Genomic DNA, 144,179 nt, shown 5'->3' on the forward strand with positions numbered 1-144,179 from the left:
ACTTGAGGAAGGGATTGATGTCCTTGGAACTTCTAGGCCCTGGCTAGTCATGTAAAAATCCTCCATAGGTCTACCATTGCCATTGGATGATCTAATAAATCCTCACTTATTATTACGAGCGGTAAGCTATCTAGGTCAAAGCAAGGGTTCCTTAGGAGATGAAGGATCATAAATTGTTCAATTCTAGTTCTTCTACTATTGCGCCCAGCAGCTCAGCGGGGCGATAGAAGGTGCAGTCAACCCACTGCACATGTCATGAGCACCATCTAAGTATCGCATGTGTGGAGGTGGTGAACTGCAACCACCAAAGAGCCGTTGTTGCCAAGAACAAGAAGTCCCAGCTTAAAAGAGCGACTCTAATCACTCTATAGATAGAGTCACAGGGAGATATGGAGATAGACAGAAAGAGAGTTAAACACTCAAATAGAATGAATGTATGAAGGGTGGAGTTATTGTATGCTCCCAACAATTGATAGTCGAGACAGTCTGATACTTTTGGAATGTAATCAAGAGCAATCTTGCCATTTCATCATGTTTCTGTGTTACTCTTTGCACTATGTGGATCAAGTGTGCAGTGTCTCTATTTTAATGAACATGATTTGTGTGAGAGAGTGAGTGAGATATGTAGTGAAGAGATGCAGTGAAGAGATGCAGAGTGCTCAGTAGAGTGGTGTTCTATGTATCCCCATGACCATTTGAGAGTTGGTGTTTGTACCCGGAAACTCTGGTGGGTGACTACACATCTCCCACGACATTGCTTGACTCGTCTATCACCCCAGACTGCTGTCTTGCCATTCCGCTGAGAGGGAAATCAAAGAGGAATACTTGGAAATCTTGCTATGGAATACAAACATCCTGCTAGGGAAAATGAATTTCCTATTAGGTCAAACTTCCTACTAAGAACTGTCCTGAGGAAAATCCTTACCGTCACAACTCTACTGTACCGCTACTACAGTTCCGCGAGGAAACTTCGTGCGCGAAAGAAACTCTACAACATCCTGGCTGGAAATCTCTCAAGTTGAGGAAATCGCAGCAGCAAAGCAGACATCCTGCATCTTCAGGCAAAGGAAAGTTGTGGGTCCACTTAAAAACAAGTCTGTGGAGAAACCATAACATGGAAGAAACTTAAAACAAGTCTGCGGGGCGGAGAAACCATAACATGGAAGAAACTTTCTGAAAACGTCAGTATGGAGAACCTTTCACCACACAACCCAAGCAGATTTAGGCATGCTTTCCACATGTTTATGAATCTAAGGATGGTGAAAAGTAATCCCTTCCAATAGACCCTCTAGGAAGTTGGCAACAACTGGGAGTGCCTCACACCGTTACAATCAAGAAGTCAGTGCGAAAACTTCTACAATCCTACACAAGCAAGAGGGAGTGTCAAAATTCAAGCACAATTTGGACCAAGAAAAGGAGTGCCAAGAGCAAGAAGCAGTGCACAGTCTAGGTCCAGAAAGCCCAAAAAGGGTGGAGCAACAAAACCAGGAAGAACAACCACAACAAAACTCCCAAAAAAGGTTCAAGGGAGCCATGGCATCATTAGCCAAAAATTTCCCGATGTTCTCAGGAGAGAAAGGGGAAGATGTGATCTACATGTAAGGAGGTTTGAGCAATACTGGAAAGTGGCCAGACCTCGGGATGTGGAGGAGCCAGAGATGAGTGAAATATGTAAAGATGCTTTCATAAATACCTTTAAAGACAGAGCCACGGAGTGGGTGTCAAGATATCAAGATAACCATTTCCAAACCTATGAAGAGGTCATGACTGCTTTTCTGGGAAGATTCTGCAAGATAAAGTTTGCAACTTAACTCTGTGATCAAATGAGAGAGCTCCGACAAGAGGACATGGATGTAGAAGCCTATGCAACAAAGCTGCTAAGCTTGAGGCAGAGAGTGGCAGAACAAACCCGACCCTCAATGCAAATTGTTGCTGATTGGTTTGTCCAAGGACTTAAGAAGCCGGACATTCATGTAGCAGCAGTCAGCACAAAGCAAGAAAAATCTAAAGAAGAGTTCGAGGAACTAGTTGAGGTGGCCAAAATGGCAGAAAAAGAAGTCGAGAAAGGAGACAAAAGAGGAATCCTAGGGAGAGTGTCACCAATGAAGAGGACAATTAAGTGACTCCAGCGGCGAGGTAAAGAAAAAGAAAGACAAAAAGAAGAAAACTAGGAAGGCACAAAGCTCCAGATAATTGATGCTTTCTTTATTCTTCTACTTTCTATTTCTTGACCTCTTTCGGGTCATGTAGCATCTCTTCATCTATTATTTGTTTTCCATTTTTGCTGGCTTTTTGTGCAATCTTCTACCATTCCTCCTCCTCATCTATTTCATCTTCAAACGAGCTAAAAGTCACCTTGGCTACTTTCGAGGATCCTTCAGCTTCCCTGTGATGTTGCTTGGCGTAGGCGTCTCTTGTCCAAAGATCCACCAACCGGGCAACCTAACTTTTGTGATCAATAGCTAATAAATTATAAAAGATCAAGAAAAGAGCAGAACCATACTCTTTACCCTTAGTAGTCTGTCGATTTCCTCTTTGACTTGCTTTGCATAATTGGGGTTCATTCTATACCTGTGTTGTCTGAAAGGTATCGTTTTCTCTTTTAAGTTGATGCTATACTGGAAGAATTTAGGGTCGATGCCCTTCATGTCTTCATATGACCAGGCAAAGACATCTTGGCATTCCTTTAGCAAGGACACCAACTCCTCTTTGAATTCTTTTTCTAGTTCCAGATTGATCTTTACATGCTTTTCTTCTTTTCCATCCCCTAGATTTACCTCCTGTAGTTTGTCCGGAATTACTTTTGTGGCATTGTTTTCTTGGCTCTCCTTTTGCTTTTGCACCCAATCTTAGATCTCTTGGATCTCTTCTTCTTGCTCCAGATTCCGGGCCCATTTAATTTCTTCCGAGGTTTTGCTCAGTCCCTTTGTTTTTTTAGAATCTGCTTCTTTTCTCTTCATTTGATTGTCTGCTACTTTCGCATTTTCACCCTTTGCTTCCGCATAATGCCTTATTACTTCATCCACATTTAACATGTATAAGGGCACCATGTCCGGGTATTCACGGAGTATTCTGTTCTCTTCATCATCATCAAAGCCTTCTTCCTCCATCCAGCACTACATCATTGACGAGTACATTGTTCTGTTGAATTGTGACTTTGGCCACTTCATCATCTCTAGATGGGGGTTCTTTGGCTTTTATATTGCTGCATTCCAGGGTTCCTTCTTCTATTGAGTGCTTCAGTTCCTTGCTCGGTCCTTCAATGCCTGCCACCATCAGGATCTTGGCCTTGAATCTCGAACATAAGTCTAGCACTTATCTCAGTCAGACCTGTCTATCCAACAACATTGACACTATATTGGTTTGTAACCAGTCAGCATTTTTATAGCTTTATTCTAAGCACTCCTTATTGAGGTGCTCTGCACGCTTGCTACACTTGCTTCTACTTATTTCCGAGACGGAAGATCTGTGATGATTTCGCATGAGTCATTCTCCTTTTGCTTACCTTGCCTTCTCTCTATTTCCTTAGTAGTTTGGATCCTCACCTTTTCCTGCTGTTCCTAGTCCACAGCTGCCTCTTCTTCATGGGCTTTCGGTGAGTTTTGATTATCTAGCGGAGTTATTTTTACACTAGATTCATTAACTTTAGCCCTTGTGACTGCCAAGATGTCATGAACCTCCATCTGAATGTCATCTACCTGCATCATGTTGGCATTTGGCAGATTTTCTTTGAGCTGTATCAATTCTTCTTTTCTTTCTTCATTGTGCTTTTTCTTCATGGCACATTATGCTTTGGTGTGTCCAGGATGTTGACAATAGTAGCATGTGAAGGTTGTGGAACCACCGGCTTGTCCTTGGCCTCTTCTTTTTGAATAATTTTTGTGGCCTCTATTTCTATACCTTCCCATTCTTGGGGGTCTTCCTTCCGCTCCTTCCATGCTGTTCACCATGGGAGCTCTATTTTTCATGTTGCACCTGCAGTCCCATGTACTATGATTGTACATGTTACAAATGGTGCAAGTTGGTGGCATAGTGCATTTGCGGAAGTTGAAAAGAAGAAGAAGCTTGAAGAAGAGGAAAAGAAAAAGGAGGAAGAAGAAAAGAGGAAGGAAGGAGGAAGAAGAGAAAAAGAGGAGACAAGGAGAACATCAGAAAAAGAGAGAGGAAGAAGGCTAAAAGGGGAAGCTATCCACAAGAAAAAAAGTTGTCATACCAGCGGAATTGTGGCCTTGGGTGGCGACTCTAGCACAGAAGGTGCAGGAGGGCCCAAGCCATAGCCTCAAGTTACCCAGAGAGTTGGAGACAGAACTCCCCAGCAGAGCTGCACATGAACAGAGGGCTAATGTCTGTAGCCTAGAACATCCTCTCGCAGGCTCTCTCTTCGATGGAAGATTATGAGACAAAGACCTGGAGCACCATCAATCAGATGTGTGCCCTGAACCATAAACAACATGGAATGCTAATGAATGCCACATCTAAAGCCAAAGATTTAGAGAGCAAATCACTGATGATGGCACAACAAAATGAGGAGATGCAGAAAAGGGCCCTAGTACAGCAAAAAGAGCTGAGTGAGGGGAAGATCAGAGTCCTCATTAGTGAGAAGCACATGCTCCAAGCTCAGGTGGAAGGGCTCATAGTGGAATCAGCAAAAGTAAAAAAGCTAGCAAAGGTCTGGGTCGACACAATACAAGGACTGAAGGATGAAGTGCTGGCCAGCACAATTGCATTGGCGATCGCTCAGTCAGAAGCCCAAGCCTTAAACCAGGAAGAAGAAGAAGTTATGTGCCGTCCGCTAGATGCCAAGGTAGTAGTAATAAAAATAGCAAAGACTAGACTCAACAAAGTCTAGGATTAGGCGTTGCAAGCCCTGATAGAAATTCAAGAGCAGATGTCTTGCAAACCACAACAGGTCATTCATTGACCTAGATAAATATGACAATGAGATAAATATGACAATGTAGACAAAGAGCCACAACAGCACCAGCACCAACAATAGCAACAACAACAGCTAGAAGGCCAGGAGTCCCCCAAAACAAGTGCTTTTGAAAAGGGAAAACAAGTAGAAAATGAAGACCAAAGTCTAGTAAAAGCACTGAAGGCTACTACTAGATGCAAAAATCATCTATGAACACTCTAATGGATTTCCCAAAGAATGCTTGAAACACCATGTTCATGAAACGTTGAAATGTCGTTGGAGCATTGGTTAAACCAATTGGCATGACTCTGAAAGCATAACAACCCCAAGGAGTGATGAAGGTTGTTTTCAATTGATCCTCCAATGCAATCCCAATTTGAAAGTAACCCGAGTAGCCATCACATATTGTATACTTCTCATGACCTGCTACCTCATTTAGGATCTCATCTTGAAATGGAAGAGGAAAGTGGTCCCTTTTTGTCGCCTCATTGAGTGGACGATAGTCCACACACATCCTCCATTTGCCGTTCTTCTTGGGAGTGACCACGATGGGAGAGACCCACTCTGAATTTTCTACAGGATATATGAACCCCACTGCTGCTAGAAGCTTCCTCACCTCTTTGAGTAGTGCTTGCTCCTTGATGACTCCTAGTCTTCGTAGCTTTTGTGCCTTAGGTTTGGCTTCTGGCTTTAGCTCGATCTTGTGTTGAATGGCCTCTACGCCACGCACATCTGTGTAATCTTTAGCAAAAAACCTAGGAAATTTCCTTAGTACACATTTAAACTCCTCTCCTTCCTCCGATGTAAGCGTTTTTGAGAGCATAGCATCAAACATTTCTTCATCATGCACAATTTGGTCTTTTTGAGAGCCTACCTCCTCCAAACCTTGACAAGGTGTCTCTTTCTCTTTTGCTCTGAATCTTACCCCCATGACTTCAATGGAAGACTTCTCGTCCATAGTGCTACTGTTGCTTTCTTCCTCTGAGGCGTCATCGGTCCAATCCTCCTCTGTTTCGCCTTGAGAAGATTCTTCATTTATCTCCTCTTGTCGTTGCTCCTTCATGTCAAAGATAATCTTCTTACGATTTTCATTCCTGCAAATTAACTTTCCATTTTCCCAATCCTACAAAGCTCGCATTCTCATTAGCCATGGTCTACCTAGGATAAATGGATAACCACTTCCCTTGGTAGACATAACATAAAAATCAACAACCTTCTTAATGCCAAAAACTTCCACAGAAACATTCTTACAAATCCCAAGACACTTTGCTTTGCTATTGTTTGCCATTTTCACCTTAATTTCAGGTGTTTCATGAATATGCATGCCTAGTTTTTGCATAAGGTCCTCTGTCATAATGCAAATTTGTGCACCCCCATCTACTAGACGCTTCTTAACTAGCCTTCCCTTGATGTAGCAATCTAATATAGGTGTAATGTCCTCATCCATCTCGGCTTGTGAAATTTTTACAACAAGCACATTCCCTTTTGTTTTTCTCCTAGTGCTCACGGACTTTGTTAATTCTCTCCTAACTTGTGGACATAAGGCTAGAAATTGAGGCCACGAGATATCAGGACCCTTACCTCTCATGTCTTCCAAAAGGTTGTATGGAGCCATACCATGTCCAAGGGGGAAATCTTGGAGGTTTATACGACGTCGTCTCCTCTTGACTTCCTTGTTTTCCTTCACTTTCTTTCCTCGTCCATGGTCACTTTGTGATGCCACACCCTCCTTTTCCTTCTCTTTTCCACGCCTTCGTTTGACACCATTTGCTTCAATGTCTTCCTCCTTGGCCTTTGTTACCTCTACCACATGTACATTTGGGTCCGGCAAGGGCGGTATTCCTTCCACTCCTCGTGGAGGTGGTCTTGTTGCATTGGGCCTCTGCAAAATCATCGGTTGTTGTTGACTAGTGCCTTCACCTGCATTCATCACTGGATAATTCATGTTAGGCTTCCCTGGCTCCCCACGAGGCCAAGGACAATTATACATTCCATGCCCTGACTCTCCGCAATTCCAACATTGCAAGAGTCGCCTAGGTCGTGGCTCTCGTTCTTCAACCCTTTTAGCTTGGCCCTTCTGTTCCACAGCTTGTGCAAAGTGGATAGACAAGTTATTTAAAGACTCATTTAACTTTTCTATCACCTTGACTGTGACCTCAGGTAATTCTCTACGAGTGCAAGACTGTACCTCTTCCCTAGGCTTTGAGTCATCAAAGATGAAGCCCCCCCCAAGCATACACCTCATCTTTCGGAGTTTCTTGGTAGCCCTAGCCTAAGCAACATCAAATGTTGTGGGCTCTCCTGACTCTACTTGCAATTTTAGTGATGGGTACATCCCTGCAACAATAAATCTCTCCTTCTTCAAGAATTCTGCACCATCTCCAGGGTTAGGAAGACTACGCAACCAAAGAGTCCAAAGACGTAAGAATTCTTGCTTGTAACTCAAGTAGTCCTCTAGATCCTTTTGCTTATGAGAAACTATTTCTTGCCATAGCTTTTGTGTGTTCAAAGGAGTGAAATAATTGTCTCTAAAAAGTTGTATGACCCCCTTGTAATCTACTCGTGCGGGTGCAGGTAGAGATTGAAACCAAGTGGAAGCATCTCTTCGTAGGACCAACTCAAACATGTCTAAGCATACTTGGTCTCCTACCACTCTCTTTATGTGGAGTGCCATTCTAAAGTTTGATAAGAACAACTCGGCATCCTCACCGGGCTCTCCAAAGAATAAGGGGTAGCCACTCATTTGCCTAGTGGTATCCATGCTTAAGAAGAAGAAGCACAAATATGATTGCACAAAGGTCTTCCTTCACTCTCTTTCTCTCTTACTCTTTTTTTTTCAAAGTAGAATGAAAATGTAGACGTCAAAGCTTATGTCGTAACGAATCAAAGGCAAAATAAATGGATTAACTGAGGTATTAATGGCTGCTACTTGCCTAGGTCCAAATATACGACGAATGACACGCTGAAATTGCAACTTACTACCAACAACTATGTGTATTTCTTGCCTAGCATAAGAAATTAACCTACGGTATAAGTCTTCTTGATTCATAAAACTAAGCTAAAATAAGATGAAAATATGCACATCAAAGGAAATGGTGTAATCTACAATGGGGAGTATGACAGGATTAGGTGATGCTAAAACCTCTCTTAGTCTTTCTGGACCAAAAAGAAGAACCATGCGTTGTTGGTAGAAAAATTTTCTATCAATGCAAACATTCACTCTAATGGAGTGCACCCAATGAAACTGGTTGAATTGAATCCCAAGAGGATTAGGAGGAGGTGGATTATTCATAAAAGATCACACAAATGTACCACTTTCCTTCTTAAAATATGATACCCAACAAGCACACAAGGAAATTTATATGTTAAAGAGATCGATGTACCTTAAATACCCATTAAAAAACTGCTCATTCCTCAGTGGGGGCACCAAAATTGAGGCATCCGGGGCGGACAACAAGAAGAGCGGCCTCTAAGTACTCCTCAAGGCTCCCATGTTGCTCAATGGGCTTGGGGCACAACGCAACACAAAAATAAGAACCCCAAAACCACACACTCAACAAGAAAGGGGCACCACCTAGTTATGTGTGTGAACTAGGACACCCAAGATCTTTCCTTGTAGCCATATACAAGCAACCATATACATTAATCAAAAGGCACACACACCCTCAACAAACACCCAAGATCTTTCCTTGTAGCCAATACAAGCAACCATATACATCAATCAAAAGGCACACACACCCTCAACAAACACTCATAACATATGGTATTGTGTATGGAGGAGACTAGCATAACACAAATAGATGCACACCAAACTTGGAGAAGAACTTAGAGAGACAATATAAACTTGATTTTGTTGTCGGTATACACATGGTCTTAAGGTTACGGGAGCCCTCTCACCATACAACCCTCTTACCATGGAATGAAAGGCAACAAATCAAAAATAGGCCCTCAAACCGCCAAGCATAAATCACACCACAAAATACAAGGATTGAATTTACCTTAAATCAAACATCGGACCGCTTTGCTAAATCAACTTTGGAGATGTAGGAGTCCAAGATTTTGTACACAATTGCACCCAAACTACTAATCTTATTTATGCACAAAGGCAAGATACAATTATGATAGGGAGTATGGCATCACTCAAGCCCTCACAATGACATAACTAGCTTCAAGCTTCTCTATGCAATCAAAGGTATTGATGTATAGAGAGAGCTCACAAGTTCACTATCTCCTTACACACTAGAGTTGGGAGTGGTGTACAATGTGTGTAATCCCCCCCTTTTTACAAGGAATGGAGGGGGCTCATTTATAGGTTTGAGAAGTCCCAATTAGGATTAAGCCTAATCAATTTTATTATGGAAAATCATACATTATGGATTTTTTATTTTGAAATGAGAGTGGGCCTCTTCTTATCCCTTGAGTCACATGGATGTGGGCTCAAGGTGAGAGAATTATTGAAGATGAGAGGAGAGTGTGATGTAGAGGTTTGAGCAAATAACTTGTAGTAATGCCTACTTCAAAAGTAGTAGAGTGGGTGCTTATTTACAAATGTTAGTGGTTAGTAGTTAGTAATCACTATAAAAGGTTAGTAATACAATGTACAAAATGGGTGAGAAGGGCTGAGAGGTTGAGTGAGAGGAGTAAAGATTTGGAAAGATCCTTTGTGTGGTTGAAAGCTCGAAGAAGCTTGGATTCTCCCATGTGTAGATCTTTAAGTTAACCGCCGGTCTCCTTCTTGCATTTGACACCACAAAAGTTGATTGAGGTGAAGAACATGGGGGTTTTTGTAGATGGAAACCCCATATTTGCAGAGGTTAATAGGATGCATTCATGCTGAATTTTTATGTATTTTTTGAGATTGGGAAAATAATTTAGTAATATGGGAGTAGTAGGGAAAGAAATGGAGATGAAGTATGGGTGTAGAGTAGATATGAGAGAAAATGGAGATGGGAGGAGAGGGCAAAGGTAGAGAGGGTGAGAGAGGACATGAAGTTTGCAGGTTTGATGGAGTGAGAAAGGAATGAGTAAGTGTGTAGGTGATGAACATGTAAGGGAGGTGAGAAGAGACTAGGTGTACCTTGCCAAAAAGTGTGCAGACTGGGGTCCAATAAAAAATTCATATCTCACCGCCACTAGCTCCAAAAATTCTCAAAAAAATTGAGCATATTTCTGAGCTCCCGAGCTAACTTTTGTCTTTTGATGACCAGTCCAAATTCAGAGTGAAGGCGGGCGCAAAAAATTTCAGCAGAATCATGTATTTTCTGAATTTTTAAAATCTTTGTGTGGGTCCCCATTGGTGGAATTTCTTGATAGCTCCAAAAGTGAGCCCCCCAATACATCATACCCTGACCTTAGAGACTCAAGTGTATGTGGACACTTGCATGGAGGAGATTTTTTCCATTTTATAAAGGATTTACATAATAAGAAAAAACAAGCTAGTATTTAACTAGTCAATATATCATGACAATATGGTTATTATGATAGGAAAATAAAATAAACAAAGAGATCTAATTGTGAATAAAATACTAAAATAAAATATATAAAAATAATTGATATATGAAAAAGTATTTAATAAAAATATATAAAATATTTAATAGTAAAAAATATATACAAAAATACTAAACTATGGAAGTCAAAAGGGAGGGAGACCCTCATTTATTTTAGGGTAGATGAGAGAATAAAAGATGAAATAGTCTAAGAAAAAAAGTGATTTGGGTAGTAGGCTTTCTACATGGTGTGGATAGAAATGTGAGGGCATAGGATTTACTTATGCATGGTGAAGTTGAAGCATATGTACAATGATGGTCCAAAAGTATTATGAAGAAATAATAATAATAATAATAAATAAATAAATAAAATATCCTTAGGTTTTATAATACATACGCCTAATGAAGTATTTACATATTTGAGAAAATAGAGACCTCCATATTTAGGCCCTCATATGAAATGAAATATTTACATAAAATGGGCCGTAATAATTTTATTTATTTTTGATGAGTAGCTAGCAAAACTTTTTTTTAATAATATAAAAAATATATAGAAGATATGGATAAAGTCCTTAACGCACACACGCCTATTTACAATGAAAAGGTATTTATGACAAAGAGTTTATGTGATTTTCCTTGGCCGAGGTAGCTCCTTGTGGTAATGTGGATAGCCGAAAAAATGGCTATCAATATGTATATATACATACATATACATATATATAGATATGTATGTATGTATATATATATTACATATATATAGATATGTGTATATATATTACATATATATATATATATATATATATATATATATATATATATATTACATATATATAGATATGTGTATATATATTACATATATATATATATATATATATATATATATATATATATATATGTATATATATATATATTATATATATACATATCTATATGTATGTATATATGTATGTATATATAGATATATATCTATATGTATGTATGTATGTATGTATGTATGTATATATATATATATATATAGAGAGAGAGAGAGAGAGAGAGAGAGAGAGAGAGAGAGAGAGACTTATCATGTGAGAAACACATTAACTAGTTTCATTTGGAGCTTATCAGTACTACACATGTTGATAACATTCATCCTCATTCTTAAAAATGCAGTCATACTAAAAACAAGTAAGTAACAATACTATAGGAACATGAGAAGAGTAAGAGTGTTTTTACACCAACTTAAGCACACAATAATGGATGGATAATTCCCATTAGACATGGCATGGGTGGTTGAAGTAGCTTGAGCATGACCTTTTTATGTACACGGTTAATGTCTTGGAATTTCTCTCTCTCAGCTACACGTTTAAATGTCTTAGAATAAGACCATATAAAATAGTCAAGTCGGGCGCATAGCATCAACGCTGTGCCTGCAACATGAAGGTTGTGGCGTTGATCAGCGGCGGCAAAGACAGCTGCTATGCCATGATGCGATGCCTGGACCACGGCCACGAGGTTCTCTTCTCTACTCTCTTTGCGTGTGTTGTAATAACCCTGGATGGATGTGTGTGTGTGTGAGAGAGAGAGAGAGAGAGGGAGAGAGGGAGAGAGAATATCATGTATGTATGTTGTTAGTACAGCCTACGCATAAGTATGTATGTATGCGCTCACCACATTTAGTATGTACGTGCTCCTCTCATCATTATCTTTGGCATTTTTCCCCTTCTGCAGATAGTGGCCCTTGCAAATCTTCTCCCAATGGATGACTCAGTCGACGAGCTTGACAGCTTCATGTACCAAACAGTAAGTCATTTGCCAGAAAATCTCTGTAGGCAGGGCCTCGTTTCGGAAAAAACCGTAGAATCATTATAACAAAGCTTCATATCTAAGGTGTGCAGTTAAATGTTACGATGGAGCACAATATCTGTTCTCCATAGCTAGGCTCTTTTTGATAGTTCCATGTGTACTTTTTCAGTTTGGGCTTTTTTAAATCAGGTTGGGCATCAGATTGTCATGGCATATGCTCAGTGTATGGGTTTGCCCTTATATCGGCGACGAATCCAAGGGGTATCAAGGTGTGTATGTCTGTCTAACAGCAGAAATTTACAATAACAACACCAAGTGTTATTTCATTGTGGGAAAGTATTTGCCTTGAATAACACGTGCAAGATTTCTCTATAGGGAGCGTGCCTTTGAGAGAGGGTGAAACAACACCAATGAGGTGTGAACGTCCTTGGGCACCACCTCGTGTGAACAATATGCACGTCAATGCTTAAAATGTAAAATCTACCTTGCTCAAAACAACTGAATGATACATCATTGCACAAGATAATATGCAAAAGAGAGACACTGCACGATGCACCACCACCACTGAGGCCGCGAACGGGCCAACCCCCCCTCAATACTGAAGTATATTATTGGAGTATTTAATCTGAACAAAGTTCCAAGGGCTTGCCCGCCAGATAATCCAATGCAATGCAAATATGAAGACAAGTTACCTAAACAAAAGTGTGTTGAAGTAGACTGTCGATGCTGGACTCGTCGAATGAGTCAAAGTGAAGTGACCACTTGCCTCATACACTTGGAGTTGAGTGAACGTGTAACTATCGTTTCGAGACCATGCACAAACATGCGCTCTTGTACTAGGAGCTTGGATCACGCAACTCACATAGATTGTAGTGTGAGTCTTGCAGTACATAAACACGAACTCATACAGTGCCCAATACACGAACAGGCACTCGGTAAGGAACTGGTACTCAACAGATACACGGTTGTCGTCGCCATGAAAGGCATTGTGAATCCTCCAATGATAAGGGAATGCAAGCCAGAAAGCATCCTCATTGATTTGCTTGATCACCTCAAAAGGTTCGTAATACCAGGTGCAGAGCTTACGACATGCTCCCTCTCTTGGCCTCTTATGGAGTCTTGCTTTCTTAAATTTCAGTAGTATCCAATCATTCTCTTTGATGTCCGCCTCTCTGATGTGCTTGTCGGTAGCCCTCTCATACTTATCTTGTGAACAAACAATGGCTGTTCGCACTTGTGCAAAGGCAACATCAAGATCTTTGACATACTTATTTGGGGGTGAAAGTCGATGAGAAGTCTAGTTTAGTGCTCATATTGTCAACCAGAGCTCTCCAAATGAGGCTCGTAGTCTTGGGAGCTCTATCTCCCACAATGGACTTTGGCATACCATGGTGTTTGAACAGTAGTGCCACAAATAATGGTCTTCTTGACCGGAAAGAAGTGTGGCTGCTTGCGAAACTTGTCAACAATGGTCCAAATACTACCATTGCCTTGCTGAGCACAAGGCAAATCCATGATAAAGTCCATTGTAATACTTTCCGATGGTTGCGAGAGAATAGGCAATGTTTTGCTTGTTAAACTTGACCTTCTGGCACTTATGTCTCAATATCCTTGCTCATACTTGGCCAAAAGAAATAGTGCTCAATCATATGCGTAGTAGGTATGATACTGTCAGAATACGCAGCGGAGATGATGACCAGATCTTGTAACACAAGAGCAAAACGCAGTGTAGAAAATCACAGCACAAGAGAGAGAGAGATAGGCGTGTAACTCTGCTCTATATACACAAGAAGATCCCGAGGAATGATACAAAATGACAAGGGGGCTGGGGGCCATTTTATATGCTCCCCCATCAGCAGTTGGCTTGCTGTAGGGCAGCCGACTGGGCACAAGAAACCTCCATGACTGAAAAATCACAGTCGGCCAGCAGCATAGTGGGTTGGCCAGCATCAAAGAAGTCCCATGACTCATGCAGTGCAGTGGGCCACTTCCAGAATCTCCACAGATGCAGTCGGCCAGGTTCAAGATCCTCGTGCCACTACTAGACTGCCTCCCATGCCACAGAAAAATAGAGAAAAAATGGGAAAAAATACGGAGAGTGGGGAAAAATGAGAAAACACCTCATAAGGGTGGGCACACCCACAACAAAGACCCTGGTGTATAAAAATAGACAGGAGATGACTTCTAACACCCCCTCTTAGCTCAACCAACCACAGGGAGCTGGGGTGCGGCCTGTGCAAATCCTGAGATAGCGACTTCGTGAAGAGGTCCACCGTACTGTCCTCCGTCGAACAGAACTCTAGCAAGATGTCATCAGCAACGATCTGTTCACGAACAAAGTGCCTCTGGATGATCATGGGTTCCTCCAGTGGAAGCCCAAACCTGCAATGCAACCTCTGCATCCTCACCACCTCACAAGCAGCATCACAAACAGCCCGGTACTCTGTCTCTGTCCTCGACAAGGCAAAAGATGACTGCCTCTTACTGCTCCGTAAAACTGCTCCTGGGCCTGAAGTAGATCTCCTCGTGTCCAGATCTCCTTCCCAAACTGAGTCACTCCACCCGTGGAGTCGGACTCCATCCAACAATCCCCCTCCTGTGTACAAGAGTCCATGATCTGTCGCATGCCGCAGAAACCACAGGAAACGCAATCCTGCCTCCCAAAGAGTCATCCGCAACCATGAGCTCAACTGTCTCATCAGGAAGCTCCCATCCAATCTGGTGTCCATCAAGCAGATCAATGAACCATTCTGCTTCTGAGTCAAAGAGGCATCACCCTGCTCACAAAGATCAACACCTGTTACGGTGCAAAACCAAGTCCTGGAAACCTTCTGAGGACCACGCAAGGCCTTCTGAAACCTGTCAACCACCCCCTCTGAATCCAGAACCACAAAGTCTGGAGAACACACCTCCTTCTGCAAGTAATCAACTGCCACCTGCCTGGCTTTCCAAAAGGTCCTCGTGGAAAGAACATCCTCATCTACAGGAGCTTCTTTGTCCCGAATACTACGAGACATCAGAGCATAAGTTACCTGTTCAGTTTCCTCTGACTAACGAACACAAGAACTACCAACATCAGTACTGGAGAGTTCTTGCCAACTGATGCCATTTACTGGCAAGCTATCCACCATCTGGTCCTGGAAAGCCTGTACCTGTAGCGTATCCACACTTAAGTGGCCATTACCAGATTGCCACGCATCACAAACCTGAGGACCTAGGAGAGAGAGTGCTGAAAGCTTGTAAACTCCATTCTCCACTCCGCCTTCCCAAACTACCTGGCCTGTTGCTTTGTCCCGGAGAGCAACTAAGTGCTCATCAAACTCCACCCGTACGCCAGTCTTGCAAACCTGATGCACTGACAACAGATGAAAACCAAGTGACGGAACATACAACACCTGGGAGGAATGCTTCTCCCCTCTCCCATCGGGAACTATCTCCATCCTGCCCTCACTGTGAATAGGGATAGTGGATGTATCCCCAGTAAGAATGTGACCAGAAAACCTGCAGAGATCATGTAAACCGGAACGGGAAGGAGTCATGTGCGTGGAAGCACCACTATCTAGAATCCACTCCCGAGTATCCGCTATGGGGAATCCTCCAATCTCCTCCCTGCCTGAAGAAAATGAAACATCAGTGTCCACCACCTCCAAGTGCACAAAAGCCGGAGTCTTCATGATTGCTACTGAGGAATCTTCACCCTTCTCGGTCTTCCGCTTGGGACACTGCCTCCAATAGTGGCCTTTCTCGCCACAATCATTACAGGTCCTCTCTGCCTTTAGTTTCTCGCGGTCAGTAACGGACTTCTTCTGAGAAGACTTCTCCGACGAAGCCTTCCCTTTGCCCGTGTTACGGCCTTTCGACCGTTGGCCAGTTAAGGCCTCCGAACCTCCACCTTGAGGAGGGTTCGTGAATTGTTCCTCCTGGTCCAGGACCATGGGCACAAGCTCCTCCCAGGTAATGGTGTTGAGCTTGCCACTGGTAATCAAAGACGAGTAAAATGTTGAGTACTGAGAGGGCAAGTGCGACAGCAACGTTATGGCCATGTCCTCTGACGATATCTCCTTCCCAGGCTGAAGAACTTCCTGCTGAAGAGCCTGCAGCTTGTTAATATGCTCCCGCATCGTCGTCGACTTTGCAGGGCTCATAACCCGCATCTGTACTTCTAAGGAAATCCTCTTCATGGGCGATACCTTGTTGTAAAGAGAGGCCAAATGCTGCCATATACCTCTGGCCAGCGTCATATGCTTTACATGATTGATTACCTGCGGTATGCAGTTGAGAAAGATAAACGAACGGACCCTGGCGTTGACACGATCCTACATCTGTGTCTGAGCCTCCCAGTCCTTTCGGATTGACGGTAACTCCCCTTCCTCTACTTCCGGTCGTGGAACCCCAACGACGACGAAATCAGCGAGGTCGTAAGACTCCAGAACAGATTCCATCGTAACCTTCCATATGCCGTAGTTGTTCCTGTCCAACTGACAGTCCACCGGGAACGTGGGGAGTGTTGGGATCTTCACATGCCTCTCGGCCATCTCAAACAGATCTGCCATTGCGGGGATGTACTCTGAAAAGGGCGGGAGGGTGGGAAAAAAGAAGAATTAACACTTGCAAGTGGCTGTCCAGCAAATTAGCCCGCCGTCCTCTTGCTTCTCCTCTTCCCGAACAGTCCCGAACGGTCCACCAATCAGCAACACAGCAGTCTGTTAGAAGTCATCTCCTGTCTATATTTATACACCAGGGCCTCTATTGTGGGTGTGCCCGCCCTGTATAAGGTGTTTTATCATTTTTCCACACTCCCCGTATTTTTCCCTATTTTTTTCCATTTTTTCTAGTGGTGGGGAGGGTTGCCAGAGGGTGGCAGGAGCACTCCAGAGCTGGCCGACTGTCCCAACAGCAGTCCTGTGGCTGGCCGACTGCACACAGGTGATGCGTGGGCTTCAGGGCTGCTGGCCGACTGCACACAGATGAGTCGTGGGCATTTTTCTGCTGGCCGACTGCATTTATGCAGTCGTGGGCACTTTTTATGCTGGCCGACTGCTCTCCCAGGGGCATATATATAGGCCCCTTGCCTCCACCACTTATTCATTCAGTTTTCTCGGGATCTTGTGTATAGAGAAGAGTTTACACACCTATCTCTCTGTGTTTCTTGTGCTGTTTATTTTCTGCAATCTACTTGCTCTTGTCTACCCAAGTTTGGTTATCATTTCTGCTGCATATTCTGACATGGTATCAGAGCCCTAGGCTCGAGATAGATCTTGGGAGTTTTTCTGAGCAAGAGGGGGAGCGTTAGGCTGCTGATTGGTGGACTGTTTTGGGCTGTACGGGAAGAGAAGGTGCAAGAGGAAGGCGGGCTAAGGTGCTGGACAGCCACTTGCAGGTTTTCAGATTTTTTCCCACCCACCCACCTTTTCAGGTTACTCTCCGCGATGGCAGAATTACTAGAGATGGCAGAGAAGCACGTGAAGATTCCGACTCTCCTCACGTTCCCAGTGGATCGTCCGTTGGACGGGTCCAATTACGGCATCTGGAAGGTCATGATGGAGTCGGTGCTGGAGTCATATGACCTTGCTGATTTTATCATCATCGGGGTTCCACGGCCGGAAGCTGAGGAAGGGGAATTACTGTCGACAAGGAAGGACCGAGAGGCACAGGCACACATGTGGGATCGTGTCAAGGCCAGGGTCCGGTCGTTTATTTTCCTCAATTGCACACCACAAGTGATCAATCATGTGAAGCACATGACGCTGGCGAGAGGCATATGGGAGCACTTGGCTTCTTTGTATAACAGGGTATCACCCATGAAACGGATCTCCTTGGAAGTGCAGATGCGGGTTATGAACCCTGCAAAGTCTTCGACGATGCGGGAACACATTAACAAGCTGCAGGTCCTTCAGCAGGAAGTCCTACAAGCTGGGAAAGAGATATCATCTGAAGACATTGCCATCACTTTGCTGTCCCACTTGCTTGGTCAGTATTCGGCTTTCTATTCCTCCTTGATTACGAGTGGCATGCTCAGCACCATAACCTGGGAGGAGCTTGTGCCAATGGTCTTGGACCAGGAGGAACGTTTCACGAACCCTCCTCACAGCGGAGGTTCGGTGTCCCCACTGTCTGCGAAGCAAATTTCGTTTGGTAAAGAACGGAAGTCGCCTAGTGCAACGTTCTCTACTGTGTGTTGTATAGAGAGTAGGGCGAAGAGCACAAATGTGCGCCATTGTGTGCGCCACCCGTCTGTGACGAAACCGCCGTTGTGTAGAGGAGGGGGGCGAAGACCTGCTGGCCTACGTTGTACTGAAAGAGCACAAACTCGCTTTCTCACTCCCCTTGCCTGTGAGACACTGGCTGCGGCGGCCAGGCCATACCCGGCCTGCGTGGCCAGCCAGGCCATGCCCGGCCTGCGTGGCCAGCCAGGCCAGCCAGGCGGCGGCGGCGGCCAGCTAGGGACGGCTAGCCAGCAATGACCAATTGGGCGGCGGCCAGCCAAACCAGGCCACGGCCAGCCAACAAGCGCAGCACCAGAGGAGAAGAAGAAGAAGAAGAAAAAAATCATTTATTTTTATTTTTTATATTTTAATTATTCATTTTTAATAAAATTAAAAATGAAACTAAATTCAAACGGATCCTCTCTCTCGGCTGGGGAGGAGGGATAATCCCGGCAAGGGATAATCCGTGTGTTCCAGGCACAACTTCCGGAGAAAATTTATTTTTCTTATGAGTTGCAGGCATTTTTTCTCTTGGATCGGAGTATCCCAGAGAAGCGGCGCTGTCTGGAGGCTCGCAGCGCAACACAAATCGACAAGCGACCGTAAAGGGGGGTGACTATTCTCTCTCCATCACTGCTCATTTTATTAGCGTTTTTTTTAGTAATTTCCGAGTTCCCGCATTGTTTTTTGCAAGAATTAAAGATGTCTGCTAGGCGTAGTGTGTCCCCACCGCCTTCTACTTCTCTAGGTTTTTCAGGTCTCTTGTCCTCGGTCGCGGGTTTGACCCCGACCGAATTGTCAGGCCGTACATGCCCGACCGTTGTTCGGTCCGGAGTGCGCTCGTCGATCACGCGTGATCCGCCAGCGCCCTCCTCGTCTATTGACCCCGCCTTAGGACCCAGTGAGCCCGCAGCGGTCGCATTAGCAGATGACCCCTTTCTGGCCGATGAGCCAGAGGACATGAACACCAACGTCGCCGAGGGGACCGAGGAGGACCTCTTGGAGTACGACGACGATGATTATGACCTATTGGACCCTGTCGACGTCCTGACAGAGACGGAGCTCTCTAGTGGACTGTTTAAATATCTTAATGTCAAACTAAACAATATGGGTAAAGTCCAGGCTGATTTAGTCACGATGTTACAGAGCATCTCCACACGGTTAGATGCACTGACAGCCGCCTCGGCTAGTACTCCGACTCCTCGAGGTAGCCGAGCTCCTGCGGCACGGGTGAGCGTAACATCGCCAGTGGTTGCAGGAGTACAGACCGATGCGCCTGCAGGGCCGTCCGTAGCGACAGCTTCGTCGTTATTAAAAGACTTAAAGCCGCCTAGTTTTGGTGGCGAGGAGAAGGAAAGAAACAAGGACTCGGTTAATATGTTTCTAGCGAAGTGGTCAGATTTGCACGCGCTGCGACAGCAGCCTAGCTGTATACAGTCCATAGAAGCTAGCCTCTCATTAATCGGCAAAGCGTACAAGTGGTGGATGAGTTTGACAACTCGTCCTGCCACTTGGACGGAGTTTGAAACGATGTTTCGAAAAGAATTTTTGCCTGTTAATGAGGCAGAGAGAAGCTGGGAGTTATGGGACAAGTGCTCGATGGAGAACAAATCCCTAACTCAGTACATCTCAGACTATAGGGAGATAGTACTCAAGCTAAAGGGAATCGATGCATTCCAGACATTGCGAGGCTTTAAAAGAGGCCTCAAAGATGATTACCTTGAGTACGTAGAGCCCTTACAGCCTAAAGACTTAGCAGAGGCAATTAAATATGCGCAGATATTTGATGACATCAAGCGCCGTAGTGCGCGTGGTGGTTCTAGCAGGGCCGAGGGTAGTGAAAAGAGGAGGTCAGGCCTTAAAAGAAAAGGGTTCCGCAGTGATAAACAAGGGGATAGGACGGACCAGGAAGGACAGGGTGGTCATTGGTCTAAAAAACCGCGACCATCCAAGAAGAAAAGAGACAGCGAAATCCAAAAGAAAGAGTAGTATACTAAAGCGCGAAATGAAAATCGCTGCTTTAATTGCAATGAAGTAGGGCACACAAAGGCTGAGTGTCCAAAGCCTAAAGCCAGCACGAGTGGCAACGAGCCCAAAAAAGATGGTAAATCTTCTAGGCAGTTGCATAGAGTGCAGAGACTCCCTCTGAGTTCCGCAGAGTTCAGAGAGGTGACAGTGTGTCATTGTGATGAGCATCACGCTTGTTCAGTGACACCAGCGATGTGGCAGCCTACTGTAGGTCCGCATGACATGGTGCGCATGTATGGCACCATAGGTGGCCGTAGAGTCACAGTTTTTATTGATGATGAAGCTAGCCACAACTTCTTGAACTACTCGTTGGTCAAGAAGTTGGGGTTGACTGAGACCCGGAGTGATCATGAGTATACTGTTGGCCTAGCCAACGGATATGACAAAACGGTATGGAATACCGTAGTATTGGGGGTCCCATTATCTATGCAGGACTACGAGGCTCCGCTTGACTTTCAGGTCATGCACTTAGCCAGAGCAGACGTATATCTAGGCAGGGAGTGGCTGTATGGCTTGGGCCCTAGTCTAGCTCGGAGTTACTTACATAATACGCTATGTTTTGAGCACGGAGGTAGAGTCATCACCCTGCAGGGCGACCGCTGCCACACCACTTATTTCCTCCATGGAGCTGTGTACAGCAGTCCGCAGAGACCAGATAGCAGAGGTATATGCTTGTTACCCTCTTTTGAATTCTGTTTCCGTAGATGAAACCATAAATGATGTTTGCGTAGACAAACAAGGAAAACAAGATAGCCTTGGACGAGACCCACTGTTTGAAAACCTTGTTTGGCATGCATGTGATTCAAACAAGAAAAAATCCAAGGTGAATGAGATATTAAAGAAAAAGTACGTAGATACTTTAATGAATTTATTAGAGGATTTTCAGGATGTTTTTCCTGATGATTTACCAGATGGTTTACCACCATCTAGAGAAGTAGACCATGGCATCGAAGTTATGCCAGGATCAAAACCTATAAGCAAACCTGCTTATAGATTAAGCCACTCCGAGGCACATGAGGTGGAAAAACAATTAACGGAATATTTGAACAAAGGCTTTATTCGGCCTAGTTCAAGTCCGTGGGCATCGCCTATTCTTCTGGTAAAGAAGAAAGACGGATCTATGCGGATGTGCATAGACTATAGGGCTCTTAGTCAGATAACGATTAAGAACAAGTATCCAATGCCACGCATGGATGAGTTGTTTGATCAACTCTATGGATCGAGATACTTTACAAAAATAGACCTGAGATCAGGATATCATCAGGTTAGAAATAAACAAGAAGATCTTGCGAAGACAGCATTTAGGATCCGTTTCGGGCATTTTGAGTTTTTGGTTATGCCATTTGGGCTAACCAATGCTCCAGCGACGTTCATGACGCTGATGGACAGCATTTTACGTCCATATCTGGGAAAATTCGTAGTAGTTTTTAGTAAGACATAGAAAGAACACATAGAGCATTTGCGTCTAGTGTTCGAGTTGTTGCGACAGCACAAACTATTTGCAAAGAAGAGCAAATGTGAATTTTTTGAAACAGAAAATCACTACATTGGCCATATTATATCCGCCAATGGTACGCGGATGGAGCCAGAAAAAGTAGAGGCTATTCTTAAATGGCCAATGCCAAAGAATCTCGAGGAACTGCAGATTTTTCTTGGCATGTCGGGGTTCTACCGACAGTATGTAAAAGACTACGCGAAGATCGCAGTCCCGTTGACTGACTAGTTTATGGTCAAAAACTAAAAACATTAGTTGGGGGGACGCCCAACAGAAAAGCTTTGATAAGCTCAAGGTGACCGTAGCAGCTGCACCTGTTTTGACTATTGTCGATCCAAATGAGCCGTTTGTTTTGGAAACAGACGCTAGTAATGAGGCCATTGGGGCCGTACTTATGCAAAGGAGACGCCCAATTGCATTTGAGAGTAAAAAGTTAGATCGTGCGCAGCGTAACTACTCGGCTTACGAGCGAGAGTTGCTAGCGATAGTTCATGCACTGAAAAAGTGGAGACACTATTTATATGGTGCTACTTTTGAGGTCCGGACGGACCATGAAAGTCTGAAATGGCTTTCAAGTCAAAATGAACTGAAGGGTAGAAAAGCTCGGTGGGCGGAAATTCTACAGGAGTTTGACCTTCAGATACGTTACCAGAAAGGTAAGTATAACGTGGTGGCAGATGCACTTAGTCGCATGCCACAGATTAATGAACTTAGTTTCACAGTCTTCAAGAATGATTTCTTGGAGTCCCTACGTGGTTTATGTGAGCACGATCCATCTTTTACAGAGGTCTGGCGCGCTGTACGCGTACGCACTTCTTCACAGACGCGACCACCTCCCTCGTTGGCACGGATAGCTAGTCCGGAGAGACTGGCCGGAGGTGCAACGAGAAGGGAAGCGAGAGTTAGTCCGGAGAGACTAGCCGTGTCTTCTGGGTATAGTTTGGAGCCGGAGAGCTCTGACGTAGGCCCTTCATCACCTTTGACTGCCACGGCTTCAAAGGGGAGTGATAAACTTCGTCGAGGGGAGAAATATGCTAATTACTCCATTGACGACGGGTACTTACTCTACAAGGGTAGAGTATGTGTACCAACTATTGATGACTTTCGGGCCCACATTCTTAAAGAAAGTCATGATAGTCCAAGTGCGGGTCATCCTGGGATTCAGAAGACCTATGCAGTAGTAAAAAGACAGTTTTATTGACCTAGTTTGTTTAAGGACGTCCAGACTTATGTGCTGAAATGCAGTAAGTGCCAGGTCAATAAACATGAACGTCTTAAGGTCGGAGGACTACTCCATCCGCTGGAGATTCCTCAAGGGAAATGGGAAAGCATTTCCATGGATTTCATTACTGGTTTACCCAAGACGAGTCGAGGGAATGACTCGGTGTGGGTGGTAGTGGACAGGTTAACTAAAATGGCAAAGTTTATCGCCATGAAGAAAACTGTTAAAACGCCAGAGTTGGCAAAACTCTTTATTGAACATCTCTATAAGCTATATGGCCTGCCCGCAGATATAGTGTCGGATAGAGAGAGAAAGTTCAAGAGTCATTTTTGGAGGGAAGTCTTCAAAAAGTTGGATACTACTCTGAGTATGAGTACGACAGATCATCCGGAGTCTGATGGTCAAACTGAAAGAGTTAACCAAATTCTAGAGGATATGTTGCGTTCTTATGTTAGTAAGAAGCAATCTAATTGGGAAGAGTACTTGCCCTTATTGGAGTTTGGCTATAACAGCTCCAAACACTCAGCGACTGGATTTACACCATTCATGTTAATGTATGGATTCCAGCCGAGATCTCCGATGGCTGTAGGCCTAGAAAAGGAGAAGATTCAATCTGTCAAGGATTTCCTTGAAGATATGAATGATATGCTCAGAGCCGCACGTGAGAGCATTCGTAGCGCTCAGGATCGCGCTAAAACTTATGCGGATAAAGGACGTAGAAAGGTGACCTTTGCAGAAGGTGACTTTGTATTCCTCAAGGTTCCTGCGCAGTCAGAAACCATGAAAACGGAAAAGTGTGATAAACTTTCTCCGAGATATTGTGGTCCTTTTAAAATCCTTAAGAAGATTGGGGACGTAGCATATAAACTTGAGTTACCGGAGAGTTCTCAAGTCGATCCTGTCTTCCATGTCAGTAAACTGAAGAAATCAGTTCACGGGTTAGAGAACGCAGTTTCTCCAGAGATTTTGGTGGACTTGATAGAGCCACTAAAGATACCACATGAACCTGAAAAGATTCTAGAGTAGCGTGACAGACAAACCCGACATAAAGTGTACCAGGAGGTACTTTTTAAATGGACAGATAGGGATGAAGAGGTAGCTACCTGGGAATGCCGTAGTGCAATTTCCAAAAGGTTTCCCCAGTTTGTTTTCGAGGACGAAAACTCTTCTTAAGGGGGGGGGGTAATGTCACGTAGGCTGTAATGCCTGTGACCGACGGCAGACCGGATGGCCATATCCGGGGTTCAGTGGGAGAGGATGCCCATGCGGAGTCATGGGCGGCCAGGCTAGTGTGGACGGCAGGCCACACACTATATAGCCTGGGGGATGAGGGGCAATCCTCATTCTTCCTCTATGGCTGGGTGGTGAGCCAGAGGCCGTCCCCTCCTGTGGTAACGCCCGTAGCGGCGTTACAGGTATCTAACATAGTGTTGGATACATGTAACGCCGCTACGGGCGTTACCACAGGAGGGGACGGCCAGTGTTAGATACCAAAACTAGGCGGCTTTAAGTCTTTTAATAACGACGAAGCTGTCGCTACGGATGGCTCCGCAGGCGCATCGGCTTGTACTCCTGCAATCACTGGCGAGGCTACGCTCACCCGTGCCGCAGGAGCTCGGCTACCACGAGGAGTCGGAGTACTAGCCGAGGCGGCTGTCAGTGCATCTAACCGTGTGGAGATGCTCTGTAGCATCGTGACTAAATCAGCCTGGACTTTACCCATATTGTTCAGTTTGGCATTAAGATATTTAAACAGTCCACTAGAGAGCTCCGTCTCTGTCAGGACATCAGCAGGGTCCAATAGGTCATAATCGTCGTCGTCATAATCCAAGAGGTCCTCCTCGGTCCCCTCGGCGACGTCGGTGTTCATGTCCTCTGGCTCGTCGGCCAGAAAGGGGTCATCTGCCAATGCGGCCGCTGCGGGCTCGCTGGGTCCTAAGGCGAGGTCAATAGACGAGGAGGGCGCTGGCGGATCACGCGTGATCGACGAGCGCACTCCGGACCGGACAACGGTCGGGCGTGTACGGCTTGACAATTCGGTCGCTGTCAAACCCGCGACCGAGGACAAGAGCCCGTAAAAACCTAGAGAAGTAGAAGGCGGTGGGGACACACTACGCCTAGCAGACTTCTTTAGTTCTTGCAAAAAACAATGCGAAAACTCGGAAATTACTAAAGAAAAACGCTAATAAAATGAGCAGTGGTGGAGAGAGAATAGTCACCCCCTTTACGGTTGCGTGTCGATTTGTGTTGCGCTGCGAGCCTCCAGACAGCGCCGCTTTCCGGGATGCTCCGATCCGAGAGAAAAAATGCTTACAACTCATAAGAAAAATAAATTTTCTCGGGAAGTTGTGCCTGGAACACTCGGATTATCCCTTGCCGGGATTATCCCTCCTCCCCAGCCGAGAGAGAGGATCCGTTTGAATTTAGTTTCATTTTTTATTTTATCAAAAATGAATAATTAAAATATAAAAAAAATAAAAATAAATGATTTTTTTTTCTTCTCCTCTGGTGCTGCGCTTGTTGGCTGGCCGCCGCCCAGTTGGCTGTTGCTGGCTGGCCGCCGCCGCCCCTGGCTGGCCAGGAAGGCCGGGTATGGCCTGGCCGCCGCAGCCAGTGTCTCACAGGCAAGGGGAGTGAGAAAGCGAGTTTGTGCTCTTTCAGTACAACGTAGGCCAGCAGGTCTTCGCTCCCGCCCCCTCTACACAACGGCGGTTTCGTCACAGACGGGTGGCGCACACAATGGCGCACATTTGTGCTCTTCGCCCTACTCTCTACACAACACACAATAGAGAACAATGCACTAGGTGACTTCCGTTCTTTACCAAACGAAATTTGCTTCGCAGACAGTGGGGCTGGTGTCCGCCCCCCCCCCCACACACAAGCTTCAACGAATTCTTTCGCAGACAATTTCAACGCAGAGAAAAAAAAACAAAACGAAAATTGCTTACTTGCGTTTTGCTTGCTGTGTGTGACGGAGAGAGAGAGAGAGAGAGAGAGAGAGAGAGAGAGAGAGAGAGAGAGAGAGAGAGAGAGAGAGAGAGAATTCTTCCCTTCAAAAATGGCCGCCCCTCCGCCACACACTCCAGTGTGGAGATAAGGATGAGGAGATGAATGGTTGAAAACCATTGAGTGGGCTCCGGTCCCTCGGTCAGGCGCGGACCCTGACGACCCAATCGAACCGACGCTCTCATACCAGTGTTAGATACCTGTAACGCCGCTACGGGCGTTACCACAGGAGGGGATGGCCTCTGGCTCACCACCCAGCCATAGAGGAAGAATGAGGATTGCCCCTCTTCCCCAAGGCTATATAGTGTGTGGCCTGCCGTCCACACTGGCCTGGCCGCCCATGACTCTGCATGGGCGTCCTCTCCCATTGAACCCCGGATATGGCCATCCGGTCTGCCGTCGGTCACAGGCGTTACAGCCTACGTGAGATTACCCCCCCCCCCTTAAGAAGAGTTTTCGTCCTCGAAAACAAACTGGGGAAATCTTTTGGAAATTGCACTACGGCGTTCCCAGGTAGCTACCTCTTCATCCCTATCTGTCCATTTAACAAGTACCTCCTGGTACACTTTATGTCGGGTTTGTCTGTCACGATACTCTAGAATCTTTTCAGGTTCATGTGGTATCTTTAGTGGCTCTATCAAGTCCACCAAAATCTCTGGAGAAACTGCGTTCTCTAACCCGTGAACTGATTTCTTCAGTTTACTGACATGGAAGACAGGATGGACTTGAGAACTCCCCAGTAACTCAAGTTTATATGCTACGTCCCCAATCTTCTTAAGGATTTTAAAAGGACCACAATATCTCGGAGAAAGTTTATCACACTTTTCCGTTTTCATGGTTTCTGACTGCGCAGGAACCTTGAGGAATACAAAGTCACCTTCTGCAAAGGTCACCATTCTACGTCCTTTATCCGCATAAGTTTTAGCGCGATCCTGAGCGCTAACAATGCTCTCACGTGCGGCTTTGAGCATATCATTCATATCTTCAAGGAAATCCTTGACAGATTGAATCTTCTCCTTTTCTAGGCCTACAGCCATTGGAGATCTCGGCTGGAATCCATACATTAACATGAATGGTGTAAATCCAGTCGCTGAGTGTTTGGAGCTGTTATAGCCAAACTCCAATAAGGGCAAGTACTCTTCCCAATTAGATTGCTTCTTACTAACATAAGAACGCAACATATCCTCTAGAATTTGGTTAACTCTTTCAGTTTGACCATCAGACTCCGGATGATCTGCCGTACTCATACTCAGAGTAGTATCCAACTTTTTGAAGACTTCCCTCCAAAAATGACTCTTGAACTTTCTATCTCTATCCGACACTATATCTGCGGGCAGGCCATATAGCTTATAGAGATGTTCAATAAAGAGTTTTGCCAACTCTGGCGTTTTAACAGTTTTCTTCATGGCGATAAACTTTGCCATTTTAGTTAACCTGTCCACTATCACCCACACCGAGTCATTCCCTCGACTCGTCTTGGGTAAACCAGTAATGAAATCCATGGAAATGCTTTCCCATTTTTCTCGAGGAATCTCCAGCGGATGGAGTAGTCCTCCGACCTTAAGACGTTCATGTTTATTGACCTGGCACTTACTGCATTTCAGCACATAAGTCTGGACGTCCTTAAACAAACTAGGCCAATAAAACTGTCTTTTTACTACTGCATAGGTCTTCTGAATCCCAGGATGACCCGCACTTGGACTATCATGACTTTCTTTAAGAATGTGGGCCCGAAAGTCACCAATAGTTGGTACACATACTCTACCCTTGTAGAGTAAGTACCCGTCGTCAATGGAGTAATTAGCATATTTCTCCCCTCGACGAAGTTTATCACTCCCCTTTGAAGCCGTGGCAGTCAAAGGTGATGAAGGACCTACGTCAGAGCTCTCCGGCTCCAAACTATACCCAGAAGACACAGCTAGTCTCTCCGGACTAACTCTCGCTTCCCTTCTCGTTGCACCTCCGGCTAGTCTCTCCGGACTAGCTATCCGTGCCAACGAGGGAGGTGGTCGCGTCTGTGAAGAAGTGCGTACGCGTACAGCGCGCCAGACCTCTGTAAAAGATGGATCGTGCTCACATAAACCACGTAGGGACTCCAAGAAATCATTCTTGAAGACTGTGAAACTAAGTTCATTAATCTGTGGCATGCGACTAAGTGCATCTGCCACCACGTTATACTTACCTTTCTGGTAACGTATCTGAAGGTCAAACTCCTGTAGAATCTCCGCCCACCGAGCTTTTCTACCCTTCAGTTCATTTTGACTTGAAAGCCATTTCAGACTTTCATGGTCCGTCCGGACCTCAAAAGTAGCACCATATAAATAGTGTCTCCACTTTTTCAGTGCATGAACTATCGCTAGTAACTCTCGCTCGTAAGCCGAGTAGTTACGTTGCGCACGATCTAACTTCTTACACTCAAATGCAATTGGGCGTCCCCTTTGCATAAGTACGGCCCCAATGGCCTCATTACTAGCGTTTGTTTCCAAAGCAAACGGCTCATTTGGATCGACAATAGTCAAAACAGGTGCAGCTGCCTTGAGCTTATCAAAGCTCTTCTGTTGGGCTTCCCCCCAACTAATGTTTTTAGTCTTTGACCGTAACTGGTCAGTCAACGGGACTGCGATCTTCGCGTAGTCCTTCACATATTGTCTTTAGAACCCCGACATGCCAAGAAAAATCTGCAGTTCCTCGAGATTCTTTGGCGCTGGCCATTTAAGAATAGCCTCTACTTTTTCTGACTCCATCCGCATACCATCGGCGGATATAATATGGCCAAGGTAGTGAATTTCTGTTTCAAAAAATTCACATTTGCTCTTCTTTGCAAATAGTTTGTGCTTTCGCAACAACTCGAACACTAGATGCAAATGTTCTATGTGTTCTTTATGTGTCTTACTGTACACAAGAATATCATCTAGGAAAACTACTACGAATTTTCCCAGATATGGACGTAAAATGCTGTCCATCAGCGTAATAAATGTCGCTGGAGCATTAGTTAGCCCAAATGGCATAACCAAAAACTCAAAATGCCCGAAACGGATCCTAAATGCTGTCTTCGCAACATCTTCTTGTTTAATTCCAACTTGATGATATCCTGATCCCAGGTCTATTTTTGTAAAGTATCTCGATCCATAGAGTTGATCAAACAACTCATCCATGCGTGGCATCGGATACTTGTTCTTAATCGTTATTTGATTAAGAGCCCTATAGTCTATGCACATCCGCATAGATCCGTCTTTCTTCTTTACCAGAAGAATAGGCGATGCCCACGGACTTGAACTAGGCCGAATAAAGCCTTTGTTCAAATATTCCGTTAATTGTTTTTCCACCTCATGTGCCTCGGAGTGGCTTAATCTATAAGCAGGTTTGCTTATAGGTTTTGATCCTGGCATAACTTCGATGCCATGGTCTACTTCTCTAGATGGTGGTAAACCATCTGGTAAATCATCAGGAAAAACATCTTGAAATTCCTCTAATAAATTCATTAAAGTATCTACGTACTTTTTCTTTAATGTCTCATTCACCTTGGATTTTTTCTTGTTTGAATCACATGCATGCCAAACAGGGTTTTCAAACAGTGGGTCTCGTCCAAGGTTATTTTGTTTTTCTTGTTTGTCTACGCAAACATCAATTATGGTTTCATCTACGGAAACAGAATTCAAAAGAGGGTAACAAGCATATACCTCTGCTATCTGGTCTCTGCGGACCGCTGTACACAGCTCCATGGAGGAAATAAGTGGTGTGGCAGGGACAGTACGGTCGCCCTGCAGGGTGATGACTCTACCTCCGTGCTCAAAACATAGCGTATTATGTAAGTAATTCCGAGCTAGACTAGGGCCCAAGCCATACAGCCACACCCTGCCTAGATATACGTCTGCTCTGGCTAAGTGCATGACCTGAAAGTCAAGCGGAGCCTCGTAGTCCTGCATAGATAATGGGACCCCCAATACTACGGTATTCCATACCGTTTTGTCATATCCGTTGGCTAGGCCAACACTATACTCATGATCACTCCGGGTCTCAGTCAACCCCAACTTCTTGACTAACGAGTAGTTCAAGAAGTTGTGGCTAGCTCCATCATCAATAAAAACTGTGACTCTACGGCCACCTATGGTGCCATACATGCGCACCATGTCATGCGGACGTACAGTAGGCTGCCACATCGCTGGTGTCACTGAACAAGCGTGATGCTCATCACAATGACACACTGTCACCTCTCTGAACTCTGCGGAACTGAGAGGGAGTCTCTACACTGTATGCAACTGCCTAGAAGATTTACCATCTTTTTTGGGCTCGTTTAGCTTTAGGCTTTGGACACTCAGCCTTTGTGTGCCCTACTTCATTGCAATTAAAGCAGCGATTTTCCTTTCGCGCTTTAATATACTACTATTTCTTTTGGATTTCGCTGTCTCTTTTCTTCTTGGATGGTCGCGGTTTTTTAGACCAATGATCACCCTGTTCTTCCTGGTCCGTCCTATCCCCTTGTTTATCACTGCGGAACCCTTTTCTTTTAAGGCCTGACCTCCTCTTTTCACTATCCTCGGCCCTGCTAGAACCACCACGCGCACTACGGCGCTTGATGTCATCAAATATCTGCGCATATTTAATTGCCTCTGCTAAGTATTTAGGCTGTAAGGGCTCTACGTACTCAAGGTAATCATCTTTGAGGCCTCTTTTAAAGCCTCGCAATGTCTGGAATGCATCGATTCCCTTTAGCTTGAGTACTATCTCCCTATAGTCTGAGATGTACTGAGTTAGGGATTTGTTCTCCATCGAGCACTTGTCCCATAACTCCTAGCTTCTCTCTGCCTCATTAACAGGCAAAAATTCTTTTCGAAACATCGTTTCAAACTCCGTCCAAGTGGCACGACGAGTTGTCAAACTCATCCACCACTTGTAGCTTTGCCGGTTAATGAGAGGCTAGCCTCTATGGGCTGTATACGGCTAGGCTGTTGTCGCAGCGCGTGCAAATCTGACCACTTCGCTAGAAACATATTGACCGAGTCCTTGTTTCTCTCCTTCTCCTCGCCACCAAAACTAGGCGGCTTTAAGTCTTTTAATAACGACGAAGCTGTCGCTACGGACGGCCCGGCAGGCGCATCGGCCTGTACTCCTGCAACCACTGGCGAGGCTACGCTCACCCGTGCCGCAGGAGCTCGGCTACCACGAGGAGTCGGAGTACTAGCCGAGGCGGTTGTCAGTGCATCTAACCGTGTGGAGATGCTCTGTAGCATCGTGACTAAATCAGCCTGGACTTTACCCATATTGTTCAGTTTGGCATTAAGATATTTAAACAGTTCACTAGAGAGCTCCGTCTCTGTCAGGATATCAGCAGGGTCCAATAGGTCATAATCGTCGTCGTCATAATCCAAGAGGTCCTCCTGGGTCCCCTCGGCGACGTCGGTGTTCATGTCCTCTGGCTCGTCGGCCAGAAAGGGGTCATCTGCCAATGCGGCCGCTGCGGGCTCGCTGGGTCCTAAGGCGGGGTCAATAGACGAGGAGGGCGCTGGCGGATCACGCGTGATTGACGAGCGCACTCCGGACCGGACAACGGTCGGGCGTGTACGGCCTGACAATTTGATCGGGGTCAAACCCGCGACTGAGGACAAGAGACAGGAAAAACCTGGAGAAGTAGAAGGCGGTGGGGACACACTACGCCTAGCAGACATCTTTAATTCTTGCAAAAAACAATGCGAGAACTCGGAAATTACTAAAGAAAAACGCTAATAAAATGAGCAGTGGTGGAGAGAGAATAGTCACCCCCCTTTACGGTTGCGTGTCGATTTGTGTTGCGCTGCGAGTCTCCAGACAGCGCCGCTTCTCCGGGATGCTCCGATCCCAGAGAAAAAAATGCCTGCAAAAATAAAAGGAAGCTGTGCCTGAAACAATCGGTTATCCCTTGCCGGGATTATTCCTCCCCAGTCGAGAGAGGATTCGTTTGAATTTAGTTTCATTTTTAATAAATTAAAAATGAATAATTGAAATATATATAAAAAAATGATTTTTTTATTTTTTATTTTCTTCTTTTTCTATTCTGGTGGCCGCTGAGGGCTGGCCGGCCCCCTGGCCTGGCTGGCGTTGTGGCTGTGCTGGCCTGGCTGGCCGCCGCCCGGTTGGCCGTCGCCTGGCTGGCCTGGCTGGCCGCCTAGGCTGCCTGGGCTGGCTGCGCCTGGTTGGCCTGGCCGCCCACTGGGCTGGCCGCCTAGGCTCTTCAGATGGCACATGGGTGCTCAGACGGCGCATACGCAAGGTTTTCGCCCCCCTCAGATTCTTCGCTGGTTTATGCCCCCTCAGACACACAGTGTTATGGCTTGCCGCCTTAGACTCTTCGCCCCCCCCTTTACACGAGTTGCATTGCCACAGCAAGTCGTGGGGCTGGCTGGTCTTCGCCCCCCCACCCCCACACACAGTAGAGAGATAGGCGACCTCTCTCTCTATCAAACGAATTTGATTCGCAGACAATTTCAACGCAGAGAAAAAAAACGAAAATTGCTTACCTGCGTTTTGCTTGTTGTGTATGACGGAGAGAGAGAGAGAGAGAGAGAGAGAGAGAGAGAGAGAGAGAGAGAGAGAGAATTCTTCCCTTCAACATGTCTTGGCCGCCTCCCTCCACACCCTCCATTGTGGAGATAAGGGTGAGAAGATGAATGGTTGAAAACCATCGAGTGGGCTCCGGTCCCCCGGTCACGCACGGACTCTGACGACCCAATCGAACCGACGCTCTGATACCAGTGTTAGATACCTGTAACGCCGCTACGGGCGTTACCACAGGAGGGGACGGCCTCTGGCTCACCACCCAGCCATAGAGGAAGAATGAGGATTGCCCCTCATCCCCCAGGCTATATAGTGTGTGGCCTGCCGTCCACACTAGCCTGGCCGCCCATGACTCCGCATGGGCGTCCTCTCCCACTGAATCCCGGATATGGCCATCCGGTCTGCCGTCGGTCACAGGCGTTACAGCCTACATGACATTCGGAGGCCTTAACTGGCCAACGGTCGAAAGGCCGGAATAACAACAAGGGCAAAGGGAAGGCTTCACCGAAGAAGTCTTCTGAGAAGAAGCTTGATTCAGAACGAGAGAAGCTGAAGGCCGAAAGATCTTGTAATGATTGTGGTGAGAAAGGCCACTACTGGAGGAAGTGTCCTAAGCGGACAGGGAAGAGTGCTGATTCCTCAGCCTCGGCTGCGAAGACTCCAGCATTTGTGCACTTAGAGATGGTGGACTCCGATGCTTCATCATCTTCGAGCGAGGAGGCAGTTGGCTTCACCGCGAAGGATACCCGGGAATGGATTCTCGACAGTGGTGCTTCCAGGCACATGACTCCATCGCGTGACTTCTTTCTGGATCTGAAACGGCAGTCAGGTCGCATCTTTATTGGCCATAACTCCACTATTCCGATACATAGTGAGGGCCGGATGGAGATTATTCCCGACGGCAAGGGGGGCAAGCATGCTTCCTGTGTTCTTTATGTCCCTGCTCTGGGTTTTCATCTTCTGTCAGTGCATGAGGTATGCAAGACTGGCTTTCGGGTGGAATTTGAGGAGCATTCAGTTGCTCTAAAGGACTGTGAGACTGGCCAGGTTGTTTGGGAAGGCGGTGTGGAGAATGGCATCTACAAGCTCTGTGCACTCTCCACATTGACAGGTTCTCAGGTCGGAGATTTGTGGCACTTTCGTTTTGGCCACTTAAATGTGGATGCATTGAGGCAAGCTTTCCGGGACCAGATGGTGGTTGGCTTGCCAGATGTTGGTAGTAGGCAAGGGCGTTGCAGCTCTTGCATACGTGGTAAGCAGCATAGGGAATCCTTTCCGAAGCAGGCTTCCAGCGGGCTTCAAAACCATTGGAGTTGATTCACACTTGTGTGGACCTCAGCAGATACCATCTTTGGGAGGATCTCTCTACTTTATGCTGCTTGTTGATGATTGTACCAGATTCACGTGGGTCTACTTTCTTTCCCAGAAGGACCAGGCTTTTGCTCGGTTCAAGGATTGGCACGTGATGGTGGAGAAAGAGTCTGGATTTCAGGTGAAGACTCTCAAGGCTGACAAAGGAGGTGAATTCTCCTCGACTGTATTTCTCAGATTTTGTGCAGATCATGGCATCAAAAGGGAACTGGCCAATACCGGATCGCCTTCGGAGAATGGAGTTGTTGAACGCAAGAACAGGACTGTGGTGGAGATGGCGAGGACCGTGCTGGAGCATCGTGATCTTCCTCTGGGGTGAGGCTGTGGCAACGGCTGTCCATACCATTAACCGATCTCCGACGACTTCAGTACCCCATATGACTCCATTTGAGGCATATTTTGGCAGGAAACCCGATGTCTCGCACTTCCGTGTCTTTGGGAGTGACGCGTATGTACATATTCCGAAGAACCAGAGGGGGAAGCTTGACTCCAAGTCCCGCAAGCTGGTATTTGTGGGGTATAACTCTCTTTCCAAGGGATACAGGTTGTATGATCCAGATAGGAACGAGATTGTTGTCAGCCGAGATGTGGTCTTTGACGAGCATGTTCCAGCATCCACTGTCGAGGAGCCGCCACTTCTTGGAGATCCAGAGGAGTCTGATGATGATTACCAGTCTATCATTCCAGTTGATCCACCTCAGTCATCACTCACAGGAGGTTGAGCCCGCAGCTGGAGTAGAGCCCCCGCGACCACAGGAGGCTCCACGATCTGTTCGAGTACCTAGGTGGTTGTTAGACACCCTTCGGGAGTCAGGTGTCACGGAGCTACCCTCCGAGTGGACCACAGAGGACGGCCCTCGAAGATCACATAGAGTCCGAGATAAAAGCAACATGGCGGAGCTTCTTCAGGTGAACTATGCTTTGATGTCTCGTATCATGCGGGATAAAGAGCCCACTTCCGTAAAGGAAGCCCTTTCACAGGATACTTGGAGGAAAGCCATGCAGGTGGAACTTGATGCCATCGAGAAGAACAACACTTGGGAGTTGGTGCCGAGGCCGTCGAAGCGGTCAGTCATTGGTGTCAAATGGGTCTTTAAGACCAGATACGCGTTTGATGGGTCGGTGGACAAACACAAAGCCAGGCTTGTGGCTAAAGGTTATGCTCAGCGGCTAGGCATCGACTACGAGGATACCTTTGCACCGATAGCCCGGATGTCCACGATTCGGACCGTTCTTGCCCTTGCTTCTTCTCAGAGGTGGCTCGTGTATCAAATGGATGTAAAATCTGCGTTCCTTAATGGTGACCTGCAGGAGGAGGTGTACGTTGAGCAGCCTCCAGGCTTTATTGTTCCAGGATCGGAAGGGATGATTTACAGGTTACGTAAGGCCTTGTATGGTCTTAAGCAGGCTCCCAGGGCTTGGAATCAGAAGATTGATTCCTTCTTTATTCGGACTGGATTTCAGAGATCTGTTGCAGATCCGAACCTGTATCTCTTTCGGGAACGCGGCATGGTCACACTGATCATCCTTTATGTGGATGATCTCATTCTCACCGGCATTCATGTGGAGCACATTGGAGTGACGAAGGCTGCCTTGTCAAAGGAGTTTGAGATGACCGACCTAGGCTTACTCCACTTCTTTTTGGGATTGGAGATCTGGCAGACCCAGAGCGGGTTTTTCGTCTCTCAGCAGCGGTATGTTCATGAGTTGCTTGAGGCCTTTGGGATGGAGAACTGCGAGCCTATTACTTCGCCGATGGACCCGAACACCAAGTTAACCGTTAGAGATCCTTGTGAGCCAGTTGATGCCTCGCAGTACCGGAAGTTGGTTGGTTCATTGATCTGGTTGCTGAACGCCGGATTGGACTTGAGCTTCTCCGTGGAGCTGTTGAGCTCTTTTATGCAGACGCCATTGAAGTCTCATTGGGACGCAGGATTGCGGATCTTGCGGTATCTGCAGAGTACGAAGGATCTGGGACTCTTTTACACAGGAGGGAATGGAGTCAAGCTCCAAGGTTGGAGTGACTCAGATTGGGGAGGAGATCCAGACACGAGGAGATCTACTTCAGGATACAGTTTTACCCTCGACTCAGGAGCAGTTTCTTGGAGCAGCAAGAGGCAGCCAACTATTGCCCTTTCTTCGACAGAGGCAGAGTATCGGGCTGCTTGTGGTGCTGCTTGTGAGGTTGTATGGCTGCGGAGGCTGCTAGGCGAGATTGGGTTTCCACAGAGGGAGCCCACAGTCATCCAGTGCGATAACCAGTTGTATAGCTATTGCTCGGAACCCGGTTTTCCATGCCCGGACCAAGCATATAGACATACAGTATCACTTTGTACGTGAGAAGATCTTGGCTGGTGACATCTTGCTACTTTATTGTTCGACGGAGGACAATGCGGCGGACCTCTTCACGAAGTCTCTACCTCAGGCTACGCTCAGGCGGCACTCCAGCTCCCTTGGGTTGGTTTCACAGCCAGGAGCTGAGAGGGGGTGTTAGAAGTCATCTCCTGTCTATATTTATACACCAGGGCCTCTGTTGTGGGTGTGCCCGCCCTGTATAAGGTGTTTTATCATTTTTCCACACTCCTTGTATTTTTTCCTATTTTTTCCCATTTTTTCTAGTGGTGGGGAGGGTTGCCAGAGGGTGGCAGGAGCACTCCAGAGCTGGCCGACTGTCCCAACAGCAGTCCTGTGGCTGGCCGACTGCACACAGGTGATGCGTGGGCTTCAGGGCTGCTGGCCGACTGCACACAGATGAGTCATGGGCATTTTTCTGCTGGCCGACTGCACACAGATGAGTCATGGGCATTTTTCTGCTGGCCGACTGCATTTATGCAGTCGTGGGCACTTTTTATGCTGGCCGACTGCTCTCCCAGAGGCATATATATAGGCCCCTTGCCCCCACCACTTATTCATTCAGTTTTCTCGGGATCTTGTGTATAGAGAAGAGTTTACACACCTATCTCTCTGTGTTTCTTGTGCTGTTGATTTTCTGCAATCTACTTGCTCTTGTCTACCCAAGTTTGGTTATCATTTCCGCTGCATATTCTGACACAGTCCCCCTCTTGCTCACACAAATCCCAAGAACTATCTAGAGCCTAGGCTCTGATGCCATGTCAGAATACGCAGCGGAGATAATGACCAGATCTGGGAACACGAGCAAAACACAGTGCAGAAAATCACAGCACAAGAGAGAGAGGGATAGAGGCGTGTAACTCTTCTCTATATACACAAGAAGATCCCGAGGAATGATACAAAATGACAAGGGGGCTGGGGGCCATTTTATATGGCCCCCCATCAGCAGTCGGCCTGCTGTAGGGCAGCCGACTGGACACAAGAAACCTCCACGACTGAAAAATCACAGTCGGCCAGCAGCATAGTGGGTCGGCCAGCATCAGAGAAGTCCCACGACTCATGCAATGCAGTTGGCCACTTCCAGAATCTCCACAGATGCAGTCGGCCAGGTTCAAGGTCCTCCTGCCACTACTAGACTGCCTCCCATGCCACAGAAAAATAGGGAAAAATAGGGGAAAAATGAGAAAACACCTCATAAGGGCGGGCACACCCACAACAAAGGCTTTGGTGTATAAAAATAGACAGGAGATGACTTCTAACAGATACCTCTATGTCCTGTGTACGGAGGAGAATGGCATCAATGACTTTTTGCCTCATGTTTGACACAACATATAGGCAATTATCCATTATGAGATACCCCTTTTTGATCATATAGGAGCATGTGCATGTCCAACCACTAAATCAGTCCATATATGTCCAAAATAGCATCTGTATGGTACAATTCACGCATGGTAGACAAGTCCCCATGTGAGCCAACCGACATTGCAGCCACATATGGCTTTCTGGACAATGCATTTGCCACCACATTCTTCTTTCCTGGAGTTTGCATAATTTGAAAATGAAACATAGACAAGAAGTTTGCACATCCTCATGTGCTTCTCTGAAAGCTTTGTTTGCATCAAGAAGTACCTTAGGTTGTGGTGACCTGTCTTGACAATAAAATGAGCCCCGAGAAGGTAGTGTTTCCAAATAGTCAAGGCATGAATTATGTCATGTGCATAAAATGCCATGGACATTCTCAGAGTTAATCTAGGGATGAAGAGGAAGACCTGTCGGCTGTACCAAAACTAAGCAAGGAGCTGTCGGCTGAGACACAAGGGCTGTCGGCTGAATTAGGACCAAGGCGGCTGTAGGCGCTGCATTTCATGAAGTAGATGCCAGGTCGGGTGGCCGACTAGCAGTCGGCCAGCTATCCACATGTCCCAAGGCCTATAAATAGGCACATGCTCATTGTAAGAGTCATTCATTCCTTTATGGAGTGGGTCGTTAGGGTCCAAGTGGCGACTAGACTTTTGGGTGTTTATCACCTTTTTTACAAGGCAGCCTAGGGCTGTGGACTGAGTACCTTTTTGTGCCATATGAATATACTGAATTTCCAGCTCTCTCTCGGCTCTCTCTCTCTCTCTCTCTCTCTCTCTGTGAGAGACATCTTTGGATAGTGATGTGTATGATGCTTACCTTTGTTGCTGGAGTTTTCCTCCCAGATGTTATCCATTAGGAGCTCCTAGTACCGTACTTTTCCTCACAGTTATTTCAGTTTCAGTTAGTTGTTTTTAGCTTTTCTTACACAGACATTGTATCAGATCCACCAATTGTTGTAACCTTTTTGGTCTCATAGGTCATTTTGGCCTTTTGAAGACGTTAATATATCATTTCATTTCATTTCATTTCTACTCTCCCTTCTGTCTGTGTTTTTGCGTCAGCATGTTCTAAGTGGTGTTTAGGGCTGAAAGAAGACCCTCAGAGCTTCCGCATGATACAAATTACAACCAATAACTCCTTTTCAGAGATGCCCAAAGAAAGCTCGGCATCATGTCATGCGAATGACAACTTTCATAAGCTACAAGATGTCCTTGATTTAGGACAACCCCAATGCAACTTCTGGATGGATCACACTCCACATAGAAAGGTTTTTGCAAGTCCAGGATGACTAACAGTGGCCCACTTATAATGGCATACTTGAGGTAAAAGAAATCTCATCAACTGTCCACTTGGAGACTGTGAGCTCATGGAACGGCAAAGCAATCCATGCAAAGTGTGTGATAGAACGCTTGTAATATGAGCATAAACCCAAAAAGCTTCGTACTTCATGTATGGAAGATAGCTTAGGCCAACTCCGAATGGCTTCAATCTTTGTAGGATCCATCTTGATGCCGTCCTTTGATACAATGTGCCAAATAGTGAATCTCGTAAAGAAAAAATTCACTCTTTTTCGCTTTGATGAAGAGCTTGGGGTTATGAAGCTCTTGAAACACAATGGGCAAATGCTGGCGATGTTTGAGGTGTTCTTGCTCATTCTTGGAAAATACCAAGATTTCATCGAAAAACACACCTGTGAATCTTCGATGCTCACGGAAAATGCGATCCATCATTCTATTAATTGTGGCTGGTGCATTCGTGAGTCCAAATGGCATAACCAAAAACTCATATAACCCATATGACGTGGTGAATGTGGTTCTGTGTACATCTTGTGGTGCAACACACACCTGGTGATAGTAATCCAGATGCGATCTCCACAGAAATGAAGTTATCTGTGGCACAATCATCAAACATAAACAGTACGGGCTGATCCTTGAGCTATCCCTCATCAGAACCTGCAGGAACCATAGGTACTCCTTGACTAGCTTGTGGCATCATCTGCATAGCTTGGGCTTCAATGGGCTTCATCCTCTCAATCACTGTATTCATGGGTGTAGCCTCCACTCTACGAATCTCTGGCTGTGCTACAACTGGAATCATCCCCAGCTGATTCATCCGCTGTAATTTCCAGTCTTTTGATTTAGCAATTTCCACTGCATCCTCATAAGACCTGGGTTTCTTCAATTCCACTTTCCAGCGAATACTCCTCTTAAGCCCGGCTACAAACTTGTTTTTCTTCATCATGTCAGGCGGTACCTGGTCTTCCCCTAAAGCCCTGCATAGAGTCTCCCATAGCAAAGAAAATTTCTTCATATAATCATCTAATGATTCAAACTCACCTTGTGTCAGAGCTTGCACCTCATGTCAAACCTTGTCGGGGTCTTCTACCTTCTTGAACCTGTTGCTAAGTGCTGTCTTTGATCCATTCTCGGTCATATCAAGATGTGGAACAACAACCCTCAATGACTCCTCATAAGCTCTGTACCAGGTCCTTGCATCCCCTTTCAAACAGATGCTCAGTAGCCGCAACACCTGTACCGACTCATTAATATGGTTGCTTATGCATGCAACCTCCATTCTTTCCAAGAAATCTGCCACATCCTCATTAGGGCTACCGTAAAACTCTGGATAAGACATCATTTTCACCCCCAAACTTCACCTCAGATCCCAAGAAAGCACCTTCCCTGAACTCTCAACTTCTAGGGCACACACCCTGATAACTAAAGGAAATAACAGAGCAATCCTCAGTGGGGGCACCAGAAAGATGTGAGGCAGCTCAGGAACACAAGAAGGCCACTATAGCTTGCCGACTCACCACCTTCGGAACACTCACAAGCACAAGGGGCACCACCAGCTTCTCTAGCTGGAAAGAAAATCAGCAGTAGACCACACCTTTTCTCATATCCCTACTCCTATACCCTCATTCATCCACCACCATCACACACCACAAGCTCAAATCGGAAAAGCAAGACAGCTCTATTGCTTAATCTGCAATTCAATCAGCGGAGTAGAGAGGGAAACTTACAATTGTCCAAACACAAACACAGAAAATAGTTATAGAAGCTTGTCGAGCTACAACCTGATCACATCAGCACCTATACTGCCAATACACACAAAAAAAAACCAAGGCTCTCTCTTTGGTCAGCATCCACTCTCTGCCTGCAATCGTCGCCCACACAAAACCAGCTACTCTCTGTGCATGGTATGCCGTCACAAATTGTGAGTGATCGCGATGTCAAATTGTGAGTGATCGCGATGTCAAATTACAAAACCTTTGATGCAATAAGGAAAAGTTTCTTTTGGAAGGGGATGTGGAAGAGCATTCATGCTTATGTAAGTGGGTGCCGGTCATGTCAATTGAACAAGGATCCTACGCATAAACCGGGAGGTTTGCTTCAGCCATTGCCCATTCCCGAAGGCAAATGGAGTCATATATCAATGGATTTCATTACTAACCTTCCGCGCACAAAGAAAGGGTGGGACAGCTTGTATGTTGTGGTGGATAGATTGACCAAAGTGGCCCATTTCATTCCTTCCAAGGTCACATATTCAGCCCAAAATGTTGCCCCAGGAGCTTGGAGTCTTCCCACATAAGGCACTATGCCTTCCTCCATTGGTGTGGGTGTGACCATAGCACCTTGCATAGCTTGGTCTGGACCTTCTTCAAGCTTGAATTCTTTTTGGCCATGGGTATGAAGTATCCACAACCTATCAGTACCCCAGTTGTGTATCACACCAGCACCTCACAACCATGGTCGGCGGCCAATCACTAAGGAGTATGCTCCTTTGACTTCGGGAAGACGAATGACCACAAAATCTAGAGAGAAGACATCATCTTGAATTTGGACTAGCACTTCCTCCACTAGCCCGAGAGGTGTCACCTCACGTTGGTCTACCATCTGGACATGGAAATACGCTAGTTTGGTGAGCTGTAGACCAATGGCTTTGAGAGAACTCCGACATTAGGTTAACTCCGGATCCGCCATCCACAATGGCTCTAGAGAGAGGGGTGCCACTGATGTGCACAGTGAGGCAAGGGCTTTTGAAATCGGTGAGGGTGCTAATTGCATGAGTGATGCCCAAACATTTTGTTGATTATCGTCGCAGGTCGGCCCAAATCAGTGGCATACCATCGGGAATATTTGAGCCCTCCTCCAGTTGTTGCAGTAGCAAATCCAATTGCACTCGGGAAATGGGGCTAAATTGGAGCAATTCGATAGAGTGACATCCCCACCTTGCTCTCCTTGAGTAGGTCAGCCATGGAAGCTGTTGAAGGTGTGGGTTGGGGAGTCACATTGGCTTGCCCTCTATCAATGAACATGGGTGGTGCCTCCTGAAGATCTATGAGAGTTTGTAGAAAGGCGTGGTCCACCACATTATGAGAATTGTTTGACTGGACTTCACTTTGCTCTGTTGATGGTTCTGGTTCTCCAAGGGCCTTCTTTTGATATCATGGTTCTCCACATGAGATGAGGGTGTAGGGTTGTTTGGAGTTGGGGACACTCCCAAGGTGAAGGATGGGTGAACTAGCACCAAGGAGGAGGTGTCGGCCAAATGCAAGGACAAAGCAACCAAACATTGGGTAGAACTGTGCATAAGCTGTAGGCGACCCTGTGAAGCTATCTTCGAGAGAATACACCGGCCCGAGACTGAGGGTAGGTGTGCTGAATACTCGTGAAGAGACTGAGCTTCTTTGCCTTGGGCTGAAAGCACAAGAGTGGCTGTAGGTATGCACAAGCAGGAGCTGAGGCATACATGCTTGACTTTGCTTGATAATCTCAGAATTTTGCTTGATGATTTCTGGGACTGAACATGACTTGCCTTTTTATATGGCTACTGGATGCTGGTCGGCTGCCTGAGGATGCTGTCGGCGTGCAGAATATCCCATGACTGGAGCCAATATAGCATTTAATGCTTGGTCGGCTGATTGGACTGGTTGGGCTGCTGCATAAGTTGGCCGACTGTCACATTAAGTTGCTGACAGTCTGGCACTGGCCGATTGCTGTCCAGGCCCCATTGGTCCTGGCCGACTGCTTTTTAGCCCCCCAAAAGGCTGTCGACTAGCCCTAGGTGCATTGCTAGGGGGGTGGCTACCCCTTGCAAGGCTAGCCCATCTTTTTGGGCTGCCTTGGGGCTGGCCCCTTCTACATGCAATGCAACTAAATGCTTCTAGTGCTTACTACTACTATGGCTGACCTCTACATGCACCTACATGATGAACACTTGCTGAATTCTCCACGGGGAGTTCAGAGGATTGACCTGACATTGACCTCTATGTCTGGGAGACTGACCTACGTAGCTCGTGCTTGACATGCCCTGGAGTGGGCTCACAAAGAGGTCACGGCATACGACAAAATATCCTAAAAAGGTACCGTGTACCACAGTGCATGGTTGCACGTGAAAGGGCGGGTACAAGGGAGCCGGAATACAGAGAATGGCGGGTGCAGGGTGCTGGGCGGAGGCGGGCAGAGAAAGGAGATGGGAATGGCGGGGTACAGAGAATGACGGGCACAAGGTGTTGGGTGGAGGTGGGCAGAGAAAGGAGATGGGAATGGCGGGGATCCAGAGAATGGCGGGAATAGGGTGCTGGGCGGAGGCGGGCAGAGAAAGGAGATGTGAATGGCGGGGGAGCGACATGCCATCAGATGTTCAATAGGCAGTCTCATGATCTGACGAATCGTTGAGCGTCCGGATGTCTTCGTTGGAGAGAGAGAGAGAGAGAGAGAGAGAGAGAGAGAGAGAGAGAGAGTGAGTATTCTAATTAAGAATATTTGTGTTCTTTATAATGTTTTGTGACTTTGCTAAGATAAATTCCACAAATTAGTTCAGGTGACAAGAGGCCTAATCTTTTAAAGGAATAGTTGCTGTTGCTAATTACAGAGTGCATCAGTACTAAGTAGTTATTATAGATCCCAGTACGCTTTTTAAAAAATTTCAAGGTATTTTGTCTCAACACTCCTAAAATTTCTTCACTTCAGAGCGCAAGACCTCAGGTACTCGCAAACTCACGGTGATGAGGTGGAAGATTTGTTTCTCTTACTCAGAGAAGTCCAGAAGCATTATCCCACCCTTGGAGGAGTGTCATGTGGAGCAATTGCATCCGACTACCAGAGGATGAGGGTTGAGAATGTTTGCTCGAGGTTAGGGCTGGTTTCTTTGGCATTCCTTTGGAAACAAGAACAAGCTGACCTACTACAGCAAATGGTGATTAACTGGTATCCAATTATCTTTGCATTTTTACTTTCCTCACTGTGTGGAATACCCTACACAAAAATGAGTAGAAATCAGACTTTGGATTTCTTTGTGTAGGATCAATTCTTGGGGAATTGGATTGCCCATTAAGGGGATGAAAAGTTAGATATGAGGACGTTCACATGCATATACGGATAGGAATTAATTTTTGATTAATTTATCCTGCATGTTGAGCTCTATATTTGGTACCTGACTGGGGGCTATTTTCCCTGCGTTTTTGGATACAGATTGCCCATGGGATTCAAGCGGTGTTTGTAAAGGTGACCTCTAATGATTGGTCTGTAGGTTTAGCCAATGTTTTTTATCATGTATAGGGATTGATTGGTGTTGGTTTGACACTTTCAGGTCGCAGCTATGGGGTTGAACCCGTATACCCATCTTGGAAAAGATTTGGCTGAGATGCAGCCTCTTTTGACCCGTTTAAATACGTGAGTTCATGTTTGATATACCTCTGAATTTTTCAGTTTTCGTTAGTTGTGTTTTAATCATATTTTGGCGTGTTTTTTTAGTTTGCATTGGTTGATTGGTCAATATTTCACAGCTTGGGTGACAGCAATAACAATTGTGTTGCTATTTGGTTTCAGTTTATATGGTATCAATGTGTGTGGTGAAGGTGGTGAGTACGAAACTCTCACACTCGATTGTCCTCTTTTCAAGGCATGAATCGACCACTTGTCTACTTGCACTTTCTTTCATCTTTAAAGTATGGAAAGGTATTTTAAAAACTGCTCTTTTATGTTCATACGAGGCCTCAAGGATGCGTAGACCCTGGTCCAACCTTTGGTGGTCTAAGCAGGCTGGTCTGTAGACAGACTGGAATGCCCCAAACCTGCACTTTTGTCCAATGCTTTTTATCTGGTTCTAACTGATGTCCATTGTGTTGTGGCCTACACATTCTCATAGGACTTTATCTTTAGCCACTGATCATAGGCGTGCACCTACTACCCTAATCCGTCTACACTCCTGACCTTTTTTGTTTGTCAAATAGGTTGGTGATGACAGGTAACTCTCATAAGAATCTGTATCACCAGAGAATCTAGCATCAAGTACAATTCCATTTTCCTTACGATAAGCCTTTACATTCTTATTCTTGTAGCTCCTTACGAGTTTCTTAGGTCTATGCCACGGTGTTTCCAAGATGTCATCACATCCTACAAGAGGCATCATCAAGAACTCTTCTTTGCCGAGATATCTCTATATATGACTTGGATATATTCTCAGTGTGTTTTGGGGAAGGCTTTGGAGCAGTTCCTACCATGCAAGGGCACCCTCTGTCTATGGTTGGCATTGTACACTAGTCTCTTAGTGGGATCTTAATTTGCTACGATGGGTAGACCGGCTTGCAAACTTTGAGGCAGATGTGCAGAAAGAATGGGATGAGGTAAAGCAAAAGGCCGGAGAGAGTGTGGCAACATATCTTAATAATTTTTCAGCCGTCTCATTGAAGTTTACCTTATATACTCCCATCCCATCATTGATGGAAATGTGTCAGTTTGTCAATGGATTGCAACCAAAGCGCTACAGGGGAGACTGAGAGTGGTAGCACAGGATCCAGAGGCCAGATACATGTGGATCAGCTTACAGCTCTCACAAGACAGGGTTATATACATAGCTCTATGTTACTTTCCTCCATCAGGATCCTCCTATGTCATTACAGAGGACATGCCACAGGAGGAGGAGACAGGAGCCTCGCCATACACTTGTTTGTCGGAGGAGATTATGCATTATTCTACACTAGGGGAAGTATTTATTACGGGCGACTTCAATGCCCACACACAGAGCAGACAGTGTGAGGTGTATGACTATGATGACATGGAGATCCTCCACCCTGTGGATCCAGAGGAGATCGGGGCTAGTCGGGCATCAGTGGACACTGGACCAGACAGAGGACATTATGGGGAGGACCACTTACTAGAGTTGGGAGCCAGGCATCATCTCGTTATTTATAACGAGATGCTACAGTGGCCAGGATCAGGAGGGCTGACATGCTTCCCACATGGGGGTCATACACGGACCGGAGGCACGGTGGTAGACTACATTATGGGGTCTTTGGAGGCATCACAGCTTGTCACCTCATTCTCCATTCCACCTCGTCCTATTGGGGCAGATCATACATACTTGGCATTTTCACTAGCTGGATCACCAGTATCACCAGCTCCCCACATACCGACGTCACACACTACCATCTACTTCACACATGACATGGCAGACATATACACTGGCAGAGTAGAGGATGGGCTCCTACTCATGGATCCCCTGGCACCTATGGATACCATTACAGCCCAGCTAGCATCACTCCTACACACGGCTGCATTACAGAGCTTCCCACATCGTGTCCACTCACGAGAGCCTGCGAGATCTGGGACTATGCCCCAGAACAGATGGTACGATGATGAGTGCAGAGCCCTATACTCACGGCTCCGCATACAGAGAGCCTTGGGAGCCATCACAGAGCAGGAGTCGAGGAGAGAGATGAGGAGACTTACTCGCCACAAAAGGCGGGCCTTCGTAGAGATACAGGAGCTATAGATCTTTCATTTCTTCATGAGTAGAGATAGCCCTATATTATGGCGGCACTTCAGAGAGCCCCGGACACCGACACCTATTGCAGACCCACAGACATGGCACACATATGCAGAGGGCCTATACTACGCCCCACAGCAGCCACCTATACCTCAGCCACAGGAGCCTCGACCTACCACAGCTAGCTTCTTTACCCCCTCGATGGTACAGGAAGCTATCCGCCGCCTACAGCATGGACGGGCCGCCGACCATATGGGCCTGCAGGGTGAGCATCTCATATATGCAGTAGATTCTTTGGCTCCTTTTCTTGCACACCTGTTTAACAGGGCACTACTCCGAGACTATTGCTAGCACCATTGGTGTGAAGCAAGGATGCCCACTTTCCCCCACGCTATTTGGGTTATACATTGATGAGGTGGCTGACTTCATTACACGGGGAGGCGGAGATGGAGTTGATTTAGCAGGTACCTCAGCACATATTATGCTTTATGCTGATGATATTGTATTAGTGTCTGAGTCTCCAGGAGGTCTCTAGCAGCATCTACATGCACTCGATGATTTCTGCACACAGAGGGGTCTTACTGTGAACCTTGGGAAAACCAAGGTTATGGTCTTTCATACATCGAGACAGGGCAGGAGTCAGTTGACATTCACTCTCGTAGGACGCCAGGTGGAGGTGGTGACATCATACGTGTACCTAGGGGTTACCTTCTCTGCAGCAGCCACACGCTTCACCATGGGTTCAGCAGCCAGAGCTAGATTGACACGGGGATATGCAGCATTGGCTATGCTAGAGAGACGGTGCCACCAGGTGCATTTTCAGGAGCCTCGGACGAAGGGGTGGCTATTTGACACATTAGTCACACCGGCATTGATGTATGGAGCAGCGGTATGGGCACCAGGCCTTGCTACCCATTGGTGGACACAGATAGAGAGACCACAGGCCCTCATGATGGCACACATGATACGCAGCAAACCGTCAGTACCTCATGACATTATCCGAGCAGAGTTTGCTGCGCCTCCTATGATGGTAGAGGCCATGCTAGACAGATTCAGAGAGATGCCACAGGAGAGATTGTCATACAGAGCTTTTGAGGCAGGAGACAGAGGATCATGGTATGCACAGGTCACACATTGGTTCTCACAGCATGGCCTAGACATGGATCATGTACCACCATTCCAGTATGACAGGGATGCACCACATATCGGTCTCTCTCATAGTGAGAGGAACAGAGTATTGAGACAGGACCTATGGCAGCTCTATACACGAGAGACATGGATATCGCCTACACAGCCTCTTCCACCGAAGATGCTATACTACAGAGATCACTTCATGAGTATCACTGATGATGGATTTATAGAGAGGCCTAGATACATGGAGGGCTTTTTACCACACGGCTCCCGAGTGGCTATTGGTCAGCTTAGAGTTTCATCACATCGATTGGAGATTGAGACTGGCAGAGCAGCACGGATCCCCCGAGAGGAGAGGGTATGCAGATTCTGCAGAGAGGAGGTGGAGAGTGAGGAGCATTATGTATGCAGATGCAGAGCATATATAGCCATCAGAGAGAGATATCCCATTTTATTCAGAGAGCCACATTCCCTACGCCAGATGTTTGAGGCAGCAGACTAGCGCATACTGGGGAGATTCATTCTAGACATACAGCGTCACAGAGAGACCTCATTACAGGCTCAGACAGCTCCAGAGGGGGGACGACAGAAAAAGATTACTACATTTTTTCAGAGATCCATCCCACTCCCAGCCCCTACACGGCAGGGAATTACTCTCCAGAGAGCAGAGACACTGAGAGCCCGCAGGAGACAGAGGACACCTGGCTTTCGGACACCACGCCTATACCAGAGAGAGATGATAGAGATCAGAGCTTAGTTTCACAGAGAGGGTGCGGAGCGACTGGCTCGCTTCAGAGCACACCGAGGCATGTTCTTCAGGGAGCTGTGGACACCCCCTTCATTGATGTATACCATTTTATACCCCCAGTATGGTACAGGATGGAGCTAGCTAGGTTGCATATCATGATTGTATACTCCATGCATATAGCTTTGCATTCTCCTAGTAGTAGAGTTGCATCCCCTCCCCCACTCATTGTACTTATTGCACACCTAGATTCAGCTTTTTAGTTCAGTACTTTTTCATTTTGTTGGGATGACAGATGATACCCCATACAGGTACACCGATTTGTCTCATAGGCCGAGTTCGGTCTTTTGGAAGACGTTAATAAAATCTCTCTCTCTCTCTCTCTCTCTCTCTCTCTCTCTCTCTCACGGCCATCAAAGAAGAGATCTCCAAGGAGATCACAAAGGACATGGAGAGAAAACTTAAAGCCAAGCAGTCAGGATGGGTTGAGGTGGTGAAGAAGAACATCCGTAAAGAAGTGAGGGAGGAGACTCAAAGGGAAGAACACCAAATCATTCACACCACCATTGAGGAGGAGAAGATGAGGCATGCCCGCCGCCTCAACATCCAGTCACAGGTATAGCCGAGACACCCGACTCCACTCCCGAGAAAGATGGACAGCTTCTATGCACGAAGCTCGGCTATAGGGAAGAGAACCCTCTCCCCTTCACCAAAGCATGGAGAGCCAGGAAAGACTCAACACGCAAGCGAGCCCTCATCCTACAGTTTGCAGGAGAGACGGAGAGGGTCACCTTCATGAGAAAGAGGGTGATTCTACGAGGATTACATGGAGATCCCATCTATTTGGATGACGACCTTACAAGGATGCAGATAGAACACAAGAAAACATGCATGCCGAGAGTCCTACAGGCCTGGAAAGAGGGCAAGAGAGCATTCTATCGCGATGGCCGTGTCATCATCGATGGCAAGGCCATCGATTAGCGCCAGGCGGCTTATGGGACATCGGCTACGGAGGATCCAGATTCGCAGATACACATAGCAGTTTGGAACTGCAATGGAGCACTTCGGACACATCTTGGGAGGATGGAGGAGGTCATGGAGGGACGGGACATCATACTACTTACAGAGATGCACCAGAGCCCAGAGAGGGGGCTACCCAAAGTAGAGGGCTATTAGTGGGAGTTTACATACAGGGGGACCACACGAGAGAGCACATCGAGAGGATCTGGTGGTATAGCAGTACTCTTCAAGCGAGAGCTACAAGAGCGCCTACAGGTGGTAGCACGTGACTAGGAGGCTAGATACATGTGGATTAGACTATAGCTCTCAGAAGTAGACAGGGTGTTATACATTGCTCTATGCTACTTCTCTCCTAGAGGATCGAGATATGCCATGACAGCAGAGGATGAGAGTAGAGGCGAGGAGGAGGACACAGGGCCATTGGGAGAGTCACCATATGTAGCCCTTTCAGATGAGATCATACACTACTCCAACTTGGGGGAAGTCCTCCTTATGGGGGACTTCAATGCATGGACACAGAGCCGACAGTGCGACATTTATGATTTCGAGCATCCCGAGGTGATGCACACACTAGAGGTGGAGGACACGGGAGCTTGCAGGGTGTCAGAGGACATGGGGCCGGATAACACGAGATATGGTCATCACTTACTTGAGCTCGGAGCGTGACACCATCTCGTTATTTATAACGGGATGAGACAGTGGCAGGATTCAGGAGCACTGACATGCTTTCCACGATCAAGGGGGGGTAGCACAGTGGACTACATCATGGGGTCCATGGAGACCACACAGGCAGTGACATCTTTCACCATCCCCCCTTGTCATGTTGGTGCGGATCACACATACCTCTTACTGTCACTGGCGAGCTCCACACCAGCACCCACACAGCCCACACAGGTATCGCATACAACCTTCTACTTCACCCATGACTTGGCAGACATATATGTCACGTGCATCCCGCACTTGGATGCCACGTAGACATTCTGTACAGAAGGTGCAGGACCTGGGATGGTGAACTGGTCCCATGTGAGCCCAGTCCGGGACGAGTCAGCCAGGGATCCATCTCAGTCGTCCGAGGTCAGGTGTGCATTGTCCTGCACATGAGTCCAAGGTCAGGTGTGCATTGTCCTGCACATGAAGCAGTGCCAGTCCGCGCTGTGAGTCTCCCTCTAGAATGATGTCAGATGTGCTGTGTATCTGGTTTGCAACTGGATGCCAGGCCTCTGTAGGCATGTAGTTTGCATGTAGAGATGGGGCCAGCCCATAGGGCTACCCCAGTGTAGGTGTTTGCATGTGCATACTTAGATGGGCATGGGGGAGGTGTAGAACCACCCCCAAGGGGCCAGGAGGGCCCAAGACTATGCCCACCAGCCAAGGCAAGGGCTGGAGGGGCAGTCGGCCAGCTCCAGACCCCTCTGGACAGGCAGCCGACAGAGGGTTTAAACCCTAGAACAGAAGGCGGCCAGGTGTGGGGGGCAGTCCCACACCTCTGCGTTGAATGCCCAGCAGCCAGGAGGCTGTCCCAGGGTCATGCGCAGGCTGGACAGCCCTCAAACCAGTGTGAAAACACTTTAAGTGTGTGAGTATTTTAATAAAAATACTCAGTCGTGGGGCTGTTATGAACAGGCCGACTGCATGATTTGAGGGGTATAAATACCCAAGTCTTAAATCATTGTTTCCATCTCACAATTCACCAAGAGCCTCAAGCATTCAAGGGCCAGGACAGCCAAGGGTTTGCTAAAGCTAAGGGGTGAAGGACTGAAGGTCAAGGGCAGGTTTTCCAGCCAAGAACAGGTCAAGTACTTTGTATTTGTTTCAGTTTTACATCATTCTAATAAAGCAAATACACCATCCGTGGTGGGGGCCCTACAGAGGGTAATTGGGACCCAATACTGTGTCCTCTCCATCTTCCCCTTCTCTCTCTATTTTCTGCACATTGTCTTACAGTTTGTGCGTTAATTCCGTCGCGAAAAGAGTGCTGTTTTCTGAGTTTTGAAGTACCGATCCTTCTCCGAAGCATCCGCATATTACAGTGGTATCAGAGCCTACTTCAAGGACGAAGATTCAGCAAAGAAAACCAGAAAATTTTTCGCTCGTGTGGTTGGTTTTTAGACGCCGGTGGACTACCCCTTTCGGAGTGACTCCTGTCCCTCGAAGGACGGTTGGTTTTTAGCCTCCGGAAGCCTCCGGAAGTCTCCCACACAGATAGTGGATGGTCAGATTGCGTTCCGGAAAGGAACTGCATATCCCCGCTATGGCGAGCTTTGGCGACGAGAGAGAACCAGAACCATGGGACCAGAGTGCACCAGGCAGCCCAGCTAGGGCACCCGGCTTGAGTGTACAAGACATGTTCCAGCAGATGATGCGAGCAATCGCAGACCAGACAACCAAGTTGGATGAGCAGAAGGCGCGGATTTTGGCTCTGGAGGAGCGTTCTCGCTCTCCAGCGTCGCGTTTTCCATCTCCTCCTCCCTCTCCTTCCGTACCTCAGATACCAGATCCTCGTCACAGGGACCCTCTCGAGGGGTCACAGCAGCAGTCAAGCTCCTTGCTTGAGATGCAGATACGGGCATTGGAGATTCGACAACGAGAAGACGAAGCCATGCGACGAGTGGAACACGAGCGTTACCTCCGAGCTTTGGACGCCAGATTGACACCGGCGGCGCCCTCGAATCATTTTCCCGAGAAAATGAACTTCAGTAAGTATAATGGTAAACTCGATCCCACTACTCTGTATTCATGGTTACATCAATTTGAAGCTTACTTTGCCGCAGTTAGGAAAACAGATATTGACAAAGTGATCTTAGCCAGTTGGTATTTGGAAGGTGAGGCCATTCCTTGGTGGACTCAGTGGGCTCATGCCCACACCAGATCAGGTATGGCAGCTTATGGGTGGGATGAGTTCGTCCGTGACCTTAAGCAGCGGTTTTTACTGCCCCACTACCTTGAGCGACTCGAAGACGAGTTCAGGGGTGCGCGTCAGAATGCGCAACCAGTCCTTCAGTTTGCCAATAGAATTTCGACCTTGTGTCTACAATTAGGCTTATCTGATGCGGACAAGAAAGGGCAGTTTTTGTATGGCTTGGACACGCACATCCAATGGGAGGTGCGTATGTTTAGACCAGCCACCTTTGAGGACGCACTCTCGCTTGCGCAGAGTGCAGAAATGAAACACAATGGTGGCAAGCCCAAGACTTCCCAGCCGGCTTCGCCCAAGGCTAACACCTCGGGGGGCAAAAGCCAGAACCAGACGGGGTCTTCCCCAGGACAGAGCCCGGGAGCCTCGGGCTCCAAGAACTCGAACAATGCGTCCAAGCTTACTCCAGACCAGAAAGCGGAGGCAGGCAAGATAGGTGGCAAGTTGAGTGCTGAGGAGCTTGCTCAGTACAGGAAGGAGGGTAGATGTTACTTTTGTCACACAAAAGGACATACTTCTCGGGATTGTCCGAAGAAGCCTCCAAAGCCCGCCGCCGCCTCCACAGCTTCCGTGGTGAGCACAGCTCCCACACAGACCCCAGCGGCTACCCCTAGTTCTTCAACCCCCGGTGCTTCAGTTGGAGCAATTATTAGCCGGGAGCTCGAAGATAAGCAGAAGGGCGCCCATGACCAGGAGTATGAGCGCAACGAATTGCTCAAGTCCTTTGGCTACATAGGTGGCCAGAGAGTCGTCGTCTTGTTTGACAGCGGCAGCACGGAGGATGTGATCACGGAAGAGGCCGCTAGGCGTGCCCGTTTCGAGCTCACTCCGGTGGACAAACAAGTTGAGGGTTTTAGCACAGGTATGACTACGAGCGTCAAGTATGAAGCTCTAGGTGCTAAATTAGTCATTCAGGGCATAGAGTTTGTGCGTGATTTTATGGTTGCCCCTCTTGTAGGAGCAGACATAATTTTGGGGATCCAGTGGTTTCACAAGTTTCTCCCTGATGTCAAGTGGGACAAGCACACGTTCCAGATTGATCGGAATGTGTCAAACACCCCTGTGACCATTAAGTGTGAGCCAGGTATTCCAAACTTTCCGCTCATAAGCCACTTGCAGGCTAAGCGAGCAGTTAGGAAAGGCGCACAGTGTGCGATGATTTACATCCAGACAGCCCAGACGGTGGCCAGTGCTTCCGAGAAGTACTCGGTTCTCCATGAAAAGTTCCAGAAGATTTTTCTTCGGGACAGTCTCCCTCCCCAGCTTCCCCCGTCCAGACCGGAGGATCACAAGATTGACCTCCTCCCAGGCTCGGAACCCCCGAGCAAGTTTCCGTATCGCCTTTCTAAGGCAATGGAATCGGAGTTGGACCGCCAACTCCAAGAATTGTTGCAAGCTGGCTTCATCCGCCCCAGCGTGTCGCCATTTGCAGCACCGATCTTATTTGTCAAGAAGAAAGATGGGTCTTCTCGGTTGTGTGTCGATTATCGTGCACTCAACAAGCTGACTATCAAGAGCAGATTCCCTATGCCTCGAATTGACTATATTCTCGAGAGGCTGAATGGAGCTAAGGTGTTCTCTAAATTGGATTTAAAGAGTGGGTACCACCAGGTTCGGATTGTTGAGGGGGACATCCCCAAGACAGCTTTCCGTACAGAACGAGCCCACTATGAATTTGTGGTCATGCCATTTGGTTTGACGAACGCCCCAGCTACATTTAACCGCATGATGATGCGTATTTTCCGGGAGTTGATTGGAGTGTGTGTGTTCATATTTTTGGACGACATACTCATATTTTCAGCTACAGTTGAGCAGCATGACATTGATGTGGAGAAAGTCCTTAGGTTGCTGGAAAGCAACGAGCTCTATGTCAATGAAAAGAAGTCAGAATTTTATCTGTTCCAGGTGCATTACTTGGGATATATAATCAGTGCCGAAGGCATTCGACTTGATCCGGCTAAAGTGGCCGAGATTGTTAACTGGGAAGTACCTCAGACTGCTTATGACATTAGATCATTTGTGGGTATATGCCAGGCATATTCCACCCACATTGATAAGTTTTCTGATCTCTCGGCAGACCTCACCGATCTGCTAAAGGGAGTGAAAACAAGGAGGCAAAAGATTCGAATGACTCCACGAGCGTTGGAGGCATTCCAGAACCTCAAGGTGGCTTTGTCAGAAGCGCCTTGTCTAGCCCTTGCCTCGTGGGACGAACCATTTCAGGTGATCACCGATGCGAGTAACATCGCAATTGGCGGTGTATTGCAACAGAATGGTCATCCAGTAGCTTACATGTCTCGTAAGTTACTGCCCGCCGAAAAGAATTACTCAGTCTACGATCGTGAACTCCTAGCAGTCATTCAGGCCTTGAAACATTGGAAACATTTCTTGTATGGCCGTGACTTCGAGGTTCGCACTGACCATCAGGCATTGCGCTGGATTCAGACGATGCCCAGTGCACAGTGGAGTGATCGACAGCACCGCTGGAGTCAGATATTCCAGCAGTTTGGTGGCATGATTGAGTACCTTCCAGGAAAGGCCAATCCAGTGGCCGATGCTTTGAGCAGGAAGGGACAAGTATCTGCGATTCAGACCACTAGACTGGACCTTGTTGGTACAGGACTAGAAGACATGAAGCACACGTACGCGGATTCCGAGGAATTCGGTACACAGTGGGAACAGGCATTGGATGCCACAGGACCATGCCATTTTCTGATACGCGATGGTTGGCTTTACTACAAAGGCCGACTGTGTGTCATGAAATCATTCCGGGCAGCTCTTCTCCATGATGCCCATGACGCCATTACAGGTGGTCATAGGGGCATGAATTCGACTCTGGAGAAGTTAGAACGGCAATACTATTGGCCAAAGATGAGGCGTGATGTGTTTACTTATGTACAACGCTGTGACATTTGTCAAAAGGTGAAAGCTCCTCGTGGAAAGAAGATAGGGTTGTTACAGCCTTTGCCAATTCCTGAGGGTCCTTTCCAAGACATTTCGATGGACTTTGTCACAAATCTGCCTCCCAGTCCGAGTAAGCGTAATACACAGTGTTTGACTATTGTTGACAGGTTCAGCAAATTTGTGATGCTTATTCCTTGCAGGGCCAATGTGACCGCCGAGGATGTTGCCCAGCTATTCATTCGGCATTGGTACCCGATTGGTGGGATTCCTAGGACCATAGTGTCAGACCGAGATGCCAAGTTTACCAGTCATTTTTGGAGGGCATTGTTTGATAATTTTGGTACTAAGTTGAATTTTTCCAGTGCATTCCACCCACAGACAGATGGCCAGACAGAGATATACAACCAGTTGGCCTTTGATGTGCTGAAGTGTTACGTCCACGATCAGCAAGGTAAGTGGGAATCGTTTTTGCCTTTAGTTCAAGCTGTTCTGAATGACTCTTTTTCTTCAGCTATTGGCAGGACTCCATATGAGGCAGCGTTTGGAAGGCCTTTCCAGTCGTTGTTAACCAGGACTTCGTCTTCAGTACCGGAGGCGAACAGAGTGACGGAGTCTTACCAGGAGATCCTAGAGTCCGTTAAAGACAGATTGGCTAAAGCGCAAGAGGCCTACACTCGACAGGCCAATAAAGACCGAAGGGACATGAAGTTTTCGGAAGGAGATTGGGTATATCTTCGGATTATGAAGCAAAGATTAAAGCAGGTGGGCAAGCGATGCCCAAAGTTGTCTTTCAGGAGCTTCGGACCATTCCCCATCCGGAAAAAGATTAATGAGGTGTCTATGCAGTTAAAGCTACCTCCGAGTTGGACTATGCACGATGTATTTCATGTCAGTTGGTTAAAGCCATATGCAGGTCCACCCCCTTCAGAGGTCAAAGACGAAGCGGAACCAGACATTATTGATGAAGCAGAGGTAATGGTTCCAGAATAGATCCTTCTGCACCGTTTCAAGCATGGCTCAGGCCGAAGACTACGACAGTTCCTCACGAAGTTTCAGGACCGAGGAACTCATGAAGCGGTATGGCTCGACAAAGAATTTTTCGAAGACTATCCGGCTTTATTGACGGATTATTTGGAGGCTATGCAGCTTCCGTCAAGTTAAGCAGAAGGGGATGTCACGTGCATCCCGCACTTGGATGCCACGTAGACATTCTGTACAGAAGGTGCAGGACCTGGGATGGTGAACTGGTCCCATGTGAGCCCAGTCCGGGACGAGTCAGCCAGGGATCCATCTCAGTCGTCCGAGGTCAGGTGTGCATTGTCCTGCACATGAGTCCAAGGTCAGGTGTGCATTGTCCTGCACATGAAGCAGTGCCAGTCCGCGCTGTGAGTCTCCCTCTAGAATGATGTCAGATGTGCTGTGTATCTGGTTTGCAACTGGATGCCAGGCCTCTGTAGGCATGTAGTTTGCATGTAGAGATGGGGCCAGCCCATAGGGCTACCCCAGTGTAGGTGTTTGCATGTGCATACTTAGATGGGCATGGGGGAGGTGTAGAACCACCCCCAAGGGGCCAGGAGGGCCCAAGACTATGCCCACCAGCCAAGGCAAGGGCTGGAGGGGCAGTCGGCCAGCTCCAGACCCCTCTGGACAGGCAGCCGACAGAGGGTTTAAACCCTAGAACAGAAGGCGGCCAGGTGTGGGGGGCAGTCCCACACCTCTGCGTTGAATGCCCAGCAGCCAGGAGGCTGTCCCAGGGTCATGCGCAGGCTGGACAGCCCTCAAACCAGTGTGAAAACACTTTAAGTGTGTGAGTATTTTAATAAAAATACTCAGTCGTGGGGCTGTTATGAACAGGCCGACTGCATGATTTGAGGGGTATAAATACCCAAGTCTTAAATCATTGTTTCCATCTCACAATTCACCAAGAGCCTCAAGCATTCAAGGGCCAGGACAGCCAAGGGTTTGCTAAAGCTAAGGGGTGAAGGACTGAAGGTCAAGGGCAGGTTTTCCAGCCAAGAACAGGTCAAGTACTTTGTATTTGTTTCAGTTTTACATCATTCTAATAAAGCAAATACACCATCCGTGGTGGGGGCCCTACAGAGGGTAATTGGGACCCAATACTGTGTCCTCTCCATCTTCCCCTTCTCTCTCTATTTTCTGCACATTGTCTTACAGTTTGTGCGTTAATTCCGTCGCGAAAAGAGTGCTGTTTTCTGAGTTTTGAAGTACCGATCCTTCTCCGAAGCATCCGCATATTACAATATATGAGCATTATGTATATGACGGGCTATTCCAGATGGATCCCATGTCACCTCTAGACACACTCACCACCCAGCTGTCATCTCTACTACATACGGCTGCCACCTGTAGCTTCCCCCATCATACACACATTGCACATACAGATAGATCTGGGAGCATGCCCCATAATCGGTGGTATGATGATGAGTGCAGAGAGCTATATAGACACCTCCGTGCCCAGAGAGCATTGGGGACCATCACACAGAGACAGGCGAGCCGACAGATGAGGATCCTCACACGCCGTAAGAGGCGTGCATATGAGGAGGCATAGTACTGGGATATATACCACCTTCTCATGAGCAGAGATACAGCCACTGCATGGCGCAGGATGAGAGAGCCTCGCCCTCGTACCCCGATTGAGGATCCACACACATGGCACACATGCAAAGAGCCTCTACCATATCCCTCAGCAGCCGCCCATACCACAGCCACAGGAATCCCGCCCTACCACCTCTACTTTCTTTACCGCCTCGATGGTAGAGAGAGCTATCTGCCGGTTACAGCATGGGAGATCAGCTGACCACACAGGTATACAGAGTGAGTATCTTATTTATGCAGCTGACACACTGGGACCCTTTGTTGCTCACCTCTTTAATAGGGCACTAGTGGAGGGCCTACTAGCTGAGTGGACTATGCACACCATCGTGCCTCTCCACAAAGCGGGAGACATGCTAGACCCGAGCAACTACAGGACTATCATGATTGGTCATATACATTGGCCAAACTTTATGACGCAGTGCTCGAGGCAGAGTTGAGCTCATATGCAGAGAAGGAGGGACTGCAGCACCAGGGCAGGCTGGATTCCCACGAGCTTTCTCCACTATTGACCATATATTCAATCTGAGATGTCTGATTGACCAGGCTAGGGCGCGGGAGGAGATTATACTGCTGCTTTGTGGATTTCCGCAAAGCATTTGACACGGTGCCACGAGAGAGACTCTTCCAGTGCCTACAGTCATTGGGGATCCCATCAGAGATGGTTTGGGGCATCTATGCTTTATATGAGCAGGTCTTCGGGCGCATACGATGCCCCGGGGGGCTATCTGATGTTATTGCTAGCACCATAGGTGTGAAGCAAGGATGCCCACTCTCTCCTACACTATTTGGGCTATACATTGATGAGGTGACTGACTTCATTGGTCACGGTGGTGGGGACGGGGTAGACATCTCAAGTACCACAGTCCACATTATGCTATATGCAGATGATATTATTCTAGTCTCTGAGTTGCGGATGGGACTACAACACCATCTCCATGCACTCGATGACTTCTGCACACAGAGGGGGCTTACAGTGAACCTTGGGAAAATGAAGGCCATGATTTTCCACACCTCAGGGCCGGTTCGATGACAGGCCATCGATGACAGGCCATCTTCACACTAGTAGGAGGGCAGGTAGAGGTGGTAGACTCATATGGGGATTACATTACGACTCCGCTAGGAAGATTTACTATGGCACAGGCAGCCAAGGATAGACTCACACGAGGGTATGCAGCTCTGGCCATGCTAGAGAGACAGTGTCACCAGGCACACTTCCAGGAGCCCCGCACGAAGGGGTGGTTGTTTGACACACTAGTCACCCCTGCTTTGATGTATGCTGCAGCAGTATGGGCACTTGGGCTTGCCACCTCCACATGGTCTCAGATAGAGAGGCCTCAGATTCTCATGCTCTCACGGATGATCCGCAGCAAACCCTCCATCCCACGTGACATTGTCCGAACGGAGTTTGCTGCACCTCCTATGCTAGTAGAGGCCCTCTTCCAGACGATCCTCTTCATACAGAGGATCAGAGATATGCCATCAGATCGACTCTCAAATAGAGCTTTTGAGGCATCTAGGCAGCTCGCAGAGAGTGGAGATAGGAGATCATGGTATTCATAGATGATACAGTGGCTCACTCAGCATGGTCTTGACATAGATCACATGCACCACACATTCAGCTCTCTCACAGTGAGGAACAGTGTCCTTCGGCAAGATTTATGGCAGCGATACACTCAAGAGACTTGGATTACACCCAGTCAGCCTCTATCGCCGAAGATGGTATACTACAGAGATCAGTTTATGTGTATCTCAGCGGATGGATTCATACAGTGACCTGGATACATGGATGTGTACATGCCTCACAGTGCCCGAGTGGTGATTGGCCAGCTCAGAGTATCATCACACCAGCTTGAGATTGAGGCAGGTAGGGCAACACGGATCCCCAGAGCAGAGAGGATATGCAGACTATGCCAGGAGGAGGTCGAGAGTGAGGAACATTATGTATGTAGATGGAGAGCATATAGTGTCATTAGAGAGAGATACACCACCATCTTCAGTGGACATCCCTCACTCCGCCAGATCATGGAGTCCGCAGACCAGCGCAGATTTGGCTAGTTCTTGCTAGAGACACAGCGCCACAGAGACACTGCTACGGACTCATACCACAGGGAGAGGTGGGTGACAGCTTCAGCTCACTAATTTCTTCCAGAGATCTATCCCAGTGCCTATCCTGACACAGGAGGGGGTTACACTTTAGCGTGCTGCGGACCTCCAAGCCAGATGGAGACCGAGAGCACCAGGCTACCAGACTACATCAGAGGGAGATCACAGACGGAGACCGAGAGCACCATATCCAGGAGCAGCTAGTTCACTTATACTCACACCCGGAGATCATGCTCCGAGGTATTTTTGCCTCGCCATCGCCTATGTATCACATATTACACCCCCATTATGGTACTGGTTGGAGCTAGACAGATTTGCATTGCATTCTTGTATACCTTGCGCATATAGGTTGCATACTGAGCCTCTAGCAGTAGTGCTCCATCCATCACACCCCCCCACTAGCTCAGTACTTTCATAGTTTATTTCATGTTCATTTTGTCCTTTTTTTTCTGGACATCCAGAAGACATTGACAGTTGTACATTGATTTGTCTCATAGGTCGAGTTCGGCCTCTATTAGACGTTAATACAGCTTTCTTTCTTTCTTTCTCTCTCTCTCTCTCTCTCTCTCTACATGGATCACTACTACCAAGGAGAGGTACACCCTAAGGAGCTCTGTACATGACCTCATCTGTAGACTGTCGCTTAGCTCTATCATTGTACCCAGCTGTTACCCTTTTACATTCAGTTCATTTCATTTGGTCTCATAGGCCAATTTTGCTTTTTGTAGACGTTTAGTTTAACTTTCTTTCTTCTTCTTCTTCTCTCTCTCTCTCTCTCTCTCTCACGTGCGTGCGCACACAAAACAACTCTCCACCATCATCCACGATTCAGCTCAAACCAGTTTTCCTTACACACTTTGCTCCACTGCACCAACCCCTTTGGGTTCCCAACCGCAAAATGGTTGGTACGATGAGGAATGCAAGAGCACATGTTTGCACCACCTACGAGAACATGCATGTGGGAGGATCTCTATAGGCGAAATGCAGAGATCCTTCTGCCCATTGGAAAAATGTGAGTTCTCAGCGTAATGGAGGGGCAGAAGTCTACTGACTCTTTCTGAGTATGGAGAGCTTAGAAGCCTGGTATATCCTCGAGAAAAAGCGGCCACCTACACCCATCAGAGATCCCCTTGTCTGGGAATCGCGACACTGCTGGATCAGCCCACACCATGCGTGTCACACATCCCCCATCTCGTATCATCCACCCTTTTCACTCCCACTAATGTTACGCGGGTCCTGTCAAAGCTGCACATTGGCGAAGCTCAAGATCACGAAGGCCTATGGGCTGAGCACTTTAAATCTGGACATTAGGTCTTACCTCCCATCCTTGCAACACTCTTTGGTAGGCTTTTGTATGAGGGCTTTTGTAAACCGGCCTGACGGGCGGTGAAACAAACACTCGCACATAAAACACTTCAACGCCATTGAGGACCTAGGAAAGGAAAACAAACAGGGGGAGCTAGAGTGCTCCTACAAATAGTACACGGACACCGATTGGCCCCAAATCGCAGTGGCGCCCCTTGCGGTATTTCTTTAATTGATTATAAGAGCTTTGATTACAATAAGGCTGGAAACTCAGCCGTCATAGTAGAACCCTTGAAGCGTGCAAAGAACCTGCATCTGGCTTCTTGTCCACTCGGCATCCACAAACAAATCCAGCCATTGTTCACATCGAAAGACTCTCTCACATTGAGTCTGCATACAGAAGCTTTCTCCCATGATCAAGGCTGCCACAACCATCCATAGCCTCTCACACTATGAACAGAATCACACCCTGACACATCCAGTGCTACTGCATCACAACACAGACTCCCAAACTGTCTCTCAAAAGAGAACTTGCATCACAGCACAGCATACCATACAGTTGACACACCTGTACCAACCCTCTCTACCTTCCAGAGGTACTATCCATCTCTGTCATGGATTCCCTGTCCCCTGCCCAATCTGTAGCAAGGCTGTACCAAACATGTGTCCATTTCTGTACCTTCTCCCTGCATGTGACCTATCTCCTGGAGAAACCCAAAAACATGTTTCCTCAAGAAACCTAGGACCTGTTTCCACATGAAATCCTTAGGCCTGTTTCCCTTTGAAACTTCTGTCCTGTTTCCATACAGAACCATTCATGGCACCATCCAACAACAGTGCCAACAACGGCATACATCTAGTTACCTGTTCCCTCATGAAACATCTGGAAACATAGAGATGCCCATAACTGTAGGTCCCTCTGTTCCTTTCTAGTAGGAAGAAAACAATCTGCTCCATGAGCACGCAGCCATGCGAGCTTGCATCACTCCCATGCCAAGAAACATAACCAAGTGACCTTGTACTTGCAGCCGGAAACCCAAGTACATAGCTGAATTTGCAGCCAAACAAAAACAGCCCATAAACTGTCCCAAAACAGTCCCGAACCCAAAGCAAAGAGAAGCTGAAAGTTCCATCAGTTGAACGCCATCGACATGATGTCTATGTTCATGAAAAACCAGCCCCTGTCCACCTTTGTGTCCAAAGAAACCAGCCTCTATCTACTTTTCAGCAGAGGGAGAGAGAGAGAGAGAGAGAGAGAAAGCAATACTGGCTGTCCCCACGAGTATGCCCCTGTTTCTCCTGCAGTCCCCTCTTTCCAAGAGAGAGCATCTCATGCCCTGTTCAGTCCAGCACCTCTGCAGTTGTGCGCTTCCTACAGCCCATCGCTTGCTTCCATGAGAGAGAGACAGAAACATGAGAGAACCTGCTTATCCGTCCAGCACAACATGCAGTCCAGCCCTGTTCGTACACTGTACCAGTAGTCGTACAGTATTGTACTTGCTGTCGTACCTGCCTGCGCTGTCTGTACCAGCAACCTGTACACGTCTGTACCTGCGCAGCCAGATCTGTCCAGCGCCGCCTGCAGCAGAACTGTCCAGCGCCTGTTTCTGTCCTGTCCGTACAGCCGTACAGATCTGCATGAGTTCTCCTGTGCGCAGCCAACATAAGCAGTCCACTTCTCCTCCACGCAGCCAACATGCACGCCTCCTCCCCAAAAGCAAGAGAGAGGGAGAAAAGAGAGAGACGTGGGCCTCCAAAAGTGGAGTAGCCTCTATAAATTGCTTAGGGGCCTCCCAAGTTTTAAAACTTTTGAAACTTTAATTTTTGGTCACCAAAGGTTATAAAACCTTTTCAATTTAAAGTCTCTTTGCCCCCCTTCACACTTGGGGTTGTACACACATGGGTTTACTTTTTGACTCCAACCTGATGCCATTCACACTGTCCACCATGTCCCCGTGCACACCTGCATCTTGTCCAGAGAAAAACACAGGGTCGTGACATACCCCCCTCTTGAAAAATGGCAAGCGTCCTCGATTGCACTCAATGGCACAGTAAGGCATCTTATGAGCAAAGACTCCCCATATGGCAAAAACAATGGCCTTCCAATGCATCTGGGTGATAAAACAATCATCCTGCACAATAGGCCACACTGTCACGCCAAAGTGACAAACACCTCTTGCTTGTTCCTTCAGAACCTACAGCAAAAGTCTAGAACCAAATGGAAACACGCTAACTGTGTTAGCCAAAAACAAAACTATGCATCATTCTACATATGACACACATGTGCATGACACATATATGCATTCGCAAACAATATGCTCCTCAAAATGCTCTACCTACTCCAAAGTAACAGTCTAAGGGCTGCTTGCAAGCCTTACGCCCATGGACATCCCGCAGGACCCACGACTGATGGTACAACATGAGCATATGCAAGCACTCAATGCATCCAAACACTACATCCACTAAGTACTTCCCACATATGTCTCATGGCCATCCCGCAGGAGTCACACCCAGTGGTTCATCCATGAACATAATAAAGCACTTGATGTATCATACCAATATACATGCAGCACACGACACAATGCAGAGTGTTTCCCAATGTATTCTCAATGGTACCAGGATCCAATGGCACCAGAATACAAAAATACCTCTACCTCAAAAAGTGTATGCATACATGCACAAATAAGGTTCAATCCATATATGAATCAAACCAACTCTAGGACTGCTCGCAAGACTTATGTCCTCCATAGAGTTATCCATAGTTGCAGTTATAGTTCAAGGTGCGGCCGACTGTGAACCATACCCAACTTTACCATCTCATGTGTCTAGAACACAATATCATAGAAGTCCCATAAGCAGATGTACTGTCAGCCTCAGTACCTTTGGGTGAATACAAAGATGTCACCAAGCGACTCCTAGATGACAACTGAGCCTGTCTGTAACAAGGGAGCGGAGGTGCTACCCCCCTCTTGAGCATCAGGCAATGCTCCAGACCTATGCTCTACTGAACCTGAATGAGCCGTAACAAGAGTCGACTCCAACTCAAAGGCATCAAGATAAAGCTGCAAATCCTGAGGTGAATCTGCTAAGTCACCCTTCTCCATCCACTTCGCATCCATCAGTGAACAACTCTTGAACTTCACAGGATAGCGACGGGAAACTTTACCCTGTACCTTTCTTTCCTTATGTGCCAGTATCTGCTCAGGAATAAGAACCTCGTCAAGTTCCTCCACTTTCGTCTGAGCCTCATCTGATACATCCTCAGGCACCCAAAACCTGCTTGCACTCCACCCAAGTGGTAAGCACAAGTCCTCGATGAAGCATAGTAGATCACCACTGCTAAACATAGAAAGAAACTGTCTTCCAAACCCATGAAGCCTCTATGAAGATACGACCGGTGACAAACTGCCGAAAGCCGTAGCCTTCAACCCATGTTTTGCACCATAACACTTCAACTGCTTCTTGTTCTTGGTGTCTTTTCTCTTGAACTTCATCTTCAACTCTTGCTCTTCACCTCATATAGGCAAAGACACAATCCTACACTGTGTCCTGCACTTCCTTTTCACTTTCCACATGTTGAAGCTTTTGATGTGACTCTCATGAGACAACCATGAGCTCGCCCCCTTAGGAAAGTTGGCGATTGTCCCAGCAACGGAACCTTGTAAACCGGCCTGACGGGCAGTGAAACAAACACTCGCACATAAAACACTTCAACGCCATTGAGGACCTAGAAAAGGAAAACAAACAGGGGGAGCTAGAGTGCTCCTACAAATAGTACACGGACACCGATTGGCCCCAAATCGCAGTGGCGCCCCTTGCGGTATTTCTTTAATTGATTATAAGAGCTTTGATTACAATAAGGCTGGAAACTCAGCCGTCATAGTAGAACCCTTGAAGCGTGCAAAGAACCTGCATCTGGCTTCTTGTCCACTCGGCATCCACAAACAAATCCAGCCATTGTTCACATCGAAAGACTCTCTCACATTGAGTCTGCATACAGAAGCTTTCTCCCATGATCAAGGCTGCCACAACCATCCATAGCCTCTCACACTATGAACAGAATCACACCCTGACACATCCAGTGCTACTGCATCACAACACAGACTCCCAAACTGTCTCTCAAAAGAGAACTTGCATCACAGCACAGCATACCATACAGTTGACACACCTGTACCAACCCTCTCTACCTTCCAGAGGTACTATCCATCTCTGTCATGGATTCCCTGTCCCCTGCCCAATCTGTAGCAAGGCTGTACCAAACATGTGTCCATTTCTGTACCTTCTCCCTGCATGTGACCTATCTCCTGGAGAAACCCAAAAACATGTTTCCTCAAGAAACCTACGACCTGTTTCCACATGAAATCCTTAGGCCTGTTTCCCTTTGAAACTTCTGTCCTGTTTCCATACAGAACCATTCATGGCACCATCCAACAATAGTGCCAACAACGGCATACATCTAGTTACCTGTTCCCTCATGAAACATTTGGAAACATAGAGATGCCCATAACTGTAGGTCCCTCTGTTCCTTTCTAGCAGGAAGAAAACAATCTGCTCCATGAGCACGCAGCCATGCGAGCTTGCATCACTCCCATGCCAAGAAACATAACCAAGTGCTGGAAACATAACCAAGTGACCTTGTACTTGCAGCCGGAAACCCAAGTACATAGCTGAATTTGCAGCCAAACAAAAACAGCCCATAAACTGTCCCAAAACAGTCCCGAACCCAAAGCAAAGAGAAGCTGAAAGTTCCATCAGTTGAACGCCATCGACATGATGTCTATGTTCATGAAAAACCAGCCCCTGTCCACCTTTGTGTCCAAAGAAACCAGCCTCTATCTACTTTTCAGCACAGAGAGAGAGAGAGAGAGAGAGAGAGAGAGAGAAAGCAGTACTGGCTGTCCCCACGAGTACGCCCCTGTTTCTCCTGCGGTCCCCTCTTTCCAAGAGAGAGCATCTCATGCCCTGTTCAGTCCAGCACCTCTGCAGTTGTGCGCTTCCTACAGCTGCCTGCAGCCCATCGCTTGCTTCCATGAGAGAGAGACAGAAACACGGGAGAACCTGCTATCCGTCCAGCACCAACCTGCAGTCCAGCCCTGTTCGTACACTGTACCAGTAGTCGTACAGTATTGTACTTGCTGTCGTACCTGCCTGCGCTGTCTGTACCAGCAACCTGTACACGCCTGTACCTGTGCAGCCAGATCTGTCCAGCGCCGCCTGCAGCAGAACTGTCCAGTGCCTGTTTCTGTCCTGTCCGTACAGCTGTCCGTACAGTCGTACAGATCTGCATGAGTTCTCCTGTGCGCAGCCAACATAAGCAGTCCACTTCTCCTCCACGTAGCCAACATGCACGCCTCCTCCCCAAAAGCAAGAGAGAGGGAGAAAAGAGAGAGACGTGGGCCTCCAAAAGTGGAGTAGCCTCTATAAATTGCTTAGGGGCCTCCCAAGTTTTTAAACTTTTGAAACTTTAATTTTTGGTCACCAAAGGTTATAAAACCTTTTCAATTTAAAGTCTCTTTGCCCCCCTTCACACTTGGGGTTGTACACACATGGGTTTACTTTTTGACTCCAACTTGATGCCATTTACACTGTCCACCATGTCCCCATGCACACCTGCATCTTGTCCAGAGAAAAACACAGGGTCGTGACAGCTTTCCCCTTTCTGCACCAACACCATCATCCCTATCAAGGTGGTTCCAAACGTTATGTACTGTACGGATCCGTACGTACTGTACATTGTTTGGTACGGGAAAAAGTTTTAAGGTACGTAAAAATACGTACCATTGGTAAAAATACATAAAATCTCAGAAATTTCAGCCACCTACATAAAATTTCAGTCCTTATCCACATTGACATATAATTTTATAAAACTTTCGAAATAGAGACACAACAAGGTCAAAAACCTACTAATTCAAAAGTGAGAAATTAGAATCACAAAGTCGTCAATCATACTTAAGTTAATCGTACTTAATACTTAATACTTATTACTTAAGACAAGTCACATTGTCACAAGTGAGTCGTGACAACTCACAATTCACATCAAAAAATGATGAAATTTGAAAATGAGTCTATGAATAATGACAAAATGTGCCATGTCCATACAACACCAAATCAAAACTAAGGTAATCCAAATCAAAACTCATCATCCGATGAGGATGATGACCCTGGAGAATCAAGTGTCCCTGTCCCTACCTCTGCATCATCGTGCTGGGTAGTGTGAATGAGGCGAACGGCCTCATTCGCACGTGGTCGAGGAGTTTGAATAGGCAGCTTCCCTCTCCGGGCGCCTCTCCGGCCAGAACTCTCTGCATCTGCAGGTCCCTCATGTAGCTGAATTTTATAAGCCCGGGCTCTCGATCTCGTCACCCGCCTGTCTACACTCTCCAGCTCTCTATGCAGGAGGCAAAGAATCTCGTCCTGCTCATCTCTCAACCGTTGCTCTGCCTCATCAATGGTGGTAGGATCTGGGACCAGCTTGACACGTGTTGGATCCACCTATTCAACGTAAAACCAAAGAGAACGCGGAGTGTCAACGACTCAACTTTTTGTATACTATAGTTACTAGTATAAAAGCTATGTAAATGGGAGGCCAATCCCCATAAGAGAATGAATAGGATAAACTCACCTGTTTTGGGGTGCCCAAAGCATGATAAGCTCGTACGAGCTTCATGTTAGCCCTACAATAGACCAGTCTCTCTAGTTGAGAGGTGCTCAAACGATTGCGTATCTTTGTATGTATGAGCGAGTAAGTGCTCTAGTTGTGCTCACAAGCACCTGCTGAACAATCCTGCACTCCAATTCAAAAAAAGTGCTTCATTCATGTGAGCTCGGCAATTCCCAACAAGCTTCACAAGACTAGTTCGAATGGCATAGTACATACATGATATACATACCTGAGATAGCACTCGCAGAGCTATATCTGTAAGCTGTGGAAGACCCTGTCTTCCATAGCTTTGCCACCAAGTAAGAGGAAGCTTGGTGGCCTCTGGTCTAAGAGCAACAGCTCTAGCAAATGAGGGTCCCAAGTTGTTGACCTAGCTGCAGAGCTCCGCATCAATCTCCAATTGCTGCTCCACATCATACATACTATTAATGTACCTATCTCGTAAGGTGAGCAGCTCCCTATCATGAAAGAGAAGTGGCGTCTTGTAGAAAGGATGGAGGAATGCAGCCATCCCATGAATGGGGCGACTCATATACCCCCATCGATAATCCACAATAGCCAATCTATCATCTCGGCTGCAAGAGTAAAATAAACAGAGAAGTAGAGCAATTAGTAAGTCAAGACTCAAGAATCAAGATTCTGTAATCGGCCATCAAGAATCAAGATTTTACTTACCAATTCTGTGTCAGGGACGTACAGGCTGCAATATGACTCTTCATTTGCATGTGAAGACCAAATAGGGTTAGGGTTAGGGTTTACAGAAAGCAAATAGGCGTGGAAAACCAAGCAGAGAGAGTGAACACGACTGCTGTAGATATCTCTATTATTGAAAAAGTAAAGTACAAGCCACATGATAGTGACCCCTAAAGGATAAGTGTTCACATGACTGGCCATAAATGTGCCGGGTGGACCAAAACACTTATAAACTGCATATAAGTGAAAATGAACTAAACTGGGGGAAAAAACCTCCACTAACTGAAGTAAAAAGTGCCCCAGTAACCTACTGATGATCACTAGCACTCCTCTGGGTGCATACACAGCATAAAACCCAACAAACCCCCCTGGAGTGATATGTGATCACTGTACATCATCCACCAAAAGGAAACAAATTCAAAGCATTGCGGAATGCTTCAAATTTCGGACGTGGTAATGCCTTGGTGAAGATGTCTGCCACATTCTGATCTGTAGGACAGTAGATCAGACTGATATCTCCTGCCTGGAGTCTCTCCCGAACAAAATGATAGTGAATCTCAATGTGCTTCGTGCGAGCATGAAACACAGGATTCCTGGCCACAGCAATGGCACTCTGACTATCAGTATAGATAGGTGTAGGCTCCTCCACTGAAATATCCATATCAGTCATAAGACGACGCAGCCAAACACACTCAACAGTAGTAGTGTAGGCTGCTCTGTACTCTGCCTCACAAGATGAAGTGGCCACTGTGGTCTGTTTCTTGCTTAGCCAAGAAATGCATGAAGCGCCAAGGAAGAAACAATTCCCACTAGTGGAATGTCTGGTATCAAAATCACCAGCCCAATTTGAATCACTGTAAGCATGTAACTGCATGTCACCCCCCTCGGGATAAAGCAACCCAATAGACAAGGTACCCTGCAAATAACAGAATACACGCTTCACAGCTTGCCAATGTGACAACCGTGGGCTGTGCATAAATCTGCTCAACTGAGAGACTGCATATTGAATATCTGGCCTTGTATTACACAAGTAAATGAGGCACCCAACAGCCTGAGCATATGTAGTGGCATCAAAGGAAACACTGTCATCTTGTAGTGACAGTTTCATCCCAGGCTCCATAGGAGTACTAATAGGCTTGCAATCCTGAAATTTAAACTTCTCCAGAAGTTTAGCAATATAACGTGATTGCAACAACCCAATGCCTCTGTTATCCTGCACAAACTGTATGCCCAAATAGTAATGTACAAGGCCCAAGTCAGACATGTCAAATGTCTGTTGCAGTATCTCTTTAAATGCTGCAATTTTGTCATCATTTGATCCCATGAGCAAGAGATCATCCACATAAAGACTGATGACCAGCAGATCTGTCTCTTCTTTCTTCACATACAAAGTGGTCTCTGATGGACTGTTCACAAATCCCTGAGTGAGTAGAAAAGCATCTATTTTTGCATACCAAGCTCGTGGAGCTTGTTTCAAACCATACAAGGCCTTTTTCAGCCTGCATACTTTCCCCTCATGACCATGTTCTGCAAATCCCATGGGCTGAAATACATAAACTTCCTCCTCGAGGTCCCCATGTAGGAATGCAGTCTTTATGTCCAACTGGTGAACAACCCAACCACGATGTGCAGCCAATGCAATGACACACCTAAGTGTCGACATACGGGATGTAGGAGCAAATGTCTCCTCATAATCAATGCCCTTCTTCTGTGCATAGCCCTTTGCAACTAGACGGGCTTTGTACCTGTCAATGGATCCATCTGCATGTCTTTTCAACTTGTAGACCCATTTAGTACCAATGGCTTTCTTGCCTTTGGGCAGATCAACCAAATCCCATGTTTGATTCTTTTTAATAGAATCAATCTCATCCTGCATGGCTTTGTTCCAATGCACATTATCTCGTGCATCCACAAATGAATCAGGCTCATCATCATCCTGTAAACTGGCTGCCATAACCAGATTCAAATCCATGATGTGTGCATGCTCATTGGTCCTTGTCTCCCTACGAGTACGACCAGCAAGAGGACCCTCTAAATGGCTGTCCTGTAATGTCCTCAAATACCATCTAGGTATATGTCTGACCTGTGGTGCCTGCTGTCCCATATTTGGTTCAGCTTCTGGCTCATTTAGCTGCTGAATTTCTGCACCACCTACATCATTTGCTGGCTGTCCAGTACCCTCATGAGTTGGATCACCAACTGTGGAATGAAACTCCATGGGTAGTAGACCTTCAAACACATCATTTTCAGCCTGATTTGCCTCATAACCAGCCATGGATAATTCTGATTTTTCATCAAAAATCACATCCCGACTGATAAATATCTTCCTGGATAGTGGGTCATATAACCTGTAGCCCTTGCTCTCACGGCTATACCCAACAAAAATGCATTTTGTGGCTTTATCATCAAGCTTCCTCCTCAACTCTTTGGGTATGTGTGCATATGCGAAAATGTGATACAGAAGGCTTGCGGCCATGCCAAGCCTCAAAAGGAGTAATAGAAACCAATGCCTTTGTGGGACATCGATTCAAAATATGACAAGCACACATTACTGCTTCCACCCAAAAGATATGTGGTAGTCTTTTTGCCTTTAGCATACATCTGGCCATCTCCATGAGTGACCGATTTTTCCTTTCTGCAACCCCATTCTGCTGTGGAGTGTAAGGAGTAGTATACTGATGTTTTATACCTTTACTCCCAAGAAAGGAATTCAGCACATGTGACATATATTCCCCCCCTCGGTCAGAACGGAGAGTCTTCACCTTGCATCCTGACTTTGTCTCAGCAAGTGCTACAAAGGCCAAAAATGCATCATATACCTGTGATTTCTGTGTCAAAGGATAGACCCAGCATATACGAGAGAAGTCATCAATAAATGTTGCAAAATAAAAGCAACCACCTAATGACTTCGTCTGCATGGGACCACAAAGATCACTGTGTATAAGTTGCAACTTTGCAGTTGCTCTTAGAGCCTGATCACGTGGGAAGGAAAACCTGTGCATTTTTCCCAAAATACATCCTTCACAAATGTGATCTGGAGGCTTCTCCATGAGAGGTAGATCTGTAAACATATTATGTCGCTGCATAAGCATAAGACTACCAAAATTTACATGCCCCATGCGAGCATGCCATAACTCTGCATCAACCATAGCTGGAGTAAGAGTGAATGCATGATAAGCAGACTGATCCACTGGCTGAAATGCATCCAACTCATAAAGTCCATGACATAATGTACCAGTAAGCATCAAGGTCAAGGCATTTGCTTTGTCTCTGACCATGCATTTATCATCATCAAAGTGGACTTGCATTCCACAATGTGCTAAAGAAGAAATGGACAACAAATTCTTCTTTATCCCTGGTACATATAAGGCATCTGTAAGGCGGAGAATGGAGCCATCAATGGCTGTAAGCTGAATCTCCCCAATGCCACACACTGGATATGAAGCATTGTTGGCACACTGAACAGTTTTGCCAACAGGGGCAGGGCCAACATGACTAAACAAATCCCTGCGAGATGTGATATGCTTTGAGGCACCACTATCAAAATACCAAGTACATGCATGCTCTGTCAAACTGAGTGCCTGTGAAGACCAAGAGGCATCATAGCTGCATGTAAAAAAACAGTAATCCCTGTCCTCAACAAAAGAAGCAGTCTCTGGAGGAGCTTTAGGAGCATCATTAACAGACATCTCAGTTTCCTTTGCCTTCTCTTTGGCAATCCTCTTCCTACATTCTGTGATGTAGTGACCTGGCTTCTTACAGTAATGACATTTGCCCTTCTTCTTGGGCTGTCCATCACCTTTCTTGGTATCCTGTGAAGAACCACCATCACGTGAATTTTGATTTGCACTCTTTGGCTGAGATTTCCCTTTCCCCTTTTGACCTGTAGTAAATGCTTGTTCAGCATTTGTGTTCATATTCATATTCTTCCTCATTTGCTCCTCTTGTAGTAAGAGAGCAACAAGTTCCTGATATTTGAGGGGTTCAACAGCATTCCTCATGCTGAGGTTCAAAGAGGTATGGAAAGCCAAGTAAGATCTTGGCAAAGAGTGCAAGATGGTGGACACAAGTTGTGTCTCAGGAATAATCTCATCCACATTGATGAGTTGCTCTCTCAAATCCTGCAGCTTGTTTAAGTGGCTAGACATATCATCTCCTTCATTCATTTTCTGATTTTCCAGCTCTCTTTTCAAAAATGAGATCCTAGCCTCATTACGAGCAGCATACATCTGCTCCAAAGTCACCCATGCATTCTGTGAAGTGCCAGCTGAACGAATATGAGGTATAATGGACCTCTGAACTGACAATGCAATGAGTGACAAAGCTTGTGCATCCCTGGCATCCCATGTCTTTTGAGCATTTGTTCTCTGAACAGGCAATGGCTGTCCTGGAGCCTGTACCTGTTGTCCTCGTCCACGAGCACCCCCTTGGGGAGGAGTCTCTGGAGCCAATGGACCTGGACGTGGTTCATCACCACTAACAAAATCCCAAAGACCTTTTGCCACAAGCACATTTTTCAGCATAAAACTCCACAAGGAGTAGTTCGTGCCATCCAATTTGTCTTCCTTAGACAAATATGTGAATACATCACTTTGCTGTTGATTTGCCATTATGCTTTACGCACAATGTTGTACCTGTTTACCAAAAAACCCAATAGCAAAAACCCTGATAACAACTGTACTCCACTGAATACAGTTCACCCAAATTTGCCTGCACTCTCAATCCTCTGAATGTGCAGCTCAATGCACCAATGACTGAGTAGAGCAGCAAATGGCATACACAATGCCAAAATGCCCCAAAAATGCCCAAATTGGCTGCACCCAAACTGTGCTAAAAACCTGTATATTTTTCTTGCTAGAAAAACTGCCTGTTGTGCCTGTATATTTTTCACAGAGAAAAATAAAAATGCCCAAAACTCAAAACCTGTAATGCTTACCAGCTGAGATAAGAGTTGATTGATGTACTCGTAGATTGTTGTACTGTGCAGGTACTTTACGAAACCAGTCCTCTGTAAGCAAGCAGGTACAGTACGATACTGAGGCGACCATAGTACTGCAGGTTCAGTCAGCGCTGAAGGCGTATGGCTGCGCAAGTGATAGTAGGCACTGTCGGGTCTGAAGGCAGCGTGTTGTAGTACTGTTGGCGCTGAAGACGTAGGCGTACGATGGCTGGTACACGTGCGCTGTACACGTGCGCTCAAGTTATAGGCGGCGTACTGACTAATGCAGTACCCGACTGAAGGCAACCTGGTACGGGCAGCAGGCGCAGAGAATATCTGACGGCGCACAGGTGTACGGGCTGAAGGCCAACTTGAGGCGACTAGACACGGGCAGGTAGCGCAGATTGACTGGTACACAAGCTCCGACTGAAGGCGACGTGCAGTACTGTACTGCTGGCGCAGTCGGCGAACTTGTACAGGACCTGCAGTGTACCTGCTGATGGCTGCGCAGGTCTTGTACGGGCAGGTACAGTTGTACGGGCAGCAGCTATACAGAGCTTCACTGCTCTGCTGAAGGCGGCGCAGAATGAGTACGGGCAGGTAGTGTAGAGCTTCAAAGCTCTGATACCAATTGAAGACCAAATAGGGTTAGGGTTAGGGTTTACAGAAAGCAAATAGGCGTGGAAAACCAAGCAGAGAGAGTGAACACGACTGCTGTAGATATCTCTATTATTGAAAAAGTAAAGTACAAGCCACATGATAGTGACCCCTAAAGGATAAGTGTTCACATGACCGGCCATAAATGTGCCGGGTGGACCAAAACACTTATAAACTGCATATAAGTGAAAATGAACTAAACTGGGGAAAAAAACCTCCACTAACTGAAGTAAAAAGTGCCCCAGTAACCTACTGATGATCACTAGCACTCCTCTGGGTGCATACACAGCATAAAACCCAACAGCATGAAGAGGTGGTACACTAAGCCCAAAGTGGAGCCCTCCATGTCTGTGACTCGCAGAAGTACAAATACTGGCTGCAAAGCCACTAAGAGAGTTTGCACATCCGTCCAGAGGGTCTCATCCAGTATCCGTCTCTGTATGTATTTGGTGGGCTCTGTCTGTGAATGATACATATCTCTCCACTTTGGATCCACAACTGTCTGTAATAGTGGATCTCTCAATTTGAAAAGCCTGTGTAGCACCAAATACATATAGGCAAATCTTGTCTTGGCTTGTGTCACTCCAGCCATTCGAAATGATAGTGCAACCAAATTGTTGCCAACCTGCTTTCACTGGCACCAATGCCTTGTCTATCAAGGCCTTTTGCTCATCAAGCATCGTGGTGCGCATCTTTTTGTACTCAAGCCCTGACCATGACTCCGTGTGTCCAACCTGGGCTATAGCTCTGACCATCCTCTTCCATTGGTTAGTCCTCAAAACATTGAAGGAGATATTGCACTCTATGAGAGTGCGAGCAATCTCCATCTCAGCCACCTTTTGCCTTTCTTTGACCCAAGACTATGCATGCACACGAGAAGGCAAGGTGGTTTGCCTTTCCGTATGTGTATCACCCTCATTCTCATCTTGCATGACAGAAGGCCTCTTTTTGGCAGACGATGCTTGCTCAGAAGAGGCAGGCTGAAGCCTGAGATTCATCGACCTGCGTGGATGGACCGGCCAAGTCCCCAAGAAGAGCATCATGAAGCGCATCCTGTGTCTCTTGTGTGCCTCTTCCTCTTCCAGCTGCCCCCATTGCAGGGAAATTTTCAGCAATCAACTGATCTCTCAATGCTTCTGGCACTCTCTTGCACCCTGCACAATTGTTGGTGGTGCCAATGCCTGTGAGGTGCTTGATGACACGAGTAATTGTACTCGTGAGGGTGAAATTGCAGTACTTGCACTGCCATTGTCGAGTGCCACTACCTGCCTGCCCTGGAGTAGTCACAATGCGAATGACGTTTGTGTGCTCCTTCCAGTATGGGTTCTCTCGCTTCGGCATGATTGCTCTGACAAATTCAATGCACAATGCCATACAATTTCAATCAGGATTCAGCACTCATGCAATGCATAATATTTAGTGGGCAGCTCAGGTGAGAGTGAGAGTGAGGGAGAGGGAGAGAGAGGCTGAGAGCTAAGTGCATGGTCCACAGATGGTGGCCTAAGGCTCTGAGAGAGAGAGAGAGAGAGAGAGAGAGAGAGAGAGAGAGAGAGAGAGAGAGAGAGTTATGTTGCTGCCTTGGGGGCCTGAGCAACGGTGGGTGGGCAAAGGGCGCGGCAGCACAAGAACACAGAAGATGGAAAGCAAAGGGAACGCGGTGGCAACAGTAGCGGAGAGAGAGAGAGAGAGAGAGACTGTACCGGAAGGTGTGCGCTGGCGGCTGTACGGAGTCTAGGTGCTATCGCTGGCGACAGCACAAGAACACAGAAGATGGAAAGCAAAGGGAACGCGGTGGCAACAGTAGCGGGGGGAGAGAGAGAGAGAGAGAGAGAGAGAGAGAGAGAGAGAGAGAGAGAGAAAGATTTTATTAACGTCTTCCAAAAGACCGAACTCGGCCTATGAGACAAATCGGAGTACCTGTATGGGGTATCCTCTGTCATCCCAACAAAATGAAAAAGTACTGAATAAAAAAGCTGAATCTGGGTGTGCAGGGGATGGAGCTCTATTACTAGGAGAATGCAAAGCTATATGCATGGAGTATACAATCATGATATGCAACCTAGCTAGCTCCATCCTGTACCATACTGGGGGTATAAAATGGTATACATCAGTGAAGGGGGTGTCCACAGCTCCCTGAAGAACATGCCTGGGTGTGCTCTGAAGCGAGCCAGTCGCTCCGCACCCTCTTTGTGAAACTGAGCTCTGATCTCTGTCATCTCTCTCTGGTGTGCGCTGGCGGCTGGAGACTGTACCGGAAGGTGTGCGCTGGCGGCTGTACGGAGTCCAGGTGCTATCGTTGGCGGCAGTACGGAGTCCAACGCTATTGGCGAAACCCAAATGAATGCGAAACCCCAAAAAAAAAAAAGTTTATCGCAGGCGAACAACGAAAACCCCACCCAAAAAAAAAAACGTACGGATCGATCCGTACGTACGGATCCCCGTACTGTACGGATTGGATCCGTACGTACGTTTTGATCCTACCTTGATCCCTATCCATAAGGCAAGATACCCCATGGATCCCAGTAACTAGTGGGGATGTCGTAGTATCTAGTCCATACTATGCATAATGGAGTTGATAGTTATATAGTCTTGTGGGTTGACTACCAGAGTATATAACATGCACGTTCCTAAAAGGTGAATTTGGGCATGTTCCTGGATTCTTCTAGGTATATATATATATCATGATTGGCCATACAATGGCCTAGACCTATGGATCTGTTTTGGAGGCTGAGATTGGCCAGTTGGCAAAGTCACAGGGGAAGCAGGCTATTGGCCTGGCAAGTTTCATGGGGGAGTATTTGACACTGGATCATATATTTATCATAGAGGAGACGAGGGCATGAAAGCGCAATGTACACTGCTGCTTTGTGGATTTCAGGAAGGCCATCAATCTCCCTTGGGTACAAGAACTCCACTTCTCAGCAGATATGATATGGGGTGTGTTCGCTCTTTATGAGTCAGTGCTTGGCACCACCAGGGGGACTTTCAAGAGCCATTGGCAGCACCACTGGGGTCAAACAGGGGTGCCCACTCTCTTCCACAGTATTTGGGCTCTACATAGATGAGATCTCTTCATTTGTTGACAGGTTTTGAGGACCATAATCACCGTTGTTTCTAGTCCCTGATCATATCACTGCCGTACCATACTGCAATTTTCTTGTGACACCATTGGAACCCTCTATGTTGTGGGACTCTAGGTGGATGATGATGAGTAACCTCGCTTGTAGGAAGGCCATAGAGTGGGCTTCCACCTCTCAAATTGAGAGCAATAGAGCACCATATTGGCAGATCTCATCACATGATTTGCAACTGAATAGAATTTCAACAAAATAATTAAACAAATAATCAAAGCTTTATCAGGCTGTTAAAGTGTCTGTTCTTTGCAACAGGACTTCAAAATAGTACTGGATACTTTTGACATCATACTACATTCACCTGATACCATAGCACCTGTTGGTGTGCTGCATCCTTCCAAGTTTCACTTAGAATGCAAGAGTTTGGAATCTTCATCAAAACAGCCAGGCCTAGCACCTTGTGTCAGAGAAGTTGAAGGGAGTTTTGAGAAGAACCTCATGCAGCAACAAGAGGATGATGCTTGTACGCTCTTGCCGGTCAAGCAACGATTGTCACATGATAATTCTGAATTGGAGTTTTGCTCTGCTTCCCGAAGACATGGCAGTTTTGTAACTCTCAGTAACTGGACGAGATCATGCATCAGTGCTTATGGTGAGCTTGCGCAACCACCAAATCCTAAACCCAAATCTTAATTTCTTTTTGATCATGTAAGGGCAAGATCTCACTTTTCACCTTTTTTGAGATGGACAGGCATTGAGGAAGAGCTGGGTTTTGTGTTGGCTTCAATCAACGATGAACTAAAAAGGGACAATCTTAGCTGGGGGAATGTGCTTTATATTCACCTTTACATCAATGATATGGGTGCCTTTACCTTGGCAAATCAGACATATATGCAAAATATTACGGAAAAGTTGTGTGTCAGAGGTGTGCCATCTAGAAGCACTGTGGGATTAGCACTGCTGGATAGTAATATGGGAAGGATTATGGTGGAGGCTATTGCAGCCAAAGAAATGGACAAGAAGGTACTTCATGTTCAGAGCATCTCTTGCTGGGCACCAAGCTGCATTGGGCCATACAGCCAGGTTTGCCAACCGAGCCTCTTCTCAGTGATTTTTTTCTTTGAATTCTAATTAGAAGGTTAGCTATATGGTTTTGGTTCAGTTAATTAGTCGTTTTCTGCTTAGGATTGCAAGGACATTTTAGGAATTGGTATGACCAAATTTTGTACTCTTTGGGGTGAAGTAAAAATATTGGCATGTGTGTTTGTATGCATTTATGTACATGTTGTTGGATATTATATGATTTATGATCATAGTCCAATTAAATGCATCCTGAGATTAAGGTTAAGAGCAGGTGCATGGTGCATGGAAAGCATGCAAAAGTGAGAGAATCTTGGGTTTGCAAAGTGACACTCCTAAGGTTAGGGTGCATGCATGGAAAGCATGCAAAAGTGAGAGAATCTTGGGTTTGCAAAGTGACACTCCTAAGGTTAGGGTGCATGCATGCATGCACCCTAACTTTAGGTGTGCGGTACTATACCCGACAGCCTTCCCAGAGCAACCCATTTTTTCCCATCTCCAAGTAAGCCATCTCCCAGCAACCCATTTTTTCCCATCTCCAAGTAAGCCCTTTGTAGAATATTTCTTGCCTACTCTCACTCTTGAGGGTAGAGTGTCCTTAGCTGCTCTCTCTCCCCCTCCCCCCCCCTTTGGCGCTCTGGCACGCATATCGAGGTCGATGCCCCAAATTAGGGGTCCTCGCCCCAAAAAGATGTCGTACTACACACACTCGGGTGCTCGCACAACGCCCGCGCAAGGACCAAAGGCCGACTGCCCTAGTGTACGGGTTAAGAAAGCTCTTGTTTAATGAAAATCATCAATTATTCCTATCAGATTTGTCTCTCTTCCAATCTTGTCAAGATGTAGATGATCAAGCTCTTTGTGTGTAGGATTAGGGTTAGGCTTGGTTGAACAAAGCTCTCCAATTTCTAGGAGTAGAACTTCTAGGGTTTCTTTGTTGATTACGATAAACTCATTGCCTGGAGAAACGTTGCTGCAGAGTGCGCCGATTTACGGGTAGTGTGTACACGGGGAGGACAACACGCACAGCTGTTGCAGTTTTGCGCTGAAGGTCAAGTTGGGCGCTGTTGTAATTGCCTCTTAGTAGCAAAACACAAAGATACGGTGCCTTGCTTCTCTGCACCAGTGGAGAATGCTCCCAAACCAGGGTGGTTGCTGTTAAGGAAGTCGGGCGAAGATGCAAATTCAATGACTGGACTGGAGGGCATCAACTTCTGATTCTTTGATTCCTGTGCAGATTTCAGATTCTCTGAATCTTGCACAAATTTGTGCAAAACATGCATAGCACACATGATTGTCTCCATCCAGAATTCATGAGGCAAAGCCTTGCTTTTGACCATACATTTGGCCATCTCCATCAAGGACGTGTTCTTCCTTTTTGCAACACCATTCTGTTGTGGTGTGTATGGCATGGTACATTGGTGCTTAATACCTTTTTCAGCTGAGTATGCTTTGAAAGCATTAGACATATAATCAACTTTAGGCTTTTTATCATAGTAGGCCTCATATGGAGTGATGGTTTTCAATCCTTTTCTAGGGCATATATTCAAAAGATGTGTAGCACACATGATTGCCTCCATGCATAATTTATGAGGCAAAGCGTTGCCCTTGACCATACATCTCAAGAACTTGTTCTTCCTTTTTGCAACACCATTCTGTTGTGGTGTGTATGGCATGCTACATTGGTGCTTAATGCCTTTTTCAGCCAAGTATGCGTTGAAAGCATCAGACATACACTCCCCCTCTCTATCAGAACAGAGGGTTTTGTTGTCAAAGGGTATACCCTTTGACAACATACCCTTTGACAACAAAACCCTCCGATTTTGTTGTCAAAGGGTATACCCAAGAAAATTTGGAGTAATCATCTATGAATGCTACAAAGTACATATGCTTTCCAAGTGATGGGACCACATACATCACTGTGTATGTGCTGTAATTTTTGATCAGCTCTCGCCGAACCATCCTTTGGGTAAGCATTACGATGCGTTTTTGCCAAGAATGCATCCCTCACATACATGTATGGGAGGTAGTTCAACATGTGGCATGTCATGCACCATTTGTTGCTTTTGGCAGAGCATCGTACTGCCATAATTCACATGCCCAAACTTGGCATGCCACAACTCTGCCTCTTGCATGGTAGGAGTAGATGTAGTAATCACACAAGCATCACGTGCTCTCTTTCCAAAACTATCAAGATGATAGAGTCCATGGTATAGTGTCCTAGAAGTGACTATCACATAGTCCTTTCCTCGGTCTCACTATGCATTTGTCATCCTTGAAATTGGCAACAGATTCTCTTTGAGCAAAAGAGGACACTGACAACAATAATCCCAGGCACATAAAGTACATTTGGCAAGCATAAATCTGTACCATCAGCTGTTGTGAGTACAATCTCACCAATCCCTTTCACAGGATTAGGATGATTATTTGCACATGAGACCTTACCTTGTAGGGCAACCCTACCTTTGTGAACAAATCCCTCCTGGAGGTGATGTGTCAGTAGAGGCCCAACTATCAAGATACCATACAACTTGTTTCTTATCCAGACTGAGAGACATATGCTCTCGAGAAGCATCGTAACTGCATACAATAAAAGCCCAATCATCCTGCACATAATTTGATGATGCATCATCTTTACCTACAGGATTAGTAGACGAGTCACCGACAACCATACCGGATTCTTTCTTCTTCTCTTTAACTATCCTCTTTCTGCATTCATCAATATAATTCCCTGGCTAATGACATTTTTCCTTTTTCTTGGGCTCACATGCATCATCCTTCTCCTTGTTTGATGGCTGTCCGGAATCAGCCCTTGGTTATAGCCACCTGTTTTTCCTTTGCCTTTGTTATGTGCCACAAATGCCTGATCATGGCCACACATTCCTATAAACATGTTCTTCCTTCTTACATCAAAATCCCCACCGATTCTTGGAATGTGAGTGGGTTTGGGTTTCCCCTCATAGACAGGTTGAGTGTGGAAGCTCAAGTATGACTCATGCAAAGAGTTAAGTGTCGTAGACACTAGTTGGTTGTCCAGAATCTCTTCATCTGATCTTCATGTCCAGAATCTCTTCATCTGATCTTCATCAAGTGATCCGTGCCCCTCATTCATATGCATACCATCAAGTTGTCTTTTCAAATACACAATCGTGGTCTCATTCCTAGCCTGGTACATGGTCTCCAAAGTATCCCAAGCATGCTTTGATGTCCTACAAGACCAGATATGAGGTATAATTGACCTCTTGACCGACAAAGCAATTAAGGATATGGCCTGTGCATCTCTTGCATCCCATCTTCTTTGCTCATGTGAGGGCGTAGCAGGTTGGGCTTGGACGTGTTGACCACCTCGCCCATCACCTCTTTGAGGTGTGCTAGGCGCAATGTTTGTAGGATGGGTATCACCATAGGCCCTTGGCCACAAGCAAGTTTTTGATCATAAAGCTCGACAAGGAGTAATTACTCCCGTCAAGCCTCTCTTCGTGTGCCAAAACACCAAATACATCAACATTTTGTGCCGTTTGTAACTGCAAATGCATGGGCAACAATGCACACAATTACCGAAATGCTTTCTGTTAACTTTCCCTTCGGAAATGCAACACGTTGCAAACTGCCTTGTAGCAGTCAACTGCAGAAAAGCCTTGTAGGGAGAGAAATTGATAGTTGAAAGTAGAATTGACGAGAAATTTTGTTACCTTGAATGCCCCAATTTGTGCTGTAATTGTAGAAAGCCCCAAAAATTGAGATGTGCAAGTGTTGCAAGTACACATGCAATTGATGGTACGAACGGTACGGATTGCAAGTACGCCAACTGTACTGCTGTCATGCGAGAATATACGAACAGGTTTGCGACAATGTGAGGACGTATGGTCGGGTATGGGGTACGGGCTCATGCAGGCGCACGGATGGTACGAGGCGGCGCGAAGATGAACGGTTGGGTATGAGGCGGCGACATCAACCAAAAATTCGGCCGCTGCGCACTAACGCTCGAGGCAAAATCATCCTAGAGCTTTGATACCACTATTGGGTTCTGAGAAACTCTAATGCTCGGCAAAGATACACAGAAAACAGCAAGAGCACAAAGTAGGGAGCAATAGAGAGCTTGGAAGCGTGGATATACTAGAATGAAGTGATAAGATGTGTACAGCCACAAGTACCCTAAAGTACAAATCCGAAATGTAAAAGTATAGGTGTCCGGACACACCAGATGTTCAGAGGAAAAAAATCTCTATAATGTGTAAAGGGAAAAAGTGCCCCTGGTAACCCGTGTTTCATAGAGTCACTACCACATATGTATAATCGTACAATCAACACACATGATTCAGTATGAATAATCGAATGGGGACTAGTTTTCCGGACTTGGTTATCTTCAAGGATTCAAACATACCACATCTCAATTTCTTTGGCATAAATTTGTAACTCGCTTGTAAGAATCAATGTATTGACTTGGGTAGGGCATGATGGTCCTATTTTTGTTGTCTTCCCAAGGCTGAGGTGGGGTATTCTCATATGTGGAAACACTTTCCAAGTAATTATGTGAATTCCATCAAGATGTTATTGTAGATTGCATTTGATTGAGGGAGGGTTTGTTGGATATTATATGGTTTATGACCATAGTCCAATCAAATGCATCTTGGGATTAAGGGTAAGAATAGGTGCGTGGTGCATGAAAAGCATGCAAAAGTGAGAATCTTGGACACATGCATATTATGTATGAATGTGTATTTTGTGTATGTATGTGTATTTCTATATATACATGTATGAATGCAGGTACATATGCGTGTGCGAACACTCGAGAGTTCTAAGTCCACTTTCAAGCTTAGAATCCCCTCTTTTTGTGAAAACACTTTCCAACATGTTCTTGTTATTTTATATGCTCGAGAGACGCTTAAATATGCTCAATCGTGCTCCCAATCTATCAAGAAATGCGAAGAACCATCAAGGTTTTTTGTTTTCCTGTAGGGCATCTCCTTTGGCAGTGAAATCTTTCCAGATTTCAATCAAGCTAGACTTTTGGAGGGCTGCATGACATCCTCTTATGTGCTAGATGCCTTTATGAGCGAGGCCTTTTATGACATCGAGACATCCTTTCCCATCCTATCTTCCTTCCTTTGCCAAACGTCAACGTTAAAAATCTGAATCATTTATAATTTTTGACTCATGAAGGTTTTGATTTTGTTGTTAGGCTCAATTCTTAGCATGCTCGGCACTCCTTAGATGGCTATATTGATCTGTCTGTGCTTTATCCCAGGGCAATGCAAGTCTGACAAACCTTTTTGTTTAAGTAGTGACGTTTTACAAGGAAAAAGATAGAAAAATTACAAGGCTTTTTGTTGGTGCTTTCTTGGAGGCACAGGCCAAGCTGTATGCATGGTTGATTGCTGTGTGAAACAACAAAACAGCACAGAAAGCTCCCTAACTGTTTAGGATTATGGAGTGCGTTTATGATCTTCTATCAAAACAACTGTTATTTTGGTAATGAAATGAATCAGTAATAAACTTGCCTTTTAATAAAAATGCACCTAGTCTTGCTCCTTAGACTTGGTCTTTGTTGTGTCGAATGTTGTATCTTACTCGGAAAAAGCTACTGCTGCAGGCTACACTTTTCCATGGCATGCTTTATATGGCAGGCCAGCTGGGGCTTGATCCTCCGACAATGGCTCTTGTTTCTGGAGGGGCGGCTTCAGAGATGAACCAGGCATTTAAAAACTGTGAAGCTGTTGCGCAAGTGTTCTCAGCAAATGTGATGCATTCTTCTGTAAGCATCTTGATTTATTGTTCATCCTCAGTTGGTCTTTTAGAAAGGAAAGAAGCTGGAATAGTTCTGGAGAAGTTCCTGCAGTCTCATGGACAAGGAAATGATGCTGGAGTGCCATGGTCACATGCTGTTCCAGTCCTGTATGTGCAAGTTCCAGCATTACCTAAAGGGTGTGTGAGCGACTCCACAGAAACATTTTGTATATGGGATCAATGCTATTGTCACTTGGTTTTAGACCAGTATAACGTTGTAATTGGTGGGATTTTGCAGGGCAGCACTGGAAGTGGAGCCTTTCCTCTACGTGCCAGCTCATGGTGAAGAGTGTGTAGATGGAAACTTGAGACTGAAAAGAACTGGATGTGGTGAAGCCTGCCAAGGCACCATTGTTTCAGGGCGTTTGTGCAGGGTTTTTTTTTCTGTTTCTCAGAAAAGCAAACTGGAATGTGTTCACAACAAAAGTGCCTTCTCTGCTCTTTACTTTGAATCTTTGCCATATATCTGTGGGGAGTTGAAATTGTGCTTACAAGCTTTCTCGGAACTGCTGGCTCAAGCTAGCTTACAGTGGGAGAATGTATTGGTAGGTTTTTTTGGATGGTATAATTATGCCTTTTTTTTTTTGGTCTTTCTGAGTAGGTCACTCTTTTGCATATGTGCATGTGATAATAATAACATACCAACAACTGTTTAATGGTTACCCTCTTAAAGATAATAATAACATACCAATAACTGTTTAATGGTTATCCTCTTAAAGATGATCTAATGCATATCCATGCTTTGCTTTTTTCATGCCAGAGTTCCAGGCACAACAAACCTAGAATGTGTGCGCGCATGTGCATGCCATAATTAGGTGGTTGGTTCTTATGCGTATCACTGGCCTGTGCACACATGCATGTGGTAATTTGTCCATGGCAATATAAAATGTCAGACCTTTTGTTCCTCTTGAAATTTACTTTTTGCTGTGCAGGCATTGCGTATCATGTTCGTAGCAGAAAGAATTTCGCATGCCATGGTATTGGAAGCTTGGAAGTATGCAGTCAATGAAGCTCTCAGCTCCTCAGTTTGCACCACCCAAGACAAACCATTGCCTTATCCTAACAATTCGGGGCTCAGCTCACTCGAGCCCCTGTTTCTTCCTGTACTGAGAACAGGAAAAAATACGAACATGGATGACTTGATCACTCTTGATCTCTTAGCTCTTCTATAAGGTTTTAGTTGGTGCGTTTTACATTCAAATTAACATCATCTCTGAATTCAGGTTCTGATGGTTATTTTAAATTATCAACGTGCTCTCAAATTCCACTCTGCTCAATTTGTACTCAAGTAGTGAGCATGCTTGTATTCAGGCTGCTTCAAGTTGATTTTATGATTAGAGGGCCACGTCTTACTGTCATGCATAGATAGGTGCTCCAGCTCCTCTCCTTTTGACAATAAAGAGATGGTAGGTTGACTGACTTACCCGCACGCACACACCTTTTTTTTTGGGGGTGAAACGTACCCTCTCGCTCACACAGTCCCCACACTGGTCATGGAAGGTTACTTTGCTTCGTCGAGTACAATTTTCTCTGAGTGGATACACGTGGAAAAGATCGGGTTTATTCAAAGTTCTTACATGACATACAAGATTTTGAATTCAAAGTTCTTACATGACATACAAGATTTTGAATGAAAATTGGAGTCAGAAGGAGATGAAGCAGAAGTGCCATGTGTATCAGAGTGGAAACTTGCTGGCTTTTACATAGGCCTCTGTTCTGCAGATTGTGGTTAAATCCAGAGGAAAAGTGAAACATGGTGTGACTCGAAGAACCATCTACCTAGCTGAGAGTTTCTGAAAGACCATGTGTTGAGATTTTGAGGTAATAAATATTGTTAGCCACACGGTTTTGGTCGAATAGAAAAAGGTTTTGGTGAACAATCTAGTCTTTGTACCATTAATGGTCACTTCCACCATCTCGACAAGAAGCTGAATAGCTTTTGTTAGGAAGTAATTTTTTTAAAGCTTCACAATGCACTATAGTGGGTGCACTTGTTAATGTCAGTGTTTGCGTGGGGCCAAATATGTTAGAAGGCCAAACGATAATATCTACTCAGGCAACAATAACTGCAGGGCCAAGTGATGTGAGGAATTATGCATTTTAGTTGTCTTTGGATTACAAAGTAATAGAGTATTTTGATTTTGGTTTAAGGACTTCTGCAATAAAATGGCTAAGGTGCTTTTTAATACTTTCCTTAGGCATAAGCCCTGGACACACAACAATGGACATTCTATACCTTCCCCAAGTGGATGGTTACGCCTGACAAGTATTTCTGGACGTTGGGCATATGGGGATTTGCGGATCTCATCTAAAAGCTTTCTTCCTTGTGTCCCAGCTCTTTTTGTAGATTGGTAAGTTTTGTTCTCAAAGCCTTGCTATGATTGTGAAGTATCATTGTTCCATTTAAGTTTGTTAATGTACTGAGTATAGGGTAATCTGATGGTGGGAAGACTGTTAGGATTTTGGTGGTGCTTAATGTGAAGATTTTTCGCTGGGGTTATGAGATTGAAATTTTTTTCTGAGGCTTTTAGTTTTGGTTTCTGTTTTTAACGAGGAGTGTTTTAAGGAAATTTTGATATTGGCACATTAATTCTTAGGTCATCTGATGTTTTTTGTTCATGCACATTTTGAAGCAATAGTCTTTGAAAGATGGTTATGTGGGAATTTTCAAAAAGGGTTGCTTGACAAACAAAATTTTACTTGGTGCTTACCCTATTGTGTGTCTTAAGTGGTTGGGTGCCCATACACAACTAAAGAAAGACAAATTGACTGGATAAAATACATGTAGGATGATGATGATGTATTAAAATTGCAACACTTGAGTTGTATTAGTTTAGTTGTGTTTTGAAGAGTAGGTTTTTTTTCCTCGTGGGGTAAATCACAAGAAAAGTGATAGCCACATGTTGTGTGCTAGTCACATTATAGTGTAAAACATGTGAACATTGCAATAGTGACAAATGGATATTGGTACTCTGATTAGAAACATGAACCCGTAAATTCTTTCTAGCTTCCAAGAATCTGTGCAAATCTGTTGTCTTTCAATAATGTGATTATGACCAATGCGGTATTGATTAAGAAAAACAGTGAATATATTACATTGCTTTGTGGGAGAGTCACATTTTCTTTTGGGCTTGAAGATCTTCCATGATATAGTTATCATCTATTGAGCCTCATTCTGATTTTTTTCATACCAAAAACACCCTTATGGTACTATTTTAATGCTTTTCGTGATATCTATGAGATGCAATCTCTCTACTATAAAAAACAGAACATTGGTGGGAGAGCTTTTGTGCTTCTCTAATTGTTCTTTTACTTTAAAAGGATATGTAATAGTTTATTGTGGGCAACTAGCCATATTGCTAAAACATTGCTCCAAGAGTCAAATTGTGTGGTACTCCCAATAGAATAGGGTAGTCTTGGTATCTCTATACCATTTGTTTTTACTAAAAAATTGAATGCCAAATCAATACACTCGAAGAGTTAGCCAACCCCTTACACAAGTGGACTATATTCTATTCACCAAGGCACATCCATCTTTGAAGTCTCCTAAAGTTCTCCCCCTTCTCTCTATTTTGTTCAAAGATGTAACCCCCCCCCCCCCCCCTTTTTGTAGTTTTAACCAAATCATAATGTTTTCATGTGATTGCAACAGGATTAACACCATGAATATATTTTTAAAAGACAAGTGATTATGACAACCTTCTCTATCTCTCCACCTATGCTCGGCTCATCTCTTTCCGTTGATGGATGAGCTTCTCACCAATGTGTTCTCACCGATGTGCTTGAAATGACTCGTTAACAAATTGTGAAAACCTAGGGGGGATATTTATGGTTTTGGTAGCCAACTAAGGCCAACTATGGTCAATTGGACTAGATCCCACTTGTGTTTGCAATCTATTACTCATGAGCTTGCCCATATCCCCCAAGACTGGTTCCATACAATCTTGTGTCCACATGCTGAATACTCAAGTAGGTTGTACTCACCTTGACCATGTGTGTATGGGACCATAGCTGCCTAGTCGAGCAAACACAAACCTTGGACTATCTTTAGATCATTTCACATAGGAGTTCACAACATTCAGATGTTTCACACTTCCAAGTGCACACATTCTAACACATTAGCACGCATATTTGAAGTTTGAACAGCTTACCACTTTGAAGAGCTTTTCAACCATTGCCAATACTTTCTTTTATTTAAGAAAGTTTTCATCTTCTACACACGATTAGGTCCTCCCCTTGTCCAATTATTGTCTCATTGATGCAAGTGCAGGCAACGAGGATCAAACTTGTGGTGCAACACATCGATCCCCTCAACCAACATCACTACGCATCCACCAATTGTTACCAAAATGTTTTAAATTTACCTCAAATGCAAGAAGAAATTGAAAATGTGGCTCATTTACATAAATCCAACTAGAAGTTGTAGAAATATTAACTTAGTCTTTTATTACATCTTCACGTCAAGCTAGAAATAGAGACTCTTGAATGGAACATAGAACCTCAAATGTGACTATAGAAGAAGTGTCAACAACCACTCTACAGGTTTACATGGTTTCACCCATCCAACCTACCGTAAGGCGTTTTGCCATCATACCTACTCAAAGAAACACTTATCTTTTGTAAGACGACACTGAAACATATAGCGGCCATACCTTGTGCTTAAGACTAGTAATAGAGACCATACCATTTTTAAGTTTGGCATAGTGCGAAAACTAGTCACTTGTATATAAGTCATTTTTGACAATAAGAAATACACATTCATTCCCTTGCAATATAGTACTTGTGAGTTCTCCTTTTTCTCTACTCTTGCTTGCTTGTGTGCTATTAGATTTTGCTTTCTTGATGGATGCATGCTAGACAGGTTTGTTTGTAGGATTCTCTCTTGCATTAGCTTCCTCTTTTTCCCTCCGTCTTTTTGAGAGAGAAGCATTACAAAGATAATCTCCTTTTGTCTCCATCTAGGCATAGAGAGATCTTCTTACATCTCATTGGCAAGGAGTATTCCGGTATGGCAATGGAGTGAGGACGTGATGGTGGACGAGGTAGTACACCCATATAGGGAAGTTGCAACTGCGGGCCTAAGGCAAGACCCAACGACACATGCTTTTGCAAGGCTATGGTAAGATCTTTACTTGAACATATTTGGTGCTATTATCAGATATTAGCCTAGGGTGTAGCTTCTTTCATCCGTCCATTCTAAGTTATTAGGGTCACCCAATATTTGGTGCTACTACCAAGGACTAGCCTATGATGTAGTTTTTTTCATCTGTCCATTCTAACTTATTAGGGTCTTCCAATATTATTGGGTGTTGATTAAGAGGTCACACTTCCAAAAACATACGCTTTTGGAGCCATGCATTGTCTAAATTGGTAGCTTAGAAGCATATAAATCCAATAAAAACGCTTAAACTTTAGTACAATCACCATTAACTAGGAATATGATCCTTAATTATCTCTCATCCAGTTTCAAAAACCTCAAACTCAAAAAACTAAGTCAAACGAGTTGTCGGGTTGAGAGACATGAGCATACAATCTGGGAAAAAAAGACACGAGTTAAACACACGAGTCAACATATGTGAGTTGTGAACCTCGACACATAAGGTATGAATCTTGAGTATGAGTCAACAGATGTGAGTCACCCAAGCGTGCGTTTAGAGATAGGTATACCTAATATTGTATCAACCAATTATTACAGCCTTAAAGCCTTGTAAGGACATACCTACTCATATCCTTTATTTAAAGATTTTTTAATCATGCAATCTGTACCAGCTATAATTTCCAAGAAGAATGCTTGTCTTTTGTAATTTTTGGGACATTAAATTAGTATAATTATTGTTTGATAATTACACACTAATCTTGTCATAAGCCTAGTGCATATAATTTTTTTCTCCATGTAGGCGTATTTTAGAAAAATAGAGCATGTGAGTCTAGTCTATACCAAAAAAGACGTGAGGCCAAAAAAATTCTCAAAACTAAAAAAACATTGTGTGAAAAAAACATATTTATGTAGGCTTGAGTAATAGACGTGTTCGCAATCAATTTCAGACGTGCTTTAGGAAGCACTATAGATCGTTTAAGTAGAGTGAAATCATTGATGCAAATATGATTTAGACTAATTTTTAGAAATGACAATAGAGTCGACTATAGTGCATCAAACCACACTTTCAGAAACCCACCTAGCCTTCAGTCCCAGCAACAAACGACTATCGCTCAATAGAGAGCTTCCTTGTTAAGAAGGTAAAACTCCTTCGGATCTACCTCTCCCCAATGAGGAACTTTGGGAAGAAATGAGCCAACAAAATAAAAACATAAGCCGAGGAACATGGAAACACCTGGAAACTTGAGCCACCCACGATTCTCCAAGCCTAGATTCACCAATTATCGTTGTCAATAACACCATAAAATTCATGAAAAAGACATTAAACTACTCTATTTTTGGGTGAAGCTCCAGTGAAGGAGCAGAAGGAGGACCACAAGGTTCAGACCCTTAGGAATTCGTTAATTCACCTTGGATACCACAATGTTTCAAAAATTTGGTGTCAATCTTGAGCTACGTTTATTCCAAGCTAACCATAGCCAAGCAACCCAATAACCATAATTATAGTATAATTGAGACGCGTCTCTTTTGCTGTATCATTAAGCAAGAGGCGAGTATTCCTGAAAATACACAACAACAAGCGCATTAACGTAAGCATGTTTCTCACTTTGTACTAGAGCCATTATAGAAACTTCTTTACCACATGGAACCAAGGAAGGCTAAAGAGCCAATTTGTTTGAGTTCTTCTTTGTTTAGACGATGAATAGGGAATGCAAGGAAGGCTAAAGAGCCAATTTTTGAACTACCGCAAACCAAATGGAAAAACCACACATAGTGTCTAACCCCATCATGAGGCAAGTATTCCTAAACACTGAAATAGAGGGTTTTGTGCAACCACTCTACTACCAATTGAATATGTAGAAGGCATGCTTATGATGGCATTTGAAATGGGAAGGGGGATTGTCACAAACATAATACCTAGAGGTTGCTCAGAGTTGGGCAAATCAAAGTCAATCCACATCTCAATGATGATGACTAGATTTGATGGAACCAGAGATCCCATTCAATATCTAGAGAAGTTTGAGCAAATTGGCTAGATCATGGAAAGGATTGATCATCCCACCAAGATCTGTTTATTTTGACTTTACCATGAAGGAAAAGTAGGCCATCAGTTTAAGAGAAAAGGCCAACTACGAGGTTCTTAGACACACGGATATTGTGGGGTTCACATCCAGAGTGGAGCCAGATGGAGCCCCATTGCACAAATCTATCACCTCAAACAAGAGGAGCGAGAAACAATGCTAATAGAACCAAGTATCTCCACATGAAATGCATCCGCTCTATGAAGACTAGATGACTTATTGCTCATCAATTTATGAAGAGTCTCAAAAGCAATAGGCTTCGTGAACACCTTTAAAGCTCTAGACACTACATCTTTAATGAGTGTGTTGTTGTCTCATGAGGTAATAGACCTGGTAGATAATCTGCAAGATAGGGATGTAGAACTCGCATCCACATGAACCAAGATATATGGGACTTGTCTTCCAAAGCCTCAAGGTGCAAGGGTGAGCAACCAATACCATCTAGAGTCCAAGGACTTGAGCATGGATGTGTTGGCAGTAAATTTACTCAACTCTTTAGGCTAGAAGTGGTAGGGCCAAGCTAGTTTCTCAAGCGGGATACCAATATTTATTTCAACAAGAGATATGGTTTGGTGTGAATTTTTTCAAAATTATACAAGCACTCTCATTGTCAACACCATGGGAACCATGATACAACTCATTGTTGGTACTAGGGAAACCCGACACCCTAACCTATGCTCCTGACACCAAAGAAACCACTAGCCCTATCCCCCATACCAAATGCTTCTCAACCAACACAAAATCAAGTGCATGTTTTTCAAAATCCTATATATAGTTCCCTTTAATGCCATCACAAGGTGCCACATAAAAACAAGGGTAGCTACCAAGGAAACATCCGAGCCAGCTAAGAAGCAAAAAGCTCAGGCTTCAACCTCAAAGCTAGCCACCAAAGAGGCTAAGGTGCAAGTCCCAAAGGCTACAGTAGCCCCCATAAGGATAAAAGACTAGAACCTGAGGTCCAAAAGAAGAAAACCTCAAAGAGTATACAAAAACACAATACATGATTAGTTGTCAAGGGCAACGACATCGTGATTATTGAAAAATCTGTCTCCCTCTTATGAAGAAAACAAGTGATCTGTCACTCAAACCATCTCTTTCCAAAGAGAAAGTGCTTGTAAGGAAGGAAGGTGCATGTTAAACTCCAATACTTGAGAAAGTGGTTTGAGTATAAACCAATGACCCCTAGGGATTAGCACCATTGTTACGTTTATACCAAGCTATTGGGATCACACAATGTTACTCGGTGTTGATTAGGAGATCACACTTTGAAAAACACATGGTTTTAGAGCCTTGGATGTGTTTATTTGTTCCTTTTAATTTCCATGTGATGTTTATTGTGTATTAAAACATTCTATGTTCATCTATTGGTAGGACAACCCTAGTTTTTTTTATTTTTCATTAAAACAATCTATATTCATCTATTGCTAGAGCAAAACCTTTGTTTGTGGGTGATTTACATGAAATTAGAGCCCAAGGGGCTTAGATTTTATTGCTTTGATCTAACAATAGAAGAAAATAAAGAATAAATGAGTAAAATAAAAGAAAAATAAAGTAAAAAGGAGAAAAATATCAAGGTGCCCTTATCCAAGCTTGGAGACAAAGGGATTCAGATGCCCTATGTGCCATCATCATGAGCATGGAAGATAGTGGTGTTGACCAGTTGAGCTCGATATCTCAACACTCCCCCTCGAGCTCAACTCCACACACTGCACTCCAAGTAAGCTCCTAAACCTGTGGAGCTTCTCTATGCCTAATGACTTCGTGAAGATGTCAGCCACCCGCTCCTCTATGCTGACATATACCAGATCTTCATCACTTGCTAGAACCTTCTCCCTCTCACAAAGTGATAGTGCACCTCAATGTGCTTTGTTCTACTAGCATGATATATTGGCTTACTGGCCAATTGTATGCTACTCATGTTTTCATAATAAATGACAACTACCCTATCCTAGCTGTATCTCTATACCAGCCTCATAAAAAAGTTCATAAAAATCAATTGTGGACTTTATGTACCTAAGAATCTGTTTAGCCACATCCAAGTGTGGCTTCCTAGGGCCCTGCATAAATTGACTCACAAGTCCAACAACATAGCTCAAGTTTGGCCTAGTAATGGTCATGTAGATCAACCTACTGAAACCAGATGAGAACTCGGATGCAATGGACAAACACTTAAGATGCCAACAAAGATATGAAAACACAGCGAAAATAACCATAAACAATGCTTAAAGGGAACATAACACTGAGTCGGAAGAATAGCTCCCCCCGTAGGAACTGCTTTATTTCAGTAAATGGGTTACAATCAAACTAGGGTGCGGGTGCAATATTGCACCAGATTTTCCACAAAGCTTCCTCAACAAACACTTGCATAGGAATCAAAGCACAAACCGCTCCAAGAACCAATACGAATCAACAGCCTGGTGCGTTGTCAAACCTAACGCCGAACTCTGTGCCAAAACACCCTGCAAACTTGTGTTCAGGTATCATACCATGAATATCTATAGTGGGTATCCTGTTCATAATCTACACATCAATTGCTACTTCTTTTGCCTACAAATAATGTGGCATATTCTTTTCAACCACATCAAGGCCCATGCAAGTTCTGTAATGTGTATATTTTTTCTTTCTGGCAACACCATTCTGTTGTTGCGGAGTATACCTGCATGTAAACTGTCTCTTGATTCCTTGATTTCTTAAGAAATTGCTGAACTCATTGGAGAAATATTCTCCCCCACCATTTGATCTCAGGCATTTTATTTACATGCCTTTTTCCTTCTCGACCAAGGCTTTAAATCTCTGAAAGTGAGAAAACACCTCACTTTTCTTATTTACGAAGTAAATTCACACTTTTCTCGTGTGGTCATTAATGAATGTAACATAATATCTATAGCCTGCAATTATTGTAACATAATATCTATAGCCTGCAATTATTGTAGTCTTGGCCGGTCCCCATACATCTGAATGTATAACATCTAATGGCCTTGCACTAACATGCTTTTCATGTGGGAAAGCATGTTTGGTCTACTTCACATACTTTATGCATTCCATCAACCTTAAACTTTTGCAAACCTTCAACAATATTTTAGGCTTGCATAGACCTCAGCCGCTATATATTCACATCTCCAATGCACTTGTGCCATATGTCAATATCTGCAATGACCCCTATTCCATGCACAAACATGGTTGCCTTTGCTTCAGGCATGTTCACATCCAAAGTAAACATCCTGCCATTTCTGTTACACTTTGCAACCAAGCGACACTGATTTTTGAAGTCTTTCACAAAACAACCTTGAGGATTACACCTTACTTGCAAACCCTACTCAACCATCTGTCTAACAGAAACTAGATTCTTTGTAAGATTTGGAACATGAAGTACATATACTAAGTACTTCCTTTTTCCATCCTTCACACAGACAATGACACTTGACCAACATGCGCAATATTATCGCATGTTTCTACAAAACCTAGTTTTTTCATTTTTTACATGTCTCTAGACCACTAATCATGACTGGTCATGTGGTTAAAGGTGCCATAATCCATATACCATATATCTTGAGATCCTAATACATTTATTGTTAGGAATTGAGCATGTGCTGCATCACAAATAGCTGCTCACTTCTGTTATCATCCCCCTATTTACTAGATGATGCATAGTTGCCTTGATACAACTTTTCACTTTTAATGCCATTTTGCTTTTTATAGTAGTCCTTTGCCATGTTCCCTGGTTTGCCATAATAATAGCACTCTATGCTATTTGCACTCTGATTTGCAAACCACCTCGGCCTCTTTGGCTTCCCTTGTGTCTAGATTAGACTCTTCCACTTGTGTATGATTGTTTGCTGTTGCTTGTTGCAAATCATTGGACTATTGTTATCCGAAATTTTGGTTTCCTTGTCACCCACCACATTGGCCTTGAGCACGATCTCTATCTCTACCTCTACCTGAATTAGAGTAGAAGGTCTATTCTGATACGTTCTTTCTTTGTGAAGAAGAGTCCACCAAGAGATTTTTCTTCTATGATCATCAGCATAGACACACACTAAGTCTCGAAAGTTGGGAATATTCCCTGACTGTAATGGAAGTCTTAAATGGCTTGTACTCTTTGCCAAGCCCATTCAAACAAAAATTCAACAAATCATCATCATCCACTGGAGTTAACATTGATAGACCTATTGGATTCAACAATGCCCTTGATCTTTAAAGAATACTCATTGATAAACATGCTTTTCTTTTCCACTGTAAGCAGCTCTTGTTTTAGTTGCAATTTCCTTGCCTTTGTATTGGTTTGGAACATCTACACTAGATTCTACCATGTAACTGATGGAGTGTTGGCATCTTGTATGTTTCCTATCATTGTGTCTATGACACGGATCAAAAGCTAGTACATGAATTTCCTTGTACCCTGATTCCAGTCTTTGAGCGCCTTTATATCCGCTGTTGGAATGACATTCTCTTCGGACAAATTTTGAGGCTTCTCATTGTCTCCTTTGACATAGTCCCAAAATCATTTACACATCAAGAAATTTATCATTATAAACTTCCAGGGATGGAAGTTATTCTTATCCAGATTCTCATTGACAATGTGATTGAGTTCGTCAAACATTTTTCCTTGCAACAATTGGAAACTTGCAAACATACAATTTCTATATGAAACCTATAACACAACAGCATCTAGCGGTGCTTCAACACTTGTATGTTGCCAGATGTGACTAGAATATATTTACTTACACCAAATATCAACAACACATGTGTAAACACTGTCTGCACTCCCAAAATGCATTGTTGCACTGCAGTAGCCAGATTTTGACTAGAGACATTTCTCTACTAAAACTTGTCGAAACTATTGAAAATACCTTGCAGTGATCAAATGGAGATTGAAACGTGCCCAAAATGCAAATTTGGCCGCAAAACTACAAAAGCATTGAGTTCCACACAGGCACCTCTAAGCTTGTGAAGATAGTCCTCAATTGGAGATGTGTAGCTCCCGGAGCTACCGAGGGGGTGTTGTACCTAAACTAAGAAGGTGAAGAGATGATGATGCTCTTACTCATGTACCGCTTCCTTCCTTGATTATTCTTGCCTTTTGCTTGCCTCCTCAGCTCACACAAACCGGAGCTTTGATACCATAAAGAGAATGCAAGGGAGAGAGAGAGAGCTTGAGTTCCTTGCTCTTGCTCTTCCCAAAGTAAAGTAACCCATAGACTATGAAAAATGTGTGAAGATACTGAAGGAGTACCCTAACTCCATCATGTTAGAGAAAGAGAGAATGAAACAAGCCCAAGAGTTTGCGAGGAAGGTACAGGCTGAACTAGAGCTAGCGTTAGAGAAAGTGGTTGAGTACAAACCACAAATTGCACATGAGCATATCCTAGACCCTATCCAAGAGCCAACTAGAGAACTGGTGTGAGGAATCCTTATAATTTTCCCAAGTCCTCATATAGACCCATATCCATTCTTAAGAGGATGTAGACAAAACCAGTTTTGGAGCCTCACGGCAAAATTTGGACTAAAAAAGGGCCCTATAAGAAGAGCCATATCATCACACTTGGCTAGAAAAAAGGGAGTTTTGGGTGAACCTTTTATGAATCTTATATCAAAAACCCCCACACGTGACATACCATTAGAAAGCCCTTCCTACATCTATTGAGCCTAGCCCCGTTTAACCACCATGGGTCTAGCCATCAGCCCAACCACTTAAATAGAAAATGTGATGTTTCAATAGTTGGGTTGTTAGGTTGTGCTTAGCGGGTACAAGGAAGTTCACCCACATTCCCCCTAGCCGGACGACACTGCATAGTAGGCACTGATTTATTCATCAAATATAGGTACACGCTTCTTAAAAACAAAACATTTTGTTAAAAATAACACCTTTTCTCTTAGTGTTTCTCATAACCATAACCATCATCCAATGTCAACATAGTCATAACACTTTTTATATTCATGTTTCTCACAACCATCATTGCGTCCATCAACATAGTCATCATCATCAACATCTTATGCATAAATAGTATGCTTTGGACCAATTTCTTTAGGTTCCAACATACTACTTTGACTAGTTCCTTTGGGTCCCGACATACTACTTTGACTAGTTCCTTTAGGTCCCAACATACTACTTTCACTAGTTCCTTTAGGTCCCAATATACTTTGGATTAATTCCTTTAGGTCCTAGTATACTCTGGACTAGTTCCTTTAGGTCCCGATATATTATGGACCAATTTCTTTAGGCTACCATATCCAGATGTCAAAATCATGGGGCCTGCGTTGTTGGCCTCTCGATGTTTATCCTGCCAAGATATAGATTTATAACAAGTATATATACCTCAAAAATTTTTTGAAATCATTATTGCAATCCATGCTTTACTTGTTAAATTTTCTCACTTTAATTCATGATAACATACATTTAATAAAAGAAAAACTTCATAAATATAAGCCATTGTAGCTTAGGAATACCCATCCAGGTCACTCGGGAATTACCCATCTAATTTGAATATTCTCATAGGAATAACATCTAGGTTACTTTTTGCCAGGAATTACCCATTTGAGTTCACAACAAGGCATAATTATTATGTACCATGATAACATCAGTCATTAGAAAGCAATCCTTTACAAAACTGATTTAATAACATTCATTGTATAGAAGTTATTAACAATTGACAAGAATCAAGACATACAATAAACATGGTCAGGAAGGGCTTTTTTTGGTGGAAGTCTCTCTTTTCACTCCTTATTGCCATCCAATGAATCTCACAATTTCCTTTGAGATTTTTAATCCCAAAATCACTTAGGTATCTCTCTCCCAAGAAATCGAATTTGTTCATGATGATGAACTTATTATCATCACAGAGTTTCCTTCTTAGTTCTTGGTCAATCTCAATGGTTAAAGCCTTAAGTAAACATTCTAAGAGAGCACAGAGTTATCTCTTAATGTCAAATACATATTACTTATTCTACGAGAATTTCTTTATGTTCTCTTTATTCTAAGAGAGCATATAGTTATCCCTTAATATCAAACACATCTTATTCTATGGGAATTTCTTTACGTGGAATCGAGAGTAAAAAACTTTGTGGAAGCCAACTTGGTTATTTCCAAAGGATGATACTAGATTGCCATTGAGCTTGACTTGATTATCTAAGGGTTGTTACTTCTAAGGGTAGATCCTCTCTAAACTATGGAAGTACCGTGGTTTTTCCAAAGCTTACAACGTAGTTAGAAACACGTTAGGTAGTTCTAGGAAAACATTGATTTTTCAAAAGAAGAGTATCAATGGAAGACATCTAACCATCAATAGGGTACACCTTTATTATTAACAAAGTACCCATGCTTTTAATAACATGCCCTTATTTTCAATAGAGTACCTAATCATTTAATGGAGTACATTCAATGGAGTACCCTACTCATTCAAGAGAGTTCCACACACATTCAATGATGTACCCAATCATTTAATGGAGTGCCCACTCATTCAAGTGAATACTAATGTAGTACCAATCATTTAATGGAGTACCCAATTAATAAATATGAGCTCTTAACAATCTACCATCTATTTGAGCTAACACCAAGTATAAATACCAACGTGATGAACACCCCAAATAGAGTGAGCCAAACATGAAATTTGAGTGCCTACCATCTAAGAAAGTGACATGACATTAACTATGGATGCCCAATGTCAAGTAGACTACCCTAAAAATATTTATGCATGCCTATCAACAAGTAGAAAGGGCCAACATCAGGTAGAATGGGCCAACATCAAGTAGTAAAAATATTTATGCATGCCCTTGGAACATCAAGTAGAAATGGGCCAACTTCAAATAGAAGTTCCTAAAATAAAATTAAGTGAGAATATCAATTAGAAATTAGGTACATCAAATAGATGTGCCTAAATTCAGATAAATTGAGATACATCACAATTGGGTACCCAACATCAAGTAGATTAGCCTAACATCATTTGTGAATGCCCAACATCAAACAGAAGTGCCCAACATTAGCCTAGAATAAAATATAGATTTCCCAATCATCATATAATGTGTTTCAATAACAATTTTAAAAAATGAGTGCCCAACGTTAGCCTAATCATTAAATATAAATGCCTAACTTCAATAGAGTGAGCCAACCATCAATATGAGTGCTTGAACAAGTAATGTGTGTTATATTAAGTGGGCCAACCCAAAATCAATAGAATGAACATAACATCTTTTATGAGTGCCCAATCATTAAGTAAACTCGGTTAACAACAAATATGAGTACCCAACATTAGCCTAGCATCTAATATAAATGCCTAAATTAAATAGAGTGAGCCAATCCATTAGCATGAGTTCCCACAACAAATAATGTGAGCTAACATTAAGTGGAAAAGCCCAACATAAATAGAATGAACCTAATATCTTTAACATGAAAATATAAATGCCCAACTTCAATAGAGTGAGCTGGCTATCAAAATGAAGGTACCTAAACAACATCAATAGAATGGAACTAAGATCTTTAACATCGATAGAATGAACCTAACATCCTTAACATCAAAATATAAATGCCCAACTTCAATAGAGTGAGTCAACTATCAAAATTACTATTATTTGGGCATCAAATTAATTTAATAAGGTAGTGTGGTTTGACTATTGATCCAAGGCCACCCCACACCCTACACCTTGTATGGAAAACATCTATGAATCGATGATAGATAAAAAAAAATTTAACTTAGTTTATCTCTTTACTCTCTTCACATGTCCCCTCAACCCTTCACATGGCTCCCCACCATTCACATGTGCTAAAAACATAATTTTTAAATGTGAGAGTTTTTACAGCGTAATCTCTAAGTATTATTATCATAACAAAGATCTCAAACGGTGGCCTATCTTAGCATATAGCATTATTTTTCCACTCTAAGGTTACAAACTTTAGCATATGGCACTATTTTTCCACTCTAAGGTCACAAATCTATCAAATTTCAAGGTGCATATAACCAATTTATTTTTCACCGATAATTTATCATTCCCCAAGTCAATTTCTCCTAGTTGGTGCATAGGAATCCTGGTTTGGGGACTGATGCTAAGGACAGGGCAATGGGGATCCTCATTCTTGCACACAATAGAGGTTGAGAATGAAGACCCCACAACGGCATGCATTTGCATGCTAAGTGGCCAGAGAACACAAAGAAAGGCCATGGTTAACACTTGAGCTATGCGATCCGAGGTGAATGGATGCATATAGCAAAGAGAGTGATGTCTTTGCCTTGGGGCGAAATTAGAATAAATTATTGACTTTTGGAAATAAGGCTTGAAGACCTATTTGCAAGAAGACCCAACACAACATCCCGAATACGAGAAGATTGAGTAAATACTGCACCATATACGATTTTGGATGGTCATGGATGTAAAAGTACAAAGAATCACCATGGGAGACATAAATTAAAGAATGCAACGACTACAATTAGAGCTTGGTCGAGCACAATAGCCATCAAGATGATGCAAGCATTCTACTAGGGATGCCATGTTGTATTATTTTATATAGAGATTTTTGTATCACTTTTAATAAACCCATATAGACGTAAATTAATTTTGGCTACATATTTCAGTGTATCCAGCTAAACACCAAAGATTTAGAGAGCAAATCAAATATGATAGCACAAGAAAATGAGGAGATGCAGAGAAATGATGGCCATAGAACAATAAAAGGAGCCAAGTGAGGGGAAGATCAGAGCCCTCATTAGTGAAAGGCACCTGCTCCAAGCTTAAGCGGAAGGGCTTTGCCGAATCAGCAGAAGCAAAAAAGCCAGCAAAGGTTTGGGCCGACACCATCCCAAGGACTGAAGGATGAAATGTTGGACAACATAATGACATTGGCGGTTGCCCTGTCAGAAGCCCAAGTCTTGAAAAACCAAGAAGAAGAAGAAGAAGTTATGTGCCTCCCGCTAGATGCCAAAGCAGCAATGACAAAAACAGCAAAGGCCAAACTTAACAAGGTCTGGGATCAGGTGCTATAAGCCTTGATAGAGATTCAAGAATGTCTTGCAAACTGCAATAGGTCATTCATGACCTAGAGGAAGATGATGATGTAGACAGGGAGCCACAACATCAACAACAACAGCCACCAATAGTAACAACAACAGAGTAGCAGCAACAGCAAACAGCAACAGCAGCAGCAACAATGACAAAAACAACAAAGGCCAAACTTAACAAGGTCTGGGATCAGGTGCTACAAGCCTTGATAGAGATTCAAGAATGTCTTGCAAACTACAACAGGTCATTCATGACCTAGAGGAAGATGATGATGTAGAAAGAGAGCCACAACATCAACAACAACAGCCAACAGTAACAGCAACAGAGCAGCAGCAACAGCAACAGCAACAGCAACAGCAACAGCAACAACAACAGCAACACCAACAGCAATAGCAGCAGCAGCAGCAGTAGCAATAGCAACAGCCAACAGCAACAGCAATAGCAACATCAAGAGCAACAACATCAACAACAGCAACAACAACAACATTAGCAGCAACAACAACAGGAACAGTAACAGTAACAGTAACAGTAACAGTAATAGTAACAGTAACAGTAACAACAACAACAACAACAACAAACAACAACAACAACAGCAGCAGCAGCAGCAGCAGCAACAACAACAACAACAACAACAACAACAACAACAACAACAACAACAACAACAACAACAAACAACAATAATAACATCAACAACAACAACAATAGCCAACCAGTAGGCCAAGAGTCCCCCAAAATAGGTGCTTTCAGGAAAGGAAAAACAAATAGAAAATGAAGACCAAAATCTAGCATTAGCACTAAAGGCTACTACTTGGAAGGCAAAACAGTAGGAAAAGGAGGTGGAGAAGTTAACTAAAAGAAATAAGGCATTATAGCAAGAGTTATAGGATGCCAAATCCTCCAAGGAATATGCAAATATATTGACAGAAGCTCTTGAAGACAAAGACAAGGCTAAAGAGAAAGTAGAGGAGTACAAACAAAAGCTTGAAAGGAGCACACAATTTGAAATAGACACCATCAATGAGCTTAACGCACTGGAGTTAGAAATGCAGCATTGAATGGAGAATGAAAATTAGCTTAGAAAAGAAGGGCCCGAAGACTACGAAAACTACAAAGTTGCCCTCTAGATGCAAATAGAGGAGGCATGGCAAGTGGCAGAAAGGGTATAGAAGACCTAGAAGACACGGCTACAGGGGAAGTTAGAGCTAAGGGAAGCAAAGGAAGAAATGGCTAGACTCCAAGCAAAACTTGCAAAAGTAAAGGCCGATGCTGAGCTAGCCATAGAAAGCACAAAAATATTTTCGCCTCTGGAGTACCCAGAAAGGAGCGCGAAGAGCTATTGGTTGAGGTTTGGAAGTTTCATGACACCAACCAAGCCCTGCACACAAAGAGAATGAGCACATGAAAGACTGATTGGTCAACAGTTCAACAGCTCCATGGGCCAGCTTGGACAATCCATTATTTGAAGCTTCACATGTGATGTTCTCTGAGCTACTGAGAGCTAATAAAGAGCTATCACCATATTTTCAAAATGCAGATAGAATAAGATCCATGCTTACTAGGATACCTCTTCCTCTGGAACACCCATGCTCTCTGAGTTGCTGAGAGCTAATAAAGAGCTACCACCATATTTTCAAAATGGAGATAGAATAAGATCCATGCTTACTAGGAAACCTCTTCCTCTAGAACACCCATGCTCACAATTCTTGTTCTCACAGATGCCGGAGGGAAGGAGGATGCTTCTGCCTAGAATGCAACCACCTACAAGTATCAATGTTTGGAACTGGGGCATCGGAGACCCAAAAGAAAAAAGGGCACAAAGTTAACCTTCAAATGATCCAGCAGAATATGAAGAAGTGGTACAAGCTAAGTGAAGGCCCATACCAGTGGTGGAAAAGAAGATTCTAGGGCAAACCCCACTCAGACTGGTAGTAAAAGTTCTTGATCAGAAGACACCCCCATAGCTCCCACATCACCAATGCAAACTCAACCAGAGGCTATCCCTTCAACCATGTCCTCCAATGCTAGCCCAACTTCTAGAACACATGGATTGCTCAAGACCCAAGATTGGCAGTACAACATTGAGAAACAAGTTCTTATGGATTTGGCTACCCAATAGCTATATAGTATTAATTGGCAAGAAATCTTATTGTTTTTTGGTGTCTTGAAAAAAGGTGTTGAGAACTTGCCAGAGGTTGCCAATTACTTCATGAGCATAGTACACAGTGAGCAGAAACGATTGACATGCCTTATGCCTGCTCAAAAAACTACACCAAGAAACTCTACCCTATCTCTAGTGGATCCATCACCCCAATTAGCTAAACCAAGCTAAATCCCATTAGACTTTACAAATCAAGAGTTAGAGAATACCCAGTCTACACAACCCTCAAAAGCAGCACTTGAAAAACAAATGCATGTCATAGTGCCAAACTCTATAATGAATCTAGAACCTCAAGAGGCACACAAAGATCAAATAGAGTCGTTAGTGCCCATTACTGAAGCAGTTCCACCAATACAACCTACCTCAGAGGCTCCAAAGAACTCAACAAAGGTTGCTTCATCTTCTAGAGGACATCTGAGCACATGGACAAATGGGGTACTCAAAAGTGTAGATTGGGAATACAACATTGAGACCCAACTCCTCAACTACTTGTCCACGCACCAAATCTATGAAGTCCTTTGGCGGCAAGAAATTGTGCAAGTTATATCTGGTACCATGAAATGAGCTGAGTATCTTCAAGAGGTTACCGATTGATTTGCTAAGGTAGTTTAGAATGAGCAACGCTTGCTTGCAACTGCCCTTCTTATAAATGTGTCCAGACCACAAGCTCAAGAAAATAAGGTGGAAACTAGGCTGCCGAAACTGGTGGGAACATTACCTCAAACCCCATCATGTGCTACTTTTGTCATGCAACCACTAGGCTTTCCAAAAAAACAAGTTCCAAAATATCCCAAATTACACTTTCCTCATTTAAATATTTGAATTCCAATATGGTGGAAATTCCTCTTTCATCATTTAAACTTATCTATACAAAAAGATAAATTTAACTAGAATCCTTCTTTAATTTTTTAATAAAATATACATTATTTTAGCATCCTAATTTTTCTCTTACTTCATTGGAATACATGGATTTCCATTATCATGGGGGATTACTCTTTTAACATAAAAATGGATTACTAGAAATTCTTCTTTTTTCTAATTAACTATTTATGCATAAACATAAAAAATAAAATTTCCATGATTATAATGAGAATCATTCAATTAATCTAGGATGATTAATCCAAGAATATGTTAGGAAGTCCTCTTTTCATATTATGTATGAAAATTATTTATGTGTTAATTTTTTGAGAAATTTTGCCATAGCTCCGCTACTATTATTGATAATTCTCAAATAATTTGAAAGCATGAAGTTTAGTAATATCCTTATGATTAGAATATCCACTAATTTGATCATTATCCAATTATGGATTGATTCTTAATTTCACCATAAATTTAATAGCATAAAAGTATTAAAAAGCTATTATTTTGGCCTCCAATTAGACAAGCATAGAAATTACTTTTAGATTAGAGAAATGCTTCATGAGAAGCTTCATTCAAATTGAGAATAGGTCATAGGAATGACCATTCTTTGGGGGGAGAGACAGACATGCTTTAAAAAACATTTAACTTAAGCATAAATGAAAATTTATGTGCTTTATCATAAAATTCATTAAAGAACTTCAATTGCATTTAAAAAGCCATTCAATTGAATGCTTCTCAAGCAGCTTGAGAGGGGTTGAGAAGAGAGAAACGTTTGGAGATTAAAGAAAAAAAACCATAAACCATATTTTACCCCTTAGATTACTTGATTCTTTGAACCAAATAGAGGTCCCCAACCAATCAATTGGTTTGGTATGTTGATGGAGTCTCCAAGGAAGATTGAAGAGAGAGAGAGAAGCTCCAATCACTTCAATTTGTAGAGGATAATAGAAAATATCATTATTTCAGTATAATACTAGCATGGTATAGTTCTCATTTTTTTTTTGCAAAGGACTAAGAATCTATTTATAGGTGAGGGAGGCCTCTAACCAAGTCCAACTAGTTTCTAGAATTTTTCAGGTTCAGTTTGGCTAAATTTGGACAAGATTTGGCTCTCTTTTGATTTGGTTTAATCTAGGAGAGAGGAGAGATAAAAATATCACAATATTTTTGAGTTTAAAACTCCACCACACGTGTGAAATAGGCACCTCCTTGAAGAGCCCCCTTCTCCTTACCAAGGTGTCAAATTCGAGTCATTATACCCAAAATATCTCATTTTTTAGTAATACTCATAGTTTTTTTACTAATAAACCTTGTCCTTAGTCAACTCTTCATCTTATGTGAGAATTTACTCATTTTTGGGAGTTTTTCTTTTATTATTCAATTTATCTCCTACATTTGGATTAATCTTATTGGTCCATAGGAACCTTAATTAGAGCATAATTCAAAAATTTCTAAAAATCTAGACCCTTAGGCTAAGGTCCTTTTTTAAAACCTATTTTCAATTAATTCCAATTGCACATTGGAAAGTTCTTTTTGAATTTTTGTTTTAGGGGAAACCATTTTAGACACTAGGAGGATTTTTATATCAAAAAATATCTCAATTTTGGAATACCTCCCTCTAGACATTTTCTCTCTCTAGGTCAAAACGGGGTAAAACAGAATGTTTCTTTTATTTCAAAGAGGGGAATAATTACAAGATCAGAAGGGGAGGTTCTTATACTTGTACACCTCAAAAGTTGGAGGTTATTACACTAGACATTTTCTCTCTCTAGGTCAAAACGGGGTAAAACAGAATGTTTCTTTTATTTCAAAGAGGGGAATAATTACAAGATCAGAAGGGGAGGTTCTTACACTTGTACACCTCAAAAGCTGGAGGGAGGAATCTTATATCCTATCCCACTTAAAAAACACGAGATGTCCTCATCTCGTAGGTGGAGTATGATCTCTTTTATCTTCTGCTTCTTCTTCAATCACTTCTAGCGTTACTACCTTGGAAGTGGATGGCCGATTTGGGAACATCTCTCTTTGACTTTCCCTATTATGAGACGGAGATCTTGCATTACTTTGGATTGAAATTGCGGGTTGGTTAGAGGGGCTACCTTTGGAATTTCTCTGATTTTGGCGGAAAGAAACCTGTTTACTCTTGAAGGAAGGAGCTGGAGTCTGGAATCTTGATCCTTGATTTTCCCGCCCTGAAAACCTTGTTCCAAAAGGAGTTGGGCAATCCATACTGCAATGTCCAAATCCTTGACAGTTATAGTATTTCACTCCCTTGTTTAAGGGTGGAACTTCTGAAGTTGAGTTCCAAGGGATTGAGTTCACGGCGAAAAAGGACATTTCTTCCATTCTGGAACTTCCCATATCTTGGGCTTGACCCTTATATCTCTTAAATAGTGGAAGGTTGGAATTACCTTCTTGAGATAAAAACCTTTTGTGAAAGGTGATGGTGCTGCCAACTTTGGCGGGACCTTGACATCAAAGGCCTTGGTGAAATCCTTCGCCATCCACATTGCTTCGTCCATGGAAACTGGCTTGGCATTCTTCACTAGGATATTCAAAGGTTCATTCAGTCCCCGAATGAACCTAGCCATCAGTTGTTCTTCATCCAATGGTGGCGAGTATTTGAGGAGGAGAACGAACGCTTGGTGATATACTTCAATAGTTCTGCTCCCCTGGGTTAACTCTAAGAATTCGTTCATCTTTGTTTCCAAAAAAGCCCACAGGATAGAATCTCTTCCTTAGGTAATTTTGAGATCATTCCATGTCTGAGTGTTTTGATCCACACGGTTTGTCTTGTAGTAGTTTCTCCATGTTATTCTGGCTGTTTCTACTATCTTCAGCCTTGCAAGAGCCATTTTTCTCTTCTCATTGTACCCGGTGACATCGAAGTACTCTTCCATTGCTTCGTCCACTTCTCCACAGTCTCGCCCAAGTTTTTCCCTTCACCCTTGAAAGGTCCAGGCTGTGATCTATGAAGAGTTTTACGAACATCCAAGTCGAGCTCTTCCTCATCGAGTTGGGGGTTATCATTCCTACCACAACGACCTCAATCCATGATCCTATCAATACGAAAACTCAAGTCCTTTTATTTACAATTCAAATCCGACTTTAGATCCAACTGATTCTAGGGTTCTTTAAATTGGTCAGCTCTCCAGAGAATCATGGGATAAAGACCCCTTATATAGAATTCATTATCAGATAAAAATTCATTTAGAATATATCATTCATATTCTTAACACAATAATGGTCCATCAGACCAAAAATTCCATCTGAACATTTTTCCATGGAAGTTTCAGTTATGCAGTTTTTTAATTTGTCATCCCTTAACTGGATCCACTAGGTCAAGTGTTAACAGCAGTAATCTGTCAGCACAATCCACTAATCTCATAGTGATTTTCTAAAGTCATTAACGTCATTCCAGTTACGAACATCATCACAGGGACTCGCCCCATTCATCCTCATTGTGGTTTTGATCAGCATATTACATTTCAACCAAAATTCAGGAATCATCATTTTTTAATCAGAATCCAAATCAACTCATCAGTTCTCAATCAGAATTTTAAATCATATCAATCACATTCGAATTCATCATCTGGATAGCATTTTTGCTTATGATTTCAAGTCTTAGATTTACTCGTATATACTGCCAGTAAAGAGCTGCAGTTATACCCTCCATATATACGGGTAGTCACGGTACTTGGAATTATAAGGTAAATACCATCATGACTAGGCCTCAAGCAAGTCAGGGATTCCATACAATTGCGGAATTTCTATCTGAAGACCCAATTACCAATTTATAAATTTCAGTTTGAATATCAATTTGTATGAATTTCAGTCTGAATATCAATTTGTATGAATTTCATCACAATTCCAACCTTTTACTGATACTTCATAAAATTTTGACATTTTTGGCTTCTTAGCTGATTCACTTTAGTCAACTCGCTCTGATACTAGCAGCAGCTGAAAGATCCCTGCCCCCTCCGCGCAACGGATTAGGGGGTGCTAGCAGTGGAAGTCGCACTCCTTGCGCGGGGCAGGATCCCTCACTCGAGGCCTCGCCCACCACCACGGATATCCGGACAATAGACTAATCCCTCGGTTCTTCAAAAACCGAATCCGAAAAAACTTCACTCGCCTAGAAAGCACGGGCGATTCCTCCACGATATTTTTACTCTAACGTAGTCAGGGTCATTATTACTGACCAAACTGATCCGACCAAACCTGTGAGTCTCTTGGTCAGATCAAGGAAGAAACTTACACTTGGATCATAGAAACCAACGCTTTTTTCCCCATCGAGAGGCACAGCCGTTGATTCTGACCAAACTGACCAAACCAAACCTGTGAGTCTCTTGGTCAGATCAAGGAAGAAACTTACACTTGGATCATAGAAACCAACGCTTTTTTCCCCATCGAGAGGCACAGCCGTTGATTCTTTTTCCATAGAACAATTACTATCTGGGATTTACTTCATCTATCGTACTATAACAGAATTGAGTCTCATTTTATGGATCCATCAGTCCAGCCTAACCCCATCCAGTCCCATGGGTTAGCCAACCGCCCAATCACTATAGTGATGGGATCCAATTAGGAATTTGGTTAGGTTTTGTCCCGGGTACCAGAGGGAAAAGAGTTTCCAGGCCCCCTGGCCGGATATTCATGCAAATTTAACGCCAGTCACACCACTTACACACCCAATATGAAATTACCTTTTTCACAGATTCAGCTACCTTTAAAACAATCATTTAATGAAACCATAGTGTCACTGATCATAATCCTCTCAAAATCTCCTGTTGAATCCTTATTTCCAATCATTTCTTCATCGGTGTATTTATGGCATCATTGGCAACCAGAACATTCACCACCTGTCCCTCAGGGACCTTTTCGATAGTTCCTAGCTCATAGTACCCGACAATATATTCACTTATAAAAATCAAGATAGAATCTCCATTGAAGATCAGCAAGATCAACCAACAGATCCATATAAAAGATCCATGGACTCATCCGTTGAGGACCAGCAAGGTCAATCAACCAGATCCATGCTCGGTTTCAGAAAACAACTCTTACTCCTTGTTCCAATATCTTCCCCGACACACGTGTGGGTATCTTCGGTGACCCAAAGCCCGAGCATCGTATGGTCAGCACTCTCTAGGATCCTTTGCAGGTGACCTAGTGCTTCACTCATAGGCCGCTTCCTTGGTTCCTCATCCACTGTATCGGAAGCTCACCATTTAAATCGAACCGAGGCTGGTCAAGACCTCAGCCGACCTTGCTAACGAGAGACGTCCTCTGTTGACTCTCCGTCAGCTAATGCAACTTTATCACATTAGGTCTCCACGACCTCATTCACAAGACGATCAAAATGCTTCTCAAGCATTCTTGACATAAAACAGTCTTTAAAAACAAGTCATAAATACAATTTCTATAATGAACTCTCCTCTTTCACATTGTTCCACATCTGTCCACATTATTTAATCCATATCCAATTCATATGTATACCCATCCTCATCCAATCAAATCATTTTCCAATTCATATATATACCCATCCTCATCCAATCAAATCATTTTCCATCTCATCACATCTTTCCTCATTTATTCTCATCACATCTCATCCACTCGCATCAACCCATATTCACATCCCATCACACCTCATTCATTTCACATCTGTCTCAATTTACATCACATCTCATATCATTCATTCTTATCCCGATTCACATCATATCACATCTCATTCATTCACTCACATCGATATCACATCCTTTCACATACACATCCACATCCATTCTTCCACATACACATCCGCATCCATTCTTCCGCATACACATCCGCATCCATTCTTCCACATACACATCCACATACATTCTTCCGCTTACACATCCACATCCATTCTTTCACATACACATCCACATTCATTCTCATTACATCATGTCTTATCACATCCTATTTTTATCTTATCACATCCCATACACATCTTATCACATCCTATTTTCACCTTATCTCATCCATTCACATGTTATTCCCATTTAATAGCTTTTTCTAGGTTGATCCCAATAATGGTACTTTTTTTAAATTTCTGCCAATTGCTTGGCCTAATTAAAGGTTCTTTTTCTCGACGCAACTATTTTCATATTCATTCTCAATTTCTCAAATGAATTATATTCAATATTCCTCTTTTGAATAAAAGGATTCATGGGATTTACAGAAATCAATTCTATCCATATTTCCACTTTTGATAAATAATCATAAATTGAATTATACTAAAAATTTCTCTTCTTCTCATTTAATTTCTTGGATCTCAATTACCATGGAAATTTCTATTTTTACATTTAATTAATTGCATTCCAATGTCATGGGTATTCCTTTTTTATTAATCAAATATTTCTCATAAAGTAATTTCATCTAAAATAAAATACCCATTAATTCAATATGCTAGGAATTTCTCTTTCCCCATCTAAATGATGGAATTCCAAATGTCATAGGAACTCCTCTTTTAACATTTAAATATTTCTCATAGATAAAATAAATTTATCTAAATTTTATCTTTGAATTTAATTAAAATACTCATTAATTTCAATATACTAGGAATTTCTCTTTCCCCATCTCAATGATGGAATTCCAAATGTCATAGGAATTCCTCTCTTACCATTTAAATATTTCTCATAGATAAAATAAATTTATCTAAAATTCATCTTTGAATTTAGATAAAATATCTAATAATTTTAATATGCTAAAAATTACACTTTTCTCATTTAAATATTTGAATTCCAATATGGTGGGAATTCCTCTTTCATCATTTAAACTTATCTATACAAAAAGATAAATTTAACTAGAATCCTTCTTTAATTTTTAAATAAAATATACATTATTTTAGCATCCTAATTTTTCTCTCACTTCATTGGAATACATGGATTTTCATTGTCATGGGGATTACTCTTTTAACATAAAAATGGATTACTAGAAATTTCTCTTTTTTCTAATTAACTATTTATGTATAAATATAAAAAAATAAGTTTTCCAGGATTATAATGAGAATCATTCAATTAATCTAGGATGATTAATCCTAGAATATGGTAGAAAGTCCTATTTTCATATTATGAATGAAAATGATTTATGTGTTAATTTTTTGAGAAATTTTACCATAGCTCCGTTGGTATTACTAATAATTCTCAAATAATTTGAAAGCATAAAGTTTAGTAATATCCCTATGATTAGAATAACCACTAATTGGATCATTATCCAATTATGGATTGATTCTTAATTTTACCATAAATTTAATAGCATAAAAGTATTAAAAAGCCATTATTTTGGCCTCCAATTAGACAAGCATAGAAATTACTTTTGGATTAGAGAAATGCTTCATGAGAAGGTTCATTCCAATTGAGAATAGGTCATAGGAATGACCATTCTTTGGGGGAGAGAGAGACATGCTTTAAAAAAACATTTAACTTAAGCATAAATGGAAATTTATGTGCTTTATCATAAAATTCATTAAAGAACTTCAATTGCATTTAAAAAGCCATTCAATTGAATGCTTCTCAAGCTTGAGAGGGGTTGAGAAGAGAGAAACATTTGGAGATCAAAGAAAAAAAAACCATAAACCACATTTTACCTCCTAGATTACTTGATTCTTTGATCCAAGTAGAGGCCCCCAACCAATCAATTGGCTTGGTATGTTGATGAAGTCTGAAGAGAGAGAGAAGCTCCAATCTCTTCAATTTGTAGAGGATTTTTAGAGGATAATAGAAAATATCATTATTTCAGTATAATACTAGCATGGTATAGTTCTCATATTTTTTTTTACAAAGGACTAAGGATCTATTTATAGGTGAGGGAGGCCTCTAACCAAGTCCAACTAGTTTTTAGAGTTTTCCAGGTTCAGTTTGGCTAAATTTAGACAAGATTTGGCTACTTTTTGATTTGGTTTAATCTAGGAGAGAGGAGAGATAAAAATATCACAATATTTTTGAGTTTAAAACTCCACCACACATGTGAAATAGGCGCCTCCTTGAAGAGCCCCCTTCTCCTTACCAAGGTGTCAAAATTGAATCATTATACCCAAAATATCTCATTTTTTTAGTAATACTCATAGTTTTTTACTAATAAACCTTGTCCTTAGTCAACTCTTCATCTTATGTGAGCATTTACTCATTTTTGGGGGGTTTTTCTTTTATTCTTCAATTTATCTCCTCCCTACATTTGGAATAATCTTATTGGTCCATAGGAACCTTAATTGGAGCATAATTTAAAAATTTCTAAAAATCTGGACCCTTAGGCTAAGGTCCTTTTTACCTATTTTCAATTAATTCCAATTACACATTGGAAAGTTTGTTTAAAACCATTTTAGACACTAGGAGGATTTTTATATCTAAAAATATCTCAATTTTGGACTACCTCCCTCTAGATATTTTCTCTCTCTAAGTCAAAACAGGGTAAAACAGAATCTTTCTTTTATTTCAAAGAGGGAAATAATTACAAGATCAGAAGGGGAGATTCTTACACCTGTACACCTCAAAAGCTGGAGGGAGGAATCTACAGATGTAAATGGATGTGGATGTGATAAGATGTGAATGTGATAAGATGTGAATGTGATGTGAGGAGATGTGAGTGGATGTGATGAGATGTGGATGAGATGTGATGTAATGTAAATGGATGTGGATGTGAAGGCAATAAGATGTGAATGTGATGTGAGGAGATGTGATTGGATGTCATGCTAATGAACTAAAACTCTTCAGTGCAACACCTGTAGAACGGTAGAGGGGGAGGAGACACACACAGGAGCAAACCCTAATGTATATTGCAAACCCTAACCATAGAGGGAAGCCATCTCCACTCTCACACAAAGCATAATGCCATAATCCATAATACACACAACACACTATGAGTTGTGTCCACACTCATCTAACCCTAGCTAATGTCCACACACTATGACCAGCTGGACACACGGTCATTTATGTCTCACACATGTTCCTACCTAATCTGCCAGCACAGAGCACAGCTGGCTCACACTGACATCGAGCTTGAATCTCAACAGTCCCTCTCAAGCTCATGATGTACTGCCGATGAAGATGTAGATGAGCTTGGGATATCAAAGCTCTCAACACTCCCCCTCAAGCTCATCCCATGTACTCCCAACATAGTACTCAAACTTTTCCTTGCTAAGTGGCTTTGTAAAGATGTCTGCCACCTGCTCATCAGTCTTTACATACTGTAGATTAACTGTACCATCCAGCACCTTCTCTCTGACAAAGTGATAATGGACCTCTATGTGTTTGGTCCTCACATGAAACACTGGATTCTTTGCCAATTGTATACTACTCATGTTGTCACAATGAATGACAACTTTGCCATCAATAGGCTCACACAAATCTGTCAACCAAGAGATTCTTTAACCATATGGCCTCACAAGTAGCAATGGCTGCACCTCTGTACTCAGCCTCTGTACTGGATAAAGCAACTGTAGGTTGCTTCTTGCTACTCCAACTCACCACAGCACTTCCAAGTGTAAAAGCATATCCACTAGTAGACCTCCTGTCATATGAGCTACCTGCCCAATCAGCATCTGTGTAGCCATGTATGTCCAAGCTTTTACCACTCTCATAAAGTAGACCATAATGTGCAGTGGTCTTCACATATCGCATGATGCGTCTCACTGCATCCAAATGTGGTTTTCTGGGGCTTTGCATAAACTGGCTTACTAGCCCCACAACATAACTCAAATCCGGGCGTGTGATAGTCATGTATATGAGACTACCAACCATCTTCCTGTACATAGATGGATCATCAAGCTCTTCACCATAATCAGCCCGCAACTTCACATTTTGCTCCAAAGGTGTACTCATAGGCTTACACCCTGTCATGCCATATTTTGCCAACATATCCAATGCATATTGGCACTGTACTAACCATGTACTTGCATGATCTTTGATCACTTCTATTCCAAGAAAGTATCTCAACTCACCAAGGTCTTTCATGTCAAATTGCCCACTCAAAGCTTTCTTGACATGCATCACATCTGCACCATGATCACCTGTGATAATCAAATCATCCACATAGATGATGAGTAAAACAATCCCATGCTCTGTCTTCTTCACATAGAGTGAAGAATCTGCTGTAGAAATCTGAAAACCAAGTGAGATAAGATATCTGCTCATCTTATCACTCCAAGCACGAGGTGCTTGTTTCAAACCATATAATGCCTTTTTCAATTTGCATACATGAGTAGGATATCTTGGGTGTACATACCCTTCTGGCTGTGCCATGTACACTTCCTCTTGTAGATCTCCATTCAGAAATGCATTTTTGACATCCATCTGATGCATTTCCCAGCCATTAGTTGTAGCCATAGCAATGACTGCTCTCACTGTTGCCCATCTTAGCCACTGGACTAAAGGTTTCATCATAGTCCAAACCTTGGGTTTGTGCATAACCCTTTGCTACCAATCTCGCTTTATGTCTCTCAATAGAACCATCAAATTTGCACTTCACTTTGTAAACCCATTTACATCCAATAACATTCTTGTCCTTTGGTAATGCAACCTAATCCCATGTGTCATTGTGAACCAATGCGTCCATCTCAACATCCATTGCTTTCTCCCATACATGCTCTCTAATAGCTTCTGTATAGCATGTAGGTTCCACATGCTTCACCATAGATGTCATATATACATAGTGCATAGCAAAATCTTGATATGTCAATCTGTCAACTGGATATCTGACTCTCTGGGATCTCCGCAATGCATGCGGGTCACTCTGTACACCTGTAACTCTAGCATGTGGTGGCACATATCTATCCTGCCTAGCACCAGGTGTGCGTAAAACAGGTATGCCAAGCTCCTCATCCAAACTCTCTGAACTAGATGACTCATAACCTGTGATTCCAATTCCTTCGACCTTCTTCTTTCCTTTATCCATAGCACTACTCCCAGTGCTCACACTGTCATGCCTCAGACGTCCTGACCATGGACGTACACTGCTACTCTCAGCTTCTACTGCTTGCCCAGACATAGAAGTAGAACTAGAACTTGCTTGTGGCAAGTTTACATGCACATCAGCCTCAAGTGACTCAATGACTCCCTCATCTTTTGCTTTGTACCAACTAGCAAGCTCATCAAACACCACATCTCGTGCGATGACCACTTGTCTAGTTTGTGGATTATAACATTTGTATGCCTTTCGATCCTGTGCATATCCAACAAATACACATTTCTCTGCCTTAGGATCCAACTTTCTTCTTCTTTCATCAGGCACATGTATATAAGCTATGCATCCAAAAACTTTGAGATGTCCAATATCTGGCCTATAACCTGTAAGCCGCATCTCTGGCATGCTTCCATGAATGGCTGCTGTAGGTGTTTTGTTCAATATATACACTGCAGTAGCACATGCTTTTGCCCAATAGTAATCTGGCATGCTCTTTTCATTGAGCATCGCCCTAGCCACTTCACATATGACTCTATTCTTTCTCTCAGCCACACCATTCTGCTGAGGTGTATACCTGCAGGTCAACTATCTTCTTATTCCATGCTTCCTCAAGAAATGCTCAAAAGCCTTTGAGGTGTATTCACCACCTCCATCTGTTCTCAAACATTTAATTCAACAGCCATATTGCTTTTCTGCAAAAGCTTTGAAATCCATGAACTTTTCCAACACTTCACTCTTCTCTCTGAGAAAGTATATCCATGTCATCCTGCTGAAATCATCTATGAATGTCACATAGTATAAACTACCTTTGATAGATGGGTTTTGTGCAGGACCCCATACATCACTATGTACGATCTCAAGTGGCCTGCTACTCATATTTCCTTCTCTAGGAAACCTCAACCTTGCCTGCTTTCCAAACTGACAGGCTTCACAAACATGCATATTCCCATCATATTTGAATCTAGGCAATCCACTGACAATGCCTCTTGTTTGCATGTTCTTTAATCTCTGTATATTGACATGTCCAATCCTCTTATGCCACATATCAATGTCCTGTACCACATTCGTGCTTTTAGAGAACATGGCCGATTTTAGCTCAAGAATTCTAGCATCCAGCTTAAACAATCTGCCTTCTTTCTTTCCTTTAGCAATGACTCTACATCCATGTTTGAAGTCCTCAATGAAGCAACCATGCTCGTTGAAACGAACCTGTAATCCCTGTTCCACCATTTGACCAACTGAGGCCAAGCTCTTTGTGATAGAAGGCACGTACAATACATCTGACATAGACTTTGTCTGACCATTGTGCATAACCAATGGTACACTTCCAACATGTGTAATGACATGCTGGGTATCATCACCTGTTTCCACATAGCCTTTCACATCCATAGGCTTCATATGCTCAAACCATTCACCATGACATGTCATATGGTTTGATGCTCCTGAGTCCATATACCATGTGTCATCATTCTCAGCATTTGTCGTCATCGATCCCACAACATGCTTCATGGCAAACAAATGATTTGCAGTGCCATCATTACTGCTTGATGCGTAATTTCCACCACCATGTTGTGCATAATTTCCACCATAATGACCACCACGTTGTGCTCTACCCCCTCTCAAATCATTCTGTTTGCGGAAACAATCTCTCGCCATATGTCCAAATTTGCCACAATATTGGCATTCCACATCTTGCATAGAATTTTGTTGTCCTTGCTAACGTCCTCTACCATGGGGGTTACCTCTGCCTCTTTGAGGGGTATATCCACCACCACGACCACCTCTAGCACTATATGAAGGCTGGAAATTCTGTTGTGGAGACCTGTCCTGCCATCCACGACCATTACCACCACAGCCACGTGATGCGAATCTCCCCATGCCTCTAAAGCCTCTCTGCGAGTAGAAAGCCTGATTTCTGCCATTATCATCAAAGTTTGGTAAACCTGTACTCCTCACGGAGATAGATGTATCAAAAGATTTGTATTCCTTGCCAAGACCACGCAAGGTAATATCCACCAAATCATCATTAGGCATGGGGGCATTTATTGTGGTGGCCAATGCATCTGCAAACTTCTTGATTTCTTGCACATAATCATGTATGCTCCTTTTATTCCTTTTCACATTATGTATCTGCTGTCGCAACTGAGACTTGCGAGCACTCGTATCTGTATCAAACATCTTGACCAAGGCATGCATCTTTGGGATTCTCAGCATCCTGTATGTGTATGAGCATAGCATCTGAAATACATATAGATAGATAATGCAGCACTTTGAATGCTCTCTCTGACCATTGCTTATGAGCAATAAGCTGCTGTGTAGGTTGTCGAGGTAGCTCAGGCTCTAGCTCAGCACCTGTAATGAGATTCCAAAATCCTTTTCCTTTCAAGAAACTTTTTATCCTGTACTTCCATGCCTGGAAGTTCTTCCTATCCAGCTTTTCACCAATAATCTGTACTGGATTATCCGACATGTTTGCTCAATGCAAAAACACCTTGCGTACACTTCCAAATCTGTAACCAAGCCTTCCTTAGCTCAACCACACTCCAATGAGTGTTCCAGGTACTCCAAAGTAACCACCAATCTTCAAATTTGATGTAGAAAATCAACCTGTATGCATCCAAAATGAACTGACTCACGCAGTTCGAGATACCCTGCTTTGATGCGCCTTCCAAGGCTCCAAATCACAATGTAGTGGTGCAATCAAGTATGAGCAACTTGCATTGACACCTAAACAACCTCAATGTAGAGTATCAACACCATTTGACATGTGTACATATCAATTTTTGAAAACCCCTTTCTCTGTTTTGGGAAAAACCAGAAAAACCAGTAGTAAATTGGCTCTAATTTCTTCAATATTTGACCAAATTGAGAAACCAGGCATTCATTAGCTTAGCAATAGTGTCCATCAACTCCATGTAAGAGGAATTTGTCCAATTGTATAAGACCAAAGATTAATTGCTCAATTAAAATTGCTCTGTTTCTCAACCAGTGGATAGCCTGTTTAATCAGCTCATTCCCAGCTCAATTAGGCATAATTCATCAATCCAATCACATATCCCTCTTCTCCAAAGTGTAAAGAAACCAATTTCTAAAGCAATTGTGAAAGGGACTAAGCAACCAATGAGAATTTGATCTCCTCTTTGCAAAATATTCAAAAAACTGCCCTGTTTCACTGTTGGAGCTGCGCCGCCTGCTGTAGGAGCCTTTGGGAGTGGTTGTAATGCTAAATGATGAGGTAATCAAGTCCCCAACACTCTTAGGTATGTGTGCAATCAGTCAATGGTTTGATTTTAGCCAAAAACTCACTCCAAATGCATCAATTTTTGACTCCTCTTTCTCTATTTTGTGAGAGCTCAAAAACCAGAGTTTTTCACTCAATCAAATGCATGTAAATTGCTCCAAAATTTGTTCAAGGCTTGCATAGGGGTTGCCAATACATCTCTCATTGTCAGATACATATGTCTTTTGCCAGATTTACATGCCAGATTTACATGTATTTCCACCATACATCAATGCTTTCAAGCTTTAATGGAAAGCTTCCAAAAACCAGAAATTTGCTTTGCTTTGAGTTGCTCTAAATTGCTTTGCTTTGAGTTGCTCTAAATTTGCTTTGCTTTGAGTTGCTCTAAATTGCTTTGTTTTTGCCTGTATCACCTGCAATCCACTCAAGGATTTTTAGAAGACCTTACCCAGTAGGCCAAGCTCTCAGATCTGATAGTATTTGGTGTGCTCCAAGCTTCACAGCTTCTCTTCACAGCTTCTTCTCCCTCTTCTCTTCACTCACTCATAAACCCTAATAAACAGCACAAGGCTCTGATACCATGTTGAAAGAACGGTAGAGGGGGAGGAGACACACACACAGGAGCAAACCCTAATGTATATTGCAAACCCTAACCATAGAGGGAAGCCATCTCCACTCTCACACAAAGCATAATGCCATAATCCATAATACACAAAACACACTATGAGTTGTGTCCACACTCATCTAACCCTAGCTAATGTTTACACACTATGACCAGCTGGACACGCGGTCATTTATGTCTCACACATGTTCCTACCTAATCTGCCAGCACATAGCACAGCTGGCTCACACTGACATGGAGCTTGAATCTCAACAACACCCCCTCAAGAGGAAATAGACATGCCAATACATCATGAAGAGTACCTAAGAAAAATTCACTCTTATTATGAAAGCACTTTGCCACCTCTTTAGTTGCATGTAAACACTTCTTAAGCACTCACATGTGTACCATCACCTAGGTCTTCTCAACATAGATAGCATTTGGAAAGGACAGTTTCAACAAGCTTATACCAAAGTGAGTAAGAACATCATATTAGAGAATTCAAAAAAATCCAACTCCCATTTTGCAAGATTGTAAAAAGGGAACCATGGTGAATCTTTTTAAGCTTTTGTCAAAACCCCCTCATGTGACATATCATTGGAAAGATCTTAAAGAGTAGGTTATAAATTCACATTCTCTGACAACTTTAAAGTTTGTATGCTTAAGACACACCAAAAGTAGATTGAAAAGAAAATTTCCAACGTCTTGGGATTTTTCCAAATTCTCCAATATAATCTTTAAAGGAAAAACTTGAGTGGTGACTCGAGGAGATAGTCTCATCTACCCTCTGCAACACCTCACTCCCTAACATTTCACCATGTTCACATCGAGAGGGAGATTTTTGGAAAATTTAATACCATAAAAACTGGTATTTATTGACCCAACATGTATAGCATTAATACTTTGTACACAGCTTAAAAATTATTTCTTTCTTTTATAATTATAAAAATATAAAAAAGTAAAAAAAACAGTAAGAGAAGAGAGTACTAATAATAGTCTTGGCTAATCAAAATGTGTAGAGCTTTCTTAAGGATTTTTATAGGTATATCATGATGTAACAATGAAGTCTTCTACAACAACAGACGTCTACACAAAAATCTTCATTCTTGTGATGACAAGTAGCTACAAAGTCTTTTGCTAAGATCAAAAGCAAAAGGATAAGCAATGACTTCACGAGCTTCAAATTAAACAAGTGTATTCGAAACTGGCTCTTCATATATCTCTCTTTTTCAATTCTATACTTCAAATTTTTCCTTGAAGAGCATAATTGCATTGCAATTGACTGGTTTGCCTTTCTCTTAGTAGCTTCCAATATGAATATTAATGCTAGCATTTTTTCTTTTAAATTGTCCTAGTCGTACGATTCTATATCTAAAGAGAAAGTATGCCAAGGAGTATCCCAACTCCTCCATTTTACATTTATTAATCCATCTTCAGCTATATTTTATCTCTCTAGGTAGTATGTGAGTGAAAAAGATGGTTGTTATAATATAAAAAACACAAAAAAATTGAGTGAAAAAGATGGTTGTTACAATATAAAAAGCACAAAAAATTAAAACAAACAAACAAATTTTTTTTAAAAAACATGTCTAAGAAGATAGTCATCACTGTGTGTAATCCTGGTAGGACTTTGGAAACTAGCAATGGTACCATAAGACCAATACCTTGATTTCTCATAGGGTCAAACCTTGTGTCTTTGCTTCACTAATAAACCATCATCGTCGGAGTCTCTTAGTGGTTCTTGATATCATTGGCAGGAGTGACTGGGCCATTGCTTTTCAGCCTCTCACCTTGTGTGTTCTCTATTAGGGTTTTGTGAGTGTGTGTGTGTGCTTGCAAGAGCTCAAGCTCTCTTCCCACTTGCATCTTTTCATGGTATCAGAGCCTGGTTTATGCTAAGGGTTGAGCTATAAGTAAGAGAACCATAGGAAGCGGTACGAGGGTAAGAGCTTCAACTACTCTTCCCTATTTGTGTTGGTGACTACACCCTTGTCGGGAGCTCTACGGGAGGCACCGGCAAACGATCTCTGATTGAGGAGCTTTCTTCACGAGAGTGAAGCTACAGGGCAACTGTATTGTCCTATTGGACTTCATTTTTTTGGCCGAAAATGCGTTTCGAGCACGTCTGGACCTCCGTTTTTTAGAAAGCAGGCGATTTTGAGCACTGCGGGGTAAGTCATCGATTCTCTGTAGAACTCTGTTTTAAGAACTACAGGAAGACAGATTTACTGTGCAGACACTGTGGGTGCTACAAAGAGGTCAATAGTTGCCATTGGGTGTATGTATGCACATTGTGGTCACTGGTTTTGTGACATTTGAGAGTACTACAGTATCGCTGTAGAAATATAGCAGTTTGTGCAGGACAAACCAGAGTGCTGTTTCTGGTAAAATTGTGTGTCTGGCAAGATGTCAAATGATGGCATAACCCAGATTGTGGCTGAGAAGATTGATAAAATAACTTCCATGCTTGGAGGTTCAGGTTGATGAATTTCCTGATGGGAAAGGGCTATTGGGACTACATAGAAGAAGGTGAGCATGAAGAGGCACCGGAGATACCGGACATAAATCCGACTGCTGGCTGCAGATGTGAAAGAGTTTAAAGGCTGGAACCAAGGAGCCAGGAAAGTTATGTATTGGCTCTCCATTAGTATACAGGACACCATGATTGGGCACATTCAGGATGCCAAGTCCCCCAAGGAGGCGTGGGACACCTTAGTAAAACTCTATGAAACAAATACCAAGGCACGTAAGATACAGTTGAAGAATGAACTTCATACTGTGGAGAAAAAGAGCATGTCTGTGAATGACTGCATTGAAGATAAAGGGTATTGTGGAATCCCTTGCATCTATTGGTGTGTCAGTAGATGATGATGATAAGGTGGAAGTCTGTCTACGTGGAAGATAAAGGGTATTGTGGAATCCCTTGCATCTATTGGTGTGTCAGTAGATGATAATGATAAGGTGGAAGTCTGTCTACGTGGTCTGGGGCCACAATACAAGGCGTTCAAGACGTCTATTCAGACTCGAAAAAACATTCCCAACTTTATAGATTTGGTGTCTATGCTGATTATAGAAGAAAAGAGCTTGGGTGAAGACCAACACAACAAAACAAAAACAGTTCAGAGCAACAGGCCTTCTACACAAGTTCAGGAAGAGGACGAGGTAGAGGAGGCTGTGGATGTGGTCAAGGAGGTGGCCAAACAGGTAATCAGAATTATGGCCAGCAGCAGCAACAACAACAGTCCCAGAATACACAACAATAACATCAACAACACACAGGTGGAAGAGGCAAATTCAGAGGCAGGGGGAGTCAAAGAGGACGTGAAAATTAGCAAAGATAATATAATGATGCACGTGAATGCTTTTATTGTAGTAAGCCTGGACATATGCAGGCAGAATGTTATAAGAAGTAGGTTGACATGCAAAATGGGAAAGTGCAGCAGAACAACTATGCATCCTCAAGCAGAAACAATGAGGATAATGAAAGGTTGTTTGTTATGCAGCATGTCATGAATGCCATGTCTGAAAATGTTGAAGCAGCACAAAAAGATGATGTATGGTATGTGGATTCAGGTGCTTCGAGCCACATGACAAGTTATGGGGAGTGGTTCAAGGAGATGAAAAATCTTGAAAGACCAGGTTTTGTGGAAACAGGGGATGACACTGCTCATCCAATTGCCCATGTTGGAGATGTGCCATTGTCTATGTAGAATGGCAAAGTGAAGTACCTTGCAGATGAACTTCACGTTCCGAACATAACAAAGAATTTGGTTTCAGTTGGCCAGATGATTGAGCAGGGTTTGCAGGTTCGGTTTAACCCTGATGGTTGTTATGTTGAAGACTTTAAAGACAAGTGCAGGTTGGTTGCAAAAGGCAATAGAGTGGGCAGAATGTTTACGTTGAATGTAGACGCTTGAAATGAGTGCTGCGATGTTTGCAAATGGTTCAAGAATTGTTGCAAACACAGATATTTGGCATAAAAGAATTGGACATGTGAATGTGCAGAGAATGAAGTCTATGTAGACTAAAGGAATTGTGACAGGGCTGCCAAAATTTAAAGTGGAAGGTATGCAGAGAATATGTAAAGCATGCCAATTTGGAAAGCAAACAAAGCATGTATTTCCACGTAACAGATATGTGAGCAAAAATGCACTAGATGTTGTGCATTTAGATGTATGGGGTCCTACGAAGACCATGTCTATGGGAGGCTGCAGGTATTATGTGACATTTTGATGATTACACAAGGAAAGTGTGGGTATATTTCATGAAGGAGAAGAGTGAGGTGTTCACTCACTTTCAGAATTTCAGAGTTTTGGTTGAAAAGCAAACAGGGAAATATGTAAAGTGCCTAAGGTCAGATGGAGGGGGAGAGTACTTCTCCAATGAGTTCTCTGAATTTTTGAAGAAGAATGGTATTCGGAGACAGTTTACATGCAGATACACTCCGCAACAAAATGGAGTTGCTGAGCAAAAAAACAGGCACATTGCTGAGATTGTGCGAGCATTGATGGAAGAGAAGAATATGCCGCATAGCTATTGGGCTGAGGCTATTTCTACAGTAGTATACATCATGAACAGGACTCCAACTGCAGCCATACATGATGTAACTCCAGAGGAGAGGTTTACTGGCAGAAAACCTGATTTCTCTCATCTGAAAGTCTTTGGATGCATTGCATATGTGCATGTGCCAGATGAGCTAAGAACTAAGCTGGATCCAAAAGCTGAAAAATGTGTGTTTATTGGATATTCCCTTGAGCAAAAGGGATACAGGTGTTATAACCCTACTACACGTGAGTTGAGGGTAAGCAGGGATGTTGTTTTTGATGAGATGAGTAGTTGGTATGCTGCTGAAAAAGAAGCTGTTGGGGCTGATGTGAGTGGAAGTGTGGTTGTGCACAGAATGCAGGTCAGCAATCACAGTCTTTGAGTGGACCAAGAGAGTCCTCATCTAGTGGGTCTGCTGATAGACCATGGAGTGGCAGGCTGCGTCATAATACCAGTCCTGCAAATGTGATTAGTACATCACGTAAAGGAAAAGAGAAAGTGGTTGAGCCCCTTGGTATGCCTAACATTTCTGCAGGGCATTCTCATGTTAATGGAGAGTCTAGTGGCTCAGATATGAGCCTTGATGAGGAGCTTGGGATCCCAGCTATGAGAACACTTGGTGTAAAGAAGGCTATGGAAGCCATGAATGAAAAGCTGCGACAAGGAGAGTGAAAAACCCTGTGCAGAGGTTTACCTATGATGGTTATGTGGCACATCACTACGCATATATGGCAAAGGTTGTGCAGGTTGTAGAGCCCACATGCATTGATGATGCTGTTGGAAATGTGTGTTGGGAGAAAGCTATGGATGAGTAGATGCACTATATGGAAATGAGACTTGGGATTTAGTGCAGTTGCCTGAAGGCAAGAAAGCCATTGGATGCAAGTGGGTGTACAAAGTAAAACATAATAGTGATGGAAGCATAAACAGGTATAAGGCTAGATTGGTAGCCAAAGGGTATGCGCAGACATATGGCATTGATTATGAGGAAACTTTCAGCCCAGTTGTTGCCAAGATAGCAACAGTGAGAGTTGTGATAGCAGTGGCTGCGTCAAAGCAATGGTCTTTACATTAGATGGATGTAAAGAATGCATTCTTGCATGGGGATTTGCAAGAAGAGGTGTATATGTTGCAGCCACCTGGTTATGAGGATGTGAGTCACCCCGAGCATGTTTGTAGGTTGAAGAAAGCCTTGTATGGCTGGTCTGACAAGATTTCTGAATATCTTATCACTATTGGCTTTCATGTAGCCAATGCAGATTTCTCGCTGTATGTGAGACATGGTGATAGAGGGGTTGTGCTTGTTGTCATCTATGTAGATGACTTGATCATTACGGGGGACCATGATGCAGAGATCTTTGATGTAAAGATCTTGCGTAGACAGAAGTTCGAGATGAAGGATCTGGGGGAGCTCAGATATTTCTTGGGCATTGAGGTGATTAGGTCACCACATGGTATTGGATTACTGCAAAGACAGTATGGCTTGGACATGTTGTCCAAGTATGGTATGACAGGCTGTAAGCCTATTTCCGTGCCATTGGATCAGAATGGCAAGTTGAGTGCAGATTCAGGAGAGATCTTGGAGGATCCTACTATGTATAGGCGCATAGTAGGAAGCTTGATCTACATGACGATCACCAGACCAGATTTGAGCTATGCTGTTGGGTTGGTGAGTCAGTTTATGCAGGTTCCACGAAAACCGCATTTGGATGCATTGAGATGCATACCGAGGTATGTGAGGTCTACTTTGCATTGTGGACTATTTTATGAAACTGGGACAGAGATATGTGTACATGGGTACACAGATGCTGATTGGGCTGGTAGTATCTCAGATAGAACATCTACTAGTGGCTTCATGTTTTCTTTGGGGAGTATTGCTATGACTTGGAGCAGCACGAAGTAGCCTACGGTTGCTCTATCCAGTACAGAGGCCGAGTACAGACGCCGAGTACAGAGGCCGAGTATAGAGGAGCTGCTATGGCAGCATGTGAGGTAGCTTGGTTGAGATAGCTTCTTGTAGATTTGGGTCTATCAGTTGGATAGACAAGTTGTCATTTTTTGTGACAACATTAGCAGTATACAGTTTGCCAGGAACCTAGTTTTTCATGCTCGCACGAAGCATATAGAGGTCCACTACCACTTCGTCAGAGAGAAGGTCTTGGCAGGAGACCTTGACCTTGTTTATGTCAGCGCACAGGATCAGGTAGCTGACATCTTCACCAAAGCATTGGGTATAGAGAAGCTCCGCAGATTCAGAGCTTCACTTGGTGTACATGAGATGGAGTTGAGCTCGAGGGGGAGTGTTGAGATATCGAGCTCATCTAGTGAGGCAGTGGACACTGATGACCTGCCTGGGAGATAGGCCCCACACTTATACCACTGGCATGGTTGGTGAGATCTTGGGTGATATGCGGCCAGTGGGATGACAGGCTATGTGACAGCCATTCTAGAGACTGGCATAGTTATAGCGCCGGCTCATTTAGTTGGGTTCACACTATAGAGAACCCTTGTATGTATTTGGTTGAGTACCTTTCATATTTTGTGTGTACTCTTATCTTGTATATGGTGTGTTGAGTGTTGAGTGAAGAAGAAGAAGATTTTCAACCTCTCACCTTGTGTGTTCTCTATTAGGGTTTTGTGAGTGTGTGTGTGTGCTTGCAAGAGCTCAAGCTCTCTTCCCCCCCTGCATCTTTTCATTTTTGTATGCTCTCAAGTGAAGATAGTTCTCTATTCTTCTCTCAAACCTTGCCTATCTCTTTCTTTCAATGCTTGTGTGAGTGTGTGTGAGGGAGAGAGTGAGGGAAAGTAGTGGCTACATTTGAGGCATGTTGGTTGTTGAGCTACTTCGGTGTGCTTTCATCATTGATGTAGCTACCACGAGGAGTCCCCGATTCAAGCAAAGGAGATAGAGGTAAGTGAGAGTTACCTCACTAATGCATTGTATGTTTCCCATGGCATATTGGGTTTGGGTTGGATTCTAGGCTCCCTGAGGCATGAGAGAAGAGTCCCATTGTGAGTGGCCGAAAGGCCCAACATAAATGAGTGGCCGAAAGGCCCGACAATAATCAAGTCCATGAGTTTGTACATAAACCTCAGCTTATATCTTTCCACGGATCCATCCGACTAACATTGGAGCTTATGAACACATTTACAACCAATCACACACTAGTGCACAATGCTTACGACAATTTTCAATGATCCTTTCGGCATCCAAAATAATGTCCAGAATATGGTTGGAATTAGCATTGCTAAAATCATCGCTAATAGCATCTAATAGACATTGGAATAGAAGTTGGTTTTTTTTCATTTTTATCTTATCCTAACCAATATATATGTTTTTTTTTCACTTTTGGTATATACAAATACTTGTAAAAGTAAATGAAACCAACAAATACATTACCGTCAAATCATAGCATGTGAGAATATTTTCATGTTTGCAAAATCATAGTTGATCATTATAAACTCTTTCATCTTCAAAAAGATCATTGGCCCCAAAAAAGATCATTTCAAGGAAAATCCCTCCATCTTTGAATCATGTAGGAATAGAAGATGCATCTATGTTGGCCTCTAAATCTTCTATCTTTCACTCTGGTTCGTTGACTTTGGTTCGTTGACTTTGGTTCGTCATTTTTTGCTAGCTCTTTATCAATATCATCGTCTTCTCTGTTTGAGACATCTCCTGTGTCTGCTTGTTCGATCTCTATACCTTTGTCTAGCCCTTGCTCTTGCTATACTTTGACATGTAGTGGAACTTAATCTTGATATCCCATACCAGTCTCTACTTCATCTTCTACTATTTCCATGTCTTCATATATTTGTTTACTACGTGGTAAACCACCATCTTAGATCTCTTGGGTCCTCCTTAAAGATTATTTGCTCATAATGCTCTGGTAGTACAAATGTGTCTTTTTGGTCTGTCCATATCTTTGTGGAGTCCACTTGAACTAATCCGGATTTGTCTCTTCGGACGGTGGCATGTGCTCCCGTTTGACTGCACTTAACATCAAATATAAACATATGAAAGTTTTTAAAGTCAACCTTGATCATATCTTGGATGGTTCCAAAGTAATCGAGCATGTTCACATTCGTATTTGAACCACTTGCACTAGTCCTGCTTTTCTACATGAAATTTGCTTTAACACCATAGTCGAATGTTGTTCTCTCATTATCGATCTGCTCCACTCGAAAATGGCATCCATGTGACAACAATGCTGCAAATTTTTAGTACAAGTTGTAAACAATATTTAGAGAACATGTGAACATATCGAGGCTTAGAATGAATGAAATCACCTACATGGTAGTCACAACCGTATGCAAGCTCCTCTTCCTTGATAAGATTTCGTGGTGCTCATGAATGATCAACTATGTGGAGGAGAGAGACTCACAAAATACAAGAAAATATCTTGCTTATTAAGTTGCTCAAATACAACTAGGCTTCTTGCTCCATACAAATTGCCTTCTAGCTCCACCTTTAAATAGGTGAGCTAGTGGACCATAGGTCCATTCACACACACACCCTTCTCTTCCCCTTCTACATAACCTTAGTCTCTTAATACCCTCCCTCAATACCAACTATGAAAGAAAATTGGAATAGGTGGTATTGGACATAGGTTGCCTTTATAACATTAGGCGTACAAGGTTGGGAATATAGGTGTGATTACATTGAGATTTAAAATAATTTCTCAGTGGAGTTAGAGGCTGATACAAAGTTAGCCTCTGACTCTTTGTTAGGACATTTAGAAGTGATATGTCCCATTTGTTTGCACTTGTTACATTTCATTTTGTTGGGATATTTGATCCAACAATCATTTGCCAAATGACCCACCTTTTTGCAATGGGCACATCTTACTTTGATCACTTGATGTGACAAAGCTTGTTTGATATTCAATGAAGTGGTTGCATTTGAAGATTCAGCTCCTCCCTTTGGCCTCTTTTCTTCATCAAGACAAGATTGAATGACTCATTCAAGGGTGGGGTTAGGTATGTTCTTCAAGGTGGTGACTAAAGTGGTACACCTTCTTGGACTGCTTTTAGCAAAACAGCCACTGCATCATCTTCATCCATTCTCGCATTCACTGATGCAAGTTGTGCCATAAGGCCCTTCAAGTGAGAGATGAAGGCTCCAATGCCGTCTCCCTCTTTGAGTTCCAAGCTGAAAAATTCAATTTTAAGTGAGATCTTGGAATTCTTACCCCCACGAGCTCCATAGAGCTTATCAAGCTCATCTCATTTCTCCTTTGCAGTCGGAAGCTGGTCCACATGGTGAATGAGAGCCTCATCAAGATGAAGCATGATGATGGCTTGTGCCCTCTCATCATCTTCAATATCTTCAGCCTTAGTTCGATCAATAACCTTAGTGCCGGAGATGAATGGCCAAAATCCTTTGGACATCATCTTGTATTTGACAAGGACTTGCCAAGTGTGGAAGCCCTCTCCTGAGAACTTCTTAATTTGGGTGTTGTCCTTTGACATTGGGTATTGAAGGAGGTTACTAGAGAGTAATGGGCTGATTTATGAAGAAGAAAAAACAAGAAATCTATGATATTTTGGCTTAAGTAGAAAGAGAAAGGCTTATGAGAGTGCAACAACCCTTAATCAAGCCAAGGATGTTGCATAAAAAGGAGATTAAAATAGTAAATTTTATGGTTTAGCACTTAGGGTTTGTGCCCAACCACTAATTTTGATGGGGATTGGCTTCATTAGTGTTAAAGAACACTTTGTTTGGTGATTAAGATCACCATTAGAGTTTAAAAACATGATTAGTGCTTAAGAGTACATTTTTAGCATCTAATGACACTTGCATTGGTGATTAGATTCACCATTAGTGTTTAAGAACACTCTTAGTGTTTAAAAACACTTTAGAATGACTCCCCTTTGTTGGATTAGTAGTCTTATTAGTGTTAATCAACACTATTAGTTCTTATAAGGTCAAACTCAAAAATAGGATTAGCAACAAGCCCTCACAAGATCACTTAGGTGATTAGAGCAAAGAGGAGAGGATTAGAGCAAGAAAAAACTTGATTTTGACGCTTTAATGGTGAGCTTCAATGGTTTTCAAGAGGGCAGCCCTGGTTTTTTCACTGTAGCAGACGCGTCGATGCACCATTGGGGCTGAGATTCAAGCTGTAGGTACTAGAGGCTATGGGCTTCAAAAGCCCTAATCCCATGCGGCTTGCCATCACCTACACACGGCGTATGGTTGTACGACCTCCAGCGTAGCAGAAAATGGCACCGACTCCCTCAAGCGGCAATGCCCCGTGATAGCGAAGCATGAAACACGCTGATTGACTGTATGAATGTGTGTGCCCCGGCAATCCTCTACATTTCCCTTGATGAAATCTCGGCGAGTTGTTGCCTCCACGAGTAGCTAGAGGGCCTCCACTGCCACCACGAGGTTCAACTCCACACAAGGAGAAAGATGATAAGTTTGACCTATTCTACACCACAAAAGGGCCTAATCAACCAAAGCTCTAGACACCATGATAAGATTTTGTGGTGCTCATGAATGATCAACTATATGGAGGAGAGAGACTCACAAAAAACAAGAAAATATCTTGCTTATTAAGTTGCTCAAATACAACTAGGCTTCTTACTCCATACAAATTGCCTTCTAGCTCCACCTTTAAATAGGTGAGCTAGTGGACCATAGGTCCATTCACACACACACCCTTCTCTTCCCCTTCTACATAACCTTAGTCTCTTAATATTCCTCATGCATAATAACTTCATCATGAAGTTTTTCTTCTTGTAAGGTTTGTTAGAGCCATCTACTTGATGGAAAGTTTGGAAGTATAGCAAGCAATGAAGGGTATGGTTGGCGAGCCATATTCCAACTCCTTTGAAAATCTTGACGACATTGATTCCTTTTGTTCCTGGCCTCTCCATACCACTCGATCCACTTTTGCATCCTTTTTGAGTTTAAGATGCAAAATTTATTGATCTTGTCTCTCAGAAGGCCACATCCATCCTTCTCTCAATCCCTTGTCCTTGTGGCTCTTTTCCAACTACCCTATCATCCTCTTCCATTGACCACAATTTAGGCATTTAAGGGTCTACGATACTAAGAAACTCTAAGATGTACATGAGGGATTCTTGCACAAGCCATCCCATTGCCATACTTCCCTCTAGGAGAGCTCTTTGGACAGACAAACCCTTTTAGCGTCTTCATGAACATCTCCAAAAAGAACATGTAACGTGAATGGATGACCCCTTCCACAACCACCTCATCCACAACATGAACTAGGAGATGCATTTGTATGGTTAATATGTTGGTTGGGAGAAACTTCTCCACCAATGTAATTGCTTCTATGGAATTTAAGTGGGCTACTTCCAAAAAGTGTCTTTTCTTATCTCCTTCAATGAAATCCAATGGACCACGATGCCAATCTTGTATATTGTATTCCTTATGTTGTCGGTGAGGCAACCTTTTATGGCCACATGTAAGAAAAATTGCAAGAACTTGTCCCAATCATGTGATTTTAAGTTGGAGAGCTTGTTATTCTTTGTAAACTCCCCCTTTAAGCAGTGCATATATCCAGTCGGAGTACGAAGCTCCGAAATGCACTTCTTAACTTGAGATTTCTCTTCTTTCGTCAATACCCAAGTAGCTTTAGGTAGTAGCAACTTATCATCGCCTTTCGTTTCGTGGCCATAAGTGTTGCATACGATCACTTATTTGTAAATCCTCATGCCTGTTCTGAGAGGTCCCTCCATCCAGTCTTTTCAGATCATTCTATAGGCTTAGGTTACCTTGGAGCAAGGTGCCAATAGGGATTTGGACTTGAGAAGAGAGACCTGCAATGTCTTGTGGAATGGAGGCTGTGCCTTGAGGAAGGTTGGGTCTGCTTTGTCTTAAGCTGTTTGAAGTGTAAGGGATGTGAGTAGATCTTTTTGCATTGGTTTTCTTAAGATGATCATCCCCTAGATTCTTGAGATATTTGGTTACCTTACTTCCTTACTCTGGGAGGTAGCTTTTGTAGTAAAAACTGCGGCTTGAGTTAGTCTTTGTAAAGGTGGCTAGTCTGGAAGCTCTCCAAAGTAAGCTTGTGATTCTTTGGATGGTCTCAAGTTTGAGATGGATAGGCATGGCGCAAGGAAGGCAGTGGGAGGCTCATCTTCCATTTGTACTTGGCACTGATGGACTAACTATTTGGCTGTCAAGAGTCTCTCCTTTTCCTCAATAGGATTAGGGTACTCAGTGAGCTTTTTCGGTAACTGGCGAGTGTGGCTTGGGTGGCAACTCGTAGAAATTCTTCTTCTTTGAAGGAAGAAGTTGACGCGATGGATGAGTTGTTGTGTTGGAGTCCGAACCACTTTTGATAACCACTCGGCTTTCTCCCTTTCCAATATTGGTGGCTTTCTTTTGTAAGCGCCGAGTTACTCGAGCTTGTTCAAGGGCTCTTTCTTGACCCTGACTTTGTGAGGTTGAAGCCTCTACTATAGCATGTGCGACGGCCCTTTGCCTATTTTGTAGCCTGGTCACAGCGTTGAGAGGGACTACTCGAATGAAACCATTGCTAATGAGGCAGTCTGGGGCAGGCAACAAGAAGAGCGGCCTCTAAGCACTCCTCAAGGCTCCCGTGTTGCTCAATGGGCTTGGGGCACAATGCAACACAAACATAAGAACCCCAAAACCACACACTCAACAAGAAAGGGGCACCACCTAGTTATGTGTGTGAACTAGGACACCAAAGATCTTTCCTTGTAGCCAATCAATACAAGCTAACCATATACATCAATCAAAAGACACACACACCCTCAACAAACACTCATAACATATGGTATTATGTGTGGAGGAGACTAGCATAATGTGAGATCCCCCTGTTCCGACCGAGCAACGGATTCGGGTACTAGCAGCGGAAGTAGCACTTCTCGCACGGGACAGGGGTCCCACATTCGGGGCCTCGTCCACGGATATCCGGACAAGAGACTAATCCGTCGGTTTTTCCAAAACCGAACCCGGAAAAAACTTCCCTTACCCGGAAAGCACGGGCGATTCCACCAGGATAATTTTTTACTCTAACGTAGTCAAGATCATTACTGATCACGCTGATCCAACTGCACCTATAAAGATACTCGGTCGGATCAAGGAAGAAACTTGCACTTGGATCATTGGGACCAACGCTTTTTTCCCCATCAAGAGGCACAGCCGTTGATTCCTATCCATAGAACAATTACTATCCGGGACTTACTTCATCTATCGTAATAACAGAAATTGAGTCTCGGTTTACGGATCCATCAGTCCAGCCTAACCCCATCCGATCCCATGGGTTAGCCAACCGCCCAACCACTGTAGTGATGGGATCCAATTTGGAATTTGGTTAGGTTTTGTCCCGAGTACCAAGGAAAAGAGTTCCAAGGCCCCCTAGCCAGAATTTCATGCAAACATAAAACTAGCCACACCACTTACACACCCAATATGAAAATTGCCTTTTTCTTAGCATCAGCTAACTTTAAAACAATCCTTTAATGAAACCATAGTACCACTGATCACAATCTCCCAATTTATCCAGTTGATTCATAATTTCCCATCATTCCTTCATCAGAGTATCTATGGCATCATTGGCAACTAGAACGCTCACCACCTGTCCACACAGAGGCCGTTTCCATAGTTCCTAGCCCATAATACTCGGCAATATAATCACTTATCAAGATGGACTCTCGTTGAAGATCAGCAAGATCAACCAACAGATCTATATAAAAGAGCCATGGACTCATCCGTTGAGGACCAGCAAGGTCAGTCAACCAGATCCATGCCCGGTTTCACAAAACAACTCTTACTCCTTGTTCCAATATCTTCCTCGATGCACGCGTGGGTATCCTAGGCGACCCAGAGCCCGAGCACCGTATGGTCAGCACCCTCTAGGATCCTTCGCAGGTGACCTAGCGCTTCACTCATAGGCCGCTTCCTTGGTCCCTCATCCACCGTACCGGAAGCTCACCATTTTAATCGAACCGAGGCTGGTCAAGACCTCGGCCGACCTTGCTACGTGAGACGTCCTCCATTGACTCTCCGTCAGCAGTTGCAACTTTATCAGTTAGGTCTCCACGACCTTAATCACAAGACGGTCAAAATGCTTCCCCAGCATTCTTGACATAAAACAGCCATTTACAAACAGCATTTACAAACAGTTTACAAATACAGTTTCTATATTAACTCTCATTTTTCCACATTATCCCTCATTAATCCACATTACTTATTCCACATTCCATGTATATGTGTACTCATCCAATCACCTCCTTTTCCATCTCTTCGCTTCAGATTCCTTCACATCACATATCATATATTCACATGCATATCCACATCCACATCCACATTCACATCCATACATCCACATCTACATGCTTATCTCCATTTTCACATCCTCATTTATACATCCACATCCCATATCCACATTCATACATACACATCCATATCCACATCCACATCCACATCCACATTCACATCCATGCATCCACATCTACATGCTTACCTCCATTTTCACATCCTCATTTATACATCCACATCCCATATCCACATTCATACATACACATCCATACATCCACATCTACATCCACATACATACATACATCCACATCCACATTCCACATTCACATCTATACATCCACATCTACATTCACATTCACATACATCCACATCCACATTCCCATACATCCACATCTATACATCCACATTCCACATTCACATCTACATTCACATTCACATACATGCATCCACATCTACATGCTTACCTCCATTTTAACATCCTCATTTATACATCCACATCCCATATCCACATTCATACATACACATCCATACATCCACATCTACATCCACATACATACATACATCCACATCCACATTCCACATTCACATCTATACATCCACATCTACATTCACATTCACATACATCCACATCCACATTCCCATACATCCACATATATACCTCCACATTCCACATTCACATCTACATTCACATTCACATACATCCACATCTACATTCACATTCACATACATCCACATCCCCATTCCCATTCACATCTATACATCCACATCTACATCCACATACATACATACATCCACATCCACATTCCACATTCACATCTATACATCCACATCTACATCCACATTCACATACATCCACATCCACATTTCCATTCACATCTATACGTCCACATCCATTCACATCTATACATCCACATCTACATCCACATTTACATCTATGCATATACATCTTCATGCATATATCCATTTTCATGTTCATACATCCACACTCCCATCTCCATATCCACACATCCACATACATACATCCATTTTCACATTCCCATTTATATAACCCCATATACCTTCACATCTAATCTTTTACATCACATCCATTCTCGCCCTACCACAACCCATATACATCTTATCCTATCACATACACTTCTTACCTCATCCCCCCATACACATCTTAATTCATCTTATCACATCCTAACTTATTTCATAAGCATCTTATCACCTCTTATCACACCTCTTATCACATCCTATCACTTTCCATACGCATCTTATCAATTCTTATCACATCTCATACACCTCTTATCACATCTTATCACATTTCATATCTTTTTAAAAAAAAAAGAGAATTCTTTTATTTGATATAAGATTTCTCTACACATTTATTTATACATAAATTCCATTTAAGGAGACTAACACTTTCGAAATTAAAATCAATCTTTTATGCATCTTCTTATGCATGATTTCAATTTGGTAGGGAATTATACTTTTAGAATAAAAGAATTTCTCTTATGCATCTAAGTTAAGCATAAAATCCATTTATGAGGAAAATCATACTTTTAGTATAAAAAGAATATCTTTTATGCATACCTATATGCATGAAATCCAATATGATAAAAGTAACACTTTTGATATAAAAATTTTTCCTTTATGCATACTTCTATGCATGAAAATTAAAAATGATAAAAGTAACACTTTTGATATAAAAATTTTCCTTTATGCATACTTCTATGCATGAAAATTAAAAATGATAAAAGTAACACTTTTAATATAAAAAAATTATCCTTTATGCATGATATTAAAATTCAATTTCTCCATGATTATAATGAAATTCTTTCAATTAATCTAGGATGATAATTCCTAGAATATGGTAGGAAGTCCTCTTTTTATGCTTTGAATGAAATTATTTTATGCATAATTTTTATAAAATTTTTGCCATAGCTCCGCTGCTATGACTGATAAATCTCAATTTTTTCTAAGGGATAAAGCTTATCATTAAGGAAATAATTAAAATGATCTCTAATTGGATCATTAATCTATAATGGATTGAATCATCAATATGCATAAACTAAAAGCATAGGAAAAAGCCATTAATTTGGCCTCAAGCATAGCTTAATCTTGGATTAAGGAAAAGCTTTATGAAAAGCTTCATGTGGATTGAGAATGGGTCATGAGTATGACCATTTCTTGAGTGAGAGAGAGAAATTACATAAAAACCATTAGAATTTAAACATAAATAAAAATTAACTTCAATAGCATTTATTAAATTATGTAACTCTTCACTACTATTCACCAATTAACTTTAATAGCATTAAAAAAATCATACCAATTAAGCTTCTCAAGCTTGAGAGGGGTTGAGAAGAGAGAAACATTGAGAAATTATAGAAAGATCAATATTCACTAATTACCTTACAAATTGCTTGATTCTTTGTTCACGGTAGAGGCCCCCAACCAATCAATTGGTTAAGTATGTTGATGGAGCCACTAATGGGGATTGAAGAAAGAGGGAAGCTCCAAAAACTAGTGAATTATTAAATGAATTCACAGTTCTTGGCTTAGGTGGAGTAGAGTAACGATGCATAAACACTATCTATTTTTCAACAAGGGTGAGGCTTCTATTTATAGGAAAAATTGAGCTCCTAACCAAACAAACTGATTCTAGAATTTTCTAAATCAGTTTGGTCAATTTTTGACCATTTTTAGGTCAGTTAAGCTAACTTTTTGGAACTAGACTTGAATGAGGAGAGAGGAGAGATGAAATATCTCAATTTTTATGAGTTTAAAACTCATTCAAGCATGTGAAATATGCACCTCCTTTAAAGAACTCCCCTTCCTTACATATGTGTCATAATGGAATCATTTTAATATTGCTCATAGTTTTTTTTTACTAATAAACCTTGTACATTTTCAACTCTTCATCTTATGTGAAATATGCACCTCCTTTAAAGAACTCCCCTTCCTTACATATGTGTCATAATGGAATCATTTTAATATTGCTCATAGTTTTTTACTAATAAACCTTGTATATTTTCAACTCTTCATCTTATGTGAGCATTTAAGGGACTCCCCTTCCTTACATATGTGTCATAATAAAATCATTATACCCAAAATATCTCATATTTTTAATATTGCACATAGTTTTTTACTAATAAACCTTGTACATTTTCAACTCTTCACCTCATGTGAGCATTTACTCATTTTTGGGTATTTTCTTTTTACAAGTTGGATTTATCTCCTCCCTACACATGGATTGATGCTATTGGTCCATAGGAACCTTAATTGGACCATAGTCTAAAGATTTCTGAAAATCTAGACCCTTAGGCTAAGGTTCTTTATACCTATTTTCAATTAATTCCAATTGCACATTGGAAAATTCTTTTTGAATTTCTGTTTCAGGGGAACTCATCTGAATTAGAAGAGATATTTTTCTATCCAAAAATATTCAAAATCTGAATATTCTCTCTCTAGAATATTTTTCTCTCTCTAGGCAGATAGAAACAAGGTCTTTATATTTCTGAAGAGGGATTGATTCTAGGGAAAGATACTAGACATCAAAAAGGGGGTGGGGGAGGAATCTTACATTCTACCCCACTTAAAAAATGCCAGATGTCCTCATCTCGCAAACTGGGATAATTTCGCAAGATGCACGAATATGAGACTTAAAGAAAAATTTTAATCAAGATTAACCACCAAGAAACGTCTTAAAGAGAGCAAGATTCAAAATAAGAACAAGATTTAAACTTTATTCATTCTCGGAACTTATACAGTAAAGATAGAAGAACTCTTTACACTTCCATAAGCCCGTCCATCATATGATCACAAAAGCTGTCCTCACAAGCTGCACAAGTATAAGGTAACTCATCTATGGGAATGATTCTGTGGGTTATTGCTGCGCCTATCTCAGTGGTATGAGGTGTTCTAACAAAAGGACCTCTGAGAGGCAAGCCAAAAACGGGATAAAGGCATATCTTCTCATGAGGAAGAAAACACGCCAGTAAGAAGACCCGCTCAGAAAACCCAGGATGTCTTGATCTCATGACGCAGTAGTATCGGGGACCCAATCCCAAAGCTTCAATAGCCATGGCCAAGCGGACATTATTACGAAAATGTTGCTGACCCCAGGGTGTTACCCTAGTTATGTCTTGATAGGTCCGCCATTTGGTCTGCGCTACAGAAGTTCCCAAGTGAGGGAAAAGTGAGCGCTCATACTGTTCTATAAAATCCTTCTTCACAGACTCACTTGCGTCTTGAAGGTGAGGAATCATTATGGATAAAACTAGTTCTTGTTGCCAAGCCATGGAGGAGATTAAGAAAGAAAGGAGATCGATGGAAGTAAGATTACTGTGAGCGACAAGTAAAAGTTACGACTTATATAAAGGAAGGAGCTAGCGTAACTTAGAAGCCAACGGTATCTTGCCACTGAAGTTTTACCGTCTTTCCATGATTTGGGTTTGGCACATTTTTCTATAGAAGGCATTAAGAATTTTGAGATGAAGAGATAAAAGAAGCTTGTAGGCTAAGTCACCTACTTTCATTGAATTCAGATATAAGGGTCACAATATCTGGGGGATAACTTCTTATACTCCCCAAGAGATAAAGAACTTCTTCTGGGCTGAACTCGAATGAAAACCAAAACCTTGGTATCCAAAACACCGATTCTTACTTCTGAACTCATTGTTCTAAATCTTTAAAACAGGTGGGACTCCTGAGAAGTATTCTAGGGAAAGGGTCTTCCTTTTTTAAACAAAAACTTTCTTTTATTTTAGAGAGGGAATAATTATAAGATCAGAAAGGGAGATTCTTACTCCTGTATACCTCGAAGGTTGGGGAGAAATCTTACATTCTACCCCACTTAAAAAGTGCGAGATGTCCTCATCTCGCAAGGTAGAGGACAGCTCTTTTTCTTAAGATTCAATTTTATTCTGGGGTTCCTTATATTCTGGTCAACCCAACAGAACACTGGGATAAATATCCCTTATATAGAACTCATCATTAATATTCAGATCGTATCATTCATATCTTTAACATGATAATGGTCCATTAGACCGAAAAATTTCCTTCTGAACATTCCTCCACGGGAATTTCAGTCAAGCAAGTTCTCAATTTGTCATCCCTTAACTTGATCTACTGATCAAGTGTTAATAGTAACAATTTGACAGCACAACCCACTAATCTCATAGTGATTTGCTGAAATCATTATCATCATTCCCGTTATGAATATCATCACTGGGACTCGTCCCATTCATCCTCATTGTGGTTTCGCTCAGCTTATTACATTTCAACTAATTTCAGAAATCATCATTTTTCAATCAGAATTTTCAATCAGAATCCAATTCAATTCATCAATTGTCAAACAGAATTAAAAATCATATCAACCACATTCGAATTCATCATCTGGATAGCATTAACGCTTAAAATTTCAAGTCTTAGATTTACTCGTATATACTGTCAGTAAAGAGCTGCAGTATACTCTCGGTATATACGGGTAGTCACGGCCCTTGGAATTATAAGGTAAATACCATCATGTCTAGGCCTCAAGCAAGTCAGGGATTCTATATAATTGCGATACTTCCATCTGAAGACCCAATTACCAATTTACAAATTTTAGTTTGAATATCAAATTGTATGACTTATATCACACAATTACAACCTTTTTGTGTTTCTTGATAAATGTTTGACATATTTGTCTTCTCAGTTGATCTTTATTAATCAAAGGCTCTGATACCAACTGTGAGATCCCCCTGTTCCGACCGAGCAACGGATTCGGGTACTAGCAGCGGAAGTAGCACTTCTCGCACGGGACAGGGGTCCCACATTCGGGGCCTCGTCCACGGATATCCGGACAAGAGACTAATCCGTCGGTTTTTCCAAAACCGAACCCGGAAAAAACTTCCCTTACCCGGAAAGCACGGGCGATTCCACCAGGATAATTTTTTACTCTAACGTAGTCAAGATCATTACTGATCACGCTGATCCAACTGCACCTATAAAGATACTCGGTCGGATCAAGGAAGAAACTTGCACTTGGATCATTGGGACCAACGCTTTTTTCCCCATCAAGAGGCACAGCCGTTGATTCCTATCCATAGAACAATTACTATCCGGGACTTACTTCATCTATCGTAATAACAGAAATTGAGTCTCGGTTTACGGATCCATCAGTCCAGCCTAACCCCATCCGATCCCATGGGTTAGCCAACCGCCCAACCACTGTAGTGATGGGATCCAATTTGGAATTTGGTTAGGTTTTGTCCCGAGTACCAAGGAAAAGAGTTCCAAGGCCCCCTAGCCAGAATTTCATGCAAACATAAAACTAGCCACACCACTTACACACCCAATATGAAAATTGCCTTTTTCTTAGCATCAGCTAACTTTAAAACAATCCTTTAATGAAACCATAGTACCACTGATCACAATCTCCCAATTTATCCAGTTGATTCATAATTTCCCATCATTCCTTCATCAGAGTATCTATGGCATCATTGGCAACTAGAACGCTCACCACCTGTCCACACAGAGGCCGTTTCCATAGTTCCTAGCCCATAATACTCGGCAATATAATCACTTATCAAGATGGACTCTCGTTGAAGATCAGCAAGATCAACCAACAGATCTATATAAAAGAGCCATGGACTCATCCGTTGAGGACCAGCAAGGTCAGTCAACCAGATCCATGCCCGGTTTCACAAAACAACTCTTACTCCTTGTTCCAATATCTTCCTCGATGCACGCGTGGGTATCCTAGGCGACCCAGAGCCCGAGCACCGTATGGTCAGCACCCTCTAGGATCCTTCGCAGGTGACCTAGCGCTTCACTCATAGGCCGCTTCCTTGGTCCCTCATCCACCGTACCGGAAGCTCACCATTTTAATCGAACCGAGGCTGGTCAAGACCTCGGCCGACCTTGCTACGTGAGACGTCCTCCATTGACTCTCCGTCAGCAGTTGCAACTTTATCAGTTAGGTCTCCACGACCTTAATCACAAGACGGTCAAAATGCTTCCCCAGCATTCTTGACATAAAACAGCCATTTACAAACAGCATTTACAAACAGTTTACAAATACAGTTTCTATATTAACTCTCATTTTTCCACATTATCCCTCATTAATCCACATTACTTATTCCACATTCCATGTATATGTGTACTTATCCAATCACCTCCTTTTCCATCTCTTCGCTTCAGATTCCTTCACATCACATATCATATATTCACATCCATATCCACATCCACATCCACATCCACATTCACATCCATACATCCACATCTACATGCTTATCTCCATTTTCACATCCTCATTTATACATCCACATTCCATATCCACATTCATACATACACATCCATATCCACATCCACATCCACATCCACATTCACATCCATGCATCCACATCTACATGCTTACCTCCATTTTCACATCCTCATTTATACATCCACATCCCATATCCACATTCATACATACACATCCATACATCCACATCTACATCCACATACATACATACATCCACATCCACATTCCACATTCACATCTATACATCCACATCTACATTCACATTCACATACATCCACATCCACATTCCCATACATCCACATCTATACATCCACATTCCACATTCACATCTACATTCACATTCACATACATGCATCCACATCTACATGCTTACCTCCATTTTAACATCCTCATTTATACATCCACATCCCATATCCACATTCATACATACACATCCATACATCCACATCTACATCCACATACATACATACATCCACATCCACATTCCACATTCACATCTATACATCCACATCTACATTCACATTCACATACATCCACATCCACATTCCCATACATCCACATATATACCTCCACATTCCACATTCACATCTACATTCACATTCACATACATCCACATCTACATTCACATTCACATACATCCACATCCCCATTCCCATTCACATCTATACATCCACATCTACATCCACATACATACATACATCCACATCCACATTCCACATTCACATCTATACATCCACATCTACATCCACATTCACATACATCCACATCCACATTTCCATTCACATCTATACGTCCACATCCATTCACATCTATACATCCACATCTACATCCACATTTACATCTATGCATATACATCTTCATGCATATATCCATTTTCATGTTCATACATCCACACTCCCATCTCCATATCCACACATCCACATACATACATCCATTTTCACATTCCCATTTATATAACCCCATATACCTTCACATCTAATCTTTTACATCACATCCATTCTCGCCCTACCACAACCCATATACATCTTATCCTATCACATACACTTCTTACCTCATCCCCCCATACACATCTTAATTCATCTTATCACATCCTAACTTATTTCATAAGCATCTTATCACCTCTTATCACACCTCTTATCACATCCTATCACTTTCCATACGCATCTTATCAATTCTTATCACATCTCATACACCTCTTATCACATCTTATCACATTTCATATCTTTTTAAAAAAAAAAGAGAATTCTTTTATTTGATATAAGATTTCTCTACACATTTATTTATACATAAATTCCATTTAAGGAGACTAACACTTTCGAAATTAAAATCAATCTTTTATGCATCTTCTTATGCATGATTTCAATTTGGTAGGGAATTATACTTTTAGAATAAAAGAATTTCTCTTATGCATCTAAGTTAAGCATAAAATCCATTTATGAGGAAAATCATACTTTTAGTATAAAAAGAATATCTTTTATGCATACCTATATGCATGAAATCCAATATGATAAAAGTAACACTTTTGATATAAAAATTTTTCCTTTATGCATACTTCTATGCATGAAAATTAAAAATGATAAAAGTAACACTTTTGATATAAAAATTTTCCTTTATGCATACTTCTATGCATGAAAATTAAAAATGATAAAAGTAACACTTTTAATATAAAAAAATTATCCTTTATGCATGATATTAAAATTCAATTTCTCCATGATTATAATGAAATTCTTTCAATTAATCTAGGATGATAATTCCTAGAATATGGTAGGAAGTCCTCTTTTTATGCTTTGAATGAAATTATTTTATGCATAATTTTTATAAAAATTTTGCCATAGCTCCGCTGCTATGACTGATAAATCTCAATTTTTTCTAAGGGATAAAGCTTATCATTAAGGAAATAATTAAAATGATCTCTAATTGGATCATTAATCTATAATGGATTGAATCATCAATATGCATAAACTAAAAGCATAGGAAAAAGCCATTAATTTGGCCTCAAGCATAGCTTAATCTTGGATTAAGGAAAAGCTTTATGAAAAGCTTCATGTGGATTGAGAATGGGTCATGAGTATGACCATTTATTGAGTGAGAGAGAGAAATTACATAAAAACCATTAGAATTTAAACATAAATAAAAATTAACTTCAATAGCATTTATTAAATTATGTAACTCTTCACTACTATTCACCAATTAACTTTAATAGCATTAAAAAAATCATACCAATTAAGCTTCTCAAGCTTGAGAGGGGTTGAGAAGAGAGAAACATTGAGAAATTATAGAAAGATCAATATTCACTAATTACCTTACAAATTGCTTGATTCTTTGTTCACGGTAGAGGCCCCCAACCAATCAATTGGTTAAGTATGTTGATGGAGCCACTAATGGGGATTGAAGAAAGAGGGAAGCTCCAAAAACTAGTGAATTATTAAATGAATTCACAGTTCTTGGCTTAGGTGGAGTAGAGTAACGATGCATAAACACTATCTATTTTTCAACAAGGGTGAGGCTTCTATTTATAGGAAAAATTGAGCTCCTAACCAAACAAACTGATTCTAGAATTTTCTAAATCAGTTTGGTCAATTTTTGACCATTTTTAGGTCAGTTAAGCTAACTTTTTGGAACTAGACTTGAATGAGGAGAGAGGAGAGATGAAATATCTCAATTTTTATGAGTTTAAAACTCATTCAAGCATGTGAAATATGCACCTCCTTTAAAGAACTCCCCTTCCTTACATATGTGTCATAATGGAATCATTTTAATATTGCTCATAGTTTTTTTTAACTAATAAACCTTGTACATTTTCAACTCTTCATCTTATGTGAAATATGCACCTCCTTTAAAGAACTCCCCTTCCTTACATATGTGTCATAATGGAATCATTTTAATATTGCTCATAGTTTTTTACTAATAAACCTTGTATATTTTCAACTCTTCATCTTATGTGAGCATTTAAGGGACTCCCCTTCCTTACATATGTGTCATAATAAAATCAT

The 144,179-nt window shown here is 43.2% G+C and overlaps 2 protein-coding genes across 5 annotated transcripts; one reads left to right on the plus strand and one right to left on the minus strand.

Moving 5' to 3' along the window:
- Positions 1-11,722: 11,722 nt before the first annotated feature.
- Positions 11,723-86,671, plus strand: LOC147616718 (endoribonuclease). 4 transcript variants are annotated; one of them, XM_086777792.1, is made up of 13 exons: positions 11,723-11,895; positions 12,112-12,183; positions 12,376-12,455; positions 43,735-43,960; positions 44,236-44,268; positions 44,354-44,436; positions 44,593-44,665; positions 77,609-77,945; positions 78,045-78,376; positions 83,967-84,298; positions 84,399-84,705; positions 85,093-85,343; positions 86,359-86,671. In XM_086777792.1, exons 1-12 carry the CDS (start codon positions 11,818-11,820, stop codon positions 85,330-85,332), a joined length of 2,193 nt encoding a protein of 730 aa, XP_086633918.1. In that variant the 5' UTR covers positions 11,723-11,817; the 3' UTR covers positions 85,333-85,343; positions 86,359-86,671. The 4 variants fall into 4 exon arrangements, with proteins under 4 accessions (XP_086633918.1, XP_086633917.1, XP_086633920.1 ...); XM_086777794.1 differs by having other exon boundaries at positions 11,739-11,895; positions 12,356-12,455; XM_086777791.1 differs by lacking the exon at positions 86,359-86,671 and having other exon boundaries at positions 85,093-85,580.
- Positions 67,399-67,990, minus strand: LOC147616719 (uncharacterized). Its single transcript, XM_086777012.1, has 2 exons — positions 67,892-67,990; positions 67,399-67,761 (listed from the first exon to the last, which is right to left on the minus strand). The coding sequence occupies exons 1-2, from the start codon at positions 67,934-67,936 to the stop codon at positions 67,399-67,401; spliced, it is 408 nt and encodes a 135-aa protein (XP_086633138.1). The 5' UTR covers positions 67,937-67,990.
- Positions 86,672-144,179: the final 57,508 nt, after the last annotated feature.

The sequence above is a fragment of the Cibotium barometz genome, chromosome 38 (genome assembly GCF_041138505.1).
Source record: "Cibotium barometz isolate CiBa-2024 chromosome 38, ASM4113850v1, whole genome shotgun sequence".
NCBI classification, from domain to species: Eukaryota; Viridiplantae; Streptophyta; class Polypodiopsida; order Cyatheales; family Cibotiaceae; genus Cibotium; species Cibotium barometz.

Coding starts and splice junctions, on each gene's coding strand:
- LOC147616718 (XM_086777792.1), top strand. CDS start 11,818: ATGAAGGTTGTGGCGTTGATCAGCGGCGGCAAAGACAGCTGCTATGCC. Junction 12,184..12,375: donor ACAGCTTCATGTACCAAACA/GTAAGTCATTTG, acceptor TTTTTAAATCAG/GTTGGGCATCAGATTGTCAT. Junction 78,377..83,966: donor GCATTGGGCCATACAGCCAG/GTTTGCCAACCG, acceptor CTACTGCTGCAG/GCTACACTTTTCCATGGCAT.
- LOC147616719 (XM_086777012.1), bottom strand. CDS start 67,936: ATGAAGCTCGTACGAGCTTATCATGCTTTGGGCACCCCAAAACAG. Junction 67,762..67,891: donor CTTTGGGCACCCCAAAACAG/GTGAGTTTATCC, acceptor TACGTTGAATAG/GTGGATCCAACACGTGTCAA.